The sequence below is a fragment of the Embiotoca jacksoni genome, unplaced genomic scaffold (assembly GCF_022577435.1).
Source record: "Embiotoca jacksoni isolate LCO1_2020_lvr unplaced genomic scaffold, fEmbJac1.0.p SCAF_12, whole genome shotgun sequence".
Taxonomy (NCBI): Eukaryota; Metazoa; Chordata; class Actinopteri; family Embiotocidae; genus Embiotoca; species Embiotoca jacksoni.
The window spans coordinates 9,568,512-9,680,301 of record NW_027185252.1 but is presented as its reverse complement, the minus strand read 5'-3'; the positions used below and the strand labels follow the sequence as shown (position 1 = coordinate 9,680,301).

The following is a 111,790-nucleotide window of genomic DNA, read 5'->3' as shown; positions in this document are numbered from 1 at the left end:
TAAAATGAGAGCAAAAACTCTTTGATTAGACAGATATCGTCAAATATCCTCCACTGACAGCAAAGTGATGAGACTGAATGACCACGTTGAAACTCCTTTATGGAGGTTGAACTGTTTGATGAGAGTCTGTTGCACCTGTGAACTCAACGGTGTGGCTGGTGAGGCTTCAGTTCACAAACACTTCACTAACTGCAGAAGAAAGATGAGACCATCCAAGCTACCCTCCTTCACTCTCACACAGCCTCAAAGTGCAGCTGCAGACATCTCTCACATTGCTGTGATCTTCAGCATGTCCACAGGGTCTTTGTGTGGTGTGTGTGTGTGTGTGTGTGTGTGTGTGTGTGTGTGTGTGTGTGTGTGTGTGTGTGTGTGTTGTTCATAAGGATGTGGGTGTAAACCATCACTCACCACCTTCTCACACACTACACAGCGCTCAAAGTGACTTTAAATCTGTCTTTTCTATTTTTTTACCTCAGGTTAAAATATCTTAAAAACAGAGTGTAAAACCGGTATTCCGCTGTAGACTAAGTGCTTTGCTGGATTCCCTCTCTGCCCTGCAGTTATTAAAACAACATGACTCAATTATAGTCCCGACTTAAGTAATCATGTTTTACGACAAAACCACTGTCATTATGTTTGTCTGGCTGCCTACTGCCTCTGTGAAGAGAGTCGGTCCTGCAGGTTTCACTTAAGATGTGCATTGATTTGTATTCTGAAGCACTCAAGCGTGCATGCATTACTGTCTTAAATGTCACTGCCGAGACTGAATGCAAACCAGCCCGGTCTGCCTTTGATCCCTGCTGTGATGGCAGCGTGCTGAAATAATGAAACTGTAATAACAGAGTGCCATGACTGATGCTGGGACAAGTTCACTCAGGCATAAAAATTAAAAGACTATTTTGAAAAAAGATCCTAACAAGCAGAATAGACGAAGGAATTATATTTTTGATCCAAGAATATTCCGAAACTTCCTTGGCTGAGTTTCACCTGAATGTTCTCTTTGATCCACAGTTTGATGTTAGAATATATACTTGTGTACTTTCTTGCAGAGAGTTAGATGATAATATACCACTTTCATGTCTGAACCAGCTGGTTATCTTAGCTTAGCACAAAGACTAGAAGCAGTGGAATAGCAAGTCTGGCTATTTTTTTCCCCCCTAAAGTTCAATAAACCACCTATCAGGACCTTTCAGTTTACTTTTTTTTTTTTTTTTACCTTTTATTTCATTTGGCATAGGAGTAGAGCTTTGAATTACAGAACACCGGCATGCCATCAAAAATCAGAGCCTTCCTCACAACAGTTTTGTGGGATCTCTGTGTAAAACAGCCTCGCACATCTAACGCTAAACAAGTAATCATAAAAGTTGCTTTTTTTGATATCGTATTCCTTTAAAAGGTAGGACTACATGTTTCCAGTAAATATTATGTTACAGAAAGACACCATTTAGCCTAGCTTAGCACAAAGAGGGGTAGGTGGATGTTGTTACAGAGTCGGGCTAGCTGTTTCCCGTTGTTTCCAGTATTTCAGCCAAGCTACGCCAACTGTCTTCTTTTATCAGACATATGAGAGTGGTATCAATCTCCTCATCTACCCCTCAGCAACACAGCACATAGTTGTGTTTTCCACAATTTGAACAAGTTCCTAAATACGCATTCAATAAATCTAGCAATCAATCGTGTCTGTGAAAGCTCCTTTCTCTTAAATGGCTGAATCCTCATATCCTCTCTGGAATACCATTTTGACCCTCACCCTCTAATGACCTTTGACCGTCACCGTGTAACGCAGACATGACCCTTTGTGTTTTCTCTGTTCTGACTAAATGCCTCATTGCCATCCTGACCAGAGAGGCGACACGCCCTCTAAAACACATCGAAGTGAAGGTTTAATAGATGCAGATTTTTTTTTTTTTTTTTACCATACACACACTGGCACATGTGCAGGAGTTATGCTGAGGTTTGAAGATGATTTGGGTCAAATTTATTCTTGGCACGGAGGTTAGGGGGGAAGCCCTCTGGGGTTGTTTTAGTCCCGAGAGCCCAGATCTTTTAGCGGGACCAGATGTTTTATTTTGTATGTACAGACACAAACTTTAGGTTCAGGATTGTGGTTCACTGAAATTATCATATTCAAAATATACACTGCGATCGTGTCAAGGTCGTCAGCCCTCAGAGACACCTGATACTACTTTGAAATTGCTTCAGTGCACAGCAAGAGGGGGACATATGTATGTTCACTGGAAATCAAGGGTCGACGTGCAGAATTTCACGTCATTATGGTAACTCGGTGAACTTTGCTTGATAATCAGTCCCACCAGCAGACTAAACAGTTGGAAGTAAGAGCCCTCAGATTTGAAACGCACATCCGGTCGGCGGGTCAGGTCCCATTGTGCACGTTCAAATTAAACAAAGTGCGTGCCAACATTTTTATCGGGAGGAAGTTCACAGTATCAAACAATGATGGCCCTTCTGCAGACTTCCATGTAATGCAAACTGTTTTTGTATGTTTGTACATGTGTGTACCTCCACACGTGCTGTGCGTTGTGGGAGTAGTGACCACAAGTCGCTGTATTTTTAGTGAAAAGAAAAAAAGTACTAAAATCATTCAAAATAGATAAAGATAGAAAAACAGCCATTATTCAAGGAATTCTTCAGCATTTTCACATGTTAATGCTTATTCACTTCAGACCTTTTAATTTTTAGATGACGAGACTGATATCGAATCTATCCATGAAATATAAGTCGACAGGCAGCAGCTGGTAGCTTAGGACAAAGACTGAAAACAAGGGTGTCTGTCCAAAATTAACAAGATCTACTGCCAAGCTCACTACCTGCCACGCTGTATCCTTTTTGGTTATTCTGCACAAAAAAGTAAAAAATGTCACGCGGTTTTATCTGATTTTTATGTGCAGGACTATTTTTTAGAGTGCTGCCTAAAGTTTCATGTTTACCATACAGACATGTGGTATCATTCGTCTCTCTTCAAGAAAGCAAATAGACATATGTCCTAAAATGTCAAATACCTGCAAAACTCTGAACCTGCATTGTGTGAAATTAACGAAAGCCGAGTAAGAGTCATTGGCCACATGTTCAGTCAGCTGTGTACTGAACATGAACAAGATTATTTGTTTTCCCCCAAATGACAAAGTTTAGTGCAGCTGCTCATTTAATTCAGAGGTGGACTGAGCTAGATTTTGAAGGGAGAAGCACAACATGTGCTCAAAAGTTGGCAGATTGACTAGTGTACTGCGTGGTGCGGGGTGTGTTTGAGTAACTTTAAATGGTCAGTTTGTCGAATTTTAGTGGCTCTATATAGTATTCATTATTTATTATTGTTGTTATAGAAATGCTGCGTTTTTGTTACCTCAGAATTTATAATGAGTCCTTCATGTCTACATAGATATACATAGGGAGCGGGCCCTCTTCCCCGAAGCGCCATGCTGCACAGTCGTGTTTCTGGTTCTACAGCAGCCCACAAGGGACAAACCAAACACGCTCTAGGTCCTCTGCCTTTTTGTTTTATGTGAGTTTCACAACCACCGTAGGTTCTCCTATTTGCTTGAAAGAAGAGGACGAGGCGAGTTGTGTCCAGTTGGTTGAATCTGCAATCCCCACCAGATGCCACTTAATGCTACACGCTGCTCCTTTTAGTTTAAACATTTTGCATAATTTCACGTCAATTTCCCCCAAAAATCAGACTCACACATTTTGGATTTTTGGAAACTTTTGGATTTTCTCTACAATTTAACCAAAGCTCTGTGGATTTGACTGAAAATTGGATGCAGTGCATGTAATAACTTAAAGTCAGTCTAAATTGGTCTCTTCATTTCTTAATAAAAGACTTCAATAATTAATGACACAATCTTTGCAAGTTTTCTCTTCTACCTTCCAGTTTCACCCGACTCTGCTTCCCCAGGGACATAATTCATCCTGTGCAGGCTGAGGTTATGTATTCTTTTCATGTACGGAGGAAGCGTAATATCCTGTTCCTGCATGAGCTCTAGTACCACACTGAGGCAGACTGGCCCCGGGGCCTATCAGGGGCCTGAGTGCACCTGAAACTAAAGCCACAGGCCCTCCGAGACTGTGATATATGAGGTGTCTGTCTGTCTGTGTTTCAGACTCTGCCTGTTACAGCGTTAGTAAAATCTGGGCCTAATGGGGTCCTTCTTCTGAGAGCGCAGGAGGGTATGGTTCTCATTTTAGTGGCCAATGTGTTCACTATGGCCGAGGCTCATGCACTTCTATTGAACCAGCGTTTTCCCGCGCAAAGTCATTGCTGTGAAATGCAGTAAGTCAAGTTTCTGTTATGTTAAAACAATCCGGAGAATTCATTTTGAGATTGCCACACTAACCCGTTGGCTCTGGCATCAGTGTTATATGATTCATGGGTGGTGGTAACTTGCCATGAGGACTGACTTAAAAAAATTGTATATGAATGAATTCTAAATCACTCGACAAAAGCCACTTTGAAGCACTGTTGTTTGTTGACGTCAGTCAAATGTCCATGGATGGGAATTCATGTTGTAACAACGATTGTCTGTGCGGGGAATGTTTTACGAGGCCTCGGTTGTGCATGAATTAGATTCGTGCTTGTGTCGTAACGTGCTTGTTGTTGGACACTTTGCAGTTATTCCAGCATGTCAATTTTACCATTAAATCATTTTATTTTCGAAACCCTCAACTTTTGTTTTATGGATAAAGTTTTTATGGCAAACTAAATCTAATAATGAAGCAGAAAAACAAAATGAGAGAATGTATTTATGCCACAGTTGTATTTGGGGCATTAGTGAAGCCTTAGGATATGAAAATAGTCTGTGTAGGGTATTACTGAAGTGCTCCTGAGCAAAGCAGCATCCTGTTCAGTAGCAGACCCAGAGCTTTGATCATTCTGTAGCATTACAACTAGAGACAATATTTCTTCTTCAGAGCATCCTGAAAAGACACACACACACACACACACACCTGCGAACAATCGGTGGGAGGTCCACCTGTGTGTCCCAGTAGCAGGCTGATGAGCCCTCCTCCTCTCTGCCACCGTCACACGTTTCCCTGGAAGCCGAGAGAAACCAGTCGGACGTCCTCCGGTTCATTCGCTGCAGGATTCAGACGCTCACTGGAGGAATGCGTGGCAAACCTCGGCGTATATTCGGGGTTTTGGATGGGAGACCTGACTTTTAGGTGCATTTACATTTCGAGCATGATCGTTCCCATCTGGAGCCGGCAAAGGCGTTAGAAATGTCTCACCAGCAGCGGCTTGTCCAACTCTCCGCGGCTTCGCTCGCTGTGGTCTTCGGCCCGGACGAGGAGAGTTTACGCGCCAGCGGAGGGAAATTCAACGGCAATACCACAAGTGGTCAAGAGATATTTGCTGACTTCAAAGCGCAAAACTTGCGCAGTTTTTGGAATAAGAGGCTCGTCAAGGCCATTGCTGAAGTGTCCTTTAAGGGATGGATGGAAAACTTGGTGCTTTTCATTCAAGGGAACGCGAACAACCTGGAGGTGCTGAGGGAAGCGTGGATGCGCAGGGCTCTGAGGTCACCAAAGGGATTTATCATCAAAGCTGTCGGTATGTAATCTCAGTCTTTTCAATGAACTGTCACTAATGCTATTCTAAAGTATTATTATGACACATATGATGGGGGGGGGGGGGGTAGCAACTTTCCAAATGCATCTAAAGTCCAGAAACAAACATGTTGCAGCCTTCAATGTTCTGTTTGAAAAGCAAATCAGAGGAGGTGATCGCAGGACACGAAAACAGCTATGTAAGACACTGTGGAGTCAACATTTGTTTACCACACTGAGAGATGTGTGAGAGCCATAAACTCTGACTAACACAGAGTTAAACACCTCTCTTCCTTTTCCTTATAGGCGTTCATTGGACTGACCTTAAAGTTAAGTTAAATCAGATGGCAAAAGTTTAAGAGTCAACCAAAACCTTTAGTAAAAGTGGAATAAATAGCAATGTAATTTCAGCATGGCATTAGCTCGTTTGAAAAACATGAAAAAGTCTCATTTCTTGCAAATGAGGTATAGAGGCGTTAAAGGACAAAGGGGTATCTTTTCACTCACCTTCATGTATGGCAGGATTTTTCATTGTGCAAAACCTGCTCGAAAAATTTACATAATTTAAAAATGGACCGAATTTTAGTGAAATGTTGTGAAATGTTTCCAGCTATACCAATTTCAAACCATATTAATTATAGTTAAAGCCGCATTTGTTCAGATTGCTTCTTAAGACTCTATGCTCCTAAATGTCTGGTGGGTTTGAGAGGACTGCCTGACCATGGATCAGCCTCCCTTTGTCATTGACCCAGTGATATGTTTACCAACGCTTGCTCACAAAGCTCCATGTTACTTCTAAAGCGTCCCTTCTCTGGCTGTTTTGAAGAAGCTTATAGCATCACAGAAACAATGGAAATGGAAACCTTTATGCAGCCTCCTATAGCATGATCTCATGGGCTGTAAATGTCTGACAGCACAGGCTGCTGGAGAAAATGACAACCTTGTGTGAGTTTTTGACCTAATGACAGTATTCTTAAGACATTGTTCCCATTTTTTATTACTTTAAAACTGTATTTTGTCACGAATACATGTGTGGGAACTGATTTTTTTTTTTAATGTCACATAAAGCATCAGCTTCCTCTCAAAATGTTATCCCTTAGTAAAGTTCAAAGACTACCGCACGTACGAGGTATAAACAGTGTCCCAGTAGCACACTCACTAGCTCTGAGTTGCCTCTGTTTCATGATTTGTGTTTCCAGCAGTGTGTCTTGTCTGGATGTGTGCCTTGCCGCAGTCTACCTGCTGACTTTGTATCCGTCCGTCAGCTCTGCGAGATTGAGGAGTGCAAAGACAAGTAAATGGAGGAATGTGAAGGGGAGGAAGAGACCACACAGAGGGAGACCCTGGGAGGAGGTGGGGTGACGGAGGTGGGGGGTGGGGTGGCTGACATGCCATCCTGCTGCGAGACAGTTTCTGGCCCCAATATTCGACTCGGCCCACAAACAAACACCACATGGGCCAAAGGTGATGCTGGGCTTATTATGCACAGCGTCAGCACAAAGGTGTACATGCATGTGCTCACGGTCGGTTGCGAGGCAGGCGTCAATATCCCAGCAGACTCCTCCTGTTTGAGCTTCACACTAGAAACTTGTAAGCAAACACGTCTATGTGTAGACATGTCACCTCCTTCTCCTCCTTAACAAATGCTCCGCCTCACACCGCAGCAATTTGTATGGAAATCAGTGCTGGCAGGCTGTAGGAGCCTGGTTTACTGCCTCCTCACTGGGAGCTGGTCAGCAGTGAATCACTGAGAGACTGGCTGCCGACCACAGCAGCTTTTCTGTTACCCAGGATTAATGTCCCTCTGTTTCATGGCTAGTGAGGGACTGTGGAAGTCAGACTCCCAGATTGATATCAGGCATGGACTTAAGGCCTTGACATTGTCCTGATATAAATATGTCAGCTAGAAAACAGAAATGTTATGAGTTATGGGCTACAGTGAATTTCAAACAGCCCTATTTCCTTCCCCAGGTCAGAGCAAGGAGGAGACGTGACTTTAATACCGTGAGGACTTTTTTTTTTTTAAAGGAGAGTTCAGGAGCTGCTTTAAAGATGTTAAACTGAAATTAAACAGATGTGGTTAAAGTTAGTTAACAGTGTTTCATCACTGAGGAGACAGATAGATAACAAAGCTTCCAGACACAACCACTTAGTTAATTTGTATTAATTCCTCATTGATCCTGTCTGGTAATCAGTGCTAATATCCTGAGTGGAGACAGATTGCTCTGCGGGCCCATCAGCCACCTTCCTCTAAAGGGAGATATGTGGTAAAGGAGTAGTGCAGGAGGTGGGGAGGGTTGATGGAGAAAGGGGATAGTGGTGAGGCTAGGCCGAGCTAATCAGACAGGGTGAGGAGTTAGAATGAACAGGCTTCGTTGTTATCGTTGTGGGAATGGGCCCCACTGGCACTGAGGTTGACCTCTCCGTTTCAGCTCCTGAAATGCAGAGAGTTCCTTATTCTTCTTCTTTAATGACCTCTTAATCCAGTTTGTATACTTGCAGAGGTTGTTTACAGAGTAAAACCAAGTTCCAGTGTGAGTAGAGTTGACATCCTCTGTGCTGACAGTACTGATTGTATTGTGAATAATAAGATATAGCTATGGTTTACAATAACCTTGTTGGAATTTTTTTGTGACCGACAGGAAGCACAAAATATGAGAAGTAAAATGTCAGAGAATTGTTGTTTTGGCAGGGGTTTACTTTAATGAATGTTCCTAAATTTAACTTTACTACAATATTAGTGTTCCTGCTGTTTACTCATAAAAAACAGTCTAAAAGAAAAAAAGACTAAAAACACCAACAAAGATCAAGCTACAGTGTCTACATGCCACATTAATCCAGTTAATTGACGAATAATCCAGTTCTATCAAATAGCTCAGTTTTGAACTTGATGTTTTTCATCCAGTAATGGGTGTACTGCCTTAAAGAAATAGATCTACACTTTAAGAAATGTGCTCGTTCACTTTATTACAGAGATTTTGGTCATAAAAAATGTACACCATCATGCGTCTGTTTTGACTGTCTAACATGAGTTGAAATACATTCGGAGCAGATAGCCAGTCTCATGATTAAACAAATATAATAATGAGTGAAATTTGTTTGTAGTGGTGCTTGTAGGTATATTTCTTTACTTTGGCAGAAGCAGGCTGGCTCCTTGTAGCTCTGTCTGCATGTTTAACGCACAGATGGTCATTCTCCTCTAACGCATTGCAAGAAAATGAATAATTTCCCCAAAAGTCAAACTATTTCTTTTAATTGTGTCTGAAAATGCTCAAATCATCTTGTCAGTGGTTGTTTTTTGGAGTTTTTTTTTCTTTTGCCTCAAAATTCCCCAAAAGGTTTTGAATTCCTATTGGAGAACCGCCCGGCCTCTCCCTAAGAAACCAGAGGCTTCATAATGACTGTTCTGGTTCTGCATTATTTATAGTGTCACCATCGTCTCTGCAGCGGGATGAGTATGGATCCACGTGTTGAAACATTTATATGGATTCAGCCATTGGTGTAATGAGGTGTCATGTGTCTGTCCTACAATCAGTCTCTTTAAACCGCCTGCGTCCTCTTTGAACATAGACCTGAAAGAGTATTCTCACTTTCGCTGTGTACAACACAAAACAACATACTGTACACTTTGCGCAGCGTGATTTTTACGGCAGTAGAGCATGGCCGCGCTGCACTTTTTAGGCCAAGTTTCCTTTTTAAATGGTATGTTTCATTTAACTCACCATACCATGAGGTGGTGAAACATTCCTGAAATGCTTAATTTACTCTTGAGATCATTTCCTGAGCTCACAGCTCAGCAAGCCCCATTTCTGCTCTTTACTTTTCACTTGAAAGTGTTGTATTTTCACACAAGGGGTGTCTCCTTTCATGAGGATATTTTGTCAAAGTCTCAAAGCGCTCTGCTAATGGCCATAACTCTTCCAGATGTTAGCTTATTAACCATGACACCCCCTCACCGGGCCCTATCCGGGTTTAAATGGCCCACCCTGTCCTAACTAAGCAGCACAGGTCAAAGGTCACAACCTTCTTACTAACAAGCCACCCCTAGGTCAGTTAGCTTCAGAGGGGTTTTTACAAGGCAAACAAACCAACGTACATCAATACAGTATCCAGGTGTTCTTCACTCGCTGGGCAGTCCATATTTTTTTCTTGTAGACCACCCGCGATGTTGCAAATATGAGTGGATTATAAATATAATCCTAATTTAACTCTATTAATTATATAGAGGTGGATGTTGTCACAGTAGTTCTGTCACACTATTGAATTGTCAATATTTTGGTTGCTTTAGTTACATTTGCATCCTTCCTACTGTTACTATTATTACTGTTTATTAGATATGTTTTGCAACTTTAACTGTTTACTTTTGGTTATTTATTTCGATGTTGTAATGATTATTATTTTTTTAGCTCTCTATTCTGGTGTTTATTCATAAAATTATTTCAATTCTTAATTTTTTTTCTTGTTGCCAGATATTATAACTTTCAATCCATTTCTTTAGGGTCATCAAACAATTACTTTTAGCTAATGTAACTATTTGCATGCACTTTGCTAACTTTTTACTGAATCTTACTGAAGATTAACATCACATAAAATTTTAATTCAATTTTTTAAAATTCTGATTTGAATCAAATCACATTTTGTGTTTTTCAGTTGAGTTAGTTGAATTTCCCACGTCCTCCCCTGAGCCCCTGCAGCACAGCTGCATACGTGTGCTTTTACTGAGGACATTGTTGAAGAACCCGGATGGCCCATCTGTATTTTATTTCTTGTTAAAATGATGGGAAACACTCAGAGAAGCACATGTGTGGGTGAGATCAGTTTCAAATAGCATCTGAGCTGCCCACAAAGAATAATAGTCAAAGATAATGATGCTCCAACTCCCTTGACACTAATAAAATGACATTTAGCAGTTAGAGAAAGGCGTTTTTTGAAGCTCTGTATTATGGCAGTGGTGTTCTCATAAAAACAGAGGTGAATGTGTTTAAAGGAAACCATATATACCATATATTGGACTTGTGCCCAGCAGAGGGAAGACTCTCTGGTCTGACTTCAATGTTGGTTTGGTAGATCAAAGGAGACTTAATGTGATTTATATTTATAAATAAACAGTTGAGTGGAGATTTATTAAATTGTAATGGAAAGAAAAAGAAAAGTGCCTTTGTGATTTATGTGCTGCTTGTTGAAGTGTTAAATTGCTTTTCAAACTGTGTTGTTAATATAATTAGGCTGCAGTCTAATACAAGTATCTCTCATTATCTTTTTCTGTGCACGTGCCAAGGTTGTGTGTCTACATTTACCCTAAATGTCTTCTTTTCTATTTCCTGTGCTTGAGAAAATTTTAAAATACGGTTCAGATATGACAAAACCTTGACCTTTACTCTCAGATGTGACCCTCCACATGTGTAGGAGGCTGTGCGTGTGCGTGCAAGCCTCTCAGCACATCATTTGTTGGCCACATCCGTAACCATTGAGCAGGAATCTCACCCGCAGTGTGAATCAGGCGTATCGGCCTCTGTATCGACCCGCTGGGCTCGCCCGTAGCCTTTCAGTGGACCGCTGCCAACAATAACAGTTGAGGAGTTTCCTCTTTATCCCTCAGCTTATACACCCTGTCAGCGGCCGCTTGGGTTTCCCTCATGGGACTTATCTTTATTCACTGTCGGCTCAGACAAATGGGTTGACACAGAAATCAGACTATATTGCATTAAATTTGGTATTACAATTACTCTTCAGTTTCCTGACAGGATGTTTTCTTTACTTCATTTAGCATTGATAAATGCACTGGTATGCTAACATTGGCTCTTTGATAACAAAGTGCTGTGTTATTCTTTTTCAGGAGTGAAAGATACTTTAAGGAATCAGAGCAGAGCTGTGTGCTGACCAGTCGTAGCGCATTAGAAAGTGATGAATCATATAGCAGACACTGGACGGGAGCACTACTCTAAATACTGGGATAATAAACACAGGACTCTGCTGCACCTTGAGCTCAGTTCAACAGGAGGAAATGGTTTTCATCTGCAACCTATGACTGCTATCGTTCTTGATTAATGGTTGTGGATCTGCTTGAAACCTTTTCAGATCATGCTTATATGTGTTTTGGTGGTGGGATGTCAGTGGGGAAATGCCACATCGGTGGAGTGGGATGAAAATGGGAAAGTTTGGGTCTCCTGAATTTTCTGAGCTCAGTTTAAAATATACAAAAGTGAAATCTCAAAGCTTGGTTTAGTTTTTTCTTCACTAAAACAGTTTAAATGTGACATAAAATGCAAAGAAATGTACAGTACAAGTGTTTAAAGTTGACTAATATGAGAGCAAATAGTGAACCAAATGAGGCCTAAGATTGAACACCTTTTGTTACACATGAAAAAGACTGAAGACCCTTTTTATTTTTTTTATTATTTTTTTTACACTAATAGGATTCAGCAAAGTTGTGAAACCAGCCCCACACAGCTGGATCAGAGCCAAAACATCTGAACATCAGTGAGTCAATGACTGAATCAGTTGCTAATAAAGGATCAGCAAACAGCAGCAACGTGGTGTCTTGTCCAGCACGGACACCATATTAGAAGTTTGTGGGTGAGATGGTACTCAGTGTGTATTGATCGGAAGGTAAAGAAGAGAATACAAATAGAGAAAAATATTGAGTTGATCTCTTGCAGTAGTCATGACTTTAGGATTTTGACCAAGATCCTTCGGAGATGTGATGGGAGTTATTGCTAGGACTTCCTTTTGGAACAGGATATAATTTCCTGCTTTTTCCAGTGGGCCAACATGAGCAGCCATCCACACCCTTCAATGCTGATATATTATGTAATATTAGGTATTAGACTGCCATTTTGCTTCCTAGTTTTATTACTACCTTACATAATTTATTGAGGTTGAGCAGAAGTTATGACTTTCTTTTATGATTTTGCATTTGTAAAGTAATTATAAATGTTTTATGTTTTGAATAAAACCGATGTGCAATGCACTGGATCGTTAATCTTAATAATCTTTAATCTTTTTATTAACCTCAGACTAAAAAGCAGTTACAGTGATTTAATGTCAGTTCATCCAGTTATTCATACATCTTCTAAGATGAACGTTGAAGTTTTAGGCTGGTTTCTAGTTAAAGTTTTTGAAAATTACATCTCTGCTCTGCATGAGCTTTCCACAGTCTGAAAAATAATAAAATGTTGTCATTAATATTGAAACTAAAAGTCGCAATCTGTCAGCCTCTGAGAAAATCATTTTAACCTTTTTTTCTTTTTTTTTGTCATCTTTCTGCATGTCCCCCTTTTTTATGGAAGTGCAATTCTCTCTGGACAAATGTTAGTCTGAGGCTTAAACACATCAGATCTGGGCTGGAATAAAGCTGAGACAAACTAGTTACTCAGGTTATTGTGACACATTCGGCACGAAAGGTGGCAGAGGACTTGTTTTTATTCCATGCAAGGATTCTACAAGAAATGTTTTGAAAATAAAGTATTCAAAGCCAGAATGAAGGAAAGGTACTGTGGTACAGAAATAGGACTGGCAGAGTCTGAAGTAATGTTCATGTTCATGAAAACAGATGAGAACCAGATATATTCAACTGCGGTCCATTAAATCTGAAGAGGTATGATGTATGAAGGTAAATATGGGAAAATAAAGCATAGGTAAAGTTGTGCTTTACATCCGTCTCCTGGCATTACCATGTATTGACATCATGTTACACAGAGTACTTCGGGATTTTTTTTGCTATAACATACAGTCCCGTGACCCTTCACTTTGTAACTGATTCTCTGTTAAAAACCTGGTCAGGTGTGTTTCCTATTTCACCAAAACATGATAATGTTTTTTGTGCATTAGTTCACTGCCAGGCCATTTATATGAGCTGGATCGCTTTTCAAATTGTTCTTACTGTGAATCAGATGGTAAAAACATTATTTAATGGCATTGCAACCGCAAGGATTTGCAGCCAGGATCTGTGGTGACCAACTATGAGTGTAGATCAATGATTTTAGCTCTGTGAATGTCAGTTCGAGAAGATTAGTTGCAGCCTGTTTATTCTGTCTTGCCAACATACATTAAATGTCAAAGAGCTGGTTTGGCAAAGTGAGTCTCATGGCTAAAGTTGGATTATAGAGACCCATACTGCTGTTTCTTCTTTTTCTTTGGCTTTGTATTGCAAGTGGCAGGTCACTGCCACAGTAAAGGTTTCTATGGTGACGAGAGTCAACACAAACCCAGTCTGTGTTTCTCTTCACAACTACGACTTTTAGCTCTTAAATCCTCTTTAGTCATGGTGTTTTGACTTTTTGCCTTATCTGATCCTCAGCTCTTTACTCTTAGATTTAGCATTCAATAGTCAGCTTTCATATCCTGATAATACACCTAAACTGTTAATCCACCAACAAACACACTCTCCGATTGCAAAGAGGACACAACACCTGCACTTTGAAATGCTGAACCATCAACAGGTCAGATTAAATATTTACTTGATGCCTTAACTTTGGGCCAAAATGCTGGTTTTATTATTAGGAATCAATCACTTAACCCGTTTTGCCCAGTATATAGGGAGGTTATGTAACGTATAGTCAAACAATAGCTATTTTGCACACATTTTGTCCTAATGTTGATGGCCTTACAGTACTTCTCCAAGTGCTTTCGCAGAGGAAGGACATTAAAGGACGGTGTTGTCGGACTGAGAAAGGTTTTGTTGCTGATACATTTGGGCTGTGATTGCTCTCTGAAGGGATCTTTTCACTGAGTTTATTGGGCCATTTAACTGCAACGCCCACATCTGTGAGTGAAAGACACAAACTCGTAAAGCACCTTTAAAAAAATGTGACGGGCACACACACACACACACACACACACACACACATAGGAAGTGGAGGGCAGAGTCATGGAGGCCTGCTAGTCCAAAATACCCAAAACAAAGACAAGTGGTCATGGGACTGGGAGGAAGGTACGACATAAATTACAGCTGGCATCTCTTCCAATTACAGTAAATCTGACTGTATGAATGTTTGACATTGTCTCACCAGAGACTGGATTGAAATCTTGCATGTGCAGCCTGCAGATTCACTGAAGCGTGTCCTTCACAAGGTCTCAGCCGAGGGGAGACAGGGTGGGACTCAAGCTCATGTTGAATGCCATGCAGTGTGTCCTTAATGAGGGAAGGAGAAGATTACCCTGTTTGCTTACTGGAGCCTGGAAGATTAGGTGATAGCAGGATGAGATAAGATGGTGTGTGTCTGAGTGTGTTTCCAGAGACGCCCTGGATTCAGGGATGGTCCGTGCAAAATTTCAGTTAAATATTTTAACTGCAATAGTGTGAAGTTGAAATGCCAAAAGACTGGATTCAGTCACAAGTTGTGTTGCTTTTTGCTTTGGTTTCTAGTCTATACAAATTTATAGATGACGACTGTCTATATGTGATGATCAGAAGAGCCTAGTTGTTCCCGTATCGCCTAATTATGGCTGCTGATGTTTGGTTTTTGCACTCAAGTGTGAATAAGACAAACAGGGAGCTCTGGCATGTACTTTTGAATTGAAACACTTACTGAAAAGTCAAAAAACAGTTTGGGTCTTTGTGTTGCTGCAGCACTTCAGTTGTCCTCCCAATTTTTAGCACTGCCTACACATTACTGCACATCTAACCAGGAGGTTTCTGCCTTATCTGTGTTCAGTAAAGATAATTTAAAGATAGCTTGACATTCAGATAAAAACATTGTAATGGTTTGCTTTAGTGCAGCTTATGGAGGGTCTACAGTATGTAGTGTATAGCATTGTGTGTTCGTATTTTCTTCCAGGAGACTGAAGGTAATGTAATCACGTATGAAATGGGATTCATGTGGCTCTGAGGCCTGCTAACAACACAGCCATGTGAATACATGTGGCATTGATCAGTGTCAGCAGCCAAAAAGATCTCACTGGGGACAGAGGAGAGGAAGGTCTCTGTCAATCATCTCAGCAACGTGAACAGTCAGCTTCAGGCATTTTTCATTTTATCCCGCAGGCTGCAGTATATTTTCACATGGAAAATGTATGACATGGTAAGAAATGTGTGTTTTTAGCTCTGCATGGGGCAGAAAAACAGAGTGAGACCTTTGTCACTTTATTTGAATGTTTTAGTGAACAGTATTAAAAAGAACATTTTACACTTGTTATATAAAGACACAATTATCTTTTTATTTTCATTTTAAACTTTTTCAATCCAAATCATCATATTAAGGATGCATTACATCAATGAGATAGTCTCGAAACAGTTTTGGGTGTCGTGGTATGATGTATAAAATTAAGAAGATAAATATCTGCTCCTGTTCCTATACCAACAAGCTGGAAAGTAAAAAATTATTCTTTGCCTAATCTGTTTGGCTCTGCATATTTCTGTCTGTGACTGTGGGTCACAAGTCATTGCTTTACTTTAGTATTGTTCTTCTGGGACATGCAAGAATCAATCTATGCAGCAGAGGCAGAGATATATTTAGTTCTTGGGTCGAGCACAAAAAGTAATGGATTTAACACTCGCCCTGATGTATTGGCATCTCTATTAATAATGATTTGATTTACTCAAATAGAACTAGTTGAGGATGTGCTGTTTGACCACATTAGATATTAAAAGGGTTCAGAACGGAGTATAAAGCTTGAATATGAGGATAACGGAGCATTTAGTCAGACACCCGCTCCGGGAACACTTTCATAGTGCACTCGGTTGTTCATGTAGTATGTGACAGAAATGGTTCTGTAACAAATTAAGTAAGTGAGACAGAGAGACCCCGGCTCATTTCTTTCTAACCACACAGCAGGACAGTCGAGGTTTGAAGTGGGTGTGAATGTTGGATTGACAGTTTCAGATATTGGAAAGCTAAAGGGAATGAGTTCCCGAAGCTGCTCGACCGTCCGGCAGGCGGTTCTGATGACCATAAGCTTCAGCACCCACGTCTCTCTAACTCTGTCCTCTCAGTTTATAAGTTAGGCTTTCTGTTCTCAGTTTGTAGTGTGGAAATACCATTGATGACATCATTGGTGACATCATTAGGGTTATTTTTTCTGCAGCCATTTCTGAGGGCCCTTTCAAAGGTTATGGAACTGCTGCTCTCTCTCATCCCTTGTTTAACTCCCGAGCTGCTGTCTCCCTCCCTCGTCCTTGTGGCACAGGGTTCGGTTGCCATAGCACCCAGCCGGGTATTCATGCTGTGTATGACAAAGGGTGTAATGTCGGTGGCCCGGTCTTAGATTACAGGAACACAGAGGTCCGTTCCCCCTGGAGAGAAGACGGTTACAACAGTGAACCTCCCTGACGGTCACGCCTGCTAATGTTAGACTTAATAAACACTAATCCTCGGTCGACCCCATCCTTCCATTACAACAACTTTTCCCACAAATAAACTGCTACAGGTGTTTGTTTTTTGTCTCGTCTCTCACCTACATTTTCCGTCTCGTTTTTCACCTACATTTTCTGTCTTTGTTAGTCGGTGCTGCAGTCAAACCAGAATCATTAAATGGCATGTGGGAAACATGTTGTTGCTTGAACCTGTTTGTGTTTTCAACTCCCTTAAACCTTCCTGTTATCCTCGGGTCTTTCGTGACCTATTTTTAAAACCATTTTGGGTCACGAAAGACCCGAGGACAACTGGAAGATTAAGAGGACAGATCATGTTAGCTGGTGTCCGGCAGGATATCCTCCTTTGAACCGGGACAGGATCACAGAGGATAGCACTCCATCCTCCAAAATGACCTCTGTGCAAAGAGAGGGTTTATTGATTCCCTGTGATTAAGACGTTGATTGTTTGCTTTCCGCTCCTCTGACCCCATCATATCCTTGCTGACCTTGTGACTGTTGACAGCGGATATAAGTGGTTGCTATGTGGACGGACTGCCGGGCATTCCTATGGGAAGTTAACAAGAATGAGGAGTTTTGTCAGCAGCCCTAATTCACTACCCAGGGAGACTTCTATTGAGATATCCACTCTGAGGTTTAGTCAGCTTAACGTCTTTTCTCGGCGAGGGGAAGACAGATGTTGTTGTTTTTTTCTTTTACAATCCCACAGGATCAGTTTTATAAAGAAAGACACCTGTCTGTGAACCATATGAGCCTTAAATGAGCTCAGTCTGCTGATAATTGATTTTGCTGACTTTGCTTGGCATATTACAAAAACCTTTTACTAAAACACAGAATCATCTGTATTGTGTAGTGTGATTGATACATTTCAGTGTGGAAAAAGCATCTGGTGAGTCTTGTCAGACTGAGTGCATTAAGACTATACGTTTTATCCAGTGGGGAACAATTGTTTTGGGCAGTTTTTGGGCTACTTTGTGGTCTATTTGGGCAGTTTCCACATTTTAACCTATGAAGAGTCTGGGTTTATTCCAATAAATTTGCCCCATCTTCTCCTTTAATTATTTTATTGTAACTGACAGAGCTCTGAGTTCTGTAAGCTTTGTTTAAGATGACCTTAGACATTAAATATTATTTTATTTTATTACAAATAGACTCAACGAGTTTTCCTTATTTAAATCATTATTTGATCTTAACTCTGATATGAAAGACTTGTTAAAGGTGAAATATGTAAGATTTAAGTCCCATCTTATAATAACTTTGTGTTTGTAGAGAGGCGCTAGTAAGTCACTGTAGTGGCCGGACCTCAGTCTGGCTCTGGTCGAATTTGATGTATTTTGCCCTGACGTTGGTTGCCAATAGATACATTAAAAATCTGATTTGAATTGACCGAACGATCCACCCGGTTTGTTTGCAACATAAAATTGCTTCAGTTTGGTAGATAGCTAGATGCTGAGATAATTGAGCTGTTCTCATACAGCTACTGTAAATTACTGTATATGAACCACGTGTCAACAAACAGCTAACTTAAAGTGTTAAAACTGTCAGTAACGTGATACAACTGGTTACTCCTCATAAACTATCGTTAGATAAACACTGTTAGCATTAACAGCTGTTTGCTTGGCAGTCTTGAAGAAATGTTTCAAGTTCAGCATCAAACTGCCAAGAAAGTTCTCCAGTGCAACGCCAATTATAACTTTTTTTTTTTTGCTTCTGTTTTGTTGAGTTTCAGCGCCTACTTTCATGACAATTAGGTGGCTTTACAATCTGGTTGGGCTACTTTTTGAAAGTCAAATTCGACATTAGTGTTCGTTGAACATGTGCAAAAGCACAAAAAGTGATTTTGACTAATTACACATTTCTTATCAAACACGGGTATCTTGTCTGGATCTGTCAGTAGGTGTGTCTACATGTGTGTTGCGTCATGCTTCACTGTGGCAGATATTTGATTAGTTGTTTATTTTCCCTGCCTTGGACATAAGTGGTTCAAGTGTGAGGCTAGTAAATGTTTAGTTTACGTCAAGTGTGAGCTTGGCAGTGTTTTGGCTGAGTGCCCTGGGGCTGAAGGTTGAATCACCCACAGTCACACACGCCACATGTTTAAGCTTAGGTCTAAATTCACACACCTTTACCCAAAGTGTATGAATCACATGGGGGGGGGGAAATATCTCTGTCAATAACAAAAACAAGTTCAAGTTCTAACTTTAGCTGAATTTCATTATGTGTGTGTATGTGACAATTTTACACTCAAGTATGGCCTGAAGTTGCATTTTGTGGTTTTATCTCTTGTTCCCCCTTTTTCCCTCGTGCACTTTTCATGAATGTGGCGTAGCTGATTAACTAAAGCCAATTTTCCAGCCCTGTGGGTAAGGTTATGTCCGTGGCCTCGTGTCTGTCGTTCATAGAAAGAGAGTTTGTGGTAAACCAGCCCAGATGCTAATCATTTATCAGCAGTAAAGTCAGGTTTGTTTTGGTGCTTTTATTGAGCTCACTCCTCATTACTAGATATCACTTTTTGCAATCTTTACATGATAAATATGTATGTGTGGAGAATTTGTCAAAAAAGTTTCATGAAGGCTGCAGGAGCTAAGGACATATTTCTCAGTTTCTCTTTTATACTATCACTCAGGCGTTCCTAATTCACTCCTAGATCTCACTGTAGTTACACACTGCAACAAAACCCGCATTCTCATCCTAACCATACCCACATCACAACTAAGACTAACTTCAACTATCACTAACCTTAGCCTAAATCTAAACATTTGAACTCTACTGTATACCTAAAACTAACCACCTACAGGCTTATGTCTCAAAATAAACATTTCCAATATTGTGCTTATGGTTTTCTGATCAGGCAGGCCTGTAAACTAAAAACTTTGGGATATCAAAATGTTACTTTTCTAATGGCCAAAAGTGACAATGGTGCCCTCTTTTGAGATATTTTTTGAAAGTTGTGCTTGTTTCCTTTTAGGAATTGAGGTTGAAGCGGAGACATTGCCTCACCTTGTAGGAAAAGGGAACTCTGATAATAATAGTTAAAAAGAAAAAACATGACATAACAAGATAAAACATACTTCTACTGTGTCACTGTCCGGATCTTATTAAAGGGGTGTGGAAGAGTCTTTATTCCACTATACGATCTTAACCCTCTTTACCATTTGCCTGAAGGAATGTAACTGCAGCATGTTGCTTCAATTACGTTTCTCCGTCTGTGAAACTCGTGTTTTTAATACTGGTTAGCTGAAAAAGCAGCTTAATTTTATGATTTGAAAGCTTAGTGGCTTCTGTCTAATGGGCTCCCACACATTGTTTGGATGTTGGAGGAAGACGATCAGTTGGCGGAGCCATGCAGAGCGGTGGGACTTTGATATGGGCCATACATACACAGAAGGAGTTCCATATTATTTTTACAGGGACAAATGTTTCCAAGGACTGTGTCTGTCTTTTTTTCTAAAACTCTCTGTTTCAGTGACATGTTTGTCTAAGGGCAGCTCTTAAACGTGCAGGGCATTATGATATGACGGGCAGGATATCTGATCTGCCCAGCAGGCAGACGTGTGGTCATTTCTGTGGAAGTAATGGAATTCTGTGGTCTGCCCCAGTACTGATGGAATTTCAAAAGCAGTCAGGCATGGTTCATATAACTCGCATAAATAGACCACCTCGGTCATGATTTAGAGGGTGGTTAGGATAGGAATGTCAACTTCAGTACTTTGAGTTGTTTTCACTGGCAGCACGAGTCAGAGAGAGACCTCTCCGACCCAGGTGTGTTTATATCTTGTGCAGCATACCCACCTGTTTCACCCAGTCATCTTCTGTATTTCAGGTGACCTGTCCCCCGTGCAGATGTCCCCTGTTCCCCAGTCCCAGTTCATCCCCTTGGCTGAGGTGTTGTGCTCCGTCATCTCAGATATGAACTCCTCCCAAATCACAGTCAACCAGGAAGCACTTATCAATTACATGAGCAAAGCCCATCCAGGTAATCAATAAAATATTTTATAAGCTTTCTTGTAAAGGAATAGTTTGACATTTTGGTAAATGTGCTTATTTGCTTTCTGGCAGATAGTTAGACAAGAAGGTTGATGACACTCTCAAGCCTGTTAAATATGAAGCAACAGCCATCAGCCAGTTAGCTTAGCTTTGCAAAAAAGCCTGAAAACAGAGGAAACCAGCTTCCCCGGCTTATTCTGTAAGTAATAAAAAAATCTGCCCTCCAGCAGCGCTAAAGCTCTCTAATTAATACTGTATTAATAAAATAATGTATCTCATTTATTTAATGTCTAAAATTCAATATGTAAACTTTTATGTTGTGTCAGACATTTTCTTGGTTAAACGTAGTAACCTAAATAGTCTGGCACATCATCTTTTGTAAAACTACAATTTGTCATAACATTTCGTTTTTTTTCCTTGATTTAAACAAGCGAGCATATATTGTGTTCACTGGACAGAGCAAAGTAAGCCAATTGCCTGTTTTCAGTAATTGTGCTAAGCTAAGCTAAATAGCAGCCGCCTAAAGCTCCATATTTAATAGTCAAACATGAGAGTGGTGTCAGTCCTCCTCACTAAGTCTTTGTCAGAAAGTGAAGAAGTGTACTTTTCGAAAGGTTTCAACATTTGCTTTAGGGATTTGGCGTCATTAGGCTTTTTCCCTGTTCTTTCTCTTTTGTTCTTAACAACCTTCACTCTTTTTGTGCCTCAGGGATAACCATCCCCACTCAGGACATCCTCTATAACGCTCTAGGCACTCTGATCAAGGAGCGCAAGATTTACCATACAGGCGAGGGCTACTTCATCGTCACACCTCAGACCTATTTCATCACCAACAACATGGTCCGTGAGAAGAACTTGTGGACATCTGGTTCAGCAGATGACCCTCCCCTGCCTCCTCCCATTACTTACCTACTGAGCAACGAGATCTGTGTTGAGAGCACTCAAACGCTCCCAGTGGCCCACTGCCAGTCTTGCAGCTGTTTTAGCCCTCTCCAAATTTCCACTAATATCGCCTCAACTACTGCGACTGCCACCGTCCCTCCCTCCACTGTCCCGGACCAGCATTCTGTCTCCGTGTCCATAAGTGAATGCACAGGCAAGAGCTTAAAGTGGCCTCGACCGTTGGATCTCAAACCAACAGTGCAACATCAGTCCACTTCCACAGCGGTAGATTGTCAGGCAAGTGAAGTCAGCAAAACGACAGCCACCACTAACGCTACTGGCCGTAAAGAAAAAGACAACAAACCAGGGAGAAAGTTTGGTCTCAGTTTGTTCCGGAGGAATGGAGGCAAAAAGGAGAAGCCAAAGAAGGAGTATGCGTCCTTTTCAGGCCAGTTTCCTCCAAAGGAGTGGCCAGTAAGAGACGAGGACGACCTGAACAACTTACCCCGCGACCTGGAGCATGCTATCATCAAACGCATCAACCCGGAACTGACTGTGGACAACCTGACACGGCACACGGTCCTAATGAAAAAGCTTGAGGAGAGAAGGGAAAGGGGGGTAGAAAGAGTGCTGGACAAAGATGATAAGGGAGTAGACAAGGGAATGTCTACTGAAATCCTAGCGTTCTCAAAACCCAGGCATCATCACTCGTCTAAGGCAGGGCCAGGGAAAAGATCTGCTCAGAAGACCTCTCGCAGCAAGAGGAGGACCCACTCATCCAGAGAGAAGCAAAAGGAAAGGGAGAAGGAGAGGGTTAAGAATAAGGCTCCCATATGTGTGGACAAATATCCTGAGGGGGAGGATTTAATCCCTACCCGACTCAGAGTGGAAATCCCTGTTGATGAACCAGATCAAGCGGAAGAAGGTGGAGCTGTTGAGGGAAAATCTCTGTATAAGAAACGCATTGAAAACCCTTTCCAGACTCATCCAATCAAAGAAGCTGAGACCGTCACTCCCGCCGCTAGAGAAAACAGAAGACGAGAGATGAAAGAGGGCAAGGCTTCAGGGCTGGGGAGAAAGGAGCGAACGAGTCACCGCTCCAAATCGTGGGACCCGCATCGGGCCAAAGTGATGGCAGCAGACGGAGAGACCGCAGTCAAATTCCCTACGTCTGAGGACAAATACGACTGTCCCCACGAGAGGGACTTTTCTGCTGATCACCTGCTCCAACCAGACATGAAGGTCAACAGAGAGCTGCCACTGGACTACAGCTCAGCCTACCCGCAGAGCAGTACACTTCGCATAGATGACAAGGTCCGACATCAGAGGGAGGGAAACTGCAAGGAGAGCTGGGACAGAGAGGGCAAAAAGGGGCCTTTTCAGGATGCACAAGAGCACAACATTGTGCCAGAGCACAGTCAAACTACAGCTGATGGTCTTCTTAACATCCAGCAACACTCCAATCCAAATACCGTTCTCATTAAACATTCCTTTGAACCTGTCATTAACCACTCGTTAGACCCGAATCTACTTTGGCCCAAGCCCTCTTTACAGCGGAAGCATTCACTCAGACTCTCCAACCCTCAAAGGGATGACACTCAAAGGCCCGATGAGCTCTCTGGAACTAAAGCCACCCACGACCAACCGGAGGCCAGACCCGTCACTATCAATAATCGAGAGCAAAGGACCACGAGTCAGGGAGAAAGGATGGAACTGACGCCCAACAGTATTCCCTTAATTACGGACACCGATGGTTTTATAGAAGACGACTACAGGCTCTATCAGAGAGCAGCTGAGCAGGAGGATGATGCCTGCAGCTCCTTGTGCCTGAATGACAATGAGATTATTGATGCCGCAAATGAGTACCGAACAGGTGCAGCGGACTATCACGGCCACCAGCCGGTTTATCATAGCCGCGAATCTGATTTGCCGTACCACGGCCCCCACAGTCACTATCATAAGTCCAACTTTCACCAACCACAAGTCACCTTAATGCAAGAATCGGCAGACAGCCCTTTTAAAGATCGAATTCCCCCAACACCCCTGAGGGAAGCTTCCCTCAGCCCCGCCAGACCTGGAGAGACCAGACGGAGACTCCGTCACCACCATCAGAGGACTAGATCACCAGGCGACCAAAGTGAACCCAGCCCCGGACGAGGCAAATTCATCCAGGGCGAAAGACGGCACGAAGCTAACATTGATTCAGATTGTTTGGAGGCATGTGAAGTTGCAGACAGCAGCATCTTCGACTACTGCCAGACGAGTGAGATTGAATCAGACACCGAGACCGTCCGAAAGTCGGCTGATGAAGGTGACGGTGAGTCGGCCCACTGGGCGGCTGAGATGGAGGGACTGCGGCAGGATGAGTTCGATGAGAAGGGGCTTCCTCAGACCCGCAGAGATGTTCTGAGCGTGCCCAGTGGAGCCAGAGGGGCAGAGGTTGGGGGAAAAGTGGAAATGGGAGAGAACCAGAGCATCACAGGAGACAGTGGAATAGATTGTCCTCGGTGAGTGCCTCTCTTTTCGTCTATATTCAACCGGATATCCCATCAAAGCATGCAACGCGCCGTGTAAGTGTTTCTCCCTCGGCTCAGAAGCGCCACCTCTTTAGGTCAGTGTTTTGACTAGTTTTCACACCTCGGGCTCATATCTTTTCTCTCCTGCTGTGAGCCCACACCAGACTGTATCCCCCTACGTTTCTGGAGGGGCTTTGGGAAAAATAAACACTGTACTGAGGTTAGTTAACCTCTAGGTTATATGTCCGTGGTTGGCCTTTCTCCCACGTTGTGTGTGTGTGTGTGTGTGTTTTTTTTTTTGAAAGGTAAATGGCAATAAAGCTGAACAAACACCTCGTGTCCAATTATAGCATCTAGTATTTGGACAAGAGGTAGTCATTTTTTATAATTACGTGTAATTGCTGTGCCAGCACTTAAATGCTCGCGTTGTAATCAAAGAGGAAGAAAAGACTTCTTCTGTGACGTTGAACTCGCCGTGCACCCCAGTATGTAGGTGGAAAGGTGGAATGCATGTTATTCAGATGGTGTATTCTGCCCCTGCAGGACCCGGGTCAGCCTGGCTTCCAGCAACACCGTCATTCTCGAAGGTCTGAAGAGAAGAGGCTTCTTGCAGAACTTGGAGAAACTGCATTCGAAGAGCGGCGCCATTCGACCGCAGAGCTCGCTGCTGCAACTGACCCCTGTCATGAACGTATAGCAGGCCCGAGGCCCCTGCTGAAGCTGTGCTGGTGCTGACTTCACGCGGCTCAGTGTAAAAAGGCCCAAAAAAAAAAACACGCGCTCGAACCTCCAGTTATATGCAGCTGATTCGGTCAATAATGTGAGAGTTTGCGCTTTGTTGCCTACTCCTACATATTGACGCCTATTACAAGAGATGTACAGTATGTACAGTACATATTTTTTTCTTTTTGTAAATAATTTTAAAAGCCATGATTTATGCATCCGTAGACTGCATTGTCGATGTGCTGTTGAATGGTTCATGGTGTATAAACAGCATCTTTTGTAATATAAATGTACAGTTTTCTTTCCTCATGTCTCATTTGTTTAAATGTTCAGAACATCTTAAGTGTTTTTTTGTTTTTTTTCTCCTCTCATTTAGCAGCTACCACAAATTAAACTGTGTATATCCACCGAGGTGTCTTTCTAGTTGTGATTTTGCTTGCTGCAATATACTATTTTTCCATCTTCATTAGACCTGCAGTTATAGTGCTGTTAATTCAGCAAGTAAATCTGAGATTTACCGTCAGTGTTGGTCCAAAATCTACTTTTATCATGTTGTTTATTTGGTATTCTTGTTTTTATTGGAGGACATCACTTAAAACAACTGCCAGAGTTTAATTTTCAAAGTTGTATTTGTGTAAACAATGACTATTAATAACAACTTGACATACAGTATCTGTAGGTGTTGACTTTTAAGTGTTACTCATCCAGTTTCTAATGCTGATCTGGGGTAAGGTCACGCTGGCAGCAGGGTGAGCAAGTTAAGTGTCATCCCAGTTTAAATGACAAGTGACGTAAACCAGAGCGTCGCTCTGCGTTCAGCGGGCTGATAACCTCATATTTCCGAAGGTTGCGGTGAAAGTGAGCGCCGACCTCAAGTGTCTGCTTCGGCCGGCAACTAACGTCGACCTCCAGCTGTGCAAGGAATGTAAACCAGCGTAGCGCATGCATGGGAGACATCAAGTTGATGTTTTTATACAGGTCACAGCTTTCCTTACAGATTGAGTTGCACTTTTAACTGGGCTGCAGCTCAACTCGCAGACTGAGGTTGGGCTTGAGATTTCAGTTTAAAACGTTCCAGCTGTAGGTAGGATGAGAGTCCTATTAAAACTGATGTTAAAACACTGCAGGATTACTACCTGCCCCCACATCTGGAAATCTCCCCTCGAATTGGTTTAACTGCTGTTGTTCAGGACGTTTGATGGTAAATAGTGACACCATGTGGATACACTGCGGAAGCACAACAGCCCAAACATGAACCACCCATAAGTGTCATGTGCCCATTTATTTTACAGGAGCTTAAAAATGATGGATTCTCCCAATGACTAAGGGATATGCGAGACCTGTGAGGTTGAATACTCCATTGACTGAACACCACATGAGAGTCAACAACCTTTATTTATCCATATATGTGCCACTCAGAAATTGGGAAGAGGTGTTACAGGATTTGCCCTTAAGAGAAGTCTATATGGATCTTTTACAATTTTTCTCTCTACATTGAGGCCATTGACAAAACTGAAGGGGGGAGAAAAAAAAAAAATTTGAATTTTTTTTTTTGAAAAAAATAGACAATATGGTCGTAACAGTGTAAACACATGGTAATATACATGAAAGCAAAAAAAAAAAAAAGCAATAGGTATCAGTGACATCAAATTAAAAATGTAGGGTAAGTTAGTATGAATAAGAACAAAAGACTCCTGAAAACCCTAACTTTTTTTTTTTTTTTTCTCAAATAACAGCTCGGCATACATTTCTACATAGCATGCAATAAGGCACCTATCTAACACAAGGAAGAAACCTATGCTACAGTTTGAAGCACAATTGTTATCCAAATAAAAAGAAAATATTGCTCACCAAAATGTTTCACTCTCATAAAAGCTGTATCTCTCTCATTCCCTTTCATATAACCCAAGCCATATCTAAAAAAATACATCAGTTTGTAAAAGATATCTTACACAGAACAGTAAATGGAGCGCAAATCCATTGGACTTCGGAAAAATCTTGTAAAAGTGAGATTCTTTCGTGTAGTCTTTTTAGTATACACCTTTTTTTTCTTTTCTTTTTTTAATAGATCAAATTGTGATAGTTTGCAGATCAACATGAGTAAGAGTTACCGATATTCTATACACAGGTAATTGAATTAAGTCTCCAAAGTAATAAAAGTGTGACGTTGCATTTCATGTCCGTGTGGGTCTTGGGTACAGAGGAACGCGGTAAATAATTGGGACACGGGTCATGTTGGAATATGCTACCCAGTAGGTTTTTATTTTCTATTATGCATTTCTTTATGGCTAAATTGCATGTCATAATAGAGTCAGGGTGTCAGCCTGTATTGCTCTCTGTACAGTCTTATGCAGCACTGCTAACCCATCGAAGACATACAAAAAAAAAACAAAAAAAACAAAAAACTCATAAATATACAAGTTGGCTCATGTCTAATGGAGCCCAATTCCAAGAACAAGCTGCATGAGAACACCTGCTAACCCTGCAACATGTTTATCTCAAACACATAAAACAAATTAAACTTCTAAAAGAAAAGGGGAGACAAAGTGGATCTTGCTATCAAAAATGTCATCTTTTGGAACAGCACACTAGTCACCTATACACATATATAAAAGAAAATCAGTAAGTATTTACATTGGATTTTTGATATTTGCTTCACAAGGGTTATGTGGGTGAAAAAGAAATAACTAAATTGAAATGACAGTCCTTGTTCACCAACTGAGTTGGTAGCCTTGAATAAAGTTGCAGCTGAAAAGCGCATGTGCCCACCTGAACATACATTAAGCGAAATTCTTCTATCAAAAAGACTGACCGGAGAGTGAAGCATATTTTACCCAGGTAACAATTTTCATCATGTAGATCTTCAAATCACTTTTTTTTTTTTCTTTTTTTCTTTTTCCTTTAAAAGTGTTCAAAAGAGGTCCTGGAGCAAGTGAAGCACAATCACAAACAAGAATAGAGACTCCTTCACAATCTATTATTACACCCTCTTTAAACTGAGCACTAAGCCTCGGGTCCAGCTCCGAATTATAGGTTGCACGGTCCTTCAGGCCAAGCCAATTTCTGTTGAAGACTTGTGATGCTGTCCATTTATTCTCAACTGCTCCACTTCGACATATTAATGTGCTGACCCGACTTCTTTTGTCTATAGAAGTTGGCCTGATGTTTCCTGCGGTGTGGTGATATTGATGGAGTGACCGTCGGTAGAGCAGAAACAGGGGGGTGGGGGGAGGGGGGGGGAGAAAGAAAGGGATGTGTGCGCTTGGGATCATATTAGCAGGTGGGGAAGGATGCTCACTGATCTACATGGATCCTGTGATGTCTGGAGAGGGAAGATGAATGGTTAAAGCCTTTACCACACTGGGAGCACCTGTATGGTTTTTCAACAGACAGGATACGCTGTTTTGGGAAGGCGTTGTTGGGGAATCCCTTCCCTGTGGGGATGGTGCTGTACTGCTGTGGTTGTGGCTGTGGCGGCTGCTGCTGCTTACTCTCCAAGTGAACTCTCTGATGCCGAGCAAGTGAGGAGGAGTGATTGAATCTTTTGCCACAGTGAGCGCAGGTGTAACTCTTGCCCTCCGAGTGGACTCTTTGGTGCCGCGACAGGGAAGAGGAATGATTGAAGCCCTTGTCGCAGTGGTGGCACATGTAGGGCTTGTCTCCCTGCTGGTGCACCCTCTGCTTTGGGGGGGTGCCGTAGGACATGGTCTTCCCAGGCTGGGGTGGAGAAAACACTGGATTCTGCAGGTGGGTCTTGTGGTGGCGAGAGAGAGAAGAGGAGTGATTGAAGCCCTTGTTGCAGTGTCTGCAGGTGTAGGGTTTCCCTCCGGCATGGACTTGCTGGTGCTTCTTCAGGTGGCGTTTGCGGACAAAACTCTTCCTGCACATGTTGCACTTGTACGGCTTCTCACCCGAGTGGATCCTCTGGTGCTCTCTTAGAGTGGCAGCAGCCGCAAAACACTTTCCACACTGGGCGCAACGGTGGGGTTTGTCTCCCAGCACGACCGCGGCGTGAGTCTTCTGGTGCTGCTTTAGGTTGGAAGTTGTAGCAAAGCCTTTGCCACACTGGCCGCAGGTATATGGCTTCTCGCGTGCGTGGACCTCCTGGTGCTTTTTCAGATGCCTTCTGCGGACAAAGCTCTTCCTACACTGAGTGCACTTGTAGGGCTTGTCCTCTGAATGCATCTTCATATGTTCTCTCAGGGTGATGGCAGCTGCAAAGCTCTTTCCGCACTCCGAGCATCTGTGGGGCTTGTCTGGCAAATGAATCATCTGATGAGACTTAAGGCTGAAGGCATCAATAACATCTTTCCCCATGATCTCAACTCCCGGGGGAACATAGGGCTTTTCTTTCATGTGAATCTTCATGTGCTGTTTGAGGCTGGCCTCCACAGCAAAGCTCTCGCCACAGTGGACACAAATGTAAGGGTTGAGGTCCTTGTGGATCTCAAAATGTTGGTGAAGATCGGCTATGCTGCCAAAAATCTCCCCGCACTCGTTGCACTGCAGGCCGTGGGCTTCATGTATGATTACACCATTCTCGGACTCTACTGTCAACTCTCCACCGTGGTCCGACTCCACTTTCACCACGTGCTCACTTTCCGTCTTGAGCAACACCTCTCCCAGCAGAGTCTCGCTTCCTGTCGTCTTGATTTCTGCTCCTGAGAAACAGTGCATCTCTCCGTGCTCCACCTTAATGTAATCGTGGTCTGTCTCGGCAACAATTGCATCCACACAGGCTACGGCTCCGAGCTCCGTCCCCAGGCCCTGGATCTTTAAGTCTGAGCCGTGGATCTCCAGCTCTAATCCACGCTTTTCTTCTGTCATGATCTCAGTTTCTGCTCCATAGTGAAGGTCGACATGGCTGTGGGCTATGACACACTCCGACCCAAGTGTGTCAAGGCCGGGTGTGTCACATTCAGTCTCTGACTCGGCCATGAGAACACACTCCAGCCCCACGACCTCCGTTTTCCTGCCGGATGATGACTTAAAAGGGGAATCGGGGTATATAGCTTTGCTTTGGGCAGCGACGCGCTGGTGCTCTTGTCAGCAAGCAGACCTGAAAAAGGGGAAACGAGAGAGAAAATATAAATAGAGTGCTTTGGGTGTTTTCATCGATTAGTTTTGGTCATGTCACTTGATGAAAAACTAAAGTGAGACCGGCCAAATCCGTCATCCCCGTCTCCTTTCCATATCTGATGGCCCAAGGCCAGTTAGGTCTACTTCAGCTTGTCTATTTTACTTGATTCCAATATTTCGTACATAAGTCTCTGTGAATCCAATACAGTTGTGGCTATCGACAAAGGTAAGCAACATATAGTGAATACTATCTCATCTAATTATTATTGCATCGCAGACACACAAGAAAAGGTCAAATTAAAGGGACTTTCTGACTTGCATGTTAGTGTTGTTTCAGAAAAACGGGTGCATTTATTTTGACATACTTGTGACTGACATTTTGGTGACGACTTATCAGAATCAGTCAGACTCTGGGGAAGTTTAACGAGAGATTAATATCTTTGTGTCGACTGAGTTTTCTGCCAGTCCCTCTGGAAAAGGAGTTCAGGACACACACAAGTCCAACCTCAGGCCAAAAGCACACAGCTGGGGGAAAGTAGGAGTATTTGATTAACACAACAGGTGATCAGTAAGACACAGGAAGCCCTCATATTAGAAGTAGGTTACTTTATACGACTGTCCAGCCATCGGCCTGCGTTCACTTGGTCAAAAAAAAAAAAAAAAAAAAAGTCACAGTATGCTGCATCATATTTAAAAATGAATGAGTTAATTGGAGATGATCTGAGGCTACAGGTTAATAAACTCAACACCGAGTAAAGCATCACTTCTCCATCATCAACATTTAGGTCCAGCTAGCTTCACCAGCTAACACAATCGACCAAATCCAAGTGAACCAACATCAAATAATCAACATTAATTAAAAACGTAATCCCGCAACACAAACACCCCTCGGAGGGGGGGGGGACAGGCCGCGAGCCGCTCACCCGCGCAGCCCCGACGGCGTGTTACAATCGCACACATCTTAAAAACACCAAAAGCGATTTAAACAAACATGTTTGTTGTTGAACATCGAGGCTGTTTCGGTCGCTAGCTTTCAGAAACAGCTAACAAATAGCCGCTAGTTAGCTGGTTAGCTGGTTAACAGCGTCGCGTTAGCCGCTAACGTGTTCGCGGTTTAGCCCGCTAACTAGCTTCACGGAAATACCTTCACGCGATATAACGTCGAAATACTTAACTTTAATAAAAAAAATTAAAAAAAAACAACAACAACAACGACTTGGAATTGAGAAATCCGGCCGCGATTTATAAGAAACGACCGACGCGGAAACGCTCGTAGTGAGAAGAAGAAGAAGAAGAAGAAGAACAACAACAACGGGCCATCTTGTTGTGTCGCACCAGCAGCTAGCCGAAGATTACACACCCGCCTAAGATGGCTGCCGCCGAGCTAACGATTAGCTTCCGCCATCCGGGGGACGCGTTGAGGTAGAAGCGACGACAATCAAAACAAAAACAAAAATAAGATGAAATAAATCGGAACGTGCGAGTAAATACGTCCGTGAGTGATCGTTTTATACGACCTCGCTGCTGCGGCGACGGGCCGGGGCCCTCTCTCCCTCCTCCCCGTGTGTGTGTGGGGGGCTAACGGCGACTACGTTAGCAGGCTAAAGGAGCCGTCGGAGCTGGCTAGCTGAAACAAAGATGGCTAACCTGGGAACGCGATGAAAAGCCCGGGAAAAGAAAACGGGTGTTTTTTTTTTTTTGTTTGTTTTGTTTAAACTTACACAAACGAAACACAAACTCCACGTTTGAAACATATAAAATGAATAAATAAATTTAAAAAAAATAATAATAATAAATAAATATTTTTTTAAAAAACACCAACTTTATTCAGTTGTCTTGAGAGGACACGACGAGTCTCGGGCTCCTTTTACTGCGGCAGCGCACGCGCACACACACACACACACATATACACATACGCGCACGCGCACAACCTCAATGGCGGCCTTGGCTGATGTTAGCAGCAGCTACCGAAAAAAACCCCCACAATTAGCGGTGCTGGGCTAACGTAGCTTGTGTTGCCGAGGCTAACGAGCAGCTAGTAGTCCGGTCCCCCTTTTGCTAACGCGGCTACGAGCTGCTCCGCGGGTTTCGGACGAAGCTGCAGGACCTTCAGTGAAACACTGGGAGCGGAAGCTCCGCTAAAAAAAAAAAAAAAAAAAACCCGCCCATCTAAAAGTCTTACGCTAAAGACGGGACTCGGTTCAAGAAACGCAGATGGGGCCGATTCTACAACGAACACGTGTAAAAAAAAAAAAAAAAAAAAAAAAAAAAAATTTAAAATTAAAAAAAAAAAACACACCCCGGTTGAAAGTCAATGTTAAAATAGTCTTGTTATTTTCAGCGGTATTAGTGTTTGTCTGGGGTTTTTTTTTTCTCTCTCCAGCAGGACATCGCGTTACAACCACTGTGAGTCGAGGCCTGTATTTTTCCATCACAAAGTTCACAACTGGAGAGGCACAAAATACAGAAAGCGTAACGCTGCCCATCACCACCCGAAAACACAATAACTTGGGATTATCTTCAGATGAACGCCGAGAAGTCCCTCCTCGCCTCTTCGCGGCTTTGCTGCTGCTGCTATTCGCGAAAGAGTTCCAAGTTGAATTTTTTTTTTTTTTTTTTTTAAATGATGGAATAAAAACACCGGGAATAAATGTATAAATCCGCGCATGCACGCAACGCACGCAACCCACCTTTCTGTCCTTTTTTACTTTTTTTGGGGTAGGTGGAAGGAGGAGAGGAAAAAAAAAAAAGAGAGTCGTTTAATTGCTTCAAACTCCCCGAGTCGAGAAGGGCTTTGCAAAAGCTGTAAGTGAGCCTCGTCAAACTGCTGTGTGTGTGTGTGTGTGTGTGTCTTCCTCTCTTCTTCCTCTCTCTTCTTCCTCGCTCTTTCTTTCTCTCTCTCTTTCTCCGCCTGTGTGTGTAGCTGGCGCCACAGCTCATCTGGCGCCAACGCTGGACTGCCGACGCACTTTAGCGAAAGCAAATCGTTGTCATTTCAACGCGGCACAGAAACCACTACCGCACCCTGCAGGTTCGGAGCCACCGGTGCACGACAAAACAGAAGGTAAGCAATTTCCATTATGTTTCTCAGTTTGCAGTATTTGCCCCCCCCCCCTCCCAAAAAAAAAAAAAAAAAACACAAAAAAAAAAAACAGTTGAAGTGTAGTAAATTCATAGTGTTGTGACAAAACAACAAATCATTTTATATTTCTACTTCATTGCAGTTTAGAAGGGAATATTCTGGCTGGCTTTTGACTACAATTTTTTTGAACAGCTGTTGTCTCCTTGCATGTTTGCATCTTTGGAGCTGCAACAATTAGTCAGTTAATCGATTAGTTGATTGACTGTTTTGATGATCAGTTATATTTTTAATGGGAACGAGATCAAGTGATGTGATTCCACCTACATAAATGTGAATATTTTCTGGTTCTTTTGTCCTCCATGATAATAAACAGATTCTCTTTTGGTCGTGGGTTGTCAGTCAAAACAAGAAATTTTAGGCATTTCCCGTGGAGTTTGGGAAATACAGGTCATCGTTTTATTTGCGTGTTCCCTTAGCTGGCTTGTTCATTAAAAACATGTGCTTGAGACAAAGTGAGGTAGTCTGTCACTGTAAATAAAAGCTGATGCAGTGGAAGGACCTTTAATTATATTGCCCTAACATTAAAGTGAGCTGCTGTAAAATGCTCAGATACATCAGGCAGCACACTTATAGACCCAAGAATATGATTCAACAAGCACAAAAAAAAAAAAATTCAGTACGTCTTTGAGGAGGGACACATAGAGCCAACCAATTTAAACAAAGCAGTGCCTGAAGTACACGATCAATAATGTATTTGCACAATATCTGGAGAGTGGGAGACTACAAATGAACCCAAATGAACCAAAATAATTCATTCTTGAAACATGCCATTCAAACAAGGTGAATACAGATGGATGACATATTAAAGGAAAAACAAACATGGTTTTAATAGCACGAGTCACAAAAACAGATCCAGTTTCCCTTTGCACAGATTTTCTACAGTATGTCTGATGATGCTGGAGCAGAGTGCTGATCACGTAGTCCCTCCAGAATCTTCCTTATGGGATTCAGGGACTTTCAAGCAATCTGCATCACCGATGTTAAACATTTAAGCTGAATATGGCTTAACTGTCTTTTACTAACTGTTTTTTATAATTGCATCTCACATTGTTGGCAATGTATAATGTGATGATTTTCAAATGTTGTTAATCTAGAAATATAATTTATAGGTTTTGCAATTGTTGGTATGGGAAGAATTGTCACCCAGGTTTTTGGGAACAATGCAGTTCCTGTATTCATAGTATTTGATTTATATCAGAGATGCAGAGGGTATATATTTTGTGCAGTAATAAATTATTCCCACAAGATGATGCTGTTTTGCCGTTGCCAATGTTGATGAATGTCTTGGTACTATGGTCAGCATACTGTTTAGTGTACATATGGGTAGATGTCTGATATAACACAAACAAAACAAAGTGAAGGTCATTCTTTGAAAGTCTATCCATAAATCTGACACTTTTTATTTTGAAGGCCTGTTTATCAGTTAGACTCTTTTTTATTTTGGTAGTTTCTTTGTAGGCTCAGTCCTCTTTATTTCAGGAACTAACACCCATTTCCTGACTATTAAATGTCCAACCAGGAATACTGGTTTTACAATGTCGACCACATAGCAAACATTCTGTCACACACAGCGTCAGTCACGCAGTTTCACCGAAGCTGTTAACTTGAGGAACTCATTTTCTCTATCGATACCTTGTATTTTCTCTATCGATTCTTTTCTTAAGCTGTTTGTTACAACACATTTTGTGAAGAACACACTGCAGCTGAGTTAGTGCACTTCTGGATTTTTATTTTGTCTTCATATTTCTTGGATCTATATATATTTTTTAATCTCCTGCTAAGAAAATGTCCCACCCGGCCTCTCTGGATTTGGACAGATACAGCAGCTTGGATAAATCTCGCCGGTCTACCAGTCGCAGCCAGTCCAGGGCCCAGGCCAAGTACGGTGAAGTTCTGTGTGACTTCTGCACAACAAGGAAGCAGAAGGCAGAAAAGTCCTGCTTGGTGTGTCTGGCATCCTACTGTGAGACTCACCTCCAGTCTCACTATGAATACCCTGCCCTGATGAAGCACAAGCTGGTCAATGCTACGGGTCAGATGAGAGAGAAGATCTGTGCACAGCACGACAAGCTGCTGGAGGCCTTTTGTCGCACTGATCAGACATCAGTGTGTGTTTTGTGCATGATGGATGAACACAAACACCACGACATTGTCCCGGCTGGAACTGAGAGGTCTGAGAAACAAGTATGTGATACCCAGTCAGGGATTTGAATTATTGTTAAGGGGTTGACATGAACACAACAAATAAATCATCTGCAGTGTTATCATCCTTTACTGATGCCACCTTTATGTCCTTTCCCTTGATAGAAACAACTTGGTTCCACACTGCACAAATCTCAACAAAGGATTGACCAGAGAATTAAAAAGTGGCAAGATCTCCGACAATCTGTTGAAGCAGTTAAAGTAAGTACAACATTTTCTCACTCAAGTCACACCTTTCTAAACATTGCACTATGTTGTAAACAAAACATCAAGGTTTTATCTGCTTTCCATCCATATTTTAACAAACCTTCCTCTCTGTCTTATGTATCTCGTCAGCACTCTGCTCAAACAGTCCTGGAGGAGAACGAGCGGATCTTCACGGAACTTCTGCTCTCCATTGAAAGGAAGTACAATGAGGTCAAGGAGATGATCCGCTCCCATGAAAAGAGCACTGTGACCCGGGCCGAGATATTGGTGGACCGCCTGGAGGAGGAGATCACTCTGCTGAAGAAGAGACACAACGACTTGGAGAAGCTCTCACACACAGATGATCACATACACTTTCTACAGGTGAAGCTCATCTGCACTGAGGTGCCCAAATAAAACCATGAATGGGTATATTAGTATCATGCAATACTTAAGCTATTTACCAGGTGTCTCCTCTCTGATCTCTATTCTCCTATTTTTTTTTACTAGAGCTGGCAGTCTCTGTCAGGCCCCTCAGGATACGAAGACCTCAACAACATCAGTGTCGCTCCCTATTACTCCTTTGAAGCTACCAAGAGGGCCATTGCTGTGCTGAAATTACAAGTAGAAGAAGTCAGCAAGATAGAAATGAGCAAAATCTCAGGAGCAGGTGGACAGATTTGTCTTTCTTTACCCCAAATGGGATCTCTCTCCAGCAGGGTTTCTGGAGTGTCTTTTAGTCAGCCTTTGCTTATGCTGTCATGTTTTTTTTTTTTTAATCTGTCCTCCCAGTGAAGGAAGTTTACATCACGCAAGAGGCTGAGGCAAAGACAAGGAGAGAATCGACTCTGAGGGAAGAACCAAAGAAAAGAGAAGAACAAAAGACAAGAGAAGAACCAGAAACAAGACAGGATTTCTTGAAATGTAAGTTAAAAGATGAATTTCAGCAGCCTCCCTTCTATCTGTTGTGAAGTTTTTAGCACCAGCCTGGCAGGGCTACATGGAAACCATAAATCTCCACTCCTGTTCCAACATTATGTAATGTCTAGGCTTGAAAAGTGTTAGTCTCCTTTACAAGGAACACCTCCATGCCTAACAATGGGATGTAGAGACTCTGTGGTGACCAGACTGAAACTCACCTGGAAGGCATGAGGCTTGCAGAACTGGTTTGAGAAAACATACAGATCAGTATTGAGCAAACATGGGTGTTCCTGCTTTCACCTGTGGAAAACATTTTAACATGCTGATTCACGGGAGCCACAAAACACATTTGTTGTACATTGTAATAGTAAAGTATGTATTTGTGCAAGATGATAAAGAAAAGAGAGGCAGTTCAACTTCAATGTCAAATTAGGGCTTATACGATTAAAAAAAAAAGCACCACAGACTCATTGAAACACCAAATCTGATGTTCGAAAAATGTCAACACACATGGTAACATTTAAGTAACAGCACAAATAAGACTGATATTTAATATTTTTCTGCTGTGTTTAGACTCTTGCCAGTTGATTCTGGATGTCAACAGTATCCACCCAAACCTTCACCTCTCCGAGGGTAACAGAACAGCCACGATGAAGAACGAACCCAAGGACTACCCTGCCCACCCAGACCGATTCGACCACTGGCAGCAGGTGAGAAATTACATCTTACTCGAGGTAGAAGTAGACCTCAATTATATTTTGTGGAATCATGTTTTTTTTTCTTCTTTCTTGTGTTAACTGTTATTTATTGAAAACTGCTAACCAAATCTAGTCTTTAGTATTAGTCTCTCAATATTAATAAGTTATCCTTATCATAAAAGTGCTTTTAGTTTCTCAGCAGAAGCCATGCAAATATCATGTAACCTGCTTTGTTTACTAATCTCCATTCCCTTCCAGGTGTTGTGCAGAGACAGTGTGACTGGGACTCGTTGTTACTGGGAGGTGAACTGGAAGGGAACGGAGATAGACGTGGCCGTTACCTACAGGGGAATCCGGCGTAAAGGAAACACCAATGATTGCAGCCTGGGCTGGAACGACAAGTCCTGGAGTTTGTACTGCTCTGACTCCAAGTTCTCCTTTGTGCATAACAATAAAAGCAAAGACATCCCAGCACCGATGTCATCTCGTATTGGCGTCTACTTGGATTATGCAGCAGGAACACTTGCCTTTTACAGTGTCTCTGAAAGCATGCGTCTCCTGCACAAGGTCCAGACTACATTTACAGAGCCCCTCTACCCTGCATTCAGTGTGTGGGGCTTTGGTACGAGTGTAAGACTGTAGGAGAGCTGCCACAGCAGTTGTGATTTGGTTCATACACAATATTCTCAATATCGCTGTGAAATTTGATTAATTCTTGTTTGTTTCACTTCTTGCAACAAGTTTTTCCTGTAGCCTACTGTTATATGAGCTTTAATAACTGTTTGTTGTTTTTGAGGGAAATGAAGACACAATTAAATGTATAATTTATAGGTAGAACAAAATTGAAATGATTCAGTACGCTGTTGTTTTCCTAATATTTTCTAGCTTTTTCCTTATGTTGAAGGATGTTATATTTCCATCACTGTTATAAATGTTGTCTGTCAAATTAAATCATAGTTTCTTAAACCCCTATGTTGTTAGTTATTTATTTGACATTTTAAATATTAATTTACACATGATAGCTGTCCCTGATCCTGTTAAAAACACATCACATGGAAAGAAGTTCAGCATTTACTGGAGATGGAATTGAGGTTGTTGATGTTAGTTTATTCATTCAGTACTCAGTGGGGTCCCTGTTCTGGGACCAGGCTTTGTACCAGGCGGCCTCTCCAGTGAAAAGGCTGCCTACTGCTGTGACTAAAATGAATGTTGCATTTGTTGTGCTTCATCTCTGCTGCATCCAATTTGTATCTGAATATGGTGATGCTTTTTTGGGTGGACTTTTCAAAAACCTGCCTATAGGGCTTACAGGGTTGATACAGTAAATCTGAAAATTCTCCTCTACTACCTAGACCCAATGGTGGCCAAGAAAAACCTGGATACTTCAAACATCAAATATATTCTCTGTCGCAAGATTTTGAGCTTGTTCAAAGTTTGAAAATCAGTAGGTGATTGAGACATTTCACTGTTTAACAGCTATTTGAACAGCTATTAGGAATACTTTATTGATCTCCAAAGGGAAATATGGTTATTTAGCAGTTGGTTACATTCTAGTATAGAAATAGATAGCATAAAGAAATGATAAGAAATGTGAAATTAAGAAAAATAACAAACATGTAAGAATACGAGTATTTTAGGGGCAAAATAAAACAAGTAGAAAAATATGAAAAAATATGTGTGTGTAAGTGTTTTGAATCATAATAAAACATACATCGAGGTGTGAAAATAATGCTGAAGAATATGATCAACAAATACATTTGATTGCCAGGATGGTATAAATTAGAAATATTAGTTGAAATTCTTAACAGTGCAGTATAAATATAGTATAGTATAAATATAGAGCAGAGTAAATACTACACTATTTTGATATCATTTTGAAGTAGGGTTAGCTTTTATTTGATTCATTTAAATACGGAGTATTTTTGATCAGTCATTGCCCGTAAATTGGTCCATATGATATTGTCACACTGAATGATCTCGAGGTACACGTGGAGACACATTAGTAAGTTAAAGCTCCAGAGGGCAGCAGAAACAAGTCTTTTCAACATAGAGGACGGACTGGCTTTAATTCTCTTTTTCTCTCTGCGTGTGTCACTACAAAAGGTTCTTGTTTATTGACTTTACTGGGAGAGAGACGAAAAATGATCCCGCATAATCAGCCGGGAGAAGAAAACCACGAAAAGAAAAAGCGTGGATTTTGTGTGAAGCATACCGGAAGTTGTTTCAGATAAGTGTTGAGAATAAACAGTGGCGTTGCTAGGAAACAGACACGTTCCTCGTGTATTGTTGTCCCAGGATCTTAAAGTGAAACTCGGACTAAAGACCACATTAAGATTGTTGAAATGAGCTACAAGCATTTCATTTGAAAACAGCATTTACATATGTAAGTTGAAAATATAAACACAGTTTTCTCAAAATGACTTTCTCCACATCAGTAGCACTTACACTAATATTTCCAGGCTTATTCCAATTCTTAAGGTAGCCTTTATGCAAAGGGAACATCATTCATAGCCTGATTTATACAACATTTTATAAATACTAACCTTTGGTAAATACACACAATTAAAATAGCAGTAAAGTAAACACCCAGCCTATGTGTGTACAGTATTTTGGGCGTTTTTATTTGAAAGCGTTTCCAGCAGTTTCTGGCCTTCAGATTCTCATGTTTGAAGCTGCCACACATTGTTTGTAAAATATTATGTTAATAATATATTATTCTATTTATTCTATTTGTTTGGTAGTTTTACAGGGACAGTGCACAAATATAAAACATTGTTGTAAATTGCACCAGAGTTAGCCAATAGGCTATTTTTCATCTGTAGTCATTGCACAGGTGTTACAGAGTCACCCTAGATAGGTAGATAGATAGATAGATAGATAGATAGATAGATAGATAGATAGATAGATAATAGATAGATAGATAGATAGATAGATAGATAGATAGATAGATAGATAGATAGATAGATAGATATATAATAGATAGATAGATAGATAGATAATAGATAGATAGATAGATAGATAGATAGATAGATAGATAGATAGATAGATAGATAGATAGATAGATAATAGATAGATAGATAGATAGATAGATAGATAGATAGATAGATAGATAGATAGATAGATAATTTATTAATCCCACAAGGGGACATTTTTTCACTACAGCAGCACTCCTAAAAAGGAATACAATATTAAAACGTATTGTAAAAGCATTTTACATCATTTATAAGCATGCAAAGCAAAATTAAAAAGAAGAATATTAAGTTAAAAAAAATTGCTAGCTACTAATAAAGACAGGCAAAACCATGAAATGGGAGTTATTATTAGAAATGTAGAGGAAATAGGACCACATTGTGCTGCACAGTTAAGACACCAACTAAAACATGCAATGCAGAAGCTCAAATTTAAGAAGCTCGTGCAGTCTGTAAAATACATCTGTCGGAGCATAATAAAAGCAACGCCACAAAATAGACCGCGCAAACAGGTAGATGCTCACGTGTTATCTTAAAATGATAACATAAACGACTAGATGTTTGTAGCTCGGACCTGGGGGGTTTTATAGCTTCGTTGCCGCCAACCCGCCCCCTCGTGCGCAAACCCAACGTGGGCGGAGTCAAACAGCTGGATACTCCAGAGTGTCTCGTGGCGGCCAAACAGCAGCGAGACAGACTGCCGTGAGCGCGAGCCTCCTCCTCCTCCTCCTCCTCTCCCCCCCACTCATTCCACAGCGAAAAACGACCACAACCGGGAAGCGCTCGGGAAAGAATATCTAGTACTTGATATAAAAGTAAGGCTACATCGCGGTTGCGTTTGGGGCCACCGGAGTAGAGGAGGACACCTTCGGCGTACTCAAAAGTTTCCAAACAAAACCGCACAAACTTGCGAGCTAAAAAGGAGGCAGAAGGTGAGTGGACGCAGATTTGGTTTTGATGCTCGTCGTTGTTGCTAACAAGGAGGGTGAAGGTGAACAAGAGAGACCCTTCAAGCTTATTTAAGTCAACCGTGAGTGACTGCACCAGTCCCTCACATGATCAAAACTCTTGAAGCAAATGATTCTTGGTTAAATCAAGAAAAATAGAAAAAAAAAAAAAAAAAAAAAATTCACAAAGTATTAAAGTGATATTTTACTGGATAGTATTTGTTTACAATTTACCCACAATACATACTCATCATCATGCATGAAGCTGCTGTGAGCATCGCAACCCTGACTGCACATTATTACTCCCAACTGTCAATGATGATTAACTTCTGATTAGGAGGTGAATTTTTCTGACAGAAACTCACTGCCCCACTCTCCTTTCATTCACCAGCTCAAAGGGCACATCTGTCCCAACTACCATACCTCCATCTTCAGGGAAATGATTAAGTCGGTGGCAATGCATATGTCAGGCACGCTCAGTTAAATGTTACTGGAGCAGATATCGCTCGGCTGGCCGAAGAGGAAAAAGAAGAAAGGGGCTGTTCAAGGTGCTGGAAGATGTCTCTCTGGATGATACTGCCTGTTAGCCTCCCAGTCCTGACCATCACTGGGATATGGGTTGTGTAAGTGTTACACTTCTTTGACAGCAAAAATAATTTGTGAAATCCTAATTCTATATAACTATAAGCCAAGTGTGTCTTCAAGTCAGCTGAGATTCAAGTGCTTTGGCAGCGAGTAGAGATGCTCAAGTTGATCTCATGTCAAGGATGATATATAGCTTATGATCTTGGAGCATAATAGGATTTTGTGATGTAAAAGTGCCTGCCAATACAGTATCCCCTGTAAAACGTGTAAGAAACATTACTTTCCATTGGAACATGTAATTTTGGCATTTCTTTTTGCAGTCTCTGACATTTAGACATTTATTTGGTCATTAGAACTGCTTGTTTTAAATGCCACCAGGCACAAACAAATACTCTACCCCAGCAGATTTACAACATACCCAAAGCTTCTTTTTTTTTTAACTAATGAAATAAATATTAAACAGAGCTGAACAGAAACAATAAAAAAAAAAAAATCAGTGCAGCAAAATCACATTGTATCCATGTGCATTAGTGTAAGATAGCAAATTTGAGCCACTATATCGTTGTATGTTAATTATTTTGTTGCTTAATAGACCCATAAAGAACAGTTTTAAACATTAGTTTTGCCTGCAAAGCCATTGACCAATTACAGTTGTTTTCAGATTGTCATGTTTGTTTTGATAACAATTTAGAAAACATATAATTTAGGTATACTGTATACCATAAAGTAGGTGAAATAAATAATAAATATTGTCATCATAAAAATGATATTTTTGACATTATTTATCTCAAAATAGACACAGTGATCCCCAGGCAATAATCCAATGAATTACAAATTTATTGTTTATATTAAACATAAAGCTTTTGATACCTTCACCTCTGCTGCCCCCAGGAGAGCAACACTGCATATTTATCCTGAATTCCTGGGAGCCATGGCAATTGCATGTGGATTAACTCTCTCCAGGAAGGATCTGGGATTATCACCCCTCTCTTAAAAGTGAGACATGCAGGTTTGAAGTGCAGCTTAATTATCTGCAGTACAGTATCTGAGCAGATGTACCGCAGAGAAAAGAACGAGCTGACAGCTCTCCTCTCGGTTCTGTTATTACTTTGAGAGGAGGAATGCAAACTCCCAATGGGAGACAGACAGATGGCCCGAATCCAAATGGTCGTAGTTCTGAATCTAGGCTATGTGCTACGTCGATGATGAGATGTACGGGGACTAAGCAGTCTAATCAGATGCCAAAGCAGAGATCTTGTACGCTAATTCGTGTTTGTGAATGTTGCTACTTCCCAGTCCAATCAGGAGTTTGTATCCAGGTGTACTGATTGAATGGTGATGGACTTCCTGTCTGGTTTCCTGTAGTTTCAGAATGTAAAAGTTAGTGCCAGCATTGCCCTTTTCTTTCTAGTGTTTCTGAGGTAGAAAGCTGATCTGACGTACGGTGCCAAACGCTGCTGACTGGCATCCCCTTTAAACCAATTTCCTTCCTGTTACCTTGACAAGGGCGCCTTGTTTTCAGACTAGTGGAATGTCGAAGGATGTGACATGTTGCATAACTCCTCCTTTCAGTGAGTGGGTGGGAGAAAGGTAAATACTGGAAGTGGGTAATAGAGAGCGTAAGCAGAATTTTCACTCGGCATCTGGTAACCATGTCCAGAGTAAGAAAGTGTGGATCCAGGCTTGTGCCCACCCAAGAGTATCGGCTTAGATTCATCTCCTGACCTTTTATGAGTTAAGTAATGCGTTTGGTTACACGATACCCATAGGCTGTTCTTCTTGCCATTCAGATTGGAAATTGTTATTTAAGAACATATTTTGCTTCCAGTTTAAAAAAAAACCCTCAGATTTATGTGCCTCAGCAACCACCCAGAGAAGCAACTGGAGTCTTGCTTATACTGCTACAGCTTATCCATATTTTATGCATCCCATCCTTTCCTGGGGTTATTTTTGCACAGCTTTTGGGAATTTTCACTGTACAAACTGGGATTTTTCCATTAACGTCTTTCCTATATGTTCCTTGTTCAGTCCTAAAAAAACAAAAACAAAACATGGTCCGTCCCATGTATAATATTGCTCACAGGCATGCAATTACAGTTTACAACTACTGCTGGGCTTTGATAGAGGGCTAATTATATAAACAAACCTATTATTACTCAACCTCCTCCAAGCACATAATGCGCTGGTTTAGTTCCACATACAGCTAAAAAAGCCCACTTTATTTAGAAATGTCCCAACGCTGCACTGGTACTATTTTAACTTTGGAAAAATGTGCCTCAGAAGTGGAGGAAAATTTAACAACTTCATCTGGCCATACTTGCTTTTCCTATGTTTTTCTAATGAGGTCTCTTGGTATCCCTCTACCCTTTTGGCAAGTTTGTTTGTTTTTTGTCTTGTAGTGCAGTTAAACGACTCGGAGCTGGAAATCTGGCAGTCCTCTACCTGACAGCCATATCCCACCTCACTCTTGTGGGCTTCCTTTGGTGCCGTCTGGCTTATGACTTTCACATGTTGATTCACAAAGCTTAATACCTGCCAATAACTAGCCAACCAAGTGTTGACAGCCTCTACAGCAGGCAGTCAGTACCAGATGTGCACTTTACAAATCACATGTTGTGTTAGAAAGCCACTTGCAAAAGAGACATCACTTGTAGAGATGAACAAGGAACTCGCAAACAGATGCTCTATAATGTTGATTTTCTTACAGCAGCTCTTGGATTGGCATCAAATGTATCAGAAGTGACGAGCGAGATTGTAGTCGTAGTAATGATTGTTGTTTAGTTAGATGCTTGATGTCCAGTAAATCCTGCCCTGATGCTTTTGTGTGTGTGTTCACACGTGTGACTCGGTGCTTGTTAGTGACTTCTGGGTGTCAGGTGTGTGTGTGTGTGTCTCTCTGTCCTTTTAAAGATTGGTTTGTGAGTAGGATACCATCGAGCTTGGAAACAGTCCTCATTGCTGCTTGACCTCTCACTGAACTATGACTGCTTTCACAAATCAGGACAAATGGTGTCACAGTCTGACGCTGCCTGTCTCTCTTCCCATCTTTTCTTGGCCGTTTTTATCAGTGTGTGTGAATAACAGGAGCATAATGTGAGTTACTATTTTTTTTCCCTGCGTGTCACTTTTCCCCCTTTTCTCATGTCTACCTAGAATTATGGATAAAATGATCACACATCATTGTATCATCTTTGCTGGTTATAGTTGGAACTGAAAAACATGTAACACGTAAACACTCGGACTGTACCACCTCTTCATAATGAGCAGTGCAACCAACCATAAAAGGCAGATGTCTGCATTTTTGTGTCATTTTTATGTGCTGTTGTATTAGACTTGGACAAGTATGGACAAAGCAGCAGGCACGGTTGAGCTGCACATGTTGCTGCTGGGGAGCTTACAATGATAATTAATGCGTTCTGATTCTAATTCTGAAATAATCAAGGGCCTCACACTGAAGCCCCACGACGGCGATTTCTAAAAGTGAGCTGTTTACTGGTGCTTCAAGAGCCCAAAACATCTCGATTACTGGTAGAAACAGCCCCTTCAACATCATTGAGTTACTGAAAATGGTCTGTTCAATTATTTAGTTAATTAAAAGTGTTTGTGGGCAGAAAATAATCACAACCTCAGGCATAATGACACAAGTAATCATTGTCGCGTAACTGAGGGCTTACTTGCATGATAGTTTTCATTTATAACCTGAGTTTTGAGGCCAATACTGATCTCAGTATTTGGAGGTTTAAATAATACATAAACAAACTAGTTAAATAAATGAATTAAACAGCAATTCTGATAAAGATCCTGCATATTTGTTTTTGGACCAGCAGGGACAACCCTATAAACACAAATGACTCAATGAGTGATAACGTTACACAATTTGGCAGCAAAATGCAGCAACTTCCTATTTTCATTCCAAATTAAAAGCTTTCTAGCCTTTCATACATGATTAAGCCACGTATTAGGTTTTTACCTTGTCTTGTTGTTTAATGAACAGTCGGACCTGAAATTGAACTCTAAATTGTTCACTGCCTACTGATGGATGTTATGGTGATATTGTTTCTAAATTATATCAAACCTGGTGTAGCATTTTTGTATGTCAGCCAACATGTACACTGATATACGTGCCTGGGTTAGTTCATCGGTTTGAATTGATTACTGTCGGTCTCAAATATATCACACATCCACAGCTTCCTAAGAGCTTCTTAATTCATATCCATTAAGAGCATGATGGCTATAAAACCAGCATTAAGAACAATGTACAAAACTGTTATCAGCTTGCAGCATACAGCTTCTAACTTTTGATCTTTTGGTTAATGACCTGTCTGTGGATGTGGCTGGTCAGTGACCTGACCAAAAATAAACACTGTAGATAGATTTCAGTATGAGTCGTAACAGTCTGACAAACACAAACCAGTCTTTTTCTCTCTTTGGCCCTTTAAGTCCCAGATAGAGTGATAAGGAATGATGTCAGGTCACCTGCTTTCGCAGGTTGAACAGGTGCAACTCAGTTGTAGGTCAGAGTGCCTCGATTTGAGTGTTTGGAGGTCACTGTTGTCTTTTATTTAATTAAAAGACTGATATAGGTGATTTGAAGAAAGATGAATTATGACATTTTAATAATGAAATTTTAGCTTGAGGTCTTGGGAGCTAATGCAAAACCATCACCGTAAATAAACAACCAACTGCACTACAAATATAAGATAATAAAAATCATGTTTTCTGACTATTACCTTGGACAACTCTGTGTTATCCCCGACCCTGACTGCTAGGAACCTTGGCGTGACACTCGACAGTCAACTCTCCCTTACTGCCAACATCACTGCAACGACACGTTCCTGTAGATACATGCTGCACAACATCAGGAGAATACGTCCTCTTCTCATTCAGAAGGCGGCGCAGGTTCTGGTCCAGGTTCTGGTCCAGGCTCTGGTCCAGGCTCTGGTCCAGGCTCTGGTCCAGGTTCTGGTCCAGGTTCTGGTCATCTCACGTCTAGACTACTGTAACTCCCTCCTGGCAGGTCTACCTGTTAGCGCCATCCGACCTCTGCAGCTCATCCAGAATGCCGCAGTTCGACTGGTCTTTAACCTCCCGAAATTCATTTGCACTCCGCTCCCTTCACTGGTTACCAGTAGCCGCCCGCACCCGTTTCAAAACATTGGCACTTGCGTACCGTGCTGTGAACAGATCGGGTCCAGTGTACATCCAGGACATGGTCCAACCTTACGTCCCCGCCCGCTCCCTCTGCTCTGCTTCTACTAATCGGCTTGTTGCTCCCTCACTGCGAGCTAAACACTCTACAAAATCACAACTGTTTGCTGTCTTGGCTCCTAAATGGTGGAATGAGCTCCCCAACGACATCAGGACAGCGGAAACTCTGTACATCTTCCGCCGCAAACTAAAAACACACCTCTTCAGACTTTACCTTGAACAGTAGAACTTTAGTAGCGCTTAAAATGGCACTTACTGATAGCATTTTGTAGTTTGGCTTTCTTGAAGAAATTGTATTTTCTTGATTCCTGTTGTTCTGGGTTTTGTACCCTCATTGTTGAAATGCACTTATTGTAAGTCGCTTTGGATAAAAGCGTCCGCTAAATGAAATGTAATGTAATGTGTTCAGACATGACGAATAACTTGTTGACTTTTTGCTTATCGGATTTAGGCTGCAAACAAACTACACTTGTTTTTCTTGGTTTTGGTCAGGATGTACACCCGCACAGATATTATGTGTCCTCGCAATCTCGAGCTGTTTCTTTTTACGTGACAGCTCACTGTGGGGTCACAGTGACATCAGCATACTGTGTTGGCAGGGCATTCCTCGCTGCTTGTCGCTTGAATTTTGGTGATTTAAAAATACTTTTTTCTTCTAAATTGTTACGGATTGACAGTCGCAGTGCCTTTCATTTTGTCTAATCATACGGTCTCCCTTTTAGGTACGCCATGGCCCTGTACAACCAGCATGTCTGCCCTGTGGATAACTGGTACGTTGCATAATCTGTTCTTCATCATACCTCTGCTGATCCCCACACATTCCCTGCAATCAATTTTTTGTCTTTAAGTGTTGGAGTTATTCTGTGGTGACTTACCTCACAAACGTTCGAGAGACTCACCAAAATCTGCTCACCTCAACTAAAAGAATAAACTGCAGAAAATGATCACAGCTCTAAACTGTTATTCAACATTTGTTATTGTTCTCGGTTAATGTCCTGTTATTGAGTGACTTTCTGTTCCTCTGGATGCTGGGTTTGTTTTGGACAAGCTGAGGTTAATCTCTACCAGCAGAGCTACTATTTGATGTCAGTGGTTTTCTGCCACTTTGACTCACCAATACAATAAAACAAAAGAAAACCTTTTTGCAACCTCACTGTTCCTGTAATGTTATGTAAAGACTGAAAATGTTCATTAAACCACACATTGGATATTTAGACCTGAAATTCGTAGGACTTGCAATCCTAATCAGAAATATGTCGGCGCTTTTAATTTTGTTAGTTGGTGATTATTTCCAGTAGGATTGAAGATTTAATGCTTCTACAATTTAAGTTACGTGTGATTTTGCTTCATATGTGCCTTTTTTTTTAACATTTACCTTTGCTCTGCCCTGTTTGTGTGCGTGCTTGCATGTTTGGTGCACGTTGGTATCCCAGGTTGTACAACCAGTCATGTGAAGAGGAGCTGTATTTGCAGAGCGGGCCATCCTTGTGCTGCACGCTAGACAATGTACCTCTCATCAGGTCAGTGACACTCGCCCCCTGAACCGTCCAACCCTACTTCTCCGCTCTCTCTTTGTCTCTGTTGATTAAAAACAGGAATACTGCCCCATTGTTTTACATGACCCCTGTCGGCACGTTGTTGATAAAAAGCGAGTGAGCTTGAAGGAGACATTTCTCCTGTGTGTGTGCATTCTGAAAATAACTTGTGGCTGAAATATCCTGCCTGCCACCGTGGCAGTTCAGAGGCAAAACACGGGTTTGGGCTTAACCATGTAAACACACACACTCACACTCACAGAGGAGTCGGCTTACATTTGGGAGGAAATCAAGACACTCTTGCTCCTTTGTTTAGCTTTTTGGCTTCCAGAGCTTTCAACATCAAAGGCCAGTTGTAGCACGTAAATACTGTGTTTGCATACAAAAAAAAAAAAAAATCGCCAGAAAAATCCAACCAAATCACTGCTTATGTTTTCCTCTTATTACAGATGACATATAAGGCTGCTATATCCAGTTTCTCTGTTAATCCGCAGCTACAGATTAACAGAGGAACATGTCTGAATATTTCAAAAAGGTGATCTTTAACATTGCACTGCTGGTTGTGCTGCTGTTACTCAATCAGTTGAAGTTGTGAAAGAGGAAGAGATGTACATTTTGAATCTATTTAATTTTGTGCTGCAAAAGCTAAATACATCAAAGAATTGTTTAAAAGTCATCAGTGCGGGTATTAGTCTCATGAATTATACATTTTCATCTATGTACTGAAGAATGTGAGTGTGACTGCAGTCAGCTGAGAAGGCTTTGGCTTTGTAGGCAGCAGGGGCTCGGGCACGGACAGCCAGAGTTGACTGTCTCCTGGCTTCCCCTCCTACAAACATTTACCATTCCTAAAGAGGCAGTAGGTGAAAAGTCAAAAGACTTGACGATGAGATGTGAGGGGTCCTGGCTCTGCCAGTCGATATTGCGCAGTGTAAAGGATGGGAGTGCAATTAGTGCTGCTGTTGCTGTGTCGAGTGCGCAGGTAGATTCACAGTGCATCTCTGATTTCTTTCTCTGTGCTCTCTCTTGCAGTAAATGTGGGACTCTTCCCCCTGAGAGCTGCTTCTTCAGCCTTATCTGCAGCACAGGTTCATTCATGGGTAAGATATACACGCACAACACACACGCACACGCACAACACACACACACACACACACACACACACACACACACACACACACACACACACACACACATACACGCGTGCACGCATCCATCACCTCAGTGGACATTACACTGACTTGCATTAAGTGCCTAGACACCTCCCTGCCTGGCCCTAACCTTAAACCAAATCTTCTTACTAAAGTGTAATAATTTACATTACGAGAACTTGATTCTTGTCCGTAAAAGGAGGGTCACAATGTGACTGTGTAAACATATTCATGTCCCCACAAGTTCATCAACCAGGAGCAAGTACAGACCCTGCATGTGGTCGCTTTGAAGAAATGAAGAGGAACAAATAAGAGTACATTTTTGCTTCAGACCAGTTTTAATACAGACTTGGACACATATGTCCAGGCACACGTTCACAGTGAGTGTGTATTTTATCAGGCACAAGGACAATATGCGTGATATAAAAAAGAAGGGAATGAGCTCCCGTGTGCTGCTCTTTCCAGTATGTCTTATGTGAGTCTACATGTACTTTTTCCTGCGTTCGCTGGTGCTTCTGACTACCCTGATCTAGTTAATGTTTCCCAGCTGTGGATTAGACTTGTTCTATGTGTGTGTGTGTGTGTGCGTGTGTGTGCGTGTGTGTGTGTGCGTGTGTGTGTGCGTGTGTGCGCGCGCGCAATCTCTCTCTCTCTCTCTCTCTCTCTCTCTCTCTCTCTCTCTCTCTCTCTCTCTCACACACACACACACACACACATGCATGTATAAAAAGCCGGAGAGAGGTTTCTTCGCCTTGTTTGTACCCATGCCTCCAGCAGTTATTTAAGGCTTGTCTGTCTCGTCTGATTGGCCGACTCTGGAACACTGCTTGTACTTTTGATTCAACAGCAATCGCTGCAAGCTGTTTACTGAGCCAAATTATAGCGCTGGTTTTTGCCTATAACAAGAATGGGAGAGCGTTTCTGTGTCGTATACGTAGTATTGTATATGGAGGTAGTGTAATGTGCGCGAGGGTAGCGACCAGGCCGTTGCATCACCGTGTGAAGTATGCTCAGTCAGCAGTGGATGTCCAGTGTGTTTGACCACTTCTGTTAGCCAACCATGACCCCTGAACCACAGCTGGTCAGTCTGTCGTGATTCTGTACATATAGTTGAAAGACAAAGAGAGTTAGGCTAAGCTTTGCACTTTAATTGTACTATTAACTAAAATGAAAGTGCATTGTTCTGCAGACAAATTAATTCAGAGTATCAGAATTGAATACAGAAATAGAGTTGGGGTTTTATCATCGTTGCTCTTCACCAAAACGATCAGAAAATGCAGCAACAGAAGAGAAGCCAGAAACCAGGGCACACTTTATAACATCCGATGCCAAGAACAAACCAAATCACGTTTGTTTAAAAGGCCAATAGCAGATGGATTAAAAAAAAACCTCATTTCTGTTTGTGTCTTCATTATGAATGTCGTTTCCACATGTCAGTTTTGGGTGACCATGATTTCAAACACAAGCTACATTTTCTGTCTAAATGGTTTCTAGTAATGGTTTAATGGGATTATAACTCGTGTGGTGCTCAATATTTGAGGCTGATATTAATATGTGGGAGGAAAAGTAAATCAGATCATCAAACTGAGACAATTACATTTTGTTATTAAGCACTCAAAAAATATGTTGACAAGCTGTTTAGTGAATTAAAGATGGAGAGAAAATAAACGTGCAGCTATTTTGAGGATGTGAATAATCAGTTTAGTTGTTTTTCAAGCCAAAATTCACTTAATTCTGCATTTTAAATGGCAATATGTGGCTGCTTTTCTTTTGTTTTTCATAATAGTAAACTGAATATATCTTGTCTTTCAATCAGACCAGATGATGAATTGTAATATGATTAGTAGCACTTATTCTTCAGTTATTCTAATTTTACAGACCAAAGAATTTATTGAGTTATTAGTTAAAAAAAAAGAAAAAGAAAGAAGCTTCTAGCTGCAGACGCACACAAACAGTGTTGATACAGATCCCCTATTTTTCATTTCGTTACTTAATACTTGGAACGTTTGATGAAAGTTGAAAAAATCTGATCGTCACTGCTCTTTGTTGGACAAACAGTGTTACAGTGACACTGTTTTAAAATGATTTCACATTGGAACAACTGCATTATATTTAAATCGGAGTCAAAAGGATCTGTGAGCATCTCTGCGGGTTTGGATGCTTCAATCTTCAGGTCGTATTGATTACGTTTACAGCTGCCTTGTGTGTTTATTTTTCTGTCACCATTCAGTCGGTGTGAACATACCATTTGTTAACACAAGTTGTATAATGAGTTATTATGGCTCTACAAAGGAAGTTAAGTTGATGTGGTATGTCGCTGTACAACAGACTATTGTAAATAATCAGTACTAAGCTTGTTAGCCTATTGATTTCTGTCTTACTTCTGAGACTGTGCCTGCGACAGTTGGCTCAGGGATTCACTCCTAACTGGGATAACATGCACTCAGTGAACTGCATGTTGCCTCATAATTATTCTTCTCCTTTTCATCCCAATTCCCACCTTTCCGCCAGTGTACACACACACTGTTTTAAAGACAATGCGTGTACTCTTTCACTGCATACCTCCTGTGAGAGAGAATGCAGCCGGGTGTTTGGGTTGAAACGTATCCCCTTGTGAGGGCGGCGGGGTTTGTTTTACTGGGAGGTGTGGTGTGGTGTGGTGTGGTGTGGTGTGGTGTGGTGTGGTGTGGTGTGGTGTGGTGTGGCATGGCTGAGGTGACTTTTGTGGGAATACGCACTGGTGTTTGTGCACTAGTATCCAGGTCTGTGCGTGCGACAGCATGGTCATGCATGCATCACAGTAAGTCCACATCGCTGTGACTCTGCATGAAAGAGAAACATTGGTGTGCATGAAACATTGTGCAAGACAGTGTGTGCGTCAGCACTCTACTTCCTCCCCTGGGCTTCCTGACTTCAGAGGAAAGGATAAGAAGGTGACTAAAGCTGGGACAGTGTTTGGGGCTGTGGCATGGCATGTTTACGTAAAATTATTCCTATTGTTGAGCTGTTAGACAGCAGCTTGTCACGACCTTCTGAGGCCAGGTGGAGTTCAGCTATTTTGCTTGTTCATCGGACATGGCACCCTTACGCTGGAGGAACCCATGACCACAGCGTAACATGCATCCTCAAAGAAAGATGCCGGACAACATCCCTGCACAAATGCGCCTCTAGAGGGCTCAAAATAAAAGACAAATGTGAAAGAAACAAGGATTTGTTTACAGACAGAAAAAAAAAAAAAAAAAATGTTCTTCCCGCTCTTTAACCTTCAGGCTGAGCTTTCATCATGTTATGGTGACTGCTAAATGCCAGCAAGTTTAAACATGCAAATTTTTTATGATGAAATAGTAATTTAGTTGAAACAGAAAAAAATCCACAGCCAGTCAGTCTGCAGCAGAGATGCTGTAATCTAATGAAATAAACTGCAGCTCACTCTCTCGTCCCTTCAGCCATACAGTATGTTCTCCACTTTAAAACGGAGCTGGAAAAAAACAAGATAGTTTCCGAGCCTGGGGACACTACTGTTTCTTTTTCCAAGATTGTAGCTGAAATCACTCTGATGCTGAAGAAACAGAAAGAAGATTACAAAAAAAAAAACAGTACACACTTAGAAATGTAGGACTAAGAGGACTTTAATAACAAAAATATATACATTCTTATGAAATTGCATGACATTACATCAGCTTTAGCTAGACGCATACATCTGTTGCATTTCCTACCTACATGTAAAAATGTTTATTTGTATGGTCTGTTAACTTTTTTATAATTAATTCTAACATTTCATTGAGCAGGTGATAAACTTGTTTTAACTTAAACAGATGGACTCAGATCAAAGTTGGTCCTATATTTACAAAAATCATATTAAAACAACCTTCAGTATGAGAGAAAAACACAGAACATGACGTGTGCAAAATCTGTAAAATGTATAGATATCTAAGAGTGTAGATGCGATGCTAACGCTATCTGAAAAGAAGCTTTGTGACAGAATTGTCACAAAATCGTTTAATGTTAATTAAAACATCTTTCTTTTATTATTTTTTATACCTTAGACATTACTTTTGTAAACAATAATGATACCAATATGTGAAGTATGGTTCTAGTTTATTTTACTTCAGATTTTACTGGTTTGTTTTTTAAATTTTTTTCATATTTACTTCAGAGCATCTTGGTTTTTGTGATTCTTATGTGATTTGACTTGTAACAGTGCAGTTTCATAAAGTGCTCTTTCTATCATCTATCTACCTAAAAATTGTATTGCAGGCTGATGGAGATCAATTTTAGCCTCTGTAACTCTGGTATTTTGGTTGTATACCTTTCCTTCCTGATATGTAACCATAATTTGTTCTTATCTCGGGCAAAAAAAAACCTGAAGCAGCTGAATTGTTATTGTAAAAAAATATCAACAATGTGAAATGTGTGTAAAGGGTTTGTTTAATACTGCTGCAGAAAAAGCTTCAGTGAGAACAAGAGCAGTCTGAGAGTGAGTAATCGTTTGTGTGTTGTGGAGTGAGGTTGTGGTCAGGTTATGAAATGTGTCTGGTCATTGAGACGCTGGCTCGGAGCCAGACGGGCTACAACATGTCCAAGTCCTGACTAATTGAGACGGAGCTTGACATTGTTCCATGTTTCTTTCCTTTCCGTAACCACGGTTTCCATTTTTATTCACTGTTGGCAGCACATACTTCTTCTGAAACCCCTCCTCTTACTCAGAGCTGGTGACGGAGCTAACACAACAGTTTAGTCTCTGAGACAATATATGAGCTTCAGGTCAAGACATGAGGGGCTCCTTGTCCCCCCTCCCCCTGTGCCCCGCTTTTCACCAAACCCAGTCAACCTTCATCAAGGAGCAGCCGTGAGGAGCTAACAAAGAGAAACCAGGCGGTGGTCAGCTCCTCAGTGCTCCAACAATGCACCCAGTCAGAACCTATTAGCACATCAGCACTCATCTGTCCCAAATACTGTACTTCGTTTCTCTTCACCTTTTAATTTTATGCAACCCCCACACCAAACTATCTTTCTCACTTCCCCGCCGTCCCTTGCCTCTCGTAGTTTCACTTGTTAAAACTTCCTGTAATTTGAAATTAGCCCGCAGGGAATTCTTGTGTTTCTTGGCTTACTGAGGTGTGTGAGTGTTTGCATTAAAGTGAAGCCAGGCACGGTGTATGGTGCTCGTCCAAAATAAGCAAAATGAGACAGTTTCTCCCTTTCTTTAAAGGACTTTCCTCTACCTCTGGCACAGTGTTTTCATTTATATAACCGACTCTTCTTTTCTTTTTTTTTTTGTCTCTTTTTGTAGTTATGGCGATTGTGCTGCTCCGCTATGCCCACGTCATTGAGAAGCACCAGAACTGTGTTCTCAACACGGCGAGTCTCTGCACAGGCTGGATCTGTGCCGCTGGACTCATCATGGTGGGCAACTTCCAGGTAAGTTGTTCCATTTTAAAAACATGTTTGTGTGTCCATACATGCATATGAGATCCTGATAGACCCGGAAGTATAAATTAGAACTTTAACTAACTGTTAAACATGATTTGTCACTTTTTGTGATCTTCCATCTTCATATTAATTTCGTTTCAGGATCTTATAATCTGCATATTTCACAATTTTCTGTTGTTTTAAAGACCAAATGGTTAATCAAGAAAATCATCTGCAGATATATTGATGATGAAAATAACCATTAACACAACCACATTTCACTGGAAAGCCTCAGTGTTTCTCAATGATACTCTGGCGTGGGAACATTACTCTGTTTCTTCTTTTCTTTTTAATCTTGGTCTAATCTTGCTCCTCTTCCTCATCTCTGTCAGGAACACAACTCGTATTGCAGAGTAAATATACGCAGTTTGTTAACTTCTGTTCTACCTTCATAGCATAGACACTGTACGGTACTTCGTCTTCGGTGAAAAAACTTCAAGTGAAGGAGCATAACTTCAATTCCTTTGTTGTATATATTTGTTTTTTAGGAAAGAATTTCTTGATATCTAAATATTTGGAGCTCTGGATGGACGCCGTGTGTGTGTGTGTGTGTGTGTGTGTGTGTGTGTGTGTGTGTGTGTGTGTGTGTGTGTGTGTGTGTGTGTGTGTGTGTGTGTGTGTGTGTGTGTGTGTGTCAAATCTGTCGGGACCCACCTCACTTCTGGGGACAAAAAGCAAGTACTCAAAAGCTCAAAATGTAAATAATTAAATTTCATGGTTTAAGTTTAGCAAGGAGTGGTTATGATTATTTCTCCAGGAAATGAATTTCATATCAGTGCGGTGTCTTCTGAAGGGATGTGCGTGTGATTCTTTATAAGATCCAAAGAGATACAGTGCAGAGTGAGCAGCCATAAGTCGCTCTAATGAGTCATCCTTGGAATCTAGAAATAGGAATTTGGGAGGGAGACTTTACAGATGAAATAGACACAGTTTGGTTTCTTATGAAAGGCTGGACACTTCCATGACCGCTTGTTGTAACACTGGGTTTGTCCTTCAACTTTAAAAGCTTGTCAAATAGTAGAACGTTAATGGGAAGTAACTGAAGAAAGACAGGAATACATGTGACGTACGTGACCACTTCAGTTTTTGATGCCGACTCCAAAATAAATGCAGCAGTAAAAATGTATATTCTGAATCAAGGTAATTTTTTTTATTTTTTTTATTTTTTTTATTTAGAAGTAGTGACAACAAATATTTCCACTGTCATTTATGTTCACCCTACAGCTTAATGATGTGCAGCTTATTGTCTTTTGTTGAAACATGAGTGGATGCCTGTTGAATAGCCGGTGCTCCTTCATATTGGACTGCTCTTGATTCTGTGTGTCAGGTGTGGTGAAGATGCAGGATCGACTAAATGTTCTCTACTGATGGCATGACATCTCATTTAAACTATGTATGCCTGAAGGGCACTGTGTGACGGAGAACAATCGTCTGACAGCGGTGTGCGGAGCAGATGTGGCAGTTTGTGTGAGTGTAAGAAGGTCGTCTCTTCCCGCTTCTCCTCCGAGCTCTGCAGAAGTGGGAGGAATTTTACAGGAAGAGCCAGGGGGAAGTGAGTCATCAAGTCTGGCCACGCATGGAAAGGAGCTGGGCAAACAGGGTGTGTGCAGCAGAGGCCCCATCTATAACCAATCGCAGCCCGGTTCCTTGCCGCTCGGTCACAGACTGCCCTCACTAAGTAATACAGACGACATCGATTGTAAATCAACTGTGGAAACCACATTAAAGAATGGAAATCCGGCGGGAAAATTATGAGAAGGCCCACATTTTCCGTCTCATAAACATGTGGATTCAAGATCCACAGACACACCCAACAAACAAGGAGAAAACAGCAGGCGTCTGACGGCAAAGATCTGACCCCAGCTGATCAAAGTGAGTGAAAGCACCGGAAACACACCGCATGGCAGCGCACTCTGCAGCCTCTTGTCGACTACCTCCGTTCGTATCCGTGTGTTACATAAGGCTTTGGCAGCACCGACGTGGTGTGGCCGCTGGGGCTTTTCCTGTCAGGCGGGCTGATGATTTGGGCAGAGAGGCACTCGAGTGGATGATGGAGAAGCGCATTGCTGCCACACAGAGGGCCATGAGGAGAAAACGACCAGGGGAGGTGATTGGACTGCTCCTCCTACTTTGTGTTTGATGAGAAGATCGATACCACTTGTCTGTAAATTCAGCCGCTCGTCGATCTTAGTGCAAAGAGTGGAAATGGGGCTGAAGACAGCAAAATCAGCCTACCAGCGTCTGTTAATATAACCAGTTCATCTTTTACCTTTCTTTTTTCAAAATGTGGTTTCACATCTCTTGCTCAATGTCTGATTAAAGGGCTGTCATAATTGGTGGTGGTGACACTTTCTGTTGCAGACTTTGCCAGGCGTTTGGTACAGCATGTGTGGTGTAAACAGTTGGAAGTTTCACTTCGTCTCTTTTATTTATCTTTCCAGAAAGTGGAAAGTGAAGCTGAAAGGAAGCGGATCAGTCCGGCTTTTTCCCCACATGTACATCCTCACACACCTCCTGAACTTTTTTTTTTTTTTTATCACCGGAATCGTCATTCCAAAACACTATTTTTAATTGCAGCACATAATAAAACTTTTTTTTTTTAATTTTTTTTTTATTGAAGATGGCGTATCAATGATGCACACACACATCCAGAGTACCATCCCTGCACGCATTTACTTGTGACTAACTCTTCAAGAGCAAGTGTGAGCTCTGTGCGACTGCCATTACTATTCATGTATGCGGGCGAGCCGCTTGTCAGTGTCAGCCTGACGAATCTGATCTTGTTTAGTCATCGAGCTGCATTTTACGTGAGGACGAACTCCGCGGAGGGTCACATCTGAGACCTTCAAGAATGCAGCAAAGAAGACCTGACTGAATCTTTTGAAAATGCGACCGTTGCGGGAAGAAATGCTGGAGATTCGTAGCTGCAGAAAATGCCAGCGGTGACTAATGAAGCCCAGCACTGACAGAAACGTACTTTTGGAAAGAACAGATTTAGCTGTAATAAGAACTGTACAGCCCAGGCTTGTCTTCATCCTCATTTCCCTTCCCTGTGTCTCTCCTGTTTGTTACCGCACCGCTTCTGCGACCAGTTTTGTTCACTTTAAAGCTCTCTCACCCTCCATTACCTCAGTACACATCACTGAGATAGCACATGGTCCTGGCATGATGTATGGTGCGAAAACATATAGAAATTAGGGCAACAAAAGTTTACCTGACTAATGATACATGAAGCCATCAGGTAATGACTGCAGTTAGTGATAAAAATCTGGGACACCAGGCAGCACACACACACGCACACACGTACGCACACAAAGAGCAGTGTGTGGATGAAGGCTGCATTAAACAGTTGCTTGAAATTAAAAGTGAGAAGCGGGAACTTCAAATGTTTAATATTTTTACTTAAGATTATTTATCAAAACAGTGGTAGATGTCTTTCCTGTTTCCTGATCGACTGATCGATTTAACCGTTGCAGCTCTAGTGTGGAAGCTACATCAGATAGAAGGAGAAGAAGAAGGTGCCAGGAGAGCAAAGCAAATGGTTGTTTCTGCGTCTCTGTGTTGCGCTATTACCGAGTATCACGAGCAACAGACTGGCAGCACTAAAATACTCCCACTCCATATCAGTGCTGATATGATGTAGTTACAGTTGATGGAGAGGTGATGCAGTAGAAGAAATAGGGTGTTTTTGTTATTGTCGAATTTCACTATGTAAGCATAACACAAAAGCATGTGAACAAAACATTACTTTTTTTTGACAAATACCTGTGAGACCTAGTCGTGATTGACCTGTCTTTACTCCCAGCTCAGGAGATGTCACAGGCAGATCTCGGATGCCTGCTGTATGTACTTTTTATGTCTGTAAATCTTACTTTGTCACTTCTCGGATTAGCCCGCTGCACAAGAATGTTCAGTATGTACTCGCTGGGTCAATGGACAAATGGCTTAGGAGCCAAAACTAAATAACTTCTAGGCTATTGCTCTAATGATCCCTGAGAATTACTCTATGTGGAGCACAGGGACGTTGTTATTCTTGCCGGGCTTTGACCTTTCGGTATTAACCAGGAAAGCAATTCCTTCTTTAAATTAGTCTAGTCCTTAAATGTGTTTCTAGCTTTGCTTAATGCCCCATTTAATCTCTTATCTGTCCTGATCAGTACATCTGAGAGGTGTGTGTGCGTGCGTGTGCGCGTGTGTGCGTGTGTGTGTGTGGACTCTTCAGTGGGAGCTGTGGTCACATGCTCCCTGAGCAGCCCTTTTGTGTATTGTTTCTTATCGTTCTTGTGACCAGCAGGGAAAGGGAGGCGTTCTGTTGTGTCGCCTGCTGCCATTGTCTCCTCCATAAGGCCGCCGCTGGTTCTCTTATTCTTCTCTGCCTTCTGACTTAAAGGGGCTTCGAACAGATTGCTATAAAACTGAGTGTTTGTGACCCAACAGCTGGAAGCGCAAGCTGGCTGATGTTGCCCCCCCCCTCCCCTTCGGACCGCTCCCACGTGCCCTTGTCCTTTTCATTAAGTGTCACTGTCGGCCGTGAAACTGCTATTTTGTCGCGTCATCTCTCGTCTTTCCCATTTTAATATCAGCCCCGTTTCTCCCTTGCCCTCTCCTTCTCTCTCCTCTCCTCGTATGACAGGTGGATAATGCCAAGGTTCTCCACTATGTCGGAGCAGGCATTGCCTTCCCCACCAGTATGCTGTTTGTGTGCCTGCAGTCAGCGCTGACCTACCGACTGGCCAAGACCCAGGGGGAGTACAATTTGGCCCACCTCCGGCTCGGCATGACCCTGCTGGCCTTCGTAGCCTTGGTGCTCAGTATCCTCTCCAGACACTAACAGATGGCAGCCTTCGAGTCCTTTAGAGCAGCTTGACTAAGGACAGAGCCACACAGGAACTATCTCCCTCCAGTATTCAGTGTTTCAAATCCTGTCACCTGTCTTTATTGCATGTATTTTACAGCTGTACATTACAGCAGATTCAGAGATTGATAGCCTGCATGCTGTCAATCCCCTAGATCCGTTTTACACGTTATTGATGGACATAGTTTAAATGAATTGTCTGACATTTTGGGAATTATGTTTAGTCTCAAGCATGGCCTTTGGTCATTTTATCCCAACAAAAAGACTGGCAGGTTTTATTTACCTTCTCCCCCATCATTTGCCAACTTCCATGTGTCTGTGATCTTGACCAAATGGAGCCTAAAGCGCTACTTTGCACACAACCTGGCGAAGCAAAACATAAAATAAAAATAATAAAAAACAGACAGACAGACAACACTGTCATGTTGGTGCAATCCACACACGTGTCCACAGTATTTTTCTCTTTCCAAACACAAGGCAGCCAGTGTCAGAGTTTATACATCAGGTAGACCAGGCTCAGTTCCTTTTGTCTGAGTTTTAAAATGATAAAACTAAGGTTGATAGTTGCAGTGTTATGCAAGAGCAGTCAAATATGGCAGAATGGTGACCACGACTGAGACTTCCCATCATGCAGATGCGGGCTGAGACCCTCGCTCCGCTTTGCTGTTGTTTTCCTTAACCGTGTTCCCAGGTGGAGTGTTCTTCTGTCAGGAGAGCTTCGTCTTGCAACACGCCTCGGCCATCTTCGAATGGGTGTTCTGCGTCATCATCATGCTGTTTTACGGGACCTTTGCCTTCGAGTTTGCCAGCATGTCAGGAGACACCATGGTGGTGCTGGCCAGAGGAGGAGCCCTGGGACATGCTGGGAGGGCGCACAAAGTGGACACACTGGGAGCACTGGGAGCATTGGGAGCACTGGGAGCACTGGGCTCACTGGCGGGGCCCGGTCCGCACTCGCACTCGCACTCGCAACCACATCAACCTGAAAACATGTCCATACTGTAGCCAGCCGGCACAGCTCGACACCACACAGTTGCCTTGTTTATTCCTTTCGAATTCCGGTTGTTGAATGAGTTTTAATTATTCATTTCCAGCCATGTTCGCCTGAAGCTTTGAAAGGAACCAGGCCGGCGCAGCAACCGCTCACGGCGCAGCGGCTGCAGATCCGCTGCCACAGCGGAGAGCTCAGTTTCTATTGTGCTCACCTCAAGCTGTATGTCTCTAAAGAACTTGTTTGCATTTTGCACATCGCACAAGTGTAAAACCAAATTTTCTCCCAACTCAGTCATGTCGTCAGTGACAAGTAGAGGAGTGTTCTGTCAATCACATCAACCTGAGACCCTGTGAACTGTGACAGTTTGTGGCTTTTGACTGTTTCCTCTTAGGGGACTGCCATGATGCTTTCATCGCGTGTAAAGAAGCGAAGGCTGCTGGACAGCCCGGCGGACAGTATTACAGTAGTGAGGCGGAGAAGATGGTGCACAAGTGTTACAGTGAGGCTTGTTTTCCCACCAGAGAACGAATGCATGCAATAAGTTCAATGAAAGTGTCAAATAGAAGAGTATAAAGATGTTTAAGTTGTCAGTCCTGGAAACAGAATAGGGCAAGCGCTCTGCATTTTGCAATCATTTAAACCTCCCTGATATTTCCGATATGAAAAACCTTGATCCACAAATTAACGCCCAACTCTTTCCAGATACTAGCTGTTCTTTTCCCAAGCAAAGATAAGTGGACAGTAAAGCTAAAGACGCAGATATGGTTCCGAGTAGACCGTTGACCAAGACTTAAATATAAAGTGAATATTTTCAGGTGGACTTGAATGTTGTATTGTTCTTCTGACGGGTGTGAACGGAGTAACAAGTCTTCACCCTAACGGCTTCTGTCAGGTTGTTTTGTGTTCAAAAATTGCAGCTTTGAACTATGTGCCTCAAAACTGTTTTTAAAGTATCCATGGTACCGACCACAATGTCCTTTTGTGTCTGGATTATTTGGATGATGTGTCATATCTTTATTTTAACCGCATGCAGGAAAAAAAACAACAGACCTGGTGCCTCAGAAATTCGAATATCATAAGCAAGGCTGAAACAAATGTTTATCTTTCTCTCTCATTGTTCAGATCCATACACTAGATTGATGATGAACCTTAAATGATATTGGATTCAACTTCCTCTCTGTAAAAGAGAGGTGACACAGTGTCCAGAGGCCAAATGCGTTCCGGCTAATTCAAGCCAGAGCACTTGGTTTATTGAGTTTAGAGACGAGGCATCACGTGTGTTTTCAGGTCCTATGGACGGAGGTCTGCATCTTATTATTCCGTATCAGGGAGGAGCAGAACGCGCTCTCGTTGCTTTACCTGCTTGCTTTTTTCTTTGAAGCTCAGACTTCGACATAGCTGGAGTGTTTTCAGCATGGCCAGCTGGTGTGGTGGTGGGACAAAGGGAAAAGGAAGGATTTGTACAGCAGGACATGACTGAGATGCAGCGTCCTGCCTCTTGTGTTACTGCGCAGTACCTGCCAAATACTAGTTCAACAGTAGCATCGGTGCTGAAACACAAAAAGGCCTCATCCTGTCATTTTGCCCCTACTTTAACATCTGATAAATGAAAGCAATAAGAGGAGACATGGGGACAGTCACTGGCTGCTAATAGTGGGAACAGAGGTTCCCCCGTGAGTGCCAAGAATACCAATACGCCGAGAAATGTGCCCCGCTGGAAGAGATCGGACTTGCTGGTCATATTTTTAGGAACATCTCAGTCTAATATTAAGACACGCCGAGCGAGCGGAGGGTTTAAAACGGTTCTACTCTCAAGTTCCTCCCACCACAACTGACCACATGTTGGGCAGAGGTTTGATCAGTGCCAGTATTTTGGGTGCAAGTGGTTTTTACAGTTTCACAGTCTGCCACGGACTGAAATGTAGTGATTTACTGGCTGAATGTAAACAAGACTGAACTGGAGAAGCTGATGCGCTCTGCACGGCGGGAATGGGCCAGAAGGTGGAAACGACACCGGCCGCGCCACCGGTCAGTTGCTTCTCTCTGCTGGTCACGCAGCTTACTGCACCAGTTTGTTTTGAAATCTGAGCCGTTGCGGTCCAGCTCACCAGAAAGCGTCTTGTTCTCTACTTGAAGAATTGTACATGTGTGTGTCCACAGTCAACAATATTCAGTTTGTTGGCTGCAGTTTAAAAGGCCAAATCTGCTCTCATGCAGTGAGTAACGATGAGCTCTTGAACTGCAGTCTGCGCTTTTGGCTTCAGTTCTTCACATCGTTGTACCTGCAACCATGCGTTACTTTTACGATATGCATTCCTCTTCCCAGTAAAGATTTGATGCATTTGAAATGTTAAGCCAAATGTTGGTGCTGCCTTAGCAAAAAAAAAGAAAAGAAAAGAAAAGTCATTTCAGATTTACTAAAAAGGGTTGAATTTTACTTCAAGGTTTATCCGTTATAGGAATCTATGAACATTGCCCTTTGTTCCAATCGAAGACTACAAAAAAAAAAAAAAAAAAATCATTCTTTTGAGAAACTTTCTTTCAATCAGATTCACATTTTGCATTCCTGCTAGACATCCAGCGTCTCTACGTTCTGTCCCGTCGTTTCTTGTTATGGATCTGTCTGATCTTTGCACTCAGGAAAATGTTACCACACCAGCTGCATTGTTTGATTTAAAGCAGAATGAACTCTGTTTGCTTCTGCCTTCCGATGTCTTTGTTGTAATGGAGTCCATGTTGACGAGGATTTGTTGTGTATATTTGTTTTGTGTAGTTTTAGTGCTCTTTCTCAGCCGTAGGACTGATGGTCAGCCGTGATATAATAGATTATTTTTGTTAATCGAGACTTTAAAAATAAGCCTTTCCTGTAATGTTAGCTTGTGAGAATGCTTATGCTGCTCACGCATATGTGGTTAAATATCAGCAGGAAAAAATTAGCTTACTCACACAATCAGTAGATCATCGCCGAGAGCGTTCTGACAAACTAACCTGTAAACCTCACAGAAATCTGATACCCCAGTCAGTTGAACAGCAAAATGCTCCCTGTGCCTTATGTCTTATTTTATAATGAAAACCAAAGAGGTTAAGGTTGTAAATTCTATTTTGATGAAAAGTCATATGATTGTATACATATATGCCTTAATGTTCAGTAAATAAAAACTGAAAACAGCACATGTTTGAACTTATTTGCAAAGTTGCATCCAGTTTTATCATCACCGCAGAACAGAAAGGCCCAGCTAGTGGTTTATATCTTTTTTTTTTATTGTTTAATTATTTACATTGTCCAGTTTCTCTGCCAACAAAGCTGACAGAAGATGACACCGATAGAGAACGCGTTAAACAGAGGAACACCTGTGTTACAAAAACAATGGCGGCACGGGTTGTTCCACTCACCACAAGCCCTGAGCCTCTGCAGACGTAAACTTTCAACTATTAATACCAACTCAATCCCATCAGAGGTTTTTCTGAAGGATGGAATTAAATACTTTGTGATTAAGCAATGGCCAAAGCTGACTCAAAATTGAACTTTCCTAATGCCATACGAGTCTACAGTATGGAGCTGCAGTGTAACTAGACAACAGTCCAAGATATTTCTAGAAAGAGAAATCATTTCACGTTAAAAAATTAGCAAAATGTTGAAAAGGGAGTAGACTATATAAAATGAAGAGAAATTCGGATCGGCAACAAGGTAGTTCAGCACAAGCTTATAACATTGTAAAAATGCTGCAACTTTTAAGGCATCAGTGGTCCATTAAATCAGTAGTTCTCAACTGGAGGGTTGCGGCCCAAAGGTGGGTCGTAGATGTGTGCGTGAAAAAAAAAAAAAGTCAAACTTTTATTTTGAAGTCCACAGAACTTCTGCTGCTGTGCTTTTTTTTTTTGTAGAAGAATATACGTTGAACGCGTGCAGTAGCCCTCTGCTGCCGGCATTGTCATGACAACGAGTACCAAAACTAACATTGTCACATTAGTAGTTAAATTAGCTCATATTTGAGCATTTGTAAACAGGTTCAGGAAAAAGTTAAGACTTCTTATTTCATCCGATTTTTAGCTGCAGTTCAACTCTCGTTGCACAGTTTTAACGGTGCCTGGAGACCTCGTGCATTGCTGCACTAGTTTAGTTCAATTATTTGAACTTAATGAGTCAAGAAAAATGTGGGTCCTGAGACCAGTTGGACCAGTTGAGAACCACTGCACTAAATCCTTTAGTCTTAACAGTTTGGCAATCCACTGTTAAGAGCAAAGAGAGAAGAGACTGATTCACAATCAGGGTTCTAATTATCTGCTCAAAAGTGAGTCACGTTTACAGAAGCAAGCCTGCCGGTAAAAAAAAAAGAAAAAAAAGACAAGGATTCAAGGCAGCCGCCAGGCAAGCAGAGAGGCTTAAAGAAAACTCTGTATGAAATGAAGCAGGTCTGAGAGGATGACAGAAAAAGAAGAGCAGTATGAAAACCTAAACCTACAAGGCTAAGTTAACATTTGAGCGATTGTAACATACTTTATGCCTCAGAGCTCTTCCTGTCTTTTAATTACCCGTCTCCTTGTACAATGCAAAATGTGAACAGTGCAAACAGCTTCCTGTGGCACACATTACAAAATAAGACTCAGAAAAGATATTTAAAACAGTTATGTCTGAAAATGTTAAATTACCTTCTAAAGGTCTTTGGTTGAGCAGTGATTACACTTCTCACATTAACATGATGAGATACTTGCTATTGTCTATAGCACCCATTGAAATTGAAGCACTTTCAGTACTGGTCACATACAGCTTCGAGGTAAAACGCTCTGCCTCTAGTGGCGTAGAAGTATTTATTTCAGAGTGTTTTAATTGCTGTGGTGTTCCTTTATGTTACCCAGGAAGATCTTTGACTAGAGACTACGTACATTTTTAAAGCACCAATGTTTATGTTTGGATGTTTCATGGGCTGGTAAAGGAAAAAAATATTAAGTTACCGAGATGTCCTCTGCAATGTGTCTCCTCTCATTGGGAGAACATCCCATTATATGTCCGTTGGCTACAACCACTCCCGCATATAATTATCATCTCACCTCTTTTAAAGCTGACTTATCCCTCCCTAACTTTGGCTTTCGTTCTTTCTGTTAAAAAAAAATGTCTTGGAAGCTAGAAGTTGTAGCCCTTGAAGACGTGTCTTGTTCAGCCTCCAGGCGGGAATCAGGACAGACGGGTGGAGTATTTTAGAAGACGAGCTTTTTGGGCACCTCCCAGCTAAACTCTGCTCGGCCAAAGTGGCCATAAGAGGCTGTCTGCTGGTAGATCGGCCTCTTCAGATTCAGCTCCCTGAGGAGGACACAGAAGAAATGCAACATCAGAGGTGAGAAAGGACTGTAAGCACATCACACGATAATACCAGTCTTGTTTTTTTTAGATATATATATACATATAAAAGTATGGAGTTCTGGTTGTCCCTCTTTGTTATTTTAAATGCTCGTTTATCGACAGACACTGCATCGGGCTTAGGCTATAAACGCTGTGGTATGTGTGATATACTTATCACTGAACAAATAAACATGAAATGAATGGGAAGGGAAATGTAAATGGAGACAAATACAGTAGAAATGATCCCATCTTGAAGCCACCATGCGTCTAACTTTGTTGCCGCCCACTGGCAGAAAATAGCAGCACACAGTTTTCTGTCCAACTGCAACTAATAATTATTTTCATTTCTTAAATCTATTTTATTGATTTTATTATTACATGTATTTTTATTTGACCTGAATATTAGTTTTCAATTGTTTTTCTGTTTACATTTCTGCTGTGTTCTTATCAGCCATTTTTTCAAAGTGCTTTAACTTTGAACTGCAAAAACCGGAAGGAAAAGTGCAACTAAATTCTTGATTGTTTTGTCGATTAGTCATTTTGTCTATGAAATGGTCAAAAAGTTTTTTTGGTTTTTTTTGTTAAATTTACTCCCATTTGATATGAACAAGCAGCACAACCTTTGAAAAATATCTGACATATTTACTTGAAAAATTATTGAAATAATTTAGTTAATCAATGACTGAAAGTGAGCGTTCCAGTTTTCTACAACCATCAGAATAATCGGAGATGATCACTTAAGAAAATCAACAGTGACTTTAAAAGACAGTCCTGTCTTGCATATGACGAATACAGAAGTGGTATTCGTGTGTTTACCTGACGATGACTCCTGGCCGCAGATCGAAGTTCTTGTTGACAATCTGGAGCAGTTCTGACTCTGTTCTCTGGGAGGACCCGTAGGTGAACAAGGAGATGGACAAAGGCTTGGCCACTCCAATAGCATAAGACACCTGTGACACACACAGAAATGTTTTTTTATCAGCACCAATGGCCGTCTGCACACAGCATTGGACTCGGTGCATGTTTGGATGGTTTAGTGGTTGGAGCCGAGCTCTCACCTGAACCAGAACTCTCCTGCACAGTTTGGCTTTGACCAGAGACTTGGCCACCCAGCGGGCAGCGTAGGCAGCGGAGCGGTCCACCTTTGAGAAGTCTTTGCCGGAGAAAGCTCCGCCACCGTGAGCTCCCCAACCTCCGTATGTGTCGACAATAATCTTCCTGCCTGTCACACCGGCATCACCCTGTTGGACAAAAAAAAAAACAGATTACTTTTTTTTTTTTTTACAATTAATTTTCTAAATCAAATAGCAATTTGTGTGCGACGGTCACCTGGGGTCCTCCAATGACAAAGCGACCGCTTGGCTGCAGGTGGTAGATGGTTTTGTCGTCCAAATATTTAGCAGGAACCACAGCGTTGATCACCTGACGGAAACAACTCGGCATTAAAAACCAAACATGTGACTTTATTCCTTAAACATTGCATTCAAGGAGAGGTGTGTTTGTTGAGGCTGCACCTTCTCCTTGAGGACACTCTTCTGCTCCTCCAGAGAGATAAAGTCATCGTGCTGGACAGAGATCACAATGGTGTGAACTCTCTTGGGGATCACAGCTCCGTCCTTCTGGTCATAATGTACCGTCACCTGGGGGACAAAAAGGATGTCAGTAAGTTAGTACGCAGTGTTGGACTCCAATCAATGATTATTTTCACGTTTTATTATTTCCATGCTGCTGTTCAAGTGACCCAAACTTCCCCATAGAATGAATAGAAATATTGTATCTGTTTCAGAGCCAGACCCACATCTTCAACAACTTTTATCCTTGACATCTTCTTGCATCGCAGAAAATAGTGGTAACTTCTGGCACAGTCTGAGATTTATGATGCTGCGCCTGTCGCCTTTATTTCTGGTTTTGAGCGCAGGAAACTACAGAGGTCAGATCACCAGAGTTCAAACGGCACAGCTGTCGCTTTCAGTCCTCTGTAATGTTGCTCACTGGTCACTCTGTACTAACCCGAGCTAAATCCGTACCATTGAGTTTAAATACCTGGTTTAAATTCTGACCTACTGTTTCCTGCCTGAACCTACATTTGACCTGGGACACCGGACACAGAATCGGACACTTTGTATCCCAGAGTTGCAGTCAGCTGCTAATTGCCTCTAAGTCAGTCAAAAGTCTCTTATTCTTGCACAAACAGCTTTATCTTAAATTCTTGCTATACTCACTGTTGATCCGATTTTGTATGCTGGCACCAAAATAATCTCTTGGATCAAAAGAATAGAAAAACAAAAAACACATTCACAGAAAGTCTGCTGTGGTGTTGTTTCAGTTCGTGAGTCGTAAAAAAAGAAAAAAATAGTGCATGTGCTTTAAGGCATAACCTTACCTGTGTTTTAGAGTCAGGACGCAGCCAGGCGATGACACCGGTGCGTCTGAGTTCAGCCATCTTTGCGTTGAGCTTGTGAGCTAAGACGATGGTGAGAGGCATGCACTCCTCTGTCTCATCTGTGGCGTAGCCGAACATCAGACCCTGCAGAGGAGAGACAGTCAGAAAAGATGCAGAATGTAATGATGTAGATCATCAGCAGCAGGAAAAAACAATGGTCACTGAGTGCGGAACAAAAAGGTAGCAATGACAAAATATTGGAAATGGACTGTAAGAGTCAACTACAGTTTTTTTTTTTTTTAAAGAAGCTTTATTTAACAATGTATTTGTCAGTGTCTTTTTTTTTTTTTTTTAACTGTGGATGTTCTCATGCTGCCACTGACTGAATTACACTTATTTACTCAAGTATTGTCAAATCTGAAATAAGCGTATTTCCATTTTATGTTGCTTTATACTTCTACTCCACTGTTATAATAGTTCATATTGTACATACAGTAGTTAAAATAACCTCCACCTCCTTCACTTATAGGATGCACTAATGCAACAGTATCTGTTTATTTTAATAATGTCATCCATAACAGTAAATCGGCCTCTGGGGAAATGTTTTCTGCAGAATAAGTTTCCTTTAGTATGTATAGTTGATAGTACTTTTGTACTTCACTGAAAAGGATCTTAGATGTAGGACTTAAAACACTGAAAACACCAACATTCAACCCACTAGGTGTTGTCTGAATTCTTTAATGTGGTTGTACTAAGTCAAAACAACTGTGATATTTGTTTTTTGTCAGTATCCACTAAACCCTCAACATGAGCCAAAGGACACATTTTCCTATAGCAACAGTCACACCTGGTCTCCCGCTCCAATGTCCTCCTCCTGTCTGTCAACATGGACTCCCTGAGCAATGTCCGGACTCTGCTGCTCCAGAGCCACCAGCACATTACACGTCTTATAATCAAAACCTACAGAAGGGAAGTGGGAAAAAAAAAAAAAGGTGAGAAATTGACAAAGAAAAGTACAAGTAAACTGTGCTTTTCTTACTTTGCGTGTCATTTTCTCACCTTTGTCAGAGTTGTCATAGCCGATGTGTTTGATGGCGTCCCTTACCACCCTCTGATAGTCCACGTTGGCCCGAGATGTGATCTCCCCACAGAGCAACACCATACCAGTCTTGCACACCGTCTCTGTCAATGCGATCAGCACATTACATGTTCAATGATCTTTAAATATCTTGTACCAGGTTTTAGACTTTGATCACTTGGATGTAGCTGTCACAGCACCATGACAAACCTGTTTGCTGTCATCAGCAACCTCACAGTGGTCACAATCAGTAGTCAATACTAAAATACAATAAATAAGCTCAGCACTGCAAATTACTTAAATTCCACGGGAAATTCAGGTCAGTGGGTCTGTTAGTTTATATTCAGCTTCACTGACCACATGTTGCCGTTTGGCTTTCTTAGGAGAATGTTAAAAAAAAAAAACAAGTTAGGATACTGGGATGACTATTTTAAAGCCATTCACAAGATGGTGCAACATATATGTCGCTCTCCATTTCCTCAAATCTTTGATTTGAAAATATAATTTGCTCACCACAGGCCACTTTGGCATCAGGGTCCTGGCTCAGGTGGGCGTCCAGAACAGCATCACTGATCTGGTCACAAATCTTGTCTGTGGAGAAGCAACAAGTTGAGATGATTTGAGAAATGAGCTTTGGAAACAGTGGACCATCTATCTGGAGGTCAGAAAAACCATATATTGCAGCATTCGTAATAATAGAAAATGTTAGCTTGGAAATCCATGTCTACAAATATGTGTTTGAAAGGTGGCGCACTAATATTTCAAACTGTAAGAGTGATTTTAGTTGTATTGGTTTCAGTGCAGTAGCAGCATGAATCTGTCTGTCATTCTGCTGAGGTAATACAAATACACGGGTTGCATCAGAAACATCACCACCTGGCTGCACTGACTCCACAGTGCATGGAGGATCTACAAATGTAGACAATTTCCAATTACAAAGCGGTGATATTAAATGTTTTTCATCTTCACTCAGATTGACTTTGCAGTTAGTTGCCGGTCTGCAGGTATGTTGCTACGCATCTTAGCAACAGGTCTGACCGGCCACAAAAAACATGGCCACTATCTATGGGAACAGCACAGACGTCGAGGTGTGTTATCAAATAAAAAAGTGCTTACTGTAGTTTCCTACCAAGACGACACATGTACATCTGAGAATGTACAAACAGTGAAAGTCACGTTTTGATACTTTGATGGCTCTTACACCATGAACTGACGAGGACACACTGCCTGCTACTTTTTTTTTGGATTCACATTAAAATAGCTCAAGAGTGTTTTAGATTATGATTATTGGGTGTTTCTTTGTATTTTCATTTCTCTCATTTAGGATATAATTTATGAGTATTATTTGTCTTTCAGTGTTTCTTTTAAGAACTAAGAGATTTGAAGCAATATAGACCCTGTGATCTATAGAATGAGATGAAGATCAATTAAAAGATTTTTCCTCAACAATCAATACAAATTTTTATTAAAAATTACGACAACACGATAAAGCTGAACTTCTCAGATTCAAATACTGGGGGCTCACGGTCATTTTCTGTTCTGTTATTATCTGTGACGCTGCACAACTGCATTTACTGATTATTGATTTAGCACAACGGACTTTGTGAGGTTACATATTTGTGAAATTATTACAACACATTGGCAGGGGTAGATGTGTGTCTAAAGGCAGCAATGTACACAGCAGAGTACACTTTAACTTTTACAGTTAGGTTATAACTTAAGACTGTATTTACAGAACATCTGGGACTCACGTGACTTTAGCTCCACCTATTTAGCATTTTAAATTAATATTTAAATATTTAATAAATGATTTAGAAGATAGTCGTAGTGTGTTTTACCATTTTGTCACTTATTATCTGTATCTGCTACCAGAATATGTCTTACATCATAATTTGCAAGCTAATATCAACATTAAACATGTGTTCCAGCACATGCACCACTACCAGCATGTCACGCTGCTCTCTCTCTTTTCTTGGAAAAAAAATGTCCTCAGCATGAAACTTTACATCAGCCTATCACACACAGACACATTCACCTCCTTCTGCCCATAAGTGATAGCGAGGGCCAGTAAACACATGTTGCTGTGGATGGAATACCAACCACGCTGGGAGAGTATTAACGCGTTATTTTGGACTTATAGTCCAACTTGTATTGAGTTTTTTCACAAGTGTGTCTGTATTTCTGCTAAATAACATGACAGTCTTAGTTTTAACATGCGAAATGTATTCCTCTTTGTATAGTAAGAAAAAGTTAAATGGAATGTTTTTTGGACATTGTATTTTTGGGATAAAACTTGTAAAGATTTGACAAATTGTGCTTTTTTTTTTTTTTTTAATATTTTAAAACATTTAATTTTCAGAGTGTACACAGGTAGCTAAGGTAGACTGAAGACTCACCTGGATGTCCCTCTCCTACGGACTCCGAGGTGAACATGAAAGAACCGTCGTTCAGCTGATCACTCATTTTTTCCTACAGGGCCAGGTACTCTATGAGGTTCCTCAGTTCCCACCAACAGGCAGTCCAGCGAGATCTGAAGGCGGCTTTATATTCCTGCTGGTTCTCTTCACCAGAGAAATGAAGAATGGGAGGCTAACAGCCCTGCAGCCAATACAAAGTCTGTGCAACAAAACTCCACGTCTGTGTCCACATGGCCCAATATATATGGGTAAGGGGAACACACACGCACACACTCTCTGTCACTCACACACACACACACACACACACACACACACACACACACACACACACACACACACACACACACACACACACATGTCATGTGAATCCATGGGACAGTCCATTCCAGGGGGGAGTGGATGATGGGAGGGCTTTTCAGCTCCTGAAAACTGCTTGTTAACCCCTTGTGTACAGCTTGGTGCTCAAGTGTGTGTTTATAGTCCTCATCTGATTTGACTGCTCTGCTTTTGGGTGTGATGATTTTTGGGTAGAAGCAGGAACTTCACAAATATGGGGTTCCCCTTCCCCCATAACACTCGTGGGACAATTCTGTCTGCTGGGACTCTGCCAGGTTGGGGCAGCCTATGGACAAAGGGACACAGGAAAAAGGTAGTTGTCCACAGCCAAAAATGATGCAATTACTCCTGTTTACATCTGAGCAAAGTTATGGTGTTCAGTTGTGGTGAAAGAAGACATGAATGTAAAATATGTAGTGCCGCAACAATAACTTAATTGTTTGATAAAAATGATTGCAACTGTTTTTTTTGTTGTTGTTTTTTTTAATATAAATTAACCATTTAAAGTTTAAAAATCCAAAACTGATACTAGGTTCTTCATTGTGAGAATTTGCTAATTTTCTTAGTTATATTTTAGTAAACTGCAGTGCAGGAAAGTATCCAAGTACATTTAGTCAAGTACAATGACATGATACTTCTTCATTCTCCACTACATTTCAGAGGAAACCGCCACCAGTAAATTGAATATTTTGGGGCTCTGGATTTCGGGTTCACCTTGTGCTATTGAATGATGTGATACATTTTTGACTAATTTCTCATGTTTTATAAACCAGATGATTCTTTAATCTCTTGACTAAATAACAATCAGATTAATCAATGATGATAAAAAACAGTTAGTTGCATCCATGAAAATGCGTAAATGGAAATAGCAGACATGTTGAAATGTAGTGGAAACTAAATTTTATAGTAGCATAAATAAATATAATAAAAGTATTTCAAATTTATACTTCAGTACAGCACAGTGTAGATAGTTACTTTCACTCTGACAATAATTAAGTTTGGAGCAGACAGTTACCTGTTGTCTAAATGTTCTTTTCCATCAGCGTCCCAGCCCGAGGCTTTTGTCTTTGTGCACAACTGCAGGAAATATCCACATCCATTTCCTGAGAGAATATCGAATAATGAAGATGAGACTCTCAGATATCTCATGGCCTTTCAGTTGACTCAGTGCCTGTGTTTCTGCAGAAAATCAGGGACATGCATGGGACTGTTTGTGCAAGTGATGCACACACACAACATACATAAACATACACCTGGAAAAAACAATAGAACTATGAACCACACAGACACAAACTCTGTACCTTTTCACATATTCAACAAGCTGTGCGCGCAGTGAGAGAAACAGCTCTCTCTTTATAGTAGCGTGAACAGTGCAGACAGACAAACCATATTCTCTCCATCTTTCCCTCATCTGGCTCTAATTTCACTTGGTGTTGAGTTGGCCTCGTGAAATGAGACGAGAATTTTAACTAGCTCTCTGTAGTGAATAAAATACCACTCTTCCTGACTGCTTTAAGGCTCATTTAAAGCAGATTTAACCAGAAGAACAAAAAGCTACATTAATCATAGAGTCAGTGTAAGCAGTGATTGTTTGACACCCCCCACCCTCCCCCCAATTTTACAGAAAGTCTAGAAATGGCTTGAATTTTGAGATGCAATGTACAAGCTTCCTTTTATATTTTAGAGTATCTGTAAAACTACAGTAGGTCTGCAGGACTTTTGAAGGCCTCTGATAGATTGAGCTTGTAATTATTTTAGGCAAGAAACAATAACTGCAGGAATAATCAACGTTATGAAGTGTAGAGCAAAAATAATTCATGAATTGAATTTCTGTCTCCACGGCAGATTAAAAATGCAAACTGCACAATATGGCCGTAAGTTTGCGTTTGTGAAACTATGAAGGAAAAGGTGAAAATGAAAAACAGATGTATTAACATATGAATAAATACCACTTCAGGAAATAGCTGACTTAATCTTACCCCAGGCCCATACAATAAAATCAAACAGTAGTTACTGGGTGTGATATTAAAACACTGCTCTTTGACTCCAGAGAAACTCTTTCATACAACAACAATCTGGTTCGTGGGCAAGCAGAGATGTTTAATTAGTAAGCTATAAACAGTTCAAATTAACCAGCTAAAAAACACATTTTTCGGTTTATAATGATAAATAATAAAAGTAATAGCTAAATGGTTAATATTCAGCTAAAAGTAATTTACAAACAATTGAATTACTTATCCAATAGTAGTAGAAATATTAAATAAAAATAAAGTTTAGACAGCCTAACTAAAAAACAGTTGAAATACTGTAAGACTGGACATGACATGTAATACTGAACAAAGACTGGTGTCTACAGCGAGATTGAGGTCAGAGGTCTGGGATGATTCAACGTAGCAAACCTGAACTAGATTAAACTAGAGAAAACATGAATGTCCAGCCTGATGCTAAGAGGAGCAGAGAGCCAGTCTGATGGCACAGTGAGTGACCTATGGATGATACACCTCTGTTTGTTTTGGCCCGACTAGATTCTGATTGCTGGGATGAAAACACTCAAGACAACACATTTGTTACATGTGCACACGTGAAGTATAAATTTGTGTTGCTTGCTTCTAGGAATTTGTTAATGACTGACCAGGAAAAGGTTTTTTTTTTTTTTTTTTTTTTACACCAACAAGATTGTTCTGGTTATGTTGAAAGATAACTGCTATCAGAGGTTTGACAGCAAGTCAAGCCTTAAGTATGAAGTCGGTGAATATATGCTGCAGACTACACTTAGTTGTTAATCTGACTCTCAAGTAAATCCAAACTAATTACATTTAATGAGTAAAATATTAAGTTATTCTGTATACCATTAGCTTTGTTGGAAGACCTGAATTAAAATCAAATCAGAATTTACCCCTAGTTTGTGGGAAACCACCAGTTTTCTAAGTAAATAAGCTACATACTACAAATCTATTTAAATAAACCCCTTTCAATCACAACTTGATCAGTGTTAGGTTAAAATGATTAAAACTCTGTGTATTTGAATGAAATTGTGTTTTGGAGTTTCCCTGCACCTATGATATGTGTACATCCCATTAAAGAAGCAAGAATACAAGGATACAGTAAAATGGAGGACCAATTTTGAATCTTCATCGTGTTTCATGACTGACTCCAAAGCAACTTTATCTGCATTCCAAATAAATCATAAGAAAAGAAGAAAAAAAGAACAAGCTGGCTGATTCCCAGTGGTCTTTGGAGTTAAACTCCACTGATCTCCACTATATCTACTGTGTCCATCTACTACACATCATTCATCAATGTATGTATGTGCACAATCCTATAAGAGAAGAAGTTTGTTTTATATTCTAAAATGAATGTTAAATAGGTCAGTGTAAAGCGTTGGATTTATAAAACCTACTTAAGACATACTGTAAAGTTTAAAGTTCAAATCCTCTTGAACCTTCATCCACTGAGCTGTTGGGGCCCTTAGAAGATGAAGAGTAGAATGATAAATACTGGATGAACTTTGTGTTCCTGCAAGGGGGGGTTTCCAATGTCTTCACCTGTTTCTCAAACAACTACAGTGAATTTAGTCGATGCCCACCCATTGAGTAATTCGGAGGGCATTAAAGTCCCCCTACTTTTAACACGTCATTCATGCCAACATGTTTCCCCCACTGATCCAATCTCATGTCCGTATCCTCCTTCTGTCTGATTGGCTACATGAAATGTGTGTCACATTGTACCCTTAGTGCGTTTTGTTTAAAAGCTGAGGTAAGGGTTTTGGGGTCACTTTAGGGTTTAAGGGTCAGTCAGACTCAAACTTGACAGAACAGGATGAGATAAATGAACCCTGGCGGCCTCAGAGGCTGTTAACACCTGTTTGTTTTTCCTTAGGTTCAAGGACACGCAGTTTACCCCTGCAGCTCGCCTCTCCGCGCTCTGAGCTCGTCTGGTTACCAACCAGTTTCATCTGGACGGCAGTCAGAACAGGCAGAATAAGTTGGATCCTGCCACGCACAAAGTTTTATTGCATAATTGAAAGATTGTGGAATTATTAGTGTGTACAACTTGTTATACAAGAAGCTACATGTCAATAAACAGCCTGTCACCTGAATAAGTTTACTATGTTTATAGATATTTATTCTTGTCAGTGTTGTTCTGTGTTTTTACAGGCTATTACAACTCTGTGTTGAGGATGATGTATTACTGTGCAGGCTTCTTCTGTATATTGATCTGGATTTTTGGCCTGTTTATAGCATTAAAAGGCAAATTTGACCATGCTATGAATTTCAACACTACCAATTTTCTTTTGCATATCTTTTAATGTTCAGTCAAAACAAAGGAGGACTATGTCTGCCATTAACGAGCCGTGCACGGCTTGAAACAGAGTCAAAGGCAGATCTCACTTCTCAAATGAACTTGGACAGTCATTACTGTCATACTCCCTGTGCTTCTATTACTACTACCCACTTTGCTCCCTGATTGGCTTCACTAGCACAATAAGAATATGACATGTCAACCAATGCCTGTGAGCAGGAATACCACACGGGAGGTGGGGTGCAAACCCTCAACTGTGATTGGCTGCTGCTCCCACACACTCCTCACTGGAGCAGCATTGGTCCAAGAAGAGACTGTTCTGCATTTGTGTACACAGTTTGTTTGCATGTGTGTCTCTGTGATGAGAATACCAGCGCCAAAAGCAACCCAAGACCTCACTTGAACCTAAAATGAGAGTTTTGTGCACTGTGATAGTGTGAAATGTTTACAGTGCACTGACTCATCGTGGAACATTTTTACTACAAATGGCTGATTGTTCAATGAATCACAAGCACAAGCTCCACTTTCTCATACAAAAACCACTAGCCATTGATTAAGTTTCATAGAAGATGACTGGAAATCATTTACAACAATAAAAACAAGCATGCGGGCAGACAAATAACCCAGCAAATGGCTGCACAGAAGAGCTGGAGAGAGTGCAGCAGCTGGCCTCGCGAAGTGTCATCCTATCCCATCTCTATTCCAGCCCATTTTGGACCCTCAGCACATTCCTCTCTATAACTGCCACCAATGAGTGAAATAGTACCACTTTATCACTAGCAATGCGCTTTCCTCGTAGAAATTATTCAGCAGCAAGACAATGTCTTCACTAGACTTGTGTGTCGATGATACATTGTTGAAAAGTGTAATGACAAATCTATACTATGTAATGTAATGTACCTTCAGCCTCTTCACACACACTCCAAACACCTTGAGCCCTCTTTACTGCACCGCATGGAGGTGGACTCAGGTTTTTATCAATGGTTGCTCTTATAAAACTGCCATCTCCACTGCTGGTTGTTTTTCAGCATTACGGCCCTGAAAAAAAAACACTATCCTCGGAGAGGCAGTCCTTTAGCTTTTAGACAAACTGTTAGCAATAATCAATAAACTGAGAAATAAAATAGGAGTTACTTTCAGGCCTGAGAGAAGACTTTGGTGTGTTTGCTCTCTAATGTCACTAATCTCCTGCAGAGGTCAGTCATGCTCTGAGCCATGACAGCTGGTGTGATCTCAGGGCCTCTCCGCCTACATTAGGTTTGTCCTGCAACAATGAGAAGCCAAAGGCACATTTATCATGAGCGCCATTGCATATTTCAGCAATTACAATAAGAAAATATAATTGTGTAAATCACCTTCATTTAAAAATATTGGCAAAAGAAGGATTCTCTGTGTTAGCGTCAAACTAAAAATCTTAGTGGGAGATGCTCGTCATTATATTTATGGATGTTAAGATGTAACTAAGACTACATGAAATATTCAAACATGCTGTTACACTGCTGAGGTTGCGTTGCTGTATGAGGAGTGGTCCACTCGGTACCATGCTGAACCTGGTACTGAGGATTCAGCTCAACTTGATCCTTTTTTCACAGCAGTCTTTGAGGAATTCCTATCATGTTTTGCTCACATAAGCAAAGCTTTCACTGTGATTGGCCTGATCTGAGTTTAGACGGCTTAAGGGGCTGCTTGAAAACATCAGATTCCTCCACACGAGCAGCGAGACACAGTCTGGTAAGTATCACCTTTTAAAAAAAATTTGTTGAGTTAAATGTGAAGCCATTAAAAACCTGACTATTCTAAGTTCTGCACAACCTTAATGTTGATCATTGTGATCAGCATGCGTGACTGTATTTTTACTAAAGAATAAAAATTAAACATACAAACAGCCATGCTAAAGTGAGCTACATTATACGTTAGCCTTGTTTAATGTTTGGGAAGCTGAAGAATTTTGAATGTGAATCTTTCTGGTCTGTGGAGCCAGGTTCGGACCATGGTGCCTGTGATCATGGTTCTGAAGGTGGTGAGCCTGTTTGTTGCAGAGCTTATGAGCTCCATCACAGACTGGTTCCAGACCAAACCAGCATGGGCCAACTTGCAAATACTGGAGAACACAGAGCTGAAGACAACTGGAGGTGGTGAGTCAGAAAAACAAAACAAATGTAATCTATGACTTGCGTAACTGATGTTTTTTGGCAATGCCGAGTTACAGTCCTTTTTTCAGTATAAATTATCTTTGTGGGTTACTGTCTATTGCAGGAACAAGGAAACACTGTCTGTGGTAAAAAAAAAAATAAAAAAAAAAATGGAAGTCTGTACTAACGCTTGATTTGGATGACTGATAAACTCAAGGACTGATAGTCCTTGAAAAATTGCAAAACGATCCTTTAGTCCTTCTGACCTTCATTAATCGACTGGCAAAATACCAAGTTGTCTTTTCAGATACCTCATCAACAATTTAGACAAACATGAAGACACGACAGTTCAAAATTTCAGCTTTAGTTGGCTGCGATTATGGAATTTAAGATTCATCATCCCACAACAACATTTAGAAGGATGGTCTTTATCTGTAGAATGTAAGTTATCCCTTCTGAAGAAGAGTCAGTCATATTTAGTTTCAATAATGCTCCATTGTCTCTTTTAGTCGATGAACAACACAAGGCCAAAGCTCTGTGGGAGAAGACTGGCGCTGTGGTCATGGTTGTACGGCGACCTGGATGATTATTGTGCAGAGAGGTAGAAATTGACACGCCTGTATGTGTAATAAGAACTCTTTAACTTGCAATCCTGCCATTTGATTCCCTGTGTCCTTCTCTATCCAGGAGGCTGCTGAGCTGTCCTCTCTGAAGTCCCAGCTGCAGGACCTTGAAGTCCCTCTCTTTGCGGTGGTGAAAGAAAACATTGGCAAGGAGCTGGACAGCTTCAAGAAGTATTTCTCTGGGAAGGTCTATGTCGATCAGAAGGTCTGCTTTTGCAAAACTCTCCCCTCTTCAGGGCTTTAAGTTGCATAATTTAAGCCAATAAGATGCTTTTTTGTATATTACTCTCATAGAGAAAATTCTACGGCCCTCGAGAGAGGTGGATGTTTTTCTCTATGTTACTGCGTATTGGTGTGTGGAGGAACCTCTGGCAGGCCTACCGGAAGGGCTTCAGGGGAAACATAAGAGGTGAAGGATTTGTCCTGGGGGGAGTCTTTGTCATTGGGCCTGGAGATCAGGTAGGGTGCAATTGACCAAATAAATACTTTATGACAATTGTATCTGGATGCTTTCATGGTTTATGATGGGTGATGTTTTTTTTTTTTTACCTCTTAGGGTATTCTACTGGAGCACCGTGAGAAGGAATTTGGGGATAAAGTGAACATGCTGGCTGTGCTCAGAACAACCCGCAAAATGCGAGAGGACTTGGCCAGATAGATTTCAACAGATGAATGAATGGCATTTTTTGTGTGGCATTATGTAATAGTTGTTGCGTGCATGTTTCCGCATGCACGTGTTTGGTCATGTCAGTGTTTTTTCATATCACTCTACATGTTTATGTAACATGTTACACGTGTTAAACTCTTCTCATATTTCATCTGCATATAGCATGAATTTAATGAACTTCTGGCTGCACTCACATTTTTGCTGATGTTATGCAATGTGGTTAAAACGTGCCACTTTAACTATTTATTAACATATCTGGCTTTGATTGTGTGCTGGTCTTTTGTGTGTTTTCATGACGACTTGTTTCTAAACTCAGCTGAGAGGACAGCTCTGATGCTACACAGCACACAAATCCAACACTTCACTTGGGCCTGACATGACGGGAGAATAAATCGTCAAAGTAAATGATTGCATTTTTGCCATATAACTGTTAACAATAAACCAATACAGCAGTCTTGCTCAGCAAGTTTGTCAGCATATCTACCTTGTCTCTGGCTGCTCCTGACTTTCTTGGCAAATCCTGTTCGATTAGTTTTCCTGCGCTCGTCGCTCAGAGTCGGTTAGTACGCCTGCGCAGAAAGCTGTTGACAAACCGCTCGGCTCGAAGAGGCGTTTCTTATCGTCGCTTCATTGATTCTGGTGAGTGTGACTTTTACTGCAAAACGACTCCATCAACCTTATATCGCAGTGACAGCTTAAAAAAAACAAGCGCAGCGGTAAACCTCGCCAGTTCCCGCCGCCACATTGAATAAACCAACGATTTATTCTCGCACGCTGTGCTAATAAATGCTAATCTCTCAACCGTGTGCCGCGGCGGCGGCGTGCCGCTGACGCACCGCAGTAACTTTACAGAAAACCTCAGTCTGCATTTAATCATCATCAGACGGGCTGTCAAAGTGCTTAAACCTATATCATAGTCCTTTTCAGTTACAGTTTCAGTGAACCGCGGAGCCATCGGGTTTGTTGTTTGTGTTTAAATTACACAACAGTATCAAGGTCATTATCCACATTATTTGTTGCAAGGCCGATTACTGGTCTATTTTTTTTTTTTTTTTTTTTTTGCCAACTCATGTTTTGCTTTACAAGTAGGTCCAAATGTCACCAGTGGAAGAAGTATTAGGATCCTGTACTTAAAGTAAAATGACCGAATAATACAAAATAGTAAGCAGGACATGATAAGTGTCATACGACTACGCACACCTGGTGCAATACGAGTACTAACACATGAATGAAAGGTACAGGTAGACATACAGGTAGTATGTTGGGCAGTATTTTTTTTTTTTTTTTTAACCTTGCTTGATCAATCAGCTGGCTGATATCGAAGCGAAGTACAAAATACATAATGTTTTCCTCCAAAATTGAGTGTAAAAGAAGTGTCCAAATGAAAATGCTCAATAACAGCGTCACTAAAATGTACTTAATATATCAAAAGTATAGGAACTCAATGCAGGAAGAATGCCAGATTTAAAAAAAAAAGAAAAAAAAAAGACAATATTTCTTCGTGAAATAGTTTGGAAGAGAAGTACGAAGTAGCGTTTAATAAAACTATTCAAGTGAAGGACCTTAAACCTGCAGCGTTTACAGTACTTTACCTGCATTTTAAATCCACCAATCGTCGTCATTTGTCCTCACATCGCCCAGACATCTCATCAATATCATCAAACTTGTGTTTTAGTGCTAATTGTTTACTGGTATTGTGCAACATGACTTCCTTTTTAAACAGTGTTGACAGCTCTTCTCACTGCTTGTTCTTCAGATGTATTGAAGAGGTCCAGACTTCCTTGTGTTGCAGGCGTCTGTCTCTATTGGCTGCTGCTGTTCTCTCTTTTTTTTTTCTTCTGCCCTTTGTCCTGCGTTATAAAGCGTCAGAGCTGAAGTGCATTTGGTTGATTTGCTGTTTGAAACCGGATCAGCTAAAATCACAGGAGAGAAAGCATTCGTTTGCTCTTTGGGGAACGGAGACAAGTTAGTATACGACATTCCTGCTTTTAAAAATCGTTTGAACGGAGAAGCCAGATTTGAAATAGTCTCTGTAACAAATTGAACAAATTAAACTGAGTTTATGTTTACAATGTAATTTATTTCTCGGTGTGTTAACCACACAGCAGATGGATCAGGGTGCAAAAACAGGAAGTTTATTTGCAAGTGGAGGGCAGAAACACAGTGAGATTATTACGATAAGAACCAGACATCTTGTACTTTTATACGCTTGTTGCATTTTCAATTTCGATACGGCACTCTTTGCAGTCTGAAGTGTTGGAAATAAATGTTTATTAGAAGCTAAAAATAAAAAAAAAACCTGGCTAACTGATTTGACAGTAGGTATAAGGTTTTCTTGCTATGAAATGTTTTTCTTTTTAATCCGTCAGATTAATTGCTTGTTAAAAGCGAGGCTGGCAGTCGAAGTTGATTGTGTGTGTGTGTGTGTGTGTGTGTGTGTGTGTGTGTGTGTGTGTGTGTGTGTGTGGCACGGCAGCGCACGGCAGCTTGGTTCAACCTGCTCAGAAAACACTTGTGTTTTGTGTCTTCCAGTGAAATCTTGAGCGTGTGTGTGTGTGTGTGTGTGTGTGTGTGTGTGTGTGTGTGTGTGTGTGTGTGTAGTCAGACGGTCAGACTTTTTTTCCCCCCACAGTCCCATGATGCTGGCTCTGTGCAGATGTTGGACAGCTTTGAGGTGGAGGCTTCCCCCGCGCTGCTCTGCACTCCCTGTGGGGGGCTCCGCCGTGGGCAGCCAGCCCTCTACCACAGCCGGGGCCCAGTTTCTAACACCCCAGACTGCTCAGTTTCACCAAAGTAAAGCCGAAGCCAGTCCTGACCAAAACAAGACCTCTTCAGGCAAGGGGATATTTGACTGCCGACGTAGTTAGACCGTTCTGCGTCGCATCCCAAACTTGAACTAGAAACGGGCTTCGTTGTGACCTGTGCGTAGGATTCCCTGCTCTCCACCCCCGTTACGTGCTGAAATGACTCCAGGTCTTCAAAACGCAAGGAAATCTTATGAAAGCAGACAAAATAAATGATAATTGATAAGTCAGACCACAGAAATTGTAATTGGCGCTCATAAAGTAAAACATTCAGTTTTCTTTACAAAGTACTTTTCTGGACAAAAAAAAAAAGATATTTGAAGACCTCGGGTCCCAGGAAATTGTGAAGGACTATCTTGTGACATTTGGTGGTGGGACCAAACTATCAATTATGAAATTGATAAATAGGAAGTGACAATAACTGTTGCTGCAGCTCGATATTAAGCTACAAGATTTTCTAAAAGAGAAAGCAAATTTTGGTTAGTTTTCACAAATTGGCTTATCAAGCCAGCTGCAGTGAAAGTTCTCAGTTTTTAACGTACGTTTGTGCAGCATTTGATGTCATAAGGGAGGTTTACATTAGAGAGAGGCGGGAGGCTGCGCCGGCAAAAAAAAAAAAAAAAAAAAAAAAAAAAATGCACCGAAGACTGCACGCACAAACGGGCACGCTGAGTCCTGTTGGTCTCTCGGCCTCAGGGAGGTTTTTTTGTTCTCCTTCGGCAGAAGATTAGATAAAGTGCTTCGCAGTGAAACATGTTCACAGCAGCCAGCCCGCCGCGGGCGCATGACGGCTCAGCCGCAAGAGGCATCGTGAGAGGAAGTCAAAGCGTAAAAGGTTTCTTTCCCTCACATTTTCCCCCTTCCCGTTGTGCCGCAGTGCTGTCACCTGGGTCCGGGCTGGACGGGCAGCTCTTTGAAATGGGGATGTGGTCACTGGGTCTGGGCGCCGTTGGGGCCGCCCTCGCCGGGATCTTCCTGGCCAACACGGATCTGTGTCTTCCCAAAGCTGCCGGTGCGTCACTGGAATACCTCGACGACGCCGACCTGCGCTCCACCACGGATGGTAAGGGGGACCTTCCGCCGACGCAACCGCCCACCCGTCGACTCGTTAGTCTCACCTCCGGCAGTTTTTGAACACACGAGGAGGACACTTGAACGTTACATCAGCACGACGGTCAGCCGTGTGTGGTTTTCTTGACTGTTACGTGTTTGCGCGGATTGTACGAATGAGGTTTTGTGTGGAGATTAGGGAAAAGCCGCTTTCTAAAATCTGCAGGCGTTGCAGATTAAATCACCCTAAAACGCTAAAGGTCGACTTGCTGTGTTATTCTTTGTAAGAATATTCAACATATAGAAGCTTCATGTGACCGTGAACATTTCGGGTTTTTTTTTTTCTTCCATCATTTGGAATTTGAAGACTGTCGTTTATCTACCACATTTGATTAGATTCTTGTTTGCTGTAGAAGTCATATAATCGTTTATTTTATCACTAATATGTCAGGTTGGAGGCTTGTTGTAGAAAGTTTCTTCTTCTTTTTGACTGCAGATGAAAACGTCATCAAAGCAAAGAGCCTGTGGGAGACGAACGGGGCTGTGGTCATGGCCGTGCGAAGACCTGGATGATTTTTGTGCAGAGAGGTGATGTGGAAAGTCTTCGACCGTTTCTGCGAGACTCGGAGTGCATGCGACTTCCACTTTCCCTGATGGTTTGATTTGATCTTTCTGCAGGAGGCCTCCGAGCTGTCCTCTCTGAAGCCCCAGCTGGAAGAGCTCGGGGTCCCTCTGTTCGCCGTGGTGAAGGAGAACGTCGGCACAGAGATCCAGGACTTCAGATCGCACTTTGCTGGGGACATCTACGTAGATGAAAATGTGAGCGTTTGTGGGTAACATCACATCTACCAGAGCTGCAGTTACAAGGACCCGTTCGTACTATCTGACATCTCGGCAGCACACACTGACAATGAGAACCAAAGCAAGAGTAAAGTCCGATTCAGGGTTGCCACTAACGAATATTTACATTGTTGATTGTTTGTAGAATAGTTTCCCCGAGTAATCATTTCATTGTTTAGGATATAAAATATCTACAAATATTGTAGCACCCTTCATATTTTCCCAAAGCCAAAGTTGGCATACTTTAACCTAAAGTCTTTAACCACATGCAGAAAAGTTCATACTTTTGTTTTTCCTTTATGATAGAAAAACTGAAAATGCTCAGTTTTGGGATTCTTTCAGCTTTTGTAAAAAATATATATCTTAATGATTCAGCTCATGAAAGTTGGTACATGCGTTTCCCGGTGAATTTTTTTTTTTTTTCATTTTAGTGGAGGTTTGAGTGGGCGTGGCCAAATGGCTCGCTAGCGCCCCCCCTAAACACTACATTTACCAACATGCACGAAATTTGATGTACAAAAAAAAGTTCCAATTCACCATGACGTGTCAACTCAACAGGAAGTCCGGCATTTTTAACGTAGTCGACATTTTTGCCGATTCGCACGTTATATTTTGACAAACTCCTCCTACAGATTTTGTTGGACCGACTTGAAATTGAGTCCGTGCACTCTTAACATGTTTGGAATTAAAAGTTATCAAAATAATTAGTTTTTGTCGATCACTGTGCCCGTGGCGTGGCGGCCAAAAAGTGACCCAAAAATGACTTTTGGGTCACTTTTTACTATAGTGTGACTTTTTCTTTTTTAAGTTGTGACAAAGGGGGGGCTTGAACCTCACACCTTCTTGCTGAGAGGCAACAGTACTAACCACTGCACCACCAATCTTCCCAGGACGCAGTCTGCATTGTAATCTTTGGCTCACTGCAACCTATAACTCCACCGTCCACAAATATTCATTCAAATGCGGCCAAAATTACCGCAGACATTCTTTGGATAGCAGATATACGTGTTTTCAACGGGGTCTGCAGTGACATTGAATATCTTCCTGTAATGTGTAGTGTACATGTTGTAAATGTAGTCATACTAATACCAAACCAAAGGTCAACAACAATACAAAACAAAAGTCTGATACAAAAACTCAAGTAAACATCAATAACATGTCTAAATCTTCTTGGATTTCTGTCCAAACTACCAAAAATGTTATCCCCCAAAAACCCATTCATACATTTTAAGGTGACTTTTTTTAACATATTTCGGACGAGATGCTATAGTATGACTCTTTTTTTTTAAATTTTTAAAATTTATTTTTTTTATCATATTTTGGACAACATGCTTTGCAGGCGATGCAGTTTGATGTTTCGCCGTGACACAGGAAGTCGATGTTTAAGGTCAAATGATGCGCCAAACCTCAGGAAACATGCGTCAGGCACCAACTTTCATGAGTTTTTGAAGATGTTAAAGCCGCCAAAAAAAGGCAATTTTTTTTTTTTTTTTTTTAAAGAATAAGGAACGAGATCGAGCATTTTTTTTTTTAACTGCAAGCAGGAATACGCGGACCCTCGCATGCTGGTTACTGGTATTTTATTATTTAAAAAAAGTAAAAAAAAAAAAAAAATCCATCATACTTACTGAAAAAGCATGTTGAGCTGCATATTACATTTGTCTTGATTAATCTGACTGAAACTAAACTGTGTGTTTTGCAGAAACATTTTTACGGCCCGCTGCAGAGGAAGATGGGCGGTCTGGGGTTTATTCGCCTGGGGGTGTGGCAGAACTTCATGCGGGCCTGGAGGTCCGGTTACCAGGGCAACATGAACGGAGAGGGCTTCATCCTGGGGGGGGTGTTTGTCATCGGAGCAGGAGACCAGGTAGCCCAGGTTCGATTGCACATTTGTCTCAGCGGTGCCTTATGAAACCGTATTTGAACTGCCTGCCGTGTTTTGCAGGGCATCCTCCTGGAGCACCGGGAGAAGGAGTTTGGCAATAAGGTGGAGGCGGCGGATGTTCTGGAGGCTGTTAGAAAAATTGTACCAGCGAAATAATTATTTTGTACAAAGAGCAGGTACACTGCATTAGAAGATTTAAGAAATAATGTACCTTTTTGACTTGACACCTTGAGTTTCAGTCAGTCTGTCCATCACTGAAATACAGATATTAGCATGACATTTAAATCTGTTTGTGTTGCTCAATATCACAACATACCTCTGTTTTTTGCACATTTAACTTGCCGTTAGTTACGAACACCGAGCTGTGAAATGCAGGACAGATGTTGTTTGTCACCGAATATTCCCCTTTACCGCCGCAATCACCTATAAGCTTGACATTTGACACGGGTATTAAAAATACGGGATTTAAAGGCAGCGTTTTCATTCAGGTACATCAATTATTAAAGCTAAAGTCACTTGAAATCAATCCGTTAGAAAACACGCTTCAATATTAAGGCATTAAGGTGCAATTGTTGTTAGTTGTAAAAAAAAAAAAAAAAAATGATGTTGTTTCTGTGTTAAAGCTTCATTTGCTTCTGATCAGGCACCCGAATGGACCTCGACATGACAGACGAGTGTTTGTATTCTGTGTGTGTGTGTGCGATAATGACAACCTGACTTTAAACTCGATACTGAGAAGAGCAGGTTTGATGACCAAACACACACACACACACACAGGTTCAGTTTCTGTCGTCACGTCGAGGAGAGTTTGTGGCGCCAGGAGTATTTGCTTGTGTGCGAGAGAGACATGAATGTAAGTGCACATGTGTGTACTGGCTACAGATGATTAAATAAAGACAACCTCATCACCATGTCTCTACTGTGGTGTTTTTAGTTTGACAACGACAGCTCTATTAACAGGAATCTGTCACTGACTGCGTGATGAAGTCACATCATTTTGTCAGCCAAATGCAACAACTTCCTGTTTCTCTTTCCAATTAAAAGCCCTCGAGCGTTTCACTCACGGTTACGATCATGTAATTTTAATCTGAATCTTGGGCTGAAACTTCATAATTCACAATTGGAAAAGTATTAAGAAAGTTTCTTGCATACATGTCTCAAGCTGGAATTGAATCAATGACCTTCTGACTATGAGGCACCAGCACTAACCATCACAAGTACAATGGTGTCATTGTACCTGTGATACTGATACTTTGTTTTGTGCTTTTGAGGTATGACTTTTTTTAAATAATTTGGACAACATGCTATAGTATGACTTTTTAAAAATAATTTGGACAACATGCTATAGTATGACTTTTTTTAAAATAATTTGGACAACATGCTATAGTATGACTTTTTTTAAAATAATTTGGACAACATGCTATAGTATGACTTTTTTTAAAATAATTTGGACAACATGCTATAGTATGACTTTTTTTAAAAATAATTTGGACAACATGCTATAGTATGACTTTTTTTAAATAATTTGGACAACATGCTATAGTATGACTTTTTAAAAATAATTTGGACAACATGCTATAGTATGACTTTTTTTAAAATAATTTGGACAACATGCTATAGTATGACTTTTTTTAAAATAATTTGGACAACATGCTATAGTATGACTTTTTTTAAAATAATTTGGACAACATGCTATAGTATGACTTTTTTTAAAAATAATTTGGACAACATGCTATAGTATGACTTTTTTTAAAAATAATTTGGACAACATGCTATAGTATGACTTTTTTTAAATAATTTGGACAACATGCTATAGTATGACTTTTTTTTAAAATAATTTGGACAACATGCTATAGTATGACTTTTTTTTAAAATAATTTGGACAACATGCTATAGTATGACTTTTTTTAAAAATAATTTGGACAACATGCTATAGTATGACTTTTTTTTAAAATAATTTGGACAACATGCTATAGTATGACTTTTTTTAAATAATTTGGACAACATGCTATAGTATGACTTTTTTTTAAAATAATTTGGACAACATGCTATAGTATGACTTTTTTTTAAAATAATTTGGACAACATGCTATAGTATGACTTTTTTTAAAAATAATTTGGACAACATGCTATAGTATGACTTTTTTAAAATAATTTGGACAACATGCTATAGTATGACTTTTTTTTTAAATAATTTGGACAACATGCTATAGTATGACTTTTTTTAAAAATAATTTGGACAACATGCTATAGTATGACTTTTTTAAAATAATTTGGACAACATGCTATAGTATGACTTTTTTAAAATAATTTGGACAACATGCTATAGTATGACTTTTTTTTTAAATAATTTGGACAACATGCTATATGACTTTTTTTTTAAATAATTTGGACAACATGCTATAGTATGACTTTTTTTTAAAAATAATTTGGACAACATGCTATAGTATGACTTTTTTAAAATAATTTGGACAACATGCTATAGTATGACTTTTTTTAAAAATAATTTGGACAACATGCTATAGTATGACTTTTTTTTAAAAATAATTTGGACAACATGCTATAGTATGACTTTTTTAAAATAATTTGGACAACATGCTATAGTATGACTTTTTTTAAAAATAATTTGGACAACATGCTATAGTATGACTTTTTTTAAAAATAATTTGGACAACATGCTATAGTATGACTTTTTTTTAAAATAATTTGGACAACATGCTATAGTATGACTTTTTTTAAAAATAATTTGGACAACATGCTATAGTATGACTTTTTTTTTAAATAATTTGGACAACATGCTATATGACTTTTTTTAAAAATAATTTGGACAACATGCTATAGTATGACTTTTTTTTAAATAATTTGGACAACATGCTATAGTATGACTTTTAAATAATTTGGACAACATGCTATAGTATGACTTTTTTAAAAAATATTTTGGACGACATGCTATAGTATGACTTTTTAAAAAAATATTTTGGACGACATGCTATAGTATGACTTTTTTTCATATTTGGACGACGCTATAGTATGACTTTTTTTTTTTTTTTTCATATTTCGGACAAAAACTTTCTAGTGAATAAATCGGACTATTCAGTACAGCTATGGAAACAATATCCACATACTTTGACAGAAGAATAAAGGCAAGTTCTTGTTTTCTGTTGATGCTCTGGATGGATTCAAACATCAAATTTCACCAGTTGTCATTTTTAAATAACTGATTTTGTAAATAATTTTGTGTCCAGACAGGTAAACCAAGACATTAGCTCTATAATCAGTCCTGAGGTTTTCTACTATAATATTCACTTGATTAAGTTCCTATCCTCAAAAAGCAGGGTCATTACATAGTTTAAACCTCTTGGTAATATACACTGTGAAATCTTATTGGATTAAGCCGACAGGTTTGGACAATAATGTTACACATTTTATTCTATTGCTCTGAGTAAAATACATTTCACAACAAGGAAATATATTTCAAAACCATACAAAAGAGGAGAGAACATTATGCACCAATACAGACACGTCTACACGTATGTAACTTCTATGTACACGAAACAACCAAAACGTTCATGGAGTGTAATAATAACAACGTACATTGTCTTTACATTTGTGCTTTCATTCTGCAAAGATGACATTTTTTCATGGCATGCACAGCTGTAGTTGTAAATTAGAGGGTTCTCAACAAGACATTTTATTGTAATGGCAATAAAGTCTATGGCAAAAATATGAAAAAAAAAAAAAAATTCTTATTTCAATCTTTTAATTTCATGGTGATGCTTTCTGATGTTCTTGAAAATTTTGGTGTGCTGTTGAGAGACAAGGTTGAGGACCACTTCAGTAAAAAAAAACCAAAACAAACCATGTTTTTGCATGAGAAAAGTTTGGAAAGAGGTCTGTATGCTAAAGCTGAAACAAAAACTTTAAAAGCTACACACTTCATCTCTTCCTCCTCCTCAATCCATACCCGTCTCATCTTTGGCTAGATCTATGGGTGCGACATGTTACTGTGGTGCAGTACAGCCACGAGCTGAGATGCAACTTTGCAAATGTGTTTTGAGAGCCGACTCAAACACTTCAGTTTTGTTCTCGACATTTCTGCGACATAACTCCCCAAGAGTAGAAAAAAAAAAAAGCCCCAAAAAAAAGCCAAAACTAAGCTGCTTGGTTATGAGCGATGAAAGCTGCCAGATCACGAATGAATAACAAATCATCACATGACCATGGTTCATTCAACATCATCCAGCAAGATAAGGAATCACAATTTTTTTTTTTTTAATATACACTTTAAAGAGCTCCTTTTAAATAGCAACACGAATGCAGCACAGCAGAGATTGAATAGTGCAGTTTAACCCTCAGCGGGAAAACAACCCCAAACACAACACACAATAACAACCATCAGCACTGAAGCAGAAAACGATGCCTTCACTGACCACTGCAAAAAGCTTCACGCACTGGAATACAGGTGTGATGCTGCTGCAGCTCTGAAACACTGTCCTGCAGTGCACGCGATCACGTGTCGGTGTTTGATTTAAGCACTTGGGAGGCAAAAGGGACTCAAACAGAAGCCGAGACGCGAGATTAAATGCTTACACGAACATCTAAATAAGAATGGAGTAACACTTGAGAGGAGTTTTCTTCTGAAACAATACATGTTCAAAATAACATAACGCAAGACGTCCGCATTCTTGCGAATTTCGGGTGTCGGACGTTTTCCAAAACGTGATCTTGAACGAAACGCACTCCATTTTAGGATCACGCAGAAGCACAATCGTTTGCGTCTCTGCCGGTGCAGAAGTTCACCCGTAAACATGCAGCCGTTCACAATTCGACAATCGGTGTACTTTAAATGAATGATTGTACAGCCACAGACGTCGCGAAGATGACGTGACGTCACGGAGATAAATTTCACTATGAACATGGCCTCTACAATCTTACTGAGGGGTAAATCGATGTTTTTTTTCTTTTCTTTTCTTTTCTTTTCTTCCCACCAACACACACAAAACATCACTTCTCACAAGAACCGAACCATCGTTGGTAGTCTTTGCGTGAAGATAAATCCGAGTAGGAGTCACGCTTCTCTAACCTGAGGATTGTTTAGCCCCTAAAGCCAGAGGAGCGTTTACTCATTCGTAGCAAATTACGCTCCCGACATCATATTGTAGTGCATACGTGGGGCCATCTGGTGGATTCACTCACACAGGCGTAAATTCAAATCTCTAAAATACTTCATGCATATGTGCTCCATACATTATACATCATATATATATCTATATATATATATAGATATACTACACATATGTAAATATATCCCAGAAAAATATACAAATTTGTATAATCCAGACAGACGACGCTGGGATAAATTCGGTTGATATTCCCTCACATTCGCCATCATCACGACCTAACCACACTGGAAAAGTCGTGCGTCAACAATGTGAATAACTTTGATCGGAGATGCTCAGACTCAGCCAAACTGTCCACTTTTACGAAGCAATAACAAACACTGTGCGCAAAACTGCCCGCTGCGCCGAACTATAAACAGCCGTTTAGTATTTTGAGGTCGTCACACGACATTCACTTCTTTCATTTCAAACACAACAAGACTTCAGCGTCTCAAACATAATTTTCCAGATGGCCAGCTCACTTTTACAAATCAACTCTAGAGAGCTGAAGGTAGTGTTGTTTTGACATCGGGCGGTTTTGACTTCTTGCATTTTCTTCAGGCGCAGACATTAAAACTAGGGATGCACCAAACCCATATTGAAACAGCTGGATCGGGTATCCAGGATGATGGGGCTGATCTACTCAATTCAGCTCTACGCTTACATCTACACGCGCGCGTTACTTCATGCCTCCTTTATCCTCAAAGGAAGAAGGAGGGCGTAACGCATGGAGGGAGTTAACAACAAGTGGCAGCAGAGCCTGATGTCACCACAGACACACACACACAACATTTTTTTTTTTATCCCAGACTCTTCCACACAGAGGCATACAGCTTATTGATTAAACTCCGGTATCAGATCGGTACTCGGTACCAGCTAATACCCAAGTATCAATTTAGAGACTGAAAAGGTCCCTTCGGTGCATCCCTAATTAAAAGCGCTGATATCTGTTCCATACGTGGGTTACCTGTGGCCTGCGCTGCATTTAAAATGAGATGAAAGCACTTCTTTTTTACTCCTTCCTGTTGGCAACGTGTACAGACAACACACTGTATTCCTCTCTACCAGATACGACCACTAAACAAGCACCGTCACCTAAAATAACTAAGAGATCCTTGAACAAAAAAAACAAAACAAACAAACAAAAAAAAAAAAAAACAGGCCTTCACAACACAAAATAACGCTGGTGTAAAAACGACATTCACTCGTGTTCACTGATGTGCTCACGGCTGTGCTTCGCGAGCTTTTGCAGCACATTTCCTACATCCATCTTCTTCGTACGTAGCACCTCATTACCTGGTCTAAGAATATGAAGGGACATAAGTACACTTAAAGGAGAGTTGAAGAGAGTCAGACGCTGCACCGGTTAACACGAGGAAGAGTACAACGAAACAGGAACTTATCAAGGGTTGGACTATTAGATACTTCAAATACTTTTGTTTCTGTGTAACAACATAATAGATGAAAATGAATCGGTGGCAGCAATTTGAACCTGCCGCAGTCAGTGTGATATACTGTAAAGTGTCACTTCTTAAATGTGACAATGACTAAGCAAGAATTGCAAAAAGTGGGTACACAATGGGGGGGAAAAAAAAAAAGAAAGAAAAAAAGGGTGCATTCAAAAGCAATTACATACATGACCTACAAGCAAAAGTCTTATTTTTAAATGGGAATAATTCACCAGGATATGAACCTGAACGTAACACGAAATATTGGTGAGTCAAACACAAATCAGTAACTTTATGAACTGCCATCCAATCTGCAGTTGTGGCCGGCGGAAGACAGAAAACACACCACAACACAATAATAAAAAAAAAAAATAATAATAATATCAGCAGTCTGTTGTTGTTGTTGTTTTTTGTTCTCCCAAAGGAGTGCCTTCTATGTACAGAGACAACAGTACGCCATCATCCTTCTCTGTTTCCGTTCAGTGAATCCTCTTTTTCAAATGATCAACCTTCCACTGTTAATCCGCGGCAGTCAGATTAAAAAAAAACAACAAATGCAGCAACACAAACAAACAAAAATGCATAAATATATATTTGTTTTGCCCTCCCACGGGACAGCAGGCGTGCGCGTGCCACCGTGTGCACGTGGATGCGTTTGCTGCACCTACAGGCCCTTGTTGAAGTAGACGTGAGTAGTGTGAGGGCTGCTCTGTCGTATCCTCTCCTGCAGATCGGCCTCCAGCCCGCTCACACTCATGGAGCTGCAAAGAGATGGTTTGACCGTGATTGAAATGCTGCCACTTGCGAGACGAAACTGAATGCACAGTCTGCCGGTGAGGTGAAAGTATCTGTTGGTACCTTTTCTGAGGGAACAGGGCGCAGCACAGAGGAGTTGCAAACACCAGGCTGATAAGCGAAAGACAGAGAGCGATGTTTTAGATGCTGCGACTGGTAGATTTTAAAGTACAGATACTGGACATAATTACGTCAAAAGACAAACGAATGGACTTTACTTACCACAGACCGACGAGCCCCACCTGGACCGGAGCATTTAGGATTGGGAACCGCTGCGGGGAATAGAGAAATCAGAACTGCAGTGAAACCAGGCGAACAAATGGAACGCGTTTGTGTGCGCAGGCTATCAACAGACGTCGGCGTTCATTGTGCGTGGAACGTGCGGAACGCGCGGAACGTAGCGGGACTCTTCAGCCTCACAAGACACCAGCGCACCCAGGAAATCCACCGACAAGGCGAACAACAGCGCGGCGTCCGTGAATGCGGTCGGCTTACCTTCATGAAAGCTCTTTTCTCCAGAGCATTCATTATAACCGGGGGGATGGCTGGAAGAAAAAAAAAAAAAAAAAAATCAAAACAAGTCAGGTGAGGTTTTCTGCTTCGAGAGAGAGAGAGAGAGAGAGAGAGAGAGAGAGAGAGAGAGAGAGAGAGAGAAAAAAAGCAAATAAAAAGCAAAAATTCAAATCGCACACTTCGGAGAATTATCGTTTTCTCTCTCTTGCCGTCGTAACTGTTAAAAGATCCGGATGAGTCGGCCGCATGAGACATTTTTTTCCGCATGATATTGGCGGGTGATGACGGTGATCTTGTTTTAACCGTAAATGCCTGGACGGGATAAAACAGCTGGATGTGCAACAGGTTACATATCAGGCTGTCACTGATGTACATTGCTGAAAGCAACATTAAGCCTTCATTTGGGCTTCTGGTACTAATTCAAGTCTAAAATTCTTTTATTCTTCTCATATTCAACTGGTGAGACAAATATGTGCGTTTGAGGCTGCGATATGTTTTACAGCAAGTCACTACCTTTACCCGTCTGCTGTTCGGTGTCGGGCAGGTAGTGTACGGTGGGTTTTTAGAGCTTTTTTTTTTTTTTTACTTTACAAAACAGCAGCTTGCTGCAGCCAAAAACAACACAGTGAGTCCCGCGAGAGAAAAATGAAACGGTAAACTTACAGACAGAACAACAAACCAAACAATGACTTTTCAACTGGCTATCAAACACTGTAAAGCCGAAGGGAGCTTCTGATTCAGGCATCTTGTTCTCTGAAGGGTCACGATAACCCCTTCCTTACCGACATGTCACACATTTGTTTTAATGAAAACATTGATGATAACTGCCTTAACAACAAACCGGCAGATACAACGTTGACATTACCCATTGCAGGCACTGCCATGCCGATCCTCGACACCACCACCTGCACGATGGCCTGTTTGGCCGCATTGGGAGACTCCCCTAACCGGTTGTCATTCTCATCCATCACGGGGATACCGTACTTCAACTCCCTGGAAGGAAGAAGGAAGACCTGGAGTCATGTAAAGCAGCGGGACGGCCTGCCGCGAGCAAACCGCGGCAGAGGCAACCGATGAATATTTGAGCGACCTCACCTCTGTCTCATGAAGGGAATGTTGATACAGTTAGCGGCAGCGACGGCAGCAAACGGGACGAACCGGCTGGCGATCGGAGGGAGACGCTGCGCGGGGGTTGGGGGGGGGGGAATCGGGAGACACGTTCAGACAAACTGGCATCGCATTTCAGATCGGTGCGTCTGCGAGTTACACGTTTTACGTCACGTCTTTTAGTCACGTGAACAACAAGGTATTACCGAAGCCAGAGACTTGAGTCCCAGGGCAGTGACTACTGCTCCGGTCGTGGCACTAACATAAGCTGCAGCGAGCTGGCTGTGAGGAGACAAATGAAAACATATCACACGTTAATCACACATCAAAACACGGCGACGCGCGCGACAGCGCACGAAGACCGCAGCCGAGTCTGTGAGTGAAACATTTCACAGCGGAGTTTCACAAGTCAAAGTGACGCTTGCGTGTGCAAAGATAACTGATGAGAACATCCTCGTAAATAATGTTGAAAGCAGAGAAAGACGCCATGACATTTATCCTCGACCACGTGCTTCATCCACGGAGACGCGTTTGCATGTTGCGAAACCTCCCGTTTCCCGTAGGCGCACGCATTCGATGCATTTCTGCAGCCTCTGGAGGACACGTATTGTGACACAACGAAAACAATATGCAGATGCACGTTGACGTGACGTCAACCGGGGGCGCATGATCTACGTCGGCATGAGTTCATGGTGACGTGAGGCTGGACATTGCTTAACAGTGGAACGCAGCACCGCTGGGAGGGAGAGGACAACAGCTCCCACGGTCTCCTTACAGACACTAGTTTAGAGGGAGGACGGCAATGATCTGGAGTGGAAGGGAAGTGAGAAGTCCTCCCTACTTCACGCTGATGGGAGCGTCTCCGCTGCGGTTGGTGTAGTTGACGACGGCGTTGAAGGACTGGTTGACCCACTGCCAGAACACCACAGCTGGAGTAGTCCTGCAGACACAGGAGAAACAGGGACGGTGTGTTTGAGGAAGTGACACGTGCCGTGTTTTTGCACTGCAGCGGAAGAGTTTGGAGAGAACTTAAAACACTGTCACAGCAGAGAATACAAATAATTACATAAACATGTGCACCCTCAGTCCGTGTTGCTTTTAAACCAAGAACATACTGATTTTTTTTTTTTTTTTTTTTTTACTTTCAATCCTTTGTTTCTTTAATCACGTTTTGGCATAAAAACGTCTGTCTGATGAGGCATTTTAAATCACTCATTATAGAAAAACTTCAAAGTCTTTGATTTATTCTCTCAACTGAGAGATCGTTTGATATCTTATCTCAGGTTATTTATTTCCCCAGTTTTTACTACTTAATGCTTCTACATGTAGAATTCTAAATGTTACACTTTGGCGCCCTCACGTGGGAGCAGATACAAACAGCACTGTGGTGGACAGGAGTACAGCTGAGAGTCAAAATCTCAAAATCAAAACCATAGTAGAGTTCTGAATGTTAAATATTAAATAAATAAATAAATGCATATAAAACAGGCACTACTACAAACATGAAACTGTAAAATAAATTAATTACATTTAAAACATTCTGGTCAATATATTTCAATATGTTCAGTTTTGGAATAACAAGGTTTATTGCAGGTCATTTCAGTTTTATTTAGTCTTATTTCAGATTGTATATTTTCATAAATCCCTCTTTTCATCAATGGATTGGCTGTTAAATCAATGAGGAATTTCTTGGATATTAAAACACGAGACACTTCTTTTTTAAATCTGTGACCAAAATAATTGGAATCAATGGACTTGTTTGAGCACATGATTATCAAACGGCTTATCGAAGGGTCACAGCACAGCGAGTTATCAGTGTTCAGGAGTGACGGTGACATTTCGTATTCTTTAAGAGGATTTTCACTCTACACGGGGATTAAAATTTCTATTTTTATGCATTGCTGTATTAAGCTTGACTTTACAGTCACAGGGAAACTGTGTCAAATTCATTCATCACGTTGCCTGATTACATATTTCCATTTCTTTAATTTGATTTAGGGCTGTGTGTGAATCATGTATTGAAACCTCTGCTGTACCTGTAGAAGGTGAGCATGCAGCCTGTGATGGACATGTTCATTGGCACCTGAGCAGACATCCGGCCAATCACAAACATCTTCTCCCCGGTGTCGGGGTGGAAGGCAGAGTCGTAGACGTACTTGGCTCTCCAGAGCTCATCTTCCGTGAGGCCGGGTTTCACAATACCGGCTCTGAAAAAGTTAAAACAGCGGACCGATGTAGTTCTAGAAGTACTTTCTTACTTACAGTGCTAATTTCTATTGATGCCTTACATATATCAACATCTGCCTTCCTACCTGTAGTCCTCCACAATCACTCTGGCCTCGTCCAGGGTCTCAGAGGACAGCAGGACAGTCCTGGGATCTGTGACCATGAAGAAGTGCCTGGCGCGCCCCATGAATGTGCCCTGGTCCCATCTCGCCTCCTTGATGTTTATGTTGAGGGACAGCTCACCGGACATCCTGGCTTTCTTTGGTCAGCGGCAGAAATTCAAATTAGTACTCAAACATAGCGACAAAGCTGGATTTGCATGCAGACACCAGCAAATTATTTTTGGAGTATTTCAAAGAAACAATCGATCAGCCCCAGTGTTGAATTTTTAAATTAATGTCATGTCAGATGGATGAACAAACATGTGGGTCGAGTTAAGTTTTATATTTTGATGGGCTGGGCCTTGTTGCATTAACACTAATGCTGCAATGATAACCAGCACATTAGTATAGATAATTATGGTATACAGTGAACCCTCGCTATAACGCGGTTCACCTTTCACGGTCTCGCTGCTTCACGGATTTGCATCGTGCGTTGTGTTCTGCATTCTGATTGGCTAAACCGCGGGCTTTAGAAGAAAAAAACGCTCCAGAGCGGAGTCAGGATGCAGCGGCTCAGTCAGAAGAGCAGTGAAATACACGTGAGTCACTATTTGTCCTACTGTACTTTGTATTTTTTTTCATAATCATTTTTCATTTTCTCCCGTTCTAATCCAATGACTCGGGTCGCAGTGGGGCGGTGCTGATCTCAGCAATTTGAAGCCTTCAGTTCGTATTGATGATTAAAATTATTATTTTACAGTACAGTAGTTATTTGTAAAAAAAACATTTATACAGTACTTTTATTTGTTAAACAAATGCTTGGGCCTGTAAAAAGGTTTTGTTCTTTGGTTTCAATGTATTATGGAGTATTTCATTGTATAATAATTGTAAAAAAAAAATAAAGGTTGCTACTTCACGGATTTCGCCTATCACGGTTTCTATTTGGAACGTAACCCCCGCGAAAAACGAGGGTTCACTGTATATGCTTTATAAACATAATATATCCAAAAAATATCAAAATAATTGTTTGGACCCATTTGATCAGAGAACAGCAAAACTACAAACATCACCCGACACATAAAAATGTTGTCAATATGCCCTGCTGTTTATTTACCTATAGAGAACAAACAGCACACCACCCAGTGCAGCGACACACAGTTACCTGTGAGAATATAACCTTTTGCAGCATGCTCCGCCTGTCAGTGCTTTCTCAAATGTAAATGACACCGTTGATGTTTGATAACACGTTCAATTTGTTTCTGTTGTTTCAGATTCAGAAGTGATCATACTGTTGTTCTGTCAGCTTGTGGGCACTTGAGCTGATTGAGGCTGTAAGCGGAAGATAAAGGAAAATCACATTGAACCACAAAACCTATTTGAAATGTAGATCGGTACTGGCGGTGTGTTTAGTAGTGAAGTGGACAAATGTTTAGAGCTACAACCAACGACAATTACCACAATCCATTAATCTGCCAAATAGTCTCTTCAGTACAACTATTCATCATTTTGTAAAACACCAATTCAAACTACGGTTTCCTGAAGCCCGCAGTAACTTTCTTAATGTTTTTGAGTCACCTAAAACCCAAAGATATCCAGTTTAGTGTCAGTGGACAGCAACGAGCAGCAAATCTCTCATTTTACGCTGGAAATATAACTGATCATCAAAATGATTACACATTACTTTACTGTTGGTCACCTTATAGATGATCAAACTAATTACCTTTGCACAAGTGCACAGGAGACACTCGACTATATTACAGGAAGGTGAGTGCTCCATTCACACTGTGTTTACAGGGCCAGCAGCTTTTCTTTTTGTCATAACAAAACTACAACCACCTCTGAGGAAACCTGAAGGCTGTAAATGGATAAAAATATAATAATACAAAAATACTTCCAGGATGTTATAAGCGCGAGATATCGACTGGTAGATTCAAGGACACAAGTTGGATAAATAAAACGCGCATATTAACACGATTTGGTATTTAAAATACACTTAAAGCACACGGAAGTGGACATTTCTAAACAGAAAGTGTCTTGTGAGTGTCTGGTCTAAGAAATAGCGTTGACACACCAGCTGGCCAAGGAGCCAGCGAAATACCCGACAAACGGCGATGAATGCTCAACACGCTCACAGAGGACGTTGAAGCCGCGTTAAATTAAACGTCAAATGTCAGTATAGGAAGGATGACAGACAGATTTTGTTTTTCTTTTTTTTTTAATATAACTTGGTAAACTAACGTTAGCCAGCGTGCTAGCCGGGTAGTTCACAAGCTAACGACTATGCTAGCACTTCAGCTAGCGTTGCAAGGACACATGTCGACGCAGTAAATGTTCCTTTAGTGTCGTGGTGGATTCAACTAATCAAATAGGTCAATTCATTTAATACCAAAACTTACCTGCTCTGACTTCTTTGTTGTTGTTTTTTTTTTTAAATGTATGACCTCTCAATATCACAGCACCACCGGGTGGACCTATGCCGTGTTCACGTACGCTTTGAAATATCAGTAAATACAGCTTCTTGGCCAATGACTGGGAGGTAACCGGTATTGGTAATAAAAGAATCGTACTTTTTTTTTTTTTGGTTATATATCAAATTCCTTTAAAAAAAAAAAATTAATATAAAAAAAGGCAACCCACAGAGACTATTCCTACAATGAGGAAGTAATGGATTTAACAACACCTGCCGAACGAAGTATGTTAAAAGTCACGAAAAATGACGGCAGTATTTGAGCTGTTGCAGCATAATGTCTTTTTGTTATTTATTTTTTTTCAAACAATTGAACATAAATATTGATTATTTTTTGTTGTAACTTTTTGAATAAAAATCTATCAAAGGCGGTCAAATCAGTCTAATTAAAGTTGTATTCTAGAACATAGTTTCTGAGAAGTCCGTAAATGCAGCACCGCGTAGTGAAACGCCGGGGGGGCGGGGTTTGTCACGGATGACGTGAGCAGTTGGAGCCCCCTGGGCGAGGGAGGCGGGCATCACGTGATTGGTCAGAAAACAGCTGACTGGATCGAGGATGCTTTATACTTCTCGGCATTTCTAAAAGTTGTTGAGCGGTTCAGAAGTTTTGGTGAAGCTTTAGAGGAACATTTGACTGTTTGGGTCACACTATGCTTGACTGCTATTTGCCCATTGATTACATTAATAGATTAATTTAATGTAGGCCATGTATGCATGTACCTCTCACGAAAAGAGCAAAATTACGTTGCCAATCTTCAACTGAAATCTTTTATTTATTTACCTGCTTTATGTACCATTTATTTTTCTTTATTTTAATTTTTTTTTTAAATTTTGTCATGTTTAGTTTGCTTTTAGTTTATTCATGTTAAGTTACATGACTCTATTATAAAACAATTGTCGAAAATAATAATAACTCAAATAACATTTATAATTGCTAAGTGGTGACATGTCTTCAAATTTATACATGTCAACTGTGATCGTAACAATAGTTACACTAATTAACATAAGCAAAATACACACACACACAAAACAAACATGCTGATAAGCTCCTGTAGAAACCAGTGTTCAAGGTCATAGTTTCCTGTCCCCTCACTGGCTGTTATTAATATGACTGATCAATGGAGATTAGATCTGAGTGAATGCTGTGATGTGACAAGGTTGGCCACCGGGTGGTATTGTTCACCCATCTATCTCTCCGGCGTGGTGAAGGCAGGCAGGAAGATCCACCAACTCCAGGTTTTTCCATCTGATCTACACTTCATCAATAACAAGGTTTACCTGAGGACACGCTGCAGTACATCTGAGTTAGTGTTACTTTAATGTCAGTGTACTTAATCATCATTAGCCCGGAGCTAATGGCTGCACAGCTGCAGGGGCTTATGTAAAAGGATTAGACCTCTTAAGACAATAATGGTCACCCAGAGAACAAATGAGGTGGCACTAATACTCCGGAGGTGTCCGTGAATGCGTCAGTGACGCGGATCCATACGTGAGCGCCTGTCCGAGCTCATCCAGCAGGTAAAGCTGTCACGCTTTTGTTCTCTTTATTTTAGACACGATGTCATGGTGTTACAGCCGCTTCACAGCAACATTTCACGGTTCAAGGTATCAACAGGGATAAGTGGCAGATGTTGCTGATATTTATACCATCATAACTTTGTCAACAGGTAGGCTAGTTAAGAAGGTTAGTCAGAAAAGCACTCGAGCTTAATAATAGTTACCTTTGTTTACACAAGTTCAGGAGAGATCATTTCAATTCTATTCTATTTTAATTCTTTCAAGATCTCGGGTTGTATAGGTCACAGCTGTATCAATACTAGAGAGTTTTACTGTCTTCTTTGCGACCTCTGAGCCCTCATTACTCATCACAGCATATTCTTCTCACAACAGATATCCATTTAATTAAACATGACCCGAGGGGAATCACCATGCACCGCTGACTTCTCTGCAGACAGGCCGAGCCTGTCAGTTGGAGCAGGGACAAACAGGCACCATGGACTCTATGGAGATGGATTCAGAGGCTGCAAACGAGTGGATTACACCAACTTTTTAACCTTTAACCTACCTAAAATGTAGGACTTTATCCTGGGATAAGGAAAAAGGAAATTCAACATCCACTGTTCAGTCATGGAGCACTACTTTTTTTTGGCCATCTTTTACAAAGGAGTATGTCTTGTGGTTATTTAGCTGCCGTGGCTTCAGCTTAACTCTTGAGTTTTTCTATGTTTTTCCCTTTTATTAAGCTTCATGTAAACCCTGAAACTGATTTCAGTGGAGATCAGGGATGTTACCTACAGCTTTGTAAGTTTCCTGCTCCAGTGCGGACCAACTCCTGAAATTCATCATTGAGTTTCAATCGGCAGGGGCAAAAAAAAAGAAGAAAAAAAGCCTAGTTCTCCACAACACTTCTCTCCCACCGCGTCTTCCCAACTCCCAGCTGAATCTCTTCCATCCTGACCGGCAACCCTGGATATCCTCCTGCCTGGATGACTGAGGGAAGGGTTTCCAGTGACAAACCATGGCTCACTCCTCTCACCCCCCTGCCTGGAGGGAGATGACAAATGGAGGGGGGAACCCCCACTTCAACAACGCAGGCCAGAATGGGGGTTCCCACAGCACCACCCGCTACATGCTGAAAAAGCAGCAGCGCCACAGACGCAGGTCCTCCTCACCTATGGGCAGGGTCATTCTCATCAACACACCTGCTGATGGTGAGCTCTGAACACAATAGTAATCCTCTGTTACCTTGGTAACACACACAGTGCCACTGAGTTAGTCATTAGTCCAATTTCAGTTTAGAGTTCAGAGCAAGCTAATAAATATATGAAGTGTATTGTAGGTGTTGCTGCTTAAAAAAATTAGTCGGATAATTGTTTGGTCAGTTGAAGGAGAATTAATGTGCCCGAATTTCAAAAGTCAATGAATTTTCTTGTACTCCTTTCAAGCTAAAATACTGAAAGAAATTTCAGATCTTGTTCCTAAAATGTGAAGATTTGCTTGTTTTCTCTTTCGCTTGGCAGTAAACTGATTAACTTTGGGATTTGTTCTGTTGATTAGACCCAACAAGCATTTTAAGGAAGTTACTTTTGGCTCTGGCAACTTATATTGGATTTTTTCAATGTTTTCTGTCATTTTATAGATTTAACAATTCCTTAATTAATTGAGAAAACACTTGGCAGATCTGTCGATGCTAAAAAAAAAAAAAAAAACTAGTTGCAGCCATAGTAGACACCACACAGATGGACACTGCAAAAACTTTAATGAACTAAGACTAGTGAGGATTCTTTAAAAAAAATAATTATTTAAAGGCTTTTTAATCATCAATTACCTTCACAAAAAGTTCAGTAGTTAGAGAACTGACTAAATCAAATCAAAACTTCCAGTATATGAATATGTCCTGGTCTGAAAAAGTTTGAGGGCACTCACTACTTTAGGGAAAAATGAATATTTCAAGGTTTGAGAATTTTGAATGAATTTGGTCAAATTCATAGGTATTAAATATTAGTGCAACGTATTTGAAAATGTGTCAATGTTTCAGTACTTTTTAACTCACAGTAAAGGAGTACATTTATTTGCGTAAGTATAATTTCTATCGTTTAACAGGAATTTATGTAAATGCATTTGTTCAGTTTTACATTTCCAGACCATATTTTCTTGTGACTGACACAGTCCCCGTCAGCAGTTAGTTGTCCGTCAGACTGCGTAGACCTTTATGACGGGTGCATGTCAGTGGGTTTTGTGGTTGTGTGTGTTTGCAGGAGGGGATGACAGCGAAGACCTTCACACAGTGACGGTCGATAAGAGTCCAGATGGACGTCTGGGTTTCAGTGTCCGCGGGGGCTCTGAACATGGACTCGGCATATTTGTCAGCAAGGTGGAGGATGACAGCTCTGCAGGTTAGGAGGAAGTGTGTATGAGCGTGTATTGTCCGTTTACGTGAAAGTGTTATTTACGCAGATTGCTTATTTTCTGTACATGTACGTCTGCATGTGAGGCCTTCTGTTTGTGTGTGACATTTGCTGTTGTTTATCATGCTGAGTTCCACCTGTGTCTGCAGCGCAGGCTGGGCTGACTGTGGGTGATAAGCTGGTGGAGGTGAATGGGGTCAGCCTGGAGAGCATCACCATGAGCAGCGCTGTGAAGGTCCTGACAGGCAACAACAGGCTGAGGATGGTGCTGAGACGGGTGGGCAAGATCCCCGGCATCCGCTACTCCAAGGAGAAGACCACGTGGTGAGGCCCGTCTGCTCAGCGCGGCCTGAATGTGAAGAAAACTGAGATGAAATATTTACCCTCTCCAGTTAATTTAACTAGTTTACCACACATTAACTATATATTATGACTCTTTGCTGGTTATATTATCATGTAAACCTTTTTACTACCACCACTGACCTTTGCGTGGCTCTTGTTTTGTGTAGTCTTGTCACTTGACTGTAGCTCACACTGGTTCTTTCTTTTGGGATATACTGTATCTTGGTTTCATGTGGCAGCAGTGGATGGATTACTGCTGTGACCTTTATGGCTATTTGATTAACCGATACGGACAGTCCTGAGTTTAGTGGATAAAGAGAAAGCAGTCTATGCATGTTTTCATGTGCACATACACTGTGTGTGTGTGTGTGTGTGTGTGTGTGTGTGTGTGTGTGTGTGTGTGTAGGGTGGATCTGATTCACCGGCGGATGGTGGTGGAGGAGAGCGGCCGTACACCGTCAGAGGCCAGTTCGGACAGCGCTCTCCGCAGAATCGTGCATCTCTTCACCACATCAGATGACTACTGTCTGGGCTTCAACATCAGAGGAGGCAAAGAGTTCGGACTGGGGATCTATGTGTCTAAGTATGAACACAAAAGTGGGGATTGAAACACATTCACGTGTTTTAAATTTATAGTGGCCATCAACACCAGATAAACAAAATTATTTGATTCTTGAAAACTCACTTGTGCAGCAGTGTGGTGTTGTTAGTGCAGGTGGTGAAACCCATGTTCAACCCACCCTGCTGAAGTGTCCTTGAGCTAGAAAGAGGCAGACGTAGTAAAATAATTATGTAACACATCGTAGTCTCATTTTCAGACTTTTGTTGTTGTTGTTGTTGTTTTTGTGTTAGATCAGAGCAACCAGACTTAAATTAAACAACTGTGTAGTGTAGTTGTGCCTTTCGTGGGACTAAGACAAACATGAAAACATTTAAGATGACAGACGCAGCCAATAACAAGAGAGACAGAAAAATTAATGAAATAAATGTAAAATGGAACAAAATATTTTAAGTGAAAATGATATGCAGAGGGATAATTTATACTTCTTTGGAACTGCTCACATGAAATAGACATCCTTATCCCCTGTGTGTGTCTTTGATTGTATGTGTCTTCATACCTGTTCTCTTCAGGTTGGACCCGGGTGGACTTGCAGAACAGCACGGCATCAAAATGGGCGATCAGATCCTCGCAGCCAACGGGGTGAGCTTTGATGACATCACCCACAGCAATGCAGTCGAGGTCCTGAAGAGCCACACCCACGTCATGCTGACCATCAGGGTAAGAGAAGATTTTGCACATAAACTTGAGTTGAACTCTGCGGTTTCCCCTAAGCTTTGTTGTGTTTTCTTAGCCTCTTTAAGCTCATTGTTTTGGTTCACTAAAAGCACTCTCATTATCCCCAAAAAAGCTCTGTTAAAACAACTGTTTGCTACCTGATCAGCAGCAAACGGCACACACACAGAGTTTGGCGACTGGCTTGTGAATGTAGTGAAGCATTTAGCAGCTAAAGGGCCAAACATTTCGGTCTGGGGTTGGTGGAGAACAAAACAGAGCTAAAAGGACAGTAAATATTGGACTAATATCCATCTTGTGCCCATGTTGCTCAATGTCTGCTGGCTATATAAATAAACAATAATTTGTGAAAATGGTAGCCACATATATAACTATAAGGTGATATTATCAGTGTTGTTTTAAAGACTTGTAGCCCTCGAATGACCAAAAAAGAAATCGTCAAAGTCTGATTTCTGAAATGTGTTCCCTTTGGCTTTGATGTATCTGCGCTGCCGTGTTAATCATTTGCTCAGGGTTAAATGGAACAATTGAATGGAGCCTTGAGTGCTGACACAATAATAAATGTTAGCCTGTTAAACAACAACAGCTCTTCTCAATGAGCCGGCACAGCAGAGCAGACAGCTGGCTTACAGCCCTTGAATTCCTTATGTGTGTCTGTGTGTGCAGGACAGTGCCACTTAACCTGTCTCATTTCTAGATAAAGGAATTGTGTGTACATGTGTGTGAATGGGTACATGCGTGTAGTGCAGTGTGTGTGAGTGTGCGTATGGGCACTCGCTTAGCTCACTAACATTGCTGCATGCTCATTTTACTCCTCTGATCTCAGGTTCCACGTGTGAAAAACAGCCAGGGACGACGTTCATTATTCAAAAGCAGTCTGGGATCAGGTTATAATCAACAGAAAGCTGAATTTTATGCCTTCCACCTGTCCTGTATTTGACCCATTTATGGATCAGAGACATACAGAGTGCAGCAAGGATTAATTCTAGTTATTAAACTCTCTCCATCTGGTCATGTGAGGCCTTTGTTGAAATAAACCTTACGTGTTTTCCTTTTGACCTTAAGCTGTTTATTGGTCAGACAATCCCTTAAAATACACTTAAGAGGCTGCTGTACACTAAAAATGGATGGAACATGGCTTCATCCTTCAAATCCTTTATTTTTTCATGGCACTCATATCCACTCCAACCACCATAATATATGTACATGCAGCCTTTTTAGATAAGATAACATCATGGATATCTGCAATATTGTTCTAACATCCAGTAATTGACATTTAGTATATGAACTAACATAAATATCAATTGAAATAACTGTGTCCTGAAAGGCAACGGGTTAAAACCGCTGTGCGAGACTGCAGATGTTTAAGAGACTGTTAGTCTGTCTCTGACGCAAATAATTGTTTGTCCATGTTTTAATGGATTAAAAAAAACGCAGTCTTTCAGTCCTTAATTTACAGTCTGTCAGTCTTTTCCTTCATGGTGCCCAGATGATGAATCCTAAAGACTTTGATGATCCCCTGACCTTTGCTTTTGTCCTCACATTGGTGGGTTTGAATGAAATGTCTCAAATATTAGTGGATGAACTGGCATTAAATACAATATAGGCATTTATGTTCCCTTGAGGCTAAATTATTACAAGTTATAGTATTTATAACTTGCCAAAAATGATTGAGTCAAAAATACCTGAAAAAATAATTTCCATCAGCCTAAGCTGAAGTTTGCGTTTTCTGCAAATGAGCAAATGTTTGCATGCTAACACACTCGATTAAAATGCTGAACATAACTGTACACTTATTAATCATCCATGTGTTACCATTGTCATTGTGACTATGTTTGTATGGTGAGCTCACGGAGCCAGCTGTAGATCTAAAGAGATTCTACACCGTAAACGTCTGATTCTCTAGTTTAATCTTGTTGGCTGCTGCTGAATGTTTTGTTTTGTTGCACTTCAACAGGAAGCTGGGAGATACCCGGCATACAAGGAGATGGTGGCAGAATACGGCTGGCTCGACAAGCGTATGTTGACCCTCCTAAAATGTGTTTATCACAAAGTATAATTAGACCGAGACCATGTTTGAGCTGAGTTTTATAAAGACATGAGGATTGAACAAAATAATGTAGAACAAAATAATGAAGATTTGATCTGGCTATTTGGAATTTGAATTCTCGAGTCTGTTTGCAAAGCCAACTTAAACAAAAAGAAAAGTGTAACATTGTCCAAGTGTAGCCTGCTTGTACCAGAACCCTGTCATTCTGTTTCTTACCAAAACTCAAATTCCTTGTTTTTCCACTTTGATATGAGTACTTCTGAACACAGCCAAGGATTAATTCAGTGTTCTCAAAGGCAGCTCAGTCGTCTGGAACAGAGCATGACCTGACATCTGGGTCAAGATACAGAGTCATTTTGGAGTTTCATTATGAAAAAGAAAAAGAAGAAGTCCTGGTTCATGTTCTGTCTCTGAAAAGCTTACAGGATTATCAGGCTGTGAGGGCAGAGAGGTTTTGAACCCAACGAAGATTGTAAAATACGGAAATGAAGCTTCATGTGCAAATCGTATTGTGTATGTTGTGCTCATATATGTAGTAGTTGGAAAGCTGCATAATGTGTTGCACTTTCACAATAATATTTTAAACACACACTAATCTCCATACTTGTAATTATGGATTGTTTTCTACAGTAGCCAATGGGGGCCCTGTACCATCGTCACAGGGGTCAGACTCCAACTCCTCTGCCTCCTCGTTGTCCTCCAGCTCCCTCGGTGGTCTCTCCCAGGTCCTGTTTCCTCCCATCTTCGGCTCAGAGATGGTAGATGTCGCCATCTCCACTGAGGACCGTTCTCGACGTCCAAGCAGCGTGGAGCGTACTGCTGACACCGCCATACAGACTGACCCTCAAGCTCCAAACTACCGGGACCACCCGTCACCCAATGGGTCACACCCCGACAGGCTGGTCTCCACAGAAACCAGACGAACTGTGGGTGCAACAGTGCTGCTGAAGGACACAGTTATACGTGGGAAAGGGGAAGGGCCGAGGGAGATGGGAGGAACCAGGGAAGGGGGACTGGGACATACGAGGACGCTGTCATCTGGGGACAAGGAAGTGGAGAAACACTCGCCTAAGACAGCAACACTGATGGCCCTGAGTAGACCACGGAAGCCAATCAGACGCTCCCAGAGCCACATCACGGTGTCAGGTGAGATCCTCAGGCTCTGAAGCTGTTGATGTGAGGTTGCTCTGTAGGTTTAGGTGCATTATTAAATAGTTTATCCATCAGGGAACACGGACCATCAAATGCAAAATGTCCAAGAGATGTCTTTACTCACTAAATGTAGGGTATTACTTCATACGTAGGTCATATTTAAGGGAGAAAAGATGTAAAGAAGAAACCAGAGAAGTGCAAGAAATTATTTGTTCTTAAATGTATGGCTCTGGTTGTCAGTTCACATAACCAGTGCTGCATTGCAATGTGTCTTCACTGTAAAGTAGCACTAAAAAGAGAGCACAGATGAGGCTGATCGGAAAATAATAAAAATGTCCGAGGATCATTAAAGTTCACAGCGATCCCGAGTGTGCAAAATTTAATAGCAATCCATCCAGTGTGATGAATAGAGAAACACACTCTGATCGGTCTCTGTCATATAACTTAACATATTTATCCTGGGAAACAGGCTCAAAATCAGAAAAATCTATATAAAATCTGATCCTCTACCAGCCTGTTATAGCAAACAGCAAGGAGGACAAAGTCATAATTATTTCTCTCAGAAAATACAGATTCCACCAAGTTAATAAGCATATCTCAGACAGAGACAACTCTTTTCGATTGGACTGACTGAATCTTCTGGCAAGGTTGCAGTGAGTCTTTTGAGTTATTCATCAGATGACTTATCAATATACTGACTGATAACGATGTCTCTTGGACCATGCTGGCTATCAATATCACATTTTTTTATCTAAATGCCTTAAATTGGCTTCAAAGATACAGCCAGGTTATACTCTTCACTGCAGCCGAGACATCAGCCTTTCATGTCATCATGTCACATTTAGAAGCAGCTACAATCAGCTGGTTTTTGTGACAGTAGCTGCGGTCACTGTGAAATGATATCCACTCTCAAACCCTTCAGAGATTTTCTGCAGGATATGTGTAACTTCACTGACCTCTCATCCCTCCGTCACTCCAGGAAGTAAACAAGACTCCCTCCAGACTCCACATGGCTGATTTAAGCTCCAGACAGAATTTGCCTGGGAGTGCAGAGTTGACACAGACTCATGATTAATCACTGCCCTTTACTCTCACTTGTTGTACTTCTGTGAGAAATGAATAAGAACGAGCATATGGTGAAATATCCATCCAAAGCCTTGGCGGGGCTGTTGAGTTATTAGCCTTTCCTTCTCAATTTATCCAGCTCACTCGTATCTCCAGGACCTGGCGGGGGCTTAGGGCAAAGCCTGGGGCTGATTGGACATTTGTTATGTAAGCGGAGCACTTCAGTGTAGTGCTCTCAATAGATGGGGGGGGGGGGGGGGGGTGTTCAGGTTGGTGTAGCTGCAATCCATCAGTACGACTGTGTTACTTTCCACAGTGGCAGATTTACTGCAGTGAACAGGGGAGCTGACTGGAAGAGGAATGAACAGTCTGTGCTCATAGCAGAGAGTGTGTATCACCCAGTGTTATTGGCTAACAGTTAGGCATGGAGCAGCACAGAGGCTAATGAATCATGTTTTCAACCCCACACACAGATATGCAGAGTGTCTTTAGGCTTACTATGGTTCAGCACAACTGGAAGATTTCTGTATGAAGATGTAACTGCTGCAAAGACGACATGTCACTGCCTGCTATTGATTGGTTTAGTTTATTTTGTTTCAATTAATTACTTTTTTCTATTTATTTACACCGTTTTTCAGGTGAAGGACTAAGCAGACCTCACACACTGTCAAAATCTGTCATATTTCACAGCAACTGGTTGCAGAAATGTATCTGCACTGACCCCATACTGTATGTCTGTGTATGTAGAGAGACTATTTTCTCTTCTATTTTTCTACTTTTAGAGGACAGAAAGAAGAAGAAGGAGAAGCAGCAGAGGGAGAAGAGCTCAACGGGGGGTAAAACCGGCTTGCAGCGCTCCAAGACCTTTGTCAACCTGTTATTTAAGAAAGACCGTAAAGAGAAGAGTCGCTCCAAGTCACCGTCTCCCCGTGCTGACAAAGGTGAGAGCATAGTCACAGGACATTTTCTTTCTTTCATGCATCCCACAAAACAAAATACAGAGTTTTGACAGAATTGACATTTAATAACTAACAAATCAAAGATGTGAGCAGAGATTCAGAGATCTTGAACCAGGCCAAGCAAAATACAGTGTCCTGTTTTCAGATTATACTCCTAACATTTGGATGTCCCATGAATATTAAATTATAACACAATGCATCACAGAGCTCATCTCCAGGGGCTCTTAACTTTCACAAATTAACTACACACGCTCTAAAAACACGAGATAATTATTGTCACATTCTTGAAAAATAACCATTACAGCAACTACTTCACTCCACTGTAATTAGGTTAAAATCCTCAGATTGTTTTGCTTGCGTGTTATTTCTGCTGTCACCTTAATTCCTCAGATAAGGAGCGGGGTCGTCCGTTCCAGCTCTTTACC

General features: G+C 41.2%; 8 protein-coding genes, 1 long non-coding RNA gene and 1 pseudogene across 20 annotated transcripts in view; 7 read left to right on the top strand and 3 right to left on the bottom strand.

Annotated features, from left to right (window-relative positions):
• Positions 1 to 5,101: 5,101 nt before the first annotated feature.
• Positions 5,102 to 25,388, top strand: stox1 (storkhead box 1). Its single transcript, XM_069144663.1, has 4 exons — positions 5,102 to 5,566; positions 20,697 to 20,849; positions 21,570 to 24,249; positions 24,802 to 25,388. The coding sequence occupies exons 1-4, from the start codon at positions 5,236 to 5,238 to the stop codon at positions 24,953 to 24,955; spliced, it is 3,318 nt and encodes a 1,105-aa protein (XP_069000764.1). The 5' UTR covers positions 5,102 to 5,235; the 3' UTR covers positions 24,956 to 25,388.
• A 969-nt stretch (positions 25,389 to 26,357) lies between these two features.
• On the bottom strand, positions 26,358 to 32,943 carry LOC138195338 (zinc finger protein 345). Of its 8 annotated transcripts, XM_069144655.1 has the most exons (3): positions 31,883 to 31,962; positions 30,426 to 30,585; positions 26,358 to 30,040 (listed from the first exon to the last, which is right to left on the bottom strand). In XM_069144655.1, exon 3 carries the CDS (start codon positions 29,917 to 29,919, stop codon positions 28,276 to 28,278), a length of 1,644 nt encoding a protein of 547 aa, XP_069000756.1. In that variant the 5' UTR covers positions 29,920 to 30,040; positions 30,426 to 30,585; positions 31,883 to 31,962; the 3' UTR covers positions 26,358 to 28,275. The 8 variants fall into 8 exon arrangements, with proteins under 8 accessions (XP_069000756.1, XP_069000753.1, XP_069000760.1 ...); XM_069144652.1 differs by lacking the exons at positions 30,426 to 30,585; positions 31,883 to 31,962 and adding an exon at positions 32,751 to 32,943; XM_069144659.1 differs by lacking the exons at positions 30,426 to 30,585; positions 31,883 to 31,962 and adding an exon at positions 31,992 to 32,181.
• Positions 32,944 to 32,999: 56 nt separating this feature from the next.
• Positions 33,000 to 38,207, top strand: ftr14l (finTRIM family, member 14-like). 2 transcript variants are annotated; one of them, XM_069144662.1, is made up of 8 exons: positions 33,000 to 33,124; positions 35,020 to 35,386; positions 35,510 to 35,605; positions 35,741 to 35,974; positions 36,101 to 36,260; positions 36,383 to 36,514; positions 37,085 to 37,221; positions 37,468 to 38,204. In XM_069144662.1, exons 2-8 carry the CDS (start codon positions 35,207 to 35,209, stop codon positions 37,849 to 37,851), a joined length of 1,323 nt encoding a protein of 440 aa, XP_069000763.1. In that variant the 5' UTR covers positions 33,000 to 33,124; positions 35,020 to 35,206; the 3' UTR covers positions 37,852 to 38,204. The 2 variants fall into 2 exon arrangements, with proteins under 2 accessions (XP_069000763.1, XP_069000762.1); XM_069144661.1 differs by lacking the exon at positions 33,000 to 33,124 and having other exon boundaries at positions 34,798 to 35,386; positions 37,468 to 38,207.
• Positions 38,208 to 40,893: 2,686 nt separating this feature from the next.
• On the top strand, positions 40,894 to 64,091 carry LOC138195336 (transmembrane protein 150A). Its single transcript, XM_069144650.1, has 8 exons — positions 40,894 to 41,110; positions 41,517 to 41,748; positions 47,641 to 47,688; positions 48,352 to 48,438; positions 49,486 to 49,553; positions 54,898 to 55,025; positions 59,710 to 59,887; positions 60,623 to 64,091. The coding sequence occupies exons 2-8, from the start codon at positions 41,684 to 41,686 to the stop codon at positions 60,934 to 60,936; spliced, it is 888 nt and encodes a 295-aa protein (XP_069000751.1). The 5' UTR covers positions 40,894 to 41,110; positions 41,517 to 41,683; the 3' UTR covers positions 60,937 to 64,091.
• A 77-nt stretch (positions 64,092 to 64,168) lies between these two features.
• On the bottom strand, positions 64,169 to 72,219 carry mat1a (methionine adenosyltransferase 1A). Its single transcript, XM_069144649.1, has 10 exons — positions 72,121 to 72,219; positions 70,238 to 70,315; positions 69,706 to 69,828; positions 69,494 to 69,606; positions 68,647 to 68,790; positions 67,778 to 67,903; positions 67,593 to 67,685; positions 67,322 to 67,504; positions 67,080 to 67,213; positions 64,169 to 66,224 (listed from the first exon to the last, which is right to left on the bottom strand). The coding sequence occupies exons 1-10, from the start codon at positions 72,185 to 72,187 to the stop codon at positions 66,122 to 66,124; spliced, it is 1,164 nt and encodes a 387-aa protein (XP_069000750.1). The 5' UTR covers positions 72,188 to 72,219; the 3' UTR covers positions 64,169 to 66,121.
• An 82-nt stretch (positions 72,220 to 72,301) lies between these two features.
• Positions 72,302 to 76,742, top strand: LOC138195337 (uncharacterized). 2 transcript variants are annotated; one of them, XR_011178009.1, is made up of 3 exons: positions 72,314 to 72,389; positions 72,673 to 72,790; positions 73,521 to 75,509. It is a non-coding gene; the product is annotated as an uncharacterized lncRNA (long non-coding RNA). The 2 variants fall into 2 exon arrangements; XR_011178010.1 differs by lacking the exons at positions 72,673 to 72,790; positions 73,521 to 75,509 and adding an exon at positions 76,357 to 76,742 and having other exon boundaries at positions 72,302 to 72,389.
• A 1,464-nt stretch (positions 76,743 to 78,206) lies between these two features.
• On the top strand, positions 78,207 to 80,734 carry LOC138195334 (peroxiredoxin-like 2A; annotated as a pseudogene).
• Positions 80,735 to 80,768: 34 nt separating this feature from the next.
• On the top strand, positions 80,769 to 87,691 carry LOC138195332 (peroxiredoxin-like 2A). Of its 3 annotated transcripts, none has more exons than XM_069144647.1 (6): positions 80,769 to 80,840; positions 83,883 to 84,068; positions 84,552 to 84,643; positions 84,734 to 84,874; positions 86,598 to 86,762; positions 86,841 to 87,691. In XM_069144647.1, exons 2-6 carry the CDS (start codon positions 83,924 to 83,926, stop codon positions 86,934 to 86,936), a joined length of 639 nt encoding a protein of 212 aa, XP_069000748.1. In that variant the 5' UTR covers positions 80,769 to 80,840; positions 83,883 to 83,923; the 3' UTR covers positions 86,937 to 87,691. The 3 variants fall into 3 exon arrangements, with proteins under 3 accessions (XP_069000748.1, XP_069000747.1, XP_069000746.1); XM_069144646.1 differs by lacking the exon at positions 80,769 to 80,840 and adding an exon at positions 82,070 to 82,166; XM_069144645.1 differs by lacking the exon at positions 80,769 to 80,840 and adding an exon at positions 82,829 to 83,036.
• Positions 87,692 to 90,190: 2,499 nt separating this feature from the next.
• sfxn3 (sideroflexin 3) lies at positions 90,191 to 100,615 on the bottom strand. Its single transcript, XM_069144648.1, has 11 exons — positions 100,525 to 100,615; positions 98,114 to 98,286; positions 97,838 to 98,008; positions 96,643 to 96,741; positions 96,008 to 96,083; positions 95,790 to 95,875; positions 95,560 to 95,687; positions 94,677 to 94,726; positions 94,404 to 94,453; positions 94,245 to 94,292; positions 90,191 to 94,147 (listed from the first exon to the last, which is right to left on the bottom strand). The coding sequence occupies exons 2-11, from the start codon at positions 98,275 to 98,277 to the stop codon at positions 94,051 to 94,053; spliced, it is 969 nt and encodes a 322-aa protein (XP_069000749.1). The 5' UTR covers positions 98,278 to 98,286; positions 100,525 to 100,615; the 3' UTR covers positions 90,191 to 94,050.
• Positions 100,616 to 103,113: 2,498 nt separating this feature from the next.
• pdzd7a (PDZ domain containing 7a) overlaps positions 103,114 to 111,790 on the top strand; it is a 16,458-nt gene continuing 7,781 nt past the window's right edge. Inside the window, exons 1-9 of the mRNA XM_069144048.1 lie at positions 103,114 to 103,306; positions 104,354 to 104,491; positions 104,653 to 104,827; positions 105,252 to 105,428; positions 105,977 to 106,124; positions 108,097 to 108,157; positions 108,820 to 109,335; positions 111,189 to 111,347; positions 111,756 to 111,790. The exon at positions 111,756 to 111,790 is cut by the window's right edge and continues 126 nt beyond it. Of these exons, the coding sequence (XP_069000149.1) occupies positions 103,114 to 103,306; positions 104,354 to 104,491; positions 104,653 to 104,827; positions 105,252 to 105,428; positions 105,977 to 106,124; positions 108,097 to 108,157; positions 108,820 to 109,335; positions 111,189 to 111,347; positions 111,756 to 111,790 (1,602 nt within the window). The remainder of the gene's footprint in view (positions 103,307 to 104,353; positions 104,492 to 104,652; positions 104,828 to 105,251; positions 105,429 to 105,976; positions 106,125 to 108,096; positions 108,158 to 108,819; positions 109,336 to 111,188; positions 111,348 to 111,755) is intronic.

Bases quoted from the DNA above. Each gene is read 5' to 3' on its own strand.
- LOC138195336 (XM_069144650.1), top strand. From the start codon at position 41,684: ATGTCTCTCTGGATGATACTGCCTGTTAGCCTCCCAGTCCTGACCATC. The intron at 47,689-48,351 runs GTACGTTGCATA...TTGGTATCCCAG, and splicing joins GTCTGCCCTGTGGATAACTG to GTTGTACAACCAGTCATGTG. The intron at 48,439-49,485 runs GTCAGTGACACT...TCTCTCTTGCAG, and splicing joins GACAATGTACCTCTCATCAG to TAAATGTGGGACTCTTCCCC.
- LOC138195338 (XM_069144652.1), bottom strand. From the start codon at position 29,919: ATGGCCGAGTCAGAGACTGAATGTGACACACCCGGCCTTGACACACTT.
- sfxn3 (XM_069144648.1), bottom strand. From the start codon at position 98,277: ATGTCCGGTGAGCTGTCCCTCAACATAAACATCAAGGAGGCGAGATGG. The intron at 95,876-96,007 runs GTAATACCTTGT...ACCCCCGCGCAG, and splicing joins GACTCAAGTCTCTGGCTTCG to CGTCTCCCTCCGATCGCCAG. The intron at 94,727-95,559 runs GTAATGTCAACG...TTTTTCTTCCAG, and splicing joins CATGGCAGTGCCTGCAATGG to CCATCCCCCCGGTTATAATG.
- mat1a (XM_069144649.1), bottom strand. From the start codon at position 72,187: ATGAGTGATCAGCTGAACGACGGTTCTTTCATGTTCACCTCGGAGTCC. The intron at 70,316-72,120 runs GTGAGTCTTCAG...GCTTCTCCACAG, and splicing joins CGTAGGAGAGGGACATCCAG to ACAAGATTTGTGACCAGATC. The intron at 69,829-70,237 runs GTGAGCAAATTA...TCGCATTGACAG, and splicing joins TGATGCCAAAGTGGCCTGTG to AGACGGTGTGCAAGACTGGT.
- ftr14l (XM_069144661.1), top strand. From the start codon at position 34,988: ATGTCCCACCCGGCCTCTCTGGATTTGGACAGATACAGCAGCTTGGAT. The intron at 35,387-35,509 runs GTATGTGATACC...TTCCCTTGATAG, and splicing joins CTGAGAGGTCTGAGAAACAA to AAACAACTTGGTTCCACACT. The intron at 35,606-35,740 runs GTAAGTACAACA...GTATCTCGTCAG, and splicing joins AATCTGTTGAAGCAGTTAAA to CACTCTGCTCAAACAGTCCT.
- stox1 (XM_069144663.1), top strand. From the start codon at position 5,236: ATGTCTCACCAGCAGCGGCTTGTCCAACTCTCCGCGGCTTCGCTCGCT. The intron at 5,567-20,696 runs GTATGTAATCTC...TCTGTATTTCAG, and splicing joins ATTTATCATCAAAGCTGTCG to GTGACCTGTCCCCCGTGCAG. The intron at 24,250-24,801 runs GTGAGTGCCTCT...CTGCCCCTGCAG, and splicing joins AGTGGAATAGATTGTCCTCG to GACCCGGGTCAGCCTGGCTT.